The following is a 129,779-nucleotide window of genomic DNA, read 5'->3' as shown; positions in this document are numbered from 1 at the left end:
GTGTTTAGGGGTTTTTTTTAATGAGTGTTACACACATGTGTTTCACTTGCTTACTTTGGAGTTTTGCTTCAACGACATCACGTTCATATACTCTGGATTGATGAGTTGGCCACTAATTTTAATGCTTCTTTTGACATGATTAATGACTATTAGATGGCATGCATTAATTTTTATGGATCAACTATGGTTTTCATGGATTTGAGGAGCTTCTATGCTTTTATCCATGGTTTTATAAGGATCTTTTGATCTTTTGGATAATATCATGTGCTTTGAAGGTAGCATTTGCCTTGGAGTATATTGCTTGTACTCTTGTACATATTCCAACTTGGATACCTAGTTGCTTATGTATCTAGGTGAGTTATTTTTCTACCCCAGCTTTATTGTGAAAGGCGCCAATAATTCAAAAAAAAATTCTAATGATGTACTCGGAAAGAGTTATTCCTTGATATGGTCTCAGGAATATAGAGACAGGTTTTGGTATGTGAAAGTCTGGATAAGGCCATCTTATTTCTTTTATATAGGATTTTATTCATATTTCCTAGACGGCATACTAGGGGGTTTCAAATTGTTAGGGTATGTATGGGTGGTATCATGGTGGTATGGGACGCTAGTGATCCCTCACATATATTATCTTATGGGATAATTTGGGCTCAAGATTGTTGCTTTGCTTACATCACTTAGCATGTTGACCTCAACATTCAAAGACAATCTCATTTTCTAAATTCACTAGAAGTTATAGTGTGGGCATTCTTTAGATAAACTTCTTTTATCTATAGCCTGCATGTATTGATGAGTGTAATCTCGTTGGCATTTTCACTTGTTGAAATCTCTTTCTTTAGAGTTCAACGAATTTATCTTGTTGTGTTCGGATTAAGGAAATTTGGATTTTTCCTTTATTGGCATTTCTTTCTCTAGTTCCGTACTTTAAGTGATTTATACAGTCAACCTGATGGTTTACGGATGGACATATGTAACTCATCGAGACACTGATGACTCTCTATGTTGATATGGGTAACTCGAGACGTCGATTATTCCATGTGCAGTTGTGGGTATGTCCCTCCCTCTCTCTCTTCCCTTCTCTTTGCTCTCGCTCCCTCTCTCTTTCTCTCTCACTCACTCTTTATGTCCTTCTCTTTGCTCACTCTCTCTATATTTCTTTCTCATTTCTTAATAAAGCTTACTTAACTCATGTTTTGCATATAGATCCTAGAGTCTACAAATGCTTTACTACCTTATTCATCCACACAATACAGAAAATGTCGATTCTTATTAGTTTGTACGTATATAAACATCATTGCAGAGGGGAATGGTGTCTTATTGCAAAACCCCAACATGCGTTGCTCTCACCCTCTTTCTCTCTTTTTTAATATGAAAAATAAGATCATGACACAATCATAAATAATTGCTATGAATAAGATCATGACCCAATCACTTAAATATTCACAAATAAATATGTTTACTGCACTTCAATGAAATCTTCGTCATCAAGACACCCTCCACTACATCCTCTTCGGGATCAATACAAACAATGTTCATGTCTAATTTTTGTGCTACCATGGCACAATCTCCACATTCAGCATAAAGCTCTACTAACACTTGTCCTTGCTTTACATGACAGCTCAACAAGCTATCCCAAAAGTCATATCGACGCTTGATGTGAAAAAATATGGAAAAACGAGAAATAACGTGAAATGATGTGGAAGATGTGAAATGATGAAGAATAATGTGAAATGATGAGGAATGATACGAAAAGTTAGGAATTTTGTTTGAAAACTGTATTTGTATATGAAACCAATTTTTTAAAGATTGTTTTACGTGAAGAATGCTAGGGGAAGCATATCTTATGGAAAGAGGTCGTGGTGGGAACCTAAGTGGAAAATGTTGCAACAACTGACGGAAAGTCAAAGAAAGATGTCTCAGGTGGCAAGATCGACCGAGGTCTTGACCAGCCTCGGTTTGGTTAAAATGGTGAGCTTCCAGGTACGGTGGATGAGGGACCAACCTCGGTTTGGTTAAAATGGTGAGCTTCCAGATATGGTGGATGAGGGACCAAGGAAGCGGTCTGAGTGAAGCACTTGGTCATCTATAAAGGAAACTAGAGAGGGTGCTGACCATACGGTGCTCGGGCTCTGGGTCGCTTAGGATACCCACGCGTGCGTCGAGGAAGAAAATGAGTTGGAGTTGTTTTCTAAACATAGGCATGGATCTGGTTGATTAGCCTTGCTGGTCTTCAACAACGGATGAGTTCATGGATCTTTTACATGGATCTTGTTGGTTGATCTAGCTGATCTTCAACGGATAGTCCATATGGTTTTTATGTGATTATACTCCTAGGTACTATGGGCTAGGAACTATCAAAAAGGCCCCTAAGTGAGCAGGTGGTGAGCATTCTATTTGCCAATGATGCCATAGATACGCTGAGGAAGGAATGAATGGAATATGGATTTTATGAAAAAATCTTGATTATATTCCTGGGTACTATGGGCTAGGAACTATTGAAAAGGCCCCTGAGTGAGCAGGTGGTGAGCATTCTGGTTGCCAATGGGTACGCCGAGGAAGGAATGATTGGAAATTGGACTTGGAACTGGAATACTGAGGATTATGATGGAAACACTATGGTTTTATTGCAATGTTGTTTTGGAAATAGTTGGGTCTAAGAAAAAGGCAATTTCATATTGGGTGTGTAAGTGGTGTGTCTATTTAATTTTTGCATGAGAGCCGGCTAGAGGGCCTGGGAACTCTTTTCCCTAGTACCTGGGACAAAACATAACCAAATTTTTATAATGGATCCTATCAATACAGTGGTTGGGTGGTTGGCTAACCTATGGGATTGGATGGGGTTAGGCTGATGGATTCCTATAATAAAATTCAATTCTGTTCAAGTTACGATAGTTGAAGTAAGTCTCACTAGATAATCCTTGTTCTATGGAAAAGAATCAACGGCGACTGTGCCTCTTTTGATGGGGAAAAAAGCGTTGGTCTCTATGAACCAAGTGCAAGTTCCTCCCTTGATTCGGCCATGTGACCCGCGGGTTCGGTCGGAATACAATCGGAATACAAAGGATAGTTAAGGCCCTTGACTATGTTAGAAGATTTTCCTAGAGGAATTGCCTATGCTTTCTGGACGAGGGAAGTTTTTTTCGGGTTTGGTTTTGGAAGAACCAAGGGATTAGCCAGACATTCGTGGGCGAGGCCCCGAGTGGGAAGCTCTGCCCTGCACGCAAGGTTACTACTTCCATTCCAGCACTCCAGAGTTTGATGCGCAGAGGGAGCAGGGATCTCACATGGCCCTTCTGGAGGTAAGCCTTTCTCCTTCCCTTTTCTCCTTGCTGCATAACTTAGGCATTAACTCAGTGCTTTACTCAATGGTTCCATAGGAAAGCCTAACTAAGTGCATAACTCAATGGCTCTATACGTAAGCCTAACTCAGTGCTTTCTCTTTGTAGAAAAGAGATGTTGCAGAAGCCAACAAGTAGGCCCTGCAAAAAAAATAAATTGCTAAGGCAAAATGTGAGTGTGACCAGAGGATAGCCCAAGCTGAAGAGTGGCTAAAGTACAAGGTCAGGGATGCAAAACTGGTGTATCACAGAATATATAGAAAGGAGGAACTTGAGTACAATGGCTGCTTCGAAAAAGATGCTGAAATCTTTGTAGACATGGACGCGTGAAGAGAAGCTGCCACGACAAGAAGACTGAAGACAAGAGAAGATGTGAGGCTCCAAAGAGTGAGGAGCCATGTGAAAATCTGAGAGAGAGAGAGAGAGAGAGAGAGAGAGAGAGAGAGAGAGAGAGAGAGAGAGAGAGAGAGACCCCACAACCCAATTTAACCTGCCCCAACAAAGTAAAACCACCTCTGAGCCACCGATGATGTAGGCCACGTGGTAGATGTATGTGTGAGCACTTTAGTCAAGGTCGCGGGCACTTATAGTAGCCTTGGACACATAGAGAGAGAGTGTGTCAAGGACTATGAGTTTAGGGACTTGAGGCACTGGTCGCGGATTATCAAGTAAGAGGGAAACTTGGTATAGGGTCCAGGTGTGCTAGGAGTATTCACTTGAGGGGAGGTGTTGAAATATACAAGTGAATAGGGTGTGTGCAGGAACAAGCCCTTGGCTAGAGGCTGTAAAAGAGAATGTGTAAATGTGAGAGAACCTATGAAAAGGTGAGAAGAATCTACTGGGAGAGAATAAAGGGTAGCATGAGAAGATTTAGGAACTGTGGAGATATTCTGGGAGAGGTAGAGAGAATCAAGCAAAAGAGGTGGAGTGAATCAAGGAGATATCTGTAGGATTAGATGCTTGGATGTAAACTCTATAAATTGAGGCATTGGCCTAATGAGAATTTGCTGGTTTTTGATTATCCATGCCTACATTAAGCTATTTGTTAATTACTCACTAATCACTGATGAAAATTTGCTGGTTTTTGATTATCCATGCCTACATTAAGCTATTTGTTAATTACTCACTAATCACGTCTTAATTATTTGCTAATCACTTTGTTAATGATGTTGATTCTAGCATTTGATCCACCATAGCTCATCACATTGCTGTAATTTTAACAAGAGAGAGAAAGGGAGAGAGGGAAAGGAGATCGAGGGAGGGTGGGAGAGTGAAAGGGAGGGAAGAGGGTGGGAGAAGGAGAGAGAGGACAGTGTGGGCTAGGCAGTGGTGGGACAAAGAGAGAGAGAGGGAAGAGGGTGGGAGAAGGAGAGAAGGGAGGGTGGGAGAGATGAGAGAGAGGGAGGGTGGGAGAAGGAGAGGGAGGGAGGGTGGGAGAGAGAAAGGAAGGGAGAGAGGAGAGAGAGGGAGGGTGGGAGAGATGGGAGAAAAGGAGGGTGGGAGAAGGAGAGAGAGGGAGGGTGGGAGAGAGGAGAGAGAGATGGAGGGTGGGAGAGAGAAAGGAAGGGAGAGAGGAGAGAGAGAGGGATGGTGGGAGAGATGAGAGAGAAGGATGGTGGGAGAAGGAGAGAGAGAGAGGGAGGGTGGGAGAGAGAAAGGGAGAGAGGGAGAGGAAAGAGAGGGAGGGTGGTAGAGTGAAAGAGAGGGGAAGAGGGTGGGAGAAGGAGAGAGAGGGAGGGTGGGAGAGAGGGAGAGGAGAGAGAGGGTGTGAGAGAAGGAGAGAGAGAGAGAGGGAGGGAGTGTGAGAGAAGGAGAGAGAGAGGGAAGGGAGGCTGGGCCGGGCGGTGGTGGCAATAGTTATAGAGAGATAGTTCAAGTAGAGAGAGAGAGAGAGAGAGGATAGCCAAGAAAAGCTCCCTCAAAAATCACACTCGTGCAGAATCATTCTTTTATGTGACCTGTCGGCTCTCTCATGAATGGATCAAGGGTGGTCACTAGCAAGACCGAAGAGTAGAGTTAAGCATGGAGGGGAGGGATGTAAGTGGCTCCCATGCCAAAAGGTTTTGTGTGAGGGGGGGATATACTCAAAGGAATCAACTTATCATGTACAATTATTGATGCCCATTTTTGGGTGTTGGTAATGTATATTCACTTTTGAGTAGCTACATGAATATTAATATGCCACAAAAATGCTTTATTTATTTATTTATTAAGCATCACATGCAACGTTTAGTTGAACACGAGCTGCACTAAAAATGAACCTTAGTTGAATGAGGGATTGTTGCATGCACTAAGGGTTTAAGACCCTACTTTCTACATGTTTTTGCTTATGGAAATGGGCATCTTCTCTTACTTTAGTTGGTGTTGTCCCTTGGTTTTTGTCGTGCCTTCGAGCACTAATTGGTGGTGTTGATTAAGGAGCCATGTGCTTGGGGGTCCTATAGGTGTGATTTTGTTAACCTTCCTCTGCATCATGCAAGCAACATAGTTGTATGACCCTACCCCCTCAATCTAACTACGAAGGGGTAAAAGTCCTACTCGTTAGATTCCTAGTATTAACCCGCATCATGAACGGCCTAAGTAGTGGGCTTAGGTGGACCCATCCCATAAATAGTAGGTGCCCCCTCACAACATTAGGGTTCTTTCCATATCCATGCTAAAAAAGGGGTAACAAGGGTCCACCAATGGAACTACATACACATTCCATACAAGACATTACAAAAATGCGCTCTAAGTACATATTCACAAATTTAAACTTCAATTGAAATTCACATGCACATGTTCGTAAGCATCCATGTGATCAATTCTTTAACAAATCGAGCATAATTCTATGAAATCAAGTCTTCTTTCCATATTCTTGTTAATTCCCAATCAAGAGCTTTCCCACTCAAACTTCCATCTCTTTAAGGTCTCTCAAACCTTAATTGGGGTTAACATTTCTTATCCTAATTAATATGGTCCAATCTATGTTAATGAGTCTCTAACTATAAGATTAAGCAGAACATTATTTTTTTATCGTTTAGGGATTTTACTTTATGTCTACAATATCTATTTACATCATTAGTCTCATGTATGACACTCTGATGGGATAGGTGTCATCACACTAGGCCATTAGTCGTCTCATTAGTCTCATGTATGACACTCATATGATGGAAAGGTGTCATCACACTAGGCCATTAGTCATCTCATTAGTCTCATTTATGACACTCATATGATGGATAGGTTTCATCACACTAGGCCATAGCTTAGGAATTATAAATTTTTTAAGGTATGATAGCCCTACTTTGGGGGTCCATAGCTCCAATTTCTGGTTAGAATTTTAAAAGGATCCTAAAGAAAAGATTTTTTAAGATAACTTTGTCTACAATTTTGATCTTACTAAAAGTCTCTAGAAAATGAACTAAAGTAGTTAAAATGGGTCTCTAAAATAGGAAAACACAAAATTGCTCAAACCTATAAAAAATGAACTAGTTGTCATATTTAGGCTCTAATATCTCACAATCTAACAAAAATTTGGAAGGGCTCGTGAGAGGGTAATCTTATAGATTTTAGAAAGATCTACGGGTTGTAGATTTTAGAAAGATCTACCTTGATTTTTGTGTTTTGGCTAAATTCCTTTTCTCTCTCACAACTTGCTAATCCATAAATTAAGGTTTCTAAGTTGTTCTAATCATATAGACCCTTTATCCTTGTGTTGAAATAAGCCATCAAAATCTAATTAGAGTGATTAAACTAAGTAATAGCTAAGGCTAATCAAGCTTAAATCACCCACCATTAATCAAAGAGATTAGAGTGATTAACTAAGCAATAGCAAGGCTAATCAACCTTAATCACCCACCATTAATCAAAGAGATTGTTTTCAACAAATCAAGACAAAAAGACACAAGAAAAATGGGCCTACCCCTTTTATTTGTAAGTGGGAATACTTGAAATGAGTGACCCCTTGGAAATTTTTGAAGAATCTCCCTCCTTCAAGGAGTTGGCTACTTCTTCTTTCTTTGAGTGATTTTGACAATATAATGATGGCGATTAATGCCTTCTGAATGCTTGGTTTAGGCCTCTTTAAACATGAATGAGGAGGTGTGGGGCTAAAGATGGCAATGAATGGAGATGGGCTAAAGAGAGCAAGGAGTGGAAAGAAGTGACCAAGCCTTCCAACCTTGCAAGCTACTATTATTGATTTTAGTTTTTTTCTCTCTCCCCCTTAATGGGGGAATAACCTTATAACCCTTTTCATTTCCATTCTTACAAGAATGCCTTGTGGATATGGTGGTTAGTTTTAGATTTCCCAAGTGTTAATCCATCAGGTTGGAGGACTAGCGAGGAATTTTTCTCCTAATCTTGCTAATCCATAAATTAAGGTTCTAAGCTATTATAATCAATCATATATACCCTTTAGCGTTGTGTTGAAATAAGCCATCAAACTTTGATTAGAGTGATTAACTAAGCAATAGCTAAGGCAAATCAAGCTTAATCACCCACCATTAATCAAAGAGATTGATTTCAACAAATTAAGACAAAAAGACAAGGAAAATGTGCCTGCCCCTTTGATTTAACTAGGAATACTTGAAATGAGTGACCGCTTAGAAATTTCTAAATAATCTCCTTCCTTCAAGGAGTTGGCCACTTCTTCTCTCTTCAAGTGATTTTGACAGTATAATGATGGCAATAATGCCTTGTGAATGGCTGGTTTAGACCTCTTTATACATGAATGAGGAGGTGTGGGGCTAAAGATGGAAAGGAATGGAGATGGGCTAAAGAGAGAAAGGAGCAGAAAGAAGCGACCAAGCCTTCCACCCTTGCAAGATACTATTATTGATTTTAGTTTTCTTTTTTCTCCCTTAATGAGGGAATAATCTTATAACCCTTTTCATTTCCATTCTTACAAGAATGCCTTGTGGACATGGTGGCTAGTTTAAGATTTCCCAAGTGTCAATCCATCAAGTTTAATTCCTCTCAACCACACAAGTCTAGCATATCGTGTGTGTGTTGTGTGTGACGTGTGTGTATTGTGTTTTCTAGCATGTCTCCCAAACATTGTGTGCGCTGTGTGCTTTCTACCATGTCTCCTAAAGGTTGTGTGTTTTTCTAGCATCTCTCCTAAGCATTTATTAAAATATGCACCAAAATACTCATGTATTAGCCTTAGAGGATAATGGGGCATAGGGTCTAGAATTATCTCCTAAATGTTTGTTTTTCTAGCATTTCTCCTAAACGTTTATATGCACCAAAATACTCATGTATTAGCCTTAAATGATAATGGGGTATAGGGTCTAGAATTGATCAAAGGTTATTGGTATTCATTAAAGAGTAACTGGCTCAGTAGAATGGAAATTACTATAAGGAATCTCTCTACCCGAGTTCAAGTCCCACCGTTGGTCATATATGCACTCGTGTTGCATTCTACCGATGTTAATACCTCTCTCTCTCTCTCTCTCTCTCTCTCTCTCTCTCTCTCTCTCTCTCTCTCTCTCTCTCTCTCTCTCTCTCTCTCTCTCTCTCTCTCTCTCTCTACAAATGCAAGTGGAAAGGAAGATGCCAATTAGCTAGCCCGCCGTGAAGCTAGAATCAGGGAGAGTGAATAGTGGAGTGAGTGTGGAGAGAATCTGGGAGCTAATTGAGGAGTTGACTTTGGCTCCTTTTGGATTATACTCATCCTATATACTAGGCTCATCATTATGAATAAAAGCAATCATGATTCTCCTAATCAAATTGGCATGTGATCGAGCTTAATCATGTCTTTAATTAAGCTTATGTGCTATCTTGATCCACCATAGCTTTAGCATTTGCTCTTGCTTGAGCTCTAAACAATGAGCTCAAACATGGTATCAAAGCAGGTCTGACTCAATTCAATCGAGAAACCACAAAACTATAGGCAGCACAAATCCAACACAGAGAAGAATGCTGGATTGAATCACTCATATTTGATAAAATTGATTGAATCACTCATATTTGGTAAAACTGATCATAGAATCTTTCAATTCATCCTTTTAAGCTTGTCGTGGTTCAATTCTTAGGGAGTTTCATCAAGAAATCATCTAGATTTGGTCAAATCTACAAATCCTTGTTGAAATTGGGAACTCCAATCACCGCCCATCGTCGCCGTCTGAGACTCTCTGATCTCCTTCAATCACCCAACTAGTTTGCCCTATGCCAATTACACTGATTGCATAAAATTTATGTCCGATTGGTGAGTCCAATCATCAATTTCTCCAATAATTATGTGATTCTTTAACCAAGTCTTTCTGATTGCTCAAACAACCAAAATGCTCATGTATTAGCCTTAGAGGATAATGGGGCATAAGGCCTAGAATTGATCAAATGTTATTTGTATTCACCAAAGAGTAACTGGCTTATTAGAATGGAAATCATTGAGAAATCTCTACATATCCAAGTGGTAGCAATTAGCCCACCATAGTTTATGGAGCTAGAATCATGAAGAGAGAATCAGGGAGAGTGACTATTGGAGTGTGAAGTGATTCTGGGAGAGAATCTGAAGGTAATTGAGGAGTTAACTTTGGCTTTTTTTGGATTGTACTTAACCTATATATTGGGCTCATCATTATGAATGAAAACACTCGTGGTTATCCTAATCAAAATTGTGTGCAATTAAGCTTGTCATTAGCTTCTCTTAATCTATTTTAATCATCATTAATCATATCTTTGATTAAGCTTATGGTCTATCTTGATCCATCATAGCTTTAGCCTTTGCTCTTGCTTAAGCTTTAAACTATGAGCTCTATAAAAACGTTGTCTCTCTTGCATGACATCAAAAATACAATGGAGCCTTCATGGTTTGCATAATCTTTCCCTCTTTTACATGAATCAAGGACTCTAATTAACCACTAATCCCTAATTAATTCACACAATTGAGCACATCATTGGATAGAGCAAGGGAATGCTAATCTTTGTGTATCAACAAATGTGTAAATTAATCTAAAATAGGAGATTAATTAGACTCTTAATTATGGTCTCCTCTTTTAAGGTAAAATTAAGCAAAGAGAGTCAAATTTCTCCAATTAATAAAAAAATTGATATAATTAGATGTTTTGATGCATCTAGATGCTCTCAAAGCACTCAAAAACACCAATTTCGACTACGCATATGATCAAATTAGATCCCAATTAACACATTTTCTAATTTTTTTACCTCTTGAGAACAAGATTAATCACCCTTAATGACAAGATTTTTTGCCTCAAACAAGATTAATCACCCTTAATGACAAAAACTAGTCCATTAAGAGAAATTAGTCAAATTCAAGGATTTTTTAATGGTTTTAAGATTTTTTTTGAAATATTAAGCTACTCCTAATGCTTTCTAACACTCTAATGCAAACAATTTCAACAACAAACACACAATTAAGCTAAAATTAATAATTTGAGTTCTATGTTTAACACTAAAGAGAACTATCATTCACTAAATATTACATTCTATTGGATTGTTTGATGCAATGGATGCAAACTAAGCCTAATACAAACTATGTGCAAGCCTCAAGAACATGAAAAACCACAATAACAACAACAAAAATAACAAATTAAGCAAAAGGCATTCTTTTCAAAAATGAAAAAGAGAGCTATTCTACACCAAATCACACATTCATGGGAAACCATTAATCAAGATAATGGGTAATGCATAGATTAGAGAAAAAACAATGGAAAAAGCCAAGGGATGGCTCCCCAACAACTGTGCCAAAAATGTTATGACTCACCCTAACCATTCTTGAAACACATCCAAAAAGAGATTACCTGGTACATCATCCCACATCGATTCCACATTCATTCTCATCATCAATCCACATCGATTCCACATTCATTCACATCATCCTACATCAATTCCACATTCATTCACATTAATCCACGTCGATACACACATCAACCCACATCAATCCACATCCTTCCACATTACTCCACATCAATCCATGTCAATCTACACATCCCACACATCACTTCTTATCACTTCACATTATTCCACACATCCCACACATCACTTCTCACACCACTCCACATTATTCCACACATCCCACACATGACTTCACATCGCTCCACATTATTCCACACATCCCGCACATTGCTTCTCATCACTTCACATCATTCTACACATTCCATCTACATCAATTCAACTCCCACAAATAAGATGGTCTCTTTTTGCTTTGAGCGAATCAGGTTTGATTATCAACTTTCCTTGATCTAGTTATCGAAATTTTTGTTCCACAATCAGCTAGGTTTAAAGTGCAGCTACCCTACTTTTTATATTGATAGAACTTTCTAAGTCTCAGCCAATTACTTGGCTCAGTTAAAGATAACTTTTTCTCGACTCAATTCAGCTAAGTCTAAATTTTCGTTCACTTTTGGATCCTCGATCCTTTCAAGAATTCCAGATTCCTTTCCCAAGGAATCTAGGAATAAGTCAGTCATAATTATTTACATTCATCCAACTACGCGTGTTTCTAATCTTTTTTTGGGAAATCCTTTCCCCGTTCAAAATGTACCCAAGATTCTATTTTTCGAGAATCTAGATGTATACTTCATAATTCCAAAGGTAAGTATGTTCGTTATTCCTCTTTCTGAATAAAATTTATCCATGATTTCTCGATGCATCCCTATGAATATTTTCACATTCTCTTCTCAGATTTCTCAAAATAAAATATCATGAAAATTCCTCTTTTAGCATAAATATTTATGCACACATACTAATTCATTTTTTTATATTCATAATCCTTTCCATAATTCTCTATAAAAATTTATGTATAATCTTCTTTATTTTTCTGGCAAATGAATAATGCTCAAAACTCCATTTTTAGCATAAATTTCATTATGCGTAAATTCATTTCCTAATGATAAAAATTTTACCATAGCTTTCCCGCATTTTCTATGAAATGATAATACTTAAAATTTCACTTTTAGCATAAAAATTATTATGCATAAATTCATTTTCTAATGATATAAATTTTGCCATAGCTTCCCCACATTTTCTATAATTGAGAATGCTTACCACTTTTAGCATAAAATTTAATTTATGCATAAACTCATATTCTAACGATAAAAATTTTGCCATAGTTTTCTCACATTTTCTATAAAATAAAAATACTCAAAATTTCACTTTTAATATAAAAATTAATCTATCAATAAACCTTTATTTTCTAAAGATGAAATTTTGCCATAGCTTCCTCACATTTTCTATAAATTGAGAATGCTCAAAATTACACTTTTAGTATAAAATTAAATTTATAAATAAACCTTCATTTTCTAATGATAAAAATTTTGCTATAGTTTTTCCGCATTTTCTATGAAATGATAATGCTAAAAATTTCACTTTTTAATATAAAAGTTAGTTTATGCATAAACCTAAGCTTAAACATAAACATTAATTCATCATAAATTAAGAAAAGCATGGTTTTAAGAGGAAACCCATAAAATAAAATGCTTCCCAAGCATGAGGGAGGTTAGGAAGAAGATTAACATTAAAAAGAGAGCATAAACTTCATTGTTTAGGCTCACCCTTGGTTTGCTTGATTCTTTACCTTGCAAAAGATGTGTAGCCCTCAAAGAAAAGGCCTGGCCACCAAGGGGAAAGGGTAATCTTCAAGAGAAGAAGAGGTTTGGTGAAGCCCCAAGCTTCACAATGGAGGGCCAATGAAGAGGGAAGAGGAAAATACACTAAATTGAAAATTACACTAGCATAGAATTACTCTAAGATGAAAATACAAAGGAATGGGGATTTATTTATAGGTGAGGGAGGTCACCAACCAAGCCCAACTGGGATCTAGAGGGTTACAGCTGCAGTTTTATCCATTTTGGACAAGTTTTAGACTAGTTTTGCCCACTTTTTGATTTAGTTTGGAAGAGGAGAGATGAAATATTTAGCCACTTTATGATATTTTTGAGTTTAAAAAATACCTCTTTGATGTGATTTCTAGGCGCCTCCTTGATGGAGGGTTTTCCCTCTCCTGAGGTGTTACAAAACCTCCAAAAAGTCCCCTAAAATATCTGAAAATACATAATTGAAGGAACCTTCACCTCATGTGAGTCTTTCTTTAATATTTTCTTGTAGATATTTCTAAAAAAAATTATTTTTCTTTTATTTTTATTCTCCAACCTTAATTAATAAGGATATCACATTTTTAAATTCAAAAGAATTTAATAAAGCTTAGAACTTTGAACTTGGGGACTCCTTGGTTCACCCACCATCCAAATCTAATGCAACTTAGGAATTTCATATTGAAATTCTGTTTCAGGGAATCACTTCCTATTGTCTAGAAGAAAATATTTATCCAAAAATATTTTAAAATTATATTATCTCTCTCTAGAATATTATCTCTCTCTAGACTAAAACAGGGTCAAACAAGATCTTTTTCCACTTCTAAAGGGGGGGATGATTATAAGAGACTGAAAGGGAGGTTCTCACATCTTTACATCTCAAAGGCTGGAGAGAGGAATCTTACAGGCCAGCTCTAAACCTTGCAAAATTTTGAGCACTTTTATTCTGTTCAGTCTCTTTCCGAATGATTGAGGGGGCACTAGGTGTTGGAGGGGCTCGAAAAGCTCCATAAAGTCTAATACCTCCTCTGTGCGTAGGAAAGACGATTTTTCCATAGTTTTTACACTACCTCACTGTTAGCAAAGGATGGTGTGTTGATAAAGTGGCTGTGTTGACAAAGGAGTGTGTGTAATCTTAACCAAGGCTCAAGCGGGTGTGCCCATTTAATGTGTAAGTAGTTTGGCAAGTTCTAATCATTTCTAAAATTTTATCTTAGAGTTGTATGTGGATTCAGATCCATTTATCCTTCGTGCCACTAGAGCTTGCCATGTGGGAGGACTGGGAAATGACTCCTCATTTTGCAATTATCTGAAGTCCCTTAGATATCCCCATATGCTGGTCTACCATTCAAGGTTCTCAAAGGAGAATGTTGCTTCTGTGCTTAATGTATTGAAGGCTCTTTCAAGGTATCTAGGGGGATATCTAATGAGGTGGAACGTAGACAAAGTTTTCTTTTGGATAAGGAATTTGCTCTGTGAACCTTTGGACAGGGTCCCGAATACCTTTTTTTAAGAAGTAATTATTATTTAGCATATGCAGCCTATGCACTGGCTTGTGGGCTAAAGGATCCAAAGAAGCTTCCCCCTATGGAAAACAAGAGCTCAATCCCTCAACCAACTACATAAGATCCCCCTCCCCCCATTGTAGAAGAGCTCACTCCCCCCACCGTTGAAGAGCTGCCTTCGTCCTCAAAAAAGACAAAGCTTGATGTATAAATGCGATCATAATAAATCATGTCTTCCTTTGTAATTTTTACTTTTCTTAAGTTTTCAATATGTCGTACTCAAGGTCTCACTTTACTTTTTCTTTTTCTTACAAAGATATTTATGCAATAACATTTAACGTATCTCTTTCAATTTGCGACAAATCATAATTAAAATATCACTATATAAGCATTAAAAATTTGTTGCAAACTCTCCATCGAGGAGGAGTGATGAGCACATTGTGTAAAACAACTGTGACATGAAAATATGAACATTTATAGACAGCCATTCAAGGAGGGTAGCACAATAGCCACAGCGCTTCGCTCTCTTTGTGACAGCGAACCATCTCACCATAGAGCGGCATTCTTCAAAAAATTGGCGTAGATAGCTCGAACTTGGTACCTTAGTCCATATCTCTTCTTGCATTAAAAAAGTATGGTTAATTTCTGACAAAATCTCCGTTGAATATAGTTCAAATGACAAAACAAATATGGACACAAAACAACCACAACAATGCGATGTGTGTCAAAAGTCCATGTAGAATGTCCCATATTGCATTGTTGTGGTTGTTTACCGAAAGGGTAAACATAGTTTTAATGGTGTGATGAGGCGCTATAAAGTGCATTTTTCTTCACCCTCAAAACGACCACAACAACGCGATACGGGATATGCTTGTCGATAGAATGACCTAGTATCGCGTTATTGTGGAGAGTGAAAGAGGGAAGGAGGATAGGAGGTAAGAGAAGGATAGAGAGAGATATATAGAAGAGAGAATGATAGAGAGAGTTAGCAGAGAGAGAGAGAGAGAGAGAGAGAGAGAGAGAGAGAGAGAGAGAGAGAGAGAGAGAGAGCCAAGAGAAGGATAGAGAGAGGGGAGGATAGAGAGAGAGAGAGAGAGAGAGAGAGAGAGAGAGAGAGAGAGAGAGTAAAGAGAAGGATAGAGAGAGTGAGAAAAGAGATGGATAGAGAGAGAGAGGGGGGAGGATAGAGAGAGAGAGAGAGAGTAAAGAGAAGGATAGAGAGAGTGAGCAAAGAGATGGATAGAGAGAGAGAGAGGGGGGAGGATAGAGAGAGAGAGAGTAAAGAGAAGGATAGAGAGAGTGAGCAAAGAGAGAGAGAGGAGGATATAGAGAGCAAGAGAGGGAAGGGGCATAAGTGGTAAGAGAAAGATAGAGAGGGAGAGGAGGATATAGAGAGTGAGGGAGGGAGAGGAGGTAAGAGAGAGAGAGGAGGATAGGAGGTAAGAGAGAGAGAGGAGGATATAGAGAGCAAGAGAGGGAAGGGGCATAAGTGGTCAGAGAAAGATAGAGAGGGAGAGGAGGATATAGAGAGTGAGGGAGGGAGAGGAGGATAGGAGGTAAGAGAAGTATAGAGAGATAGGGTGGGAGAGTGAAAGGGAGGGAGAGAAATGGATGGTGGTAATAGAAGAGAGAGAGAGTGTTAGCAAAGAGAGACAAGGATAGAGAGAGTGAGAGTGGGAGGGTGGGAGAGGGAAAGGGAAAGGGAGGGAAGAGAGAGGAGGAGGGAAGAGGATGGGAGAAGGAGAGAGAGGGTGGTGTGGGCTGGGCTGGGAGGTGGTGGGCAGAGATGGTGGTGGCAATAGTTAGAGAGAGAGGATAGCCAAGAAAAGCTCCCTTTACCAAGCTTGATCAGTGACCATCCCCCTTTTGCACGCGCTTCTCTCCTTTTTGGTCCATGCAAGTGATGAGTGTCAGTCCCACGCCCCTCTTCTCCCTCAACTAATAGACCTCTCCTTCTCCACATAACAAGCCCCAAGTAGTGTGATCTACAATGGTGGAGAGAGAGAGAGAGAGAGAGAGAGAGAGAGAGAGAGAGGAGTGACACAACCTTGCAGGCCCTATTTGTACAAAAGGGCAAAAAGATAGAAAAGGTACACGTACAAAACATGTTCAAACAACATCAAATTTTTATTTTGGGTTTATAAAAACATTGTTCTTTGAGGGGTCTTAAACCATGCTATGTAAAATTACCCATGAACTGAATAAAGATAGACTCATATCAATGTTTGTTCATTAAGGATTCGAACCTTTTACTATTATACGGTTCAAACTTTCCGACCTATCCTAAGACATGATTTGAACATTTCACTATTATAAGGTTCAAAACTTTCCCACTCGTTGGAGATGCCACGACCACCACCTAGTCAACCACCATTCCGTTGACGTGCCCTCGTGCCTTTTGTCTGTATTATGGAGAGAGAGAGAGAGAGAGAGAGAGAGAGAGAGAGAGAGAGAGAGAGAGAGAGAGAGAGAGAGAGAGAGAGAGAGAGAGAGAGAGAGAGAGAGAGAGGTGGGGGGAAGGATTTGCACTATGCAGAGAGAAAAATTTACAGAATCATTTCATTTCAAAAATTTGTAAAATCATTTTATTTCAAAAACAATAAAATCTTGAGAGAACATTCTAAAACTACAAACTAATCATTTAATGGCATAAAACAAAGGTCGAGAGAACATTCTAAAAAAACTAACTAATTATTTAATAGCATAAAACAAACGTTGAGAGAACATATAATATTACCTTGAGAGAACATTCTAAAAAAACTAACTAATTGTTTAATGACATAAAACAAATGTTTTGGGTGCCTATTTATGCCAAGAGGAGAGTGTGGGTGTGAAACATATTGTTCACTACTTTTTGTTTATGTATTAATTATTAACTATAAGGTTTGCCCTTAGAAAAGATTATGAATCATTCGATACGCCGCACATTTTTCGAGTTCTTTCCCCAACGCCAACACCTCACCTCTATTCATCCTTCACCAAGACCTATGGTTGCAACTCTTACCTTGCCCGACCACCTCCTCCAAATCCTAGCTCCTCCTCATGGACAAGATGCACACGTTTGAAGAGATGAAGAGATTTTCTACGATGTATGCGAGAAATCGAGATTAGGGTTTGCACTAATAGAGACAAACAGAGGTCCCTATTGCTAATGAGAATGAGAGAGAGAGAGAGAGAGAGAGAGAGAGAGAGAGAGAGAGAGAGAGAGAGAGAGAGAGAGAGAGAGAGAGAGAGAGAGAGAGAGAAGAAAGAAAGTTATATTACCGTCGATAATAGGCCACAATGGCCTATGAGATCAAGTACGTAAATGAAGACCATGAAGATCTTACGCCAAATTTCTGGTCTAAGAAAAGAAACATAAAACCAAGCTAAAAGATAAAAGTCCTACTATGCCACTAGAAGATGCAACATTTACACCAATGTTAGATTGGAGGTTGTTGAATGTTGCTGTGGCTATGTTAACAATAGATTCCATTTGGGCGGGCAATTGGTTTTGGATTTTGAGAATTTTGGATGAGAACTTTTCCATCGCGTAAAATGACATGTTTGCCTTCTTGACGTGCGGCTCGAACTTTAGCAAGTTCACTCCCTTGAGGTGAGGTCGTTTGCAAGCCATATCTTAACGTGCTGTTGAACTTTAGCAAGTTCACAGCTTTGCTTCTTCAGCTGTGTTGATGCCTAAGAGAGAGAGAGAGAGAGAGAGAGAGAGAGAGAGAGACATGATAGTGCACATAGATCAAAGACGGTGCCAACAAGCAATGTTCGAAAAAAAGGTATTTTCCCAAAAAGTGGAAAACCTTTATCTAGAAATTGCGAAATTATTTATAAAAGAAGATCTTGAAATCTAAAGTTTTTGTTCTATAACTTCTCAAAATCTGGAGGTATTTGTACCTTCAAGTTTTATCAGAAGGGAGAGTAAACAAACATAATAAGGATTTTAATTGATAAAAGCCGAGGGAAAAGATCTTTCGGGGACCTTATTAAGTTTTAACAACTAAATTAAGTTTTTCATTTATTAACAGCAAAATTTATTCAATCAACTATCAACGGCTCTTTTATTTGGTAGATTCGAACACACACACTCTCTCTCTGTCTCTCCCTCGTCGTCATAGCCAAAGCTTACCGTAATCTGCAGGTCTGTCTCCATAGCCCAGCTCGCAGGTCTGTAGTTCCCACCACGAAGATGAACAGTGGGCACCAGCATCTCGACGGAGGTCCCGACTCTCTGTCGCATCTCTACAGGGCGCACACTGCCCTCGCGCAGACCATGATGCAGGTATGCATCCCCTTTCCCGTGCTATGTTGATTTTTCTGTTCTTGATTTTCCACCAGATTCCATTGACATAGTAGGGTTTACGGTTAGGGTTCCTTAGCTGTGCCAAATGGGGTGCTGAGGCATCAGAATTCGTCCGTCCTTGTCATTTATGGCAATCTGTAGATCTGTTCATCCTTATATGGAAAGTTTCATGACCAGAGAGTGCATAAACATGCAAGGGTTATGGCTTTTTAATGGCATGTATTAGGGTAGGGTTACGATTGAAACTCCTTTCTTCCCAGGCTATATAGAATTTGAGACCTGTAATGGAGAAACTAGGTTTTATGACCACAGGCAAGGGTTAGAGTTAGAGTTATGGTTAGGATTAGGTTAGGGGCAGGGGTGGAACTTCTTTTCTCCTTAGCTATGGAAAATTTTGGTTATGGTTATATTCATATAGTTATGGTCATGTTTAGGTTTAGTTTAGGGTTAGGATTGAATTCACGGGTTAGTTTTAGGGTTGGAACCATTTCTTCCTTTGCTATGGCAAACTGAAGCTGTTTGTTTTTGCAGGTCGATGAGCTAGTGCTGAAAGCACACAAGATGGGCACACGCAGGCAAATCGCTGGCCTCGATTTGGTCCGATTTTCTGAATTTCTTGCAGTTATGGCGTCCTCACTGCAGGTTTCTCTCTCTGCACAAAGCTTTTTTTGTCTCTGTTCTCCATCAATTTTTTTGCAAAGCTTTTTCTGAAGATGCCATGGCAGAGTACAGGAATGGATTCCTCTCTTTGAGGATGCCACAAGAGCAGCAGCAGTAACAACGCAAGATCAGGAGCTGCAGAAGAGGGCTAACTTGACACCATTGCGGGAAGAGAGAGGAGGAGATGAAAAGGAAAAGATTGTTGGCCATGATAATCCATGGTCTTCTGTGCGTTCTGAGACTTTGCTGGATGCAGCCATGCAGGTAGACGACGTCCCCTCTGTGGTTAAAGAACAGACACTTAGCGACTCGCCATTGGTGCCATGGCTTGACAGGGTGCATTTCTTCATGCTCACGCCCATGGCCAAGCAAAAGAAAGCTTTCTCGCCTGTACTGTTGCGCAGATTTTCTGCCAAGGAGCAGGAAAGCATGGAAACCCTATCTCCTCCTGCATCTTTTTCGCCAAGCTCATGTCATACATCTGCAAGGAGCATGGAAACCATAGATCCCCCTGCCATAGCTTCCCCATTGTGGCTGTGCCAATCTTCTGCCAAAGAGCAGGAGAGCATTTCGGAAAGCCTACCTCTATCTGCCATAGCTACACCCTCAAGCGTCCAGCACCATAGCTTTGAGAGCTCAAACATCATGGATATCACCACTCCTTTGCCTCCCCAGAGCTTAGTGAAACGCTATTCAAACTTCTTTGGGTCCGAAGAACATTCTGCAGATTTGACACCCATGCTTCTGCTGACACCCATTGTCAAGAGAAATCAAGCTTCACTGCACAAGCCTGCTAAGGATGAGGAGGAGGAGGGCAAGGAGGAGTGCACAGAATACTATACTGCCTTCAGCCCGCCGCAATTCCGAGCATCTCACCTCTCCCCACCGGAGAAAGATCCTCCTCGGCCTCTGTCTTCAGAACTTCTCCTGCCTGGAAATCAGGCATCTGCAAGGGCCCACCATTGTTGCTCTGAAAGGCTGCCGCATGGTGTGGAGTTCGCCACACCTTTGCCTCCCCAGAGCTTGATGAAGCGTTACTCTCAGTTCTTGCATACAGAGGAGGACTGGGATGAGTTGGCGGATTCGGCAATGCTGCTCACTCCAATGCTTGTCAGCTCCCCTCCCAAGACCTGCATATTGATGAGGCCCAATCAAATAGAGGACACAGTGAATCCAGGGCACAGCTTTCAGACTCCTGTTCTGCTTCTCAAGAGCCCTTTCAGAACCCCAGGTGATCAATCTCTGCCAAAAGAAAGCACAATGTGCTCTTTACAACTTAGCTTAGTCTCTTTCTTTTGGGTATTTCAGGTCTCTTCCTAAAGAGAGCAGTTGATCATGCATCCTGTGAAGACATGGACCTCACAAGCTTGAAGAAACCTGGCCAGCTTCCGAGGCCCCTGGAATCAGTCAGAAGGACTCCATCATCAGACATGCAGTTCTCAACTGTGAGAAAACCTCGGGAATCCATCAAAAGAACCCCCTTAGTAGATCTGCAGCTCTCAACAGTGAGGAAACCAGGCGCCCCTCTGCCGGGTGAGCAGACATTGAAGAGGGAGCTGTGGTGCAGGATGGAAGCGGAATTTGCAAGCATGGCTAATGTGTGCAAATCTTTGTTTACGGATAGTCAGATGGAAACACCAACAGGTGCAAGTGATGGCAACCCAGTTATTGAAAACAGGCAGCGAGGGGGTCTGTTTATTCCAAAAGGGCTGCAAAGAAGGGGCTTAAAGCTGTGCAATTGATGCATCTGTACAGCCTTGGGTTGATGAACAATCAGGTACCATCCCTCCAGTTGGATTTATATAGCTAATCAAGCAGACCATTAGGGCCTATACATTGGTTTTCAAGAAACTCTTCTTCCACTTCCATGTAAAATTTTAATTGTTTATCCCATCACATCTAGCGTCAAATTCTCATTAGCATTACAGCTACTTGTGATGCTCTAATACTAGTGTTAGATGAACTTTTACAGCTCCCTGCGATGCCCTAATTCTAGCTATTTGTGATGCTCTATACTAGTGTTAGGTGAACTTACAGCTCCTTAGCTCCTTGTAGTGTCCCAATTATAGGGTTAGATGAATTCACATCTACTTCTGATGCTCTAATTCTAGATTTAAGTGGTAAAAGTGAAATGTCAATAAAGAACTTCCCTAGGGATTGCACTTTGAAAACTTTAGGAGATAGAAGTAGATTCTCTAATTCTAGTTTTAAGTGGTAAAAGTGAAATCTCAATGAAGAAATTCCCTAGGGATTGGACTTTGAAAACTTTGGGAGATATTGTTTAATTCTCTCCTGATTACTTGGGAGACATTCACATAGAATCTTTTATCATCTTGCTCATCAAAGACTTTATATTGAGGGCTATAGGAGAAAAAATGTTATCTTTTTTGATATCATGTGGTTCTATGCAATTCTAACAGCACTTCATATATCAAGTATTGGTTTACTATAAAGAAGTAGGTAATCATTTTAGAGTGGTCATGACCCATTGTCTAGTTGCTACTACATCACTCTTAAAGAAAGTTTTTACAATATGTAATCCTATTGAGTAAACAAAGAGAAGCTACTCAGCATTATGTGGCTTGTGTGAGTAGACAATGAAAGGAACATGTTCTATGTATGAAGAACCATAAGTTGAAAATGTGCTTACGACTTAATTTATAGAGGTGGAGGGTAATGTCTATGATGTACTAAATATTATAGGATAGGCAAGGTCTCAAAGTTTTTTTAGAAAGTATATAAGATAATCGTAGGTTGGGATTGAATGTTAAAAATAAGGAGTTTATTAAATGTATGTTTATGTTAACTTCAACCCAAAATCTACATGGTAACAATCCTAGAAAGGCCCATGTAAATTTGTAGGATAAATTTTCATGTAATGAATAAAGATAAGAATTCTCTCTCTCTCTCTCTCTCTCTCTCTCTCTCTCTCTCTCTCTCTCTCTCCACATGATATACACATACATGTATATATTGTTTGCATGCATATATGTTGTATCTATTACTTATAAATAGATAAAACTATTAATTTAGATAGAAATTATTCAAAATACGGAGTTGGAGCTCCCCTTGCCCCCAACTTTTTCTAAATTAAAAATAAAGGCCCATCCTTTTTATAATCTATAAGTACTATTACCTCAAATCTATATTAGCATGATACTTGCTTAGCTTGTCTTGTAGAGAGTGTTTTTTTTTTTTGCTAACCCAATAATAGGTTAGCAAAAAAATCTATATTAGCACGATACTTGCTTGGCTTGTCTTGTAGAGAGTGTCTTTTTTTTTGCTAACCCAATAATAGGTTAATATCACCCCCACCCAATGTAAGTTCTATCCTCAAAACTTTGTTAAGGCCTAAAGGCTTGATTACTAAGAAATAAGGATGTGGGGTCGAAAATGATGTATCTATCATGTCTTCAAATGTAGTTGTGGTTGGATTGAGTATACGTCTCCATGCTCTTATCCATAGTAGTATAGTTGCAAGGGTTATCCCCCCCCCCCTCTTTATATTCTTCAGATGTGGGTGTGATGGTGGGGGCTTGGTGGTACTAAGAAACATATTGATATCCATTTTTATCTTCGGGGATTATTAGTATTGGACATTCGATATGTTTAATAATAAAATCATAAACTACAGATACTATATTTGCTCAAGATGTTAATATATTTTTTCATAGAGCTTTAGTATACCATATGGATGATATAGGGAACTCTTATGTAAAATTAAAAACTTGTATCATATGCCTCAAGCTACCACTAAGTCTGGAAAGCAAAACTATTAGTTATGGTTTCGAAACTAGATGTGTAGGGAACATGAGGTATCATGAAAAGTTCCAGCATCTCTTCCCTCTCATTAAGAATGGTGAAGTTCATAAGTACTGAACACCATGATTTGAAGTAAAGAAGGATGTAGGCCATATGTGTACATAGCTATGTAGTTAGTAAGATAAATGATGTTATGAAAGATGGCCATGATTACAGTGGGGTCTGCATCCCTTTTTGGGTTTTGCTATGTTAGACCTATATCCCCATGTGTTAGATCTTCACTAATATCTAGGTCATATTGTAAGAAGGAGAGGTGTAACAAAGTGATGTGGTCTCATATGTAATAATGGGCCCAAGGCCAATTGACCATGCCCATGGACATTATTAATCATAGTGTGAAAAGTATGGTCATGTATATATACCAACATAGGTCATAATTCGGGCTAACTTTGGTAATCATGTGATAATGATAAATCACTCTTTCTTTCTCTAAATCTTTGTTAATCCTTTCTTGATCTTTTTTAATCCTTGTTAATCCATATTTCTTAGGTTAATGGCTAGTCACTTTCTTTCATTAGTATTAGAGCCTAGTTTTCTTCTGATCCATTTCTCATTAATTTTTTGATTAGTCACTAATTTAAAAATTAATTTCTATAAATTTCTTAATCATTGCAAGAAATTCTTGAGAAATCCATTTTGGGGAGTTTCTTGGCCATCTTGGATGTAAAACTAGCCATACTTGATAAGCTCAACTCACTTTTTGCAGTTTCTTGAAATTTCCCTAATTTTTGAAATTTTTGTGCATCTTTTGAGCCTATTTTCTACGAGCCCTAGTTTCCATGGGAGGGAACCATTTTCTATGAGCCCTTGTCTACCCTTTCTTGGCCTATTTGTGAGCCTTTGTAGCATCTCCAAGCTTGGCAAGGTGTTTTTCTTCTCTCCCAAACTTCACTACTAGAAGCTGGTGTAAGGAGGGCTGAATTTTCTCGCTACAACGTATATTGGATGCAAAAGATATGATGTGTGCTAAGCAATGATGAAAATGGATCTTCCAAGGCTTCAAACACTCAATAATCTTCTTCTATGTTTGGAGAAACAATCCTTAGTAAGATGATTTGTACGACCACAAATAGTACACTCCTTCTTTGCCGATGTCGTAGTAACAGTATATGCATAAGGATCTATCACATCCTTTGTAATCTTCTTGTCTTCTTCCTGCAAAGAATTTATGATACTTTCCAAAGAAGGGACTGGCTCCTTCTCTTTAAGTACTGTCACAATTTGTCTAAAGCTTGAAGGTAAGCTCTTAAGCAGGATAGCAATAGCATCTTCTTCAGGAACAGGAGATTTAACATAAACCAACTGTGTCATTAAGCTCTTCAACCTGTTAATCAAAGCTGCTAAATTTTCATTACTCTCCATGGTTAGATCAAAGAGTTGCATCTTCAAACTGATCTTGGAATGCTTTGCCTTTGCACCAAAAGTACGTTCTAATAATTCCCAAGCTTCCATAGCTGACTCAACATCATCAATATAATGAATAAAATCATCTTCTAAAGCAGTAATGATAATACCAAGTGCTTGTTCATCTTTTGCTTGAAGTGCAGCCGTTGTAGCTCTTGTAGCTGTAGCAGAAATACTAGCTTCATCTTCAGTAAGTGGCTTGACCATACTCCACAGATTTTTCTTCATGAGGTAGCCCTTCACCTTGATTTGCCAAGTATGGAACCCAGTTCCGTTGAATTTGTCGGGAAATTTGGAACTCATGATGATGAAATATGATGATTAATGTTGAGAACTTGCTCACATAGATGATTTAAGCCCAAATAGTAAAAATATCATCAATATAGATCAAAATTGGTATCACCATGTTGGAGGAGCAAAAATTGCAGAAAAGGGGCGACTGGAAATTAGCTTCGTACAGAAGCTACAGTGCACTAAATATCACAAGATTTGATATGCTCAATCTTCACTTGATAGACTTGCAACACCTCAGAGGAATTGGCACAATTCGTACGGACGACGACGAATGGCTGCGCTGAACAGAAATCGGCCTACAGAAATCGGCCTGCGCTGGTAGCGATTACAAATTCGTCTAGCTCCGTTAAAATTAGGCGATGAGATTGAAGTTGTAGCATGTGTGGGAGCTAAGCTAAGATCCTATACCAAAATATTAGGGTTTTATCCACTCAAGTGCAAGCATGGAAGCAAACTACAGCAAGTGGTTCAAACAGCAAAAAACTAGCTATGGTGATTAAGAAATTAATTAGGGTTTTTGCTAATAAACTAAACCTAATTGAGTCAAGCTCTGATACCAAATATTGGATATGATAACTAAGCTATGAAGATTGATCAAAAACATACTCAAGGTGGATCAAAGATTGTACAAGACATCATGAATATGAGGGACAAAAATTGGTATATGCAGAAAATTGATATGAGATTAACACAAAAAGACACTAATTGTGATTAGACATGAACCAAACTTACATAATCACTTGATCACGACTTGTACCTTATTTAGAGACTCCTCTACCCTATTTTTAGTTGCATGAGTTGCATGAACAACATGCACCAACCATTTGTAGGCTTTACACACCAACCACCACTGACCACTAGCCTATCAACCATATATTAAATTGGACTAAGGAGTTGGGATTACATTTATCCAACAATGGTCAAGATTGATTTCATTGTGGTGAATTTGGAATTGATTATGGCACATTGTCTGCATAGGGAGATATGCTATGACTCATATGGATGGCTTTCATTTGTTTCCTTGAGCCTTGGGTGAAGATTTGGTATCAAATACATTGTAAAGCTTATGCTTATGAGTTGTAATGATTTGGCATGCATCTATAAGTGATCTACTCTCATCCATTTCTAAGATTTCATTCGATCCTTGAATAAGTAGAAAGCTAGATATGTGGTAGAAGTACCTTGGTAATAAAGAGAAGAGGCCAAGGAGAGTGTATTTTGAACTTTCCATGTTGTGAGTGCCGTGGGAAAGCGGTACGGAAAGGGATTAGGTAAAATGGTGGTGAAGACATGGTCCAAACTCTTGCCCTTGGATATCATACTTGAGTAAGAGAGTTGGGAAGAGCTTGGACCGGGAATCGGCATGCTTCAACGCACTCCATCGACATAATGGAGTTGGTATTGCATTGGTATAATGGGGCAAGTGGAGATATGGGCTTTGCATTTATTTTTTCCATTGAGATTTGGCTCCATAAACAAAGAAGGTTATGGCAAAAAAAAAAAAAGAAATCTCATGGGAGCATTGGATTGATGCATTCTTGAGCAATTGATTGTTTCGCTATTAATCAAAGGATGCCTATGCACATGTGTCAAAGATAATGGAGTGCTTTCGTGGGCTGAATTAAGAGTTTTAATAGTTTTTTAGCAGTACACAAAAGCTTGATTCAGTAATGATGGGTTAAAGATAGTCCACTCTGACATGTGTTTCTATGAGTAAATATACCTAAACGTGTTAGAATTGATGGGTTCTAGAGTCAATCTTAAGAGAAAGAAATATAACCTAGCCAAGCCTTAAGTATTCATTCATGTTAATAGTTATCCTTCATTATCGAGGATATTAGGATGTAGGAATGTGTCGAGAATAAACTGGGAAATTAGGTTATTATTAAGATGTAGGAATGTTAGTTAGAATGTGTCGAGGATAAACTAGTAAATTAAGTTATTAGGATGTAGGAATGTTAGTCAAAATGTGTCGAGATTGTCGCCTTCATAATCGAGAAGTAAGATGTTGGTTGAGCTCACGGGAGCTACCAATCAACTCTCTTACTTGTGAAAATTATGGGGCAGGCATGCATTAGGAGGGGTCATACACTATTTTAGTATGGAGAGGTTTTTTGTGCAACTACGTAAAGCTTGTTGCTAGATATTGAATGCTAGGCTGTTGCTGAGCATGAGGCCCCTAGGTGAGACTTTTCACCTTCAATGAGTCTTCCGTTATAGCCATATTATGATAGAAAAAGAGGGTGAGGGCCCTCACAAGTTGGCGAGCTCTAGGAGGTTATGGTTATGTTAAAGAACCATTTTGAGCATTTATCTAAGCAGTCCCTAGCTGGTGTTGGGGCCCCCTATCGCATCTTGGGACCCAGTCTAGTCTCCCCTTTCTAGAGACCGTCACCTTGTCATGATCCTCTGCGTGATCTCCATGTACCACGGAGATCTTTTGGCCCTTCCACACCCTCGATGGACCCGGTCCCTTAGTCAACCACTCGTTGTCATCTCGCTACCACCCTTAAGAGCCCCCCTCTTCCTCCAACTTGGTCCCTCTTCCTTTGCATAACCCCTCCCTCATCACCCCCTACCCCCCTCTCTTATTCCCCCCTCCTTCCTTGTCAAACCTTGCTCGTACCCCCCCATATGCCTCTGTTAAAGCATGTCGCATCCATCAACCGAGCCCAATCTAGGAGCCATCAGACTAGCTTAGTGTGCCGATTGATTCACCATTTTACTAAGATTTTTGTTGAGATGGCCATAGCTTCCTTTCTATTGCATGCTCCCCCCCCCTAAGTCCCCCTTTCCAACCCCCACTTGAGTCTTGGGGCACCCCATGGATTATAGTCTCTTTCGATGTCTTCTTGTTGTGGAAGTCGGTATTTTCAAGGATATGGTGGCTTCCAGATGCATTTGTGTAGTTCTACATCACTCCAAGCCTTTCATAGGCCTTCTAACTCGAGAGTAGCGCGATGGTCTTCTCTTTCCCCTTGAGCGTGGCTCTCCAAGGATGGTATGTAGCTCGGAGTCCATGTTTGTTTCCATTCACAAAAGAGGTAGTACAGCTCTCCCACTATTTGTGTAGGACCTCTAGATTACTGACATGGTCACTCATTTTTGGCTGCTCTAGCAGCATAGATGGAGTTGGGTGGCTCTGGCCCCATAAGGATTAGGGTGGGGAGTTGGTGTCCTCTAGCCTCGAGGTGCTTCCCTTCATATTTCTTCATGTCTCAATGACAATACCCCTCCCCCATCTTGTAGCAGTAGATACCTTCATACATGTGACAGATGGAGTCCAGAGTATGCCCACTCTAGGGCCCGGCTAGAGTGGTTCCACATGGAGCACAAGATTTGTGAGACCACACCTGGAGAGGCTTCACCCCAAGACGGATTGTGATTACTCACCATCCAAACCCACACCAATACTTTCAAACTAGAGGGTAGTTGTTCCAATAGTTTTGCCTCCACAAAGCCATAGTCAGTTCCTATTAACATGCACTTCCTTCAAGAACACCATCTCTCCAAGGGTGGTTGCACACCCAGATATGCAAGAAGATTCTCCATGGCAAAAGCCACACCTTCTGGTCTCATGCCTTTGGCCCCTCCAAAATCTAGGGTGGGGTATGTGTCTCCATTTGTGAGTAGCTCTTGCAAGTAATGATTAACTCAGGCACCATAGTCACATAAGGAGAGGGTAGAGGATGATCATCAAGATTGGGGAGGACATAATAGGTTTCCTTAACCTCTATGCTCCAAACACCGTTAGCGGGTAGAGCCACTTTTTGGAGCATGGTCCATCAATCCCTCCCATAGGCTAATTTTTGGTGTACGAGTGGTGACCTTAACATGCTGGAGGCACCAAAGGATAGACTAGGAGGAGGCACACATCATTTTTAGGCCAAGTACTCAGCTTGGGAGGAGCTAATTTTGACTCTTTGGGGATAGATCCAAAGTTTGGGCATAGCCCTAGGAGTTTGAGTTTCTCAAGATGAGATAGGAGAGGTATTGGCCCCAACCTCTCTAGACTGGACGATTTTTACGTTGATGAGTGGGCTCATTCAAGGGGCCCGAGTTGATAGATTCCTCAACCTCCTTCAATCTTGGGCCATGGCCCTTCAGTAGTCCTCCCGAGATTTAGCAAAGAAGAACCTTTGACAACCCTTCTCTGGAGGTACTATGTGCTGAAACAAGTTAGATTGGGGCTTTGTGGAGGGCACTATGTGCCAGAACACAATTTCTAGTGGAGTGCGTTTGAGGTGTTTCTATACTCTATTTGGCCTCTCATAGCTAGGTGCTCATTCAAGGGGCCCGAGTTGATAGATTCCTCAACCTCCTTCAATCTTGGGACCATGGCCCTTCAGTAGTCCTCCCAAGCTTTAGCAAAGAAGAACCTTTGACAACCCTTCTCTGGAGGTACTATGTGCTGAAACAAGTTAGATTGGGGCTTTGTGGAGGGCACTATGTGCCAGAACACAATTTCTAGTGGAGTGCGTTTGAGGTGTTTCTATACTCTATTTGGCCTCTCATAGCTAGGTGTTCATTCAAGGGGCCCGAGTTGATAGATTCCTCAACCTCCTTCAATCTTGGGACCATGGCCCTTTAGTAGTCCTCCCGAGCTTTAGCAAAGAAGAACCTTTGACAACCCTTGATATGAAACCCTCGAGTTTGGTTACCCAGTGGTTACATGCTAGGTGCCTGTCTGGACATATTCTGAGCATGGGACCAGCATAGTCCCTTGGGATTAGATATGTTTTAGATAGCTTTCCCCATAGGCCTAGATAAGGATCCTTGCTATAGCTTAGACTTAGCTTTGACATCGACTCTTCCATCCCCCTAGAGTGGCTTACTCGGATCCCAAACCCCCTCCCTTGTAGTGGGCTAGGAGTGTTCACTAAACATGGCATACCTTTGGTAGTGCCATGTTTAGAGTAGAGCCCCCTCACTTATTCTATCTAACCTCATGTGGCAAAATTATGAGAGTAGAGCCCCCTTCCAAGGATCTCCACAAATTCACTTTGCAGAGAGTGTGGTGATTGGTTTCCATGAGCATGGTTGGTACATCACCCCTCCATCGACCAAGGTGGCTAGAGAGGGCTTTTGGTAGTTATGGTTAAGGAGGGCCACCTACTCACATGCCTTCAGTAGTGGACCCAAGAGAGTGGACATGGCAAGTTCCCTTTAATAGAGAGGAGGCTCTCAACACCCCCTTCTTTGAGTACACATCACTATGACTAGTAGGCTATAGGATATAGATCTAGAGATTGAAGGCACCCCAGTGCAAGGCACTCGTAATCCCTGGTCCTCCCTCCGCATTTTCTTTTTGAATTCTAGAAGAGTCTCTGGGATAGTTTTTGGCTGCAGAAGGTTGCGCTCTTTGTGTGGCAAGTAGCCCACACCAGAGCTTAGCAAATTAGCACTTGATTGGCCATCACAAGTAGATCAGTAGTCTGTTTGAGGTGTTACCATCTACAAGAGTCCCAACATCATTGCCTTTGGGACTTTCTAAAGGCCGTGAATATCCTAATGCTAGAAAAGAGATTAAAAATTTGCAAACTACAAAGGCCTTACTCAGAGAAACCCAGGGGAAGTGTGAGCACATACTAAGATGCAATAAGGTTATTGAAACAATGTGCTCTTGTGAGGAGGTAACACAAAATAGAAAATTCGATATCCCTAAGCTAATTCAAGAACAAGAGGAGAAAGAACTTAGCTTCAATGAAGGGTTGAGAGATGACCTTACAAATTGGATGTTTGAAAAAAGAGAACAAGAGGAGGAGAAAGAACTTAGCTTTGATAATGAGTGGTTGGGAGATCACCTTATGAATAGGATGTTTAAAATAGGGATACGGTTTATATACCTAGGTCATAGAATGGGATTGAATAACTGGTTGAAGAAAGAGAGGTATCATGCAGACACGGGATGTATGCCAGCTTAATGTCATTTTTGTCATCATAGTAGATGAAAATGCCAATTGGGTCCTTACTTCATTGTAATCCTACCCTATGGTGGAGGGATGTAAAAGAATGGGTTAAAGAAATGATATTAAATCATCCGAATTCTAGGCAATCAATTGGGACATTACTAAAAAAATGATGACACAAAAGATGCCATTCCTATCTACCACAATGGGTTTTAGGCAATTGTAATCCTAGTCTTGTCTCATAAAGATGGCCGATGCAACATCAATGAGACCCATGGGAGTCTTACAAAAATGGATGAGATTGTAAATCCTTTCTGATATCATCACACGTCCGTAGTGATGAATTTCTTGCAACAATTAGATTTGTATGATGTCATACTCGATAAAACTTTCACAAGGGAGGCCATGTGAAGCTTAGACAATGAAGCATCGCCGAAGGGGAAGTGCATTAGAAAATATTTAAGGTAAAAACATTATCAAGCTAGATGTAACAACAATCCTAACTCTTTATGATAAGAGTTAATACTGTTGGTGAGACACTTTAGAATCAAAATTTTCAACAAGCTCAAACAATGAAGCATTGCCAAAGAGGAAGCGCATTAGAAAATGTTTAAGGCAAAAACGTTATCAAGCTAGATGTAATAACACATTACAGAGTAAATTGATAGATGCCCAATGGCTAAGATACCTCAAAGGTACAAAGGTGGAACAAAGAGTTTTCTAAGAATTGGGCCATAGAGCTAGAGAAATTCACTATCCTTGGTAAGACACAAGAGAGACTCCAATATCTAGAGAAAGTTATGTAGGGTTATGCTATGGATTTCTAGATCAAAAAGACGCAGGGGAAACAAAGACTTGGTGGCAAAAGTGAAATGAAAATCCAAGAGGATTTTAGCCCAAACCGAGGCAAAAGAAGATGATGGAATATGGAATGGACCTAAGACCTGTCCCCAAATACTATAAAAAACATATAGTGGGTGGCTGAATAGTTGTTCGCTTGAAAGCTCAACAATCTAAGAAGGGTCAAGAAGGTGTTTCATATGACGGAGACACATAAGTCAAGGAGGTAGACTTAGTTGAACTTGGGGAGGAGCCCAATCTAGTGCTCATTGCTAAGGATCTAACTCTCAACCAGTAAAGGGAGCTATGGATCTATTAATAAGGATTGTTTTACTTAGAAACACACAAACATGAAGGGAGTACTACTTGAGGTGGTATAACACACACTATCATTCAAGGATCAAGACCAACAAGGCAACGACCTTACCAAATGAATCCCAACTATTCAACCATTGTATAAGGAGACATTGACTACCTTATTTTTCATTAAGAAATCAAGCACATTGATTGGGTATCACCCATTGTCATTGTGCTGAAGAAGAATGGAAAGCTACGAGTGTGTGAATTTTTAAAAAGGTAATGCAACCATGCCTAAAGATCATTGATAATTACATATACTATTGAACATGTTCTAGAGAGAGTTACCATGATGAGGAAGCCTATAGCTTCTTGGATGGTTTCTTTGGTTACAACTAAGTGTTCATCGCACCTGAAGACTAGTGCAAGACCTCATTCACCACTATGAGTGGCACATTCACATATTGGATTGGGCCCCCTTTTTTGGACTAACCAATGTCCCCTATTAATCCATTTTATAGTTAACAAGAGTTTCCACTTCCACATCAAATAGCAAAGACGAAGACACCAAAAGCATGTATGATCAATCTATGAAGCAACGGTTTTCCTTTATCTAACTGCTGAAACCTACCAGCCCCTTGAGGCCCATGCCTCATTATAAGCTGAAATCCCATTTGCCATGCATTAGACCAATCTTATGCCTCCAACTATGCCACCAGGTTTCAAACCTTTGGTGACACCAATCCCCATAGTGATTGGTCCTATGCTAGATACAATAATTAGTCCAAATTTCTTGTAAATGCTTGAAGATGATACCCCACAAACCTCGCAACCCCTAGATGCCCAAACTATAGCAATATTAAACAATCTAGGAAAGGAAGTTGCACAAGGATTATATAGTGCTTTAACCAAAGAAGAACCTACACAAGAGCCAAAGGACTCATCTAGAGCTGTTTCCATAGAAATCTCAAAGCTCAAGGGAAAATATGATGGATCTACCGATCTTGTTCAATTTATGCAAACATTTAAGTAGTGATATGAAGCATTTGGAAATCTAGATTACCCTACCAAGGCACATGTACTTAATCTATGCTCAGTGGGCCAGTAGATGGATCATCACCTTATTGTGTGCGATAAAGGAAACTTTTAAAACTCTAAAGACTACTTTTATCTATGAATTCTTGAGACGTGGCTCCAGGTGGAGTGCTATAAAAAAAACTCTACATGGCTCTAGGTGGAGTGCTCTAAAAAAAGCTCTACATGATAGAGGGGAGACTTGAAGAAACTATATATGATTATACCTTATGCATGAAAACGTTGAGCAATATGAGAACTGGGAGAAAATCAACAATGCATAAATGTAGCAATGTTTTCTCATGGGATTAAAGAAAATACTTTGCACAATTTGATAATAGTCTCAAATCCAGATTCTTTTGATCAATGTTGTAAAAAAGCAATCCATTCAAATGACACCATGATGGAAAATACCATTGATATGAACTCTTCCTTGTCTAAACCAATGAAAGCAAGGACTAAAGAGACATTAATCTCTGAGATGTCCATTGTGTAGAATTTTATAATACCTTACTTGAAAGTCACTATAAGAAAGAAGATAAGCTACCTTTACGCGACCACTTTCTCTTATAGAACTAATGTGTTGTACACATTATGGGCACCACCAGGTCTATGATGTTGCATGGATATTCAAATCATTGTTCCTTCAGAAGGAAAGGGAAATGTTAGTTGCATGAATGTTCAATGATTATTGTTCCTCTAGAAGGAATGGGAAATGTTAGTTAGTAAATGATAAGTTAGTAAAGAGGGTCGGAATTTTTGCATGATTATAATATATATATATATATATATATATATATATATATATATATATATATATATATATATATATAATCTTAAGCAATTTTATATTGTTTGTTTTAAGTTAGCTACTAAGGCTTGTTTAGTAGTTTAGCAGAAGGAATGAGGGGTGTAGAGAGGAATGTCGACACAATCATCAAAATGAGAGAGTGAATCTTAGTTCCTCATTTGATACATTAAAGAGCGATATAGATGTAGCTTCTTAATTATTCCTTTCTCTATTTTGCAAGGCTTTGTCAACTAATCTTGAAGTTATCTTAAAGTGCACTTGTCCCTACATTCTTCATCACTTGTTTTTTATTTTCTAATGTATATATATATTTTGTTCTCTTATAAGAAAATGTACAAATGAAGTGAATTAAAGTGAGTGAAGCAAAATCTTGATGTAGTTGTTGAAGTCAAAATCATTAGAGAGGCATGAAAAAATCATTTTACCTTGCAAGGTTAAGACAAAAGTTCTTATGAAGAAGAGATTAATGTTGAAGGCGTTCACTTGCTTGGCGAGATTTGAATGGGTGCCACTAAGGACAACCTATTATTGTAGGCAAAATGGGGTGAGGTTTGCCTAGTGCAAGAGAGCAAGATCACAGCTAGTGGAGAGAGAGAGAGAGAGAGAGAGAGAGAGAGAGAGAGAGAGAGATGATGACCAACAAGATAATCATCATCAAGGAAACGGGATTGAGGGAGTACAAGAGAAGTGGCATAAATTCATTATACAAAGAAGTCCTTTTTATAGGAGACGACCTCTTTATAGATTTTGAAGCATATGTTGCCACCACATATGCCTTATGCCAAATATGATGTCGTGTCCCTAATAGATGTCACTCTGCCACACATCACTACTTAATATCCTTCTAAGAGGCTACTCCCACACAAAAGACTTATACACACTAGTGGTTGTTCACACACACTACTAGGACCGCGTTATTTAAAGCCTACATATAGTGCTAGTTTACATAACCACCTAGCACTTATTTATTTCCACATCACTATTGATATTTAACATCACCCCTCATGGTGATAATGTGGCTAGAAAGCCCAATCATCCTAGACTAGTGAGGGAATCTTGTGGATTTCTTTGGGATCCACACTTTTTTATTACTAGGTATAAAATGTGTCACATTTTATACTCGTGTGAATTTTTAAAAACTTGTGCCAGTGTCTATATATATATACCATGATTTTGAGAATTTGGATTTTGTTTATAGTACATGCTCTAGCCTTTCAAGAGTTTTGACTTAATTTCACTAAATTTTGCTTCACAAAAGCTCAAATTATAAACATCCATATTTTGTACATGAGATCAAATTGTAAACTTGTTGCTCGATAAGATTTTTACTTTTTAAATTCTAAAGTTTGATTTACCTATGGGACACTTTAATCTATGCAATTAATGCACTTACATGTGGGTACCCTATTGCGCGAAGATAATGTTGTAGAGAACCTTGGAGGTGTCCTCTTTGCACGATGGGTCATCTAGTCCTAAATATAATATGGGTACTCTACCATGCAAAGAGAAGGCCCATGTGTTCCTTGAATTTTCTTTCTTTTTGGACAATGGGAAACCTCCTTGAATAGAGAGATACTAACAATATATAACATTTGTTTAAATGCACATTGTTTACTATGTTAATTCACACATGATATAATGCAATTAGGATATTGAAGAGTTAATTGAAGAAAAGGCTTTTGGGAGAAGTTATTTGATTTTCTTTATAAAGTTGGGGTAGACAAAATATTTAGAGCTCATAGAATATTCAATCCCATGATTAATCTTCTCAAGCTAATAACAAGAACTTATGAATATTATGAAGACATCTTTCCATAATTTTAGAGGATTACATATGGTCATTCATCGGTTATTGAATCTAAGGAATATGTACATGATGTGTTGGAATTAGGGTTGCAGGAATGCACACACAACTTCAAGAAGATGAGGAAGCTTGAGCACAACACAGTAGTGTATTATGAGTGCCAAAAATGAAAGATAACAAGCCCTAGAAGATAATGGGCGTATATACAATGCACGGGGGAAAAAACCTCCTAGTGAGGGAAAAAGTGCCCCGGCGGTCCTAAGTGTGTTCACACACATCACTACTATAATATGGTAACAAATCCCCCCTGGAGTGATGCGGTGAACAAGAGCTAGCACTCATGTATAGGGTAGTGTCTAGCTATGTGGACGAATCCACAAAAGGGAGTAAGCCCAAAGCTTTGCGAAAAGCTTCGAACTTCTCACGAGGCAGAGCCTTTGTGAAAAGGTCTGCAAGGTTATCCTGTGTTGGCACATAAGCCAAACTGATCTCTCCTGCAGAGAGTCTCTCCCTGACATAATGGTAGTGCACCTCAATGTGCTTCGTACGAGCATGGAACACTGGGTTCCGCGCAACTGCCAATGCGCTCTGACTGTCAGTGAAGATGGTGGTGGCAGATGGCTGCCCAACACCCAAATCAGCCATAAGGCGTCTGAGCCACACACACTCAACCGTAGCTGTGAAAGCTGCCCTGTACTCAGCTTCACAACTAGAAGTGGCCACAGTAGGCTGCTTCTTGCTCAACCATGATATGCATGAGCTTCCAAGCATGAAGCAAAAACCACTCGTGGACACGCGTGTGTCATAACAACCAGCCCAGTCAGAATCTGAAAAAGCATGTAAATCTGGCGGCAATGATCCCCCCTTGGGATAAAACAACCCAAGATGCCGAGTACCACTCAAATAGCGAAAGATACGCTTCACTGCCTGCCAATGCTTAATGCCTGGGCTATGCATAAATCTGCTCACCTGTGAGACAGCAAACTGAATGTCTGGCCTCGTAATGCATACATAAATGAGGCAACCAACAGCTGTCTGATAGAGTGTGACATCAAAGTGATCTCCAGCATCATGAAGACTCAACTTCAAACCTGTCTCCATTGGAGTAGCAATAGGCTTGCAGTCTTCAAGGCCAAATCTCCGCAACAATGTTTCAATATACTTTGTCTGACACAAAGCAATACCTCCATCACACTGCTTAAATTGTATCCCCAAATAATGATGCAAATGCCCCAAATCTGACATCTCAAAAGAGGCATTCAAATCAGCCTTAAAATCAGCAATATGACTCTCATTTGGTCCTGTGAGCAGCATGTCATCGACATAGAGAGCAATGATTAGATGTACACCATCCACACGTTTAACATACAAAGTGCTTTCTGTTGGACTATTCTGAAACCCATGTGCAGTCAAATATGCATGTATTTTTTCATACCAAGCTCGTGGAGCTTGCTTTAAACCATATAAAGCCTTTTTTAACCTGCACTCTTTGTTTTCCTGCCCTCTTTGAACAAAACCACGAGGCTGCGATACATACACCTCCTCATGCAAATCTCCATTTAAGAACGCAGTCTTTATGTCCAGCTGATGTACATTCCAACCATCATGAGCTGCTAATGCACAGATGCTACGAACAGTGGTCATACGACATGTGGGAGCAAAAGTCTCATCAAAATCAATGCCCTTCTCTTGAGCATAACCTTTTGCAACAAGCCTAGCCTTATGGCGATCCACTGTGCCATCAGGCTTACGCTTCAATTTGTATACCCACTTAGTGCCAATGGCCTTCTTGCCAGGGGGCAAGTCACATAAAGACCATGTACCATTCTTCATAATAGCATCGTATTCTGCTTGCATAGCAGCCATCCAATTTTCTGAACTTTGTGCCTCATCAAATGAAACGGGCTCACTTTCATCGCACATACTAGAAACAGCCAATGCATAACAATCTGACGCATAAGAGGCACCATGAGAGCCAGAACGAGTGCGACTAGACAAAGGGGCATCCAACTTGCTGTCACGCAAAGTCTGCACCAGCCATCTAGGCATATTCCTAGAGCCCTCAATCTCTTGTCTCTCATCCTCAAGTGCATCATGCACATCTGCATCAGATATAGGCTGATCTGTGCCATCATTTAAAACCTGCATAGGCTGAAAAACTGCCTCATGAGGTATTGCACTTGACTGTGCACCACTGAAAAGAGGCAACAATGTATCATAGACATCACGTGAGCTGATATCTGTCTCCTTAGTACATGAAACCAAGGGCTGAACTGCATCTTCCACAAATACAACATCACGGCTAACCAAAATGCGCTTTGTCTGTGGATGATACAAACGATAGCCTTTGCTCTCAGCACTATATCCAACAAAAATACATTTGACAGCTTTGTCATCCAATTTTTTGCGATGTTGCACAGGCACTAATGCATATGCCAGGCAACCAAAAACACGTAAATGGCCAACAGATGGCTTGCGGCTATGCCAAGCCTCATATGGAGTGACAACCTGTAATGCTTTGGTGGGACACCTGTTTAGTACATAAGTGGCACACATGACAGCCTCAAGCCAAAAACCATGTGGTAGACTTTGACTCTTAACCATACATCTTGCCATTTCCATGAGAGACCTGTTTTTTCTCTCAGCCACACCATTTTGCTGTGGTGTATACGGCACTGTACATTGGTGTTTTATCCCACGCTCAGCCAGAAATGCATTAAATTCTGAAGACATATACTCCCCCCCTCGATCTGAACGGAGGGTGCCCATCTTTCTTTCTGACACATTTTCAGCCATAACCAAAAACTGTTTGAAGCACAAAAACACTTCGGACTTTGCCTTCAAAGGATATACCCATGCATGCCTGGTAAAATCATCAATGAAAGTCACGAAGTAAAGGTAGTTTCCAAATGATGGAGTTTGCATGGGACCACAAACATCACTGTGAACAAGCTGCAATCTGCGTTCAGCTCTCACTGATCCATCTTTGGGAAAGGAAGCACGCTGCATTTTACCCAATATGCAGCCCTCACAAACATGCTTGACAGGTGCCTCAAGCTTAGGCAAAGAAGACACCATTTCAGATTTCTGCAGGCGCAGCAAACTTGCAAAATTCAGATGACCAAAACGTGCATGCCACAGTTTTGCATCTGAAATAGCCTGCGTATCCATAATAGCACATGCTGAATCCTCTACACATTTGCCATCCATATTGAGCTTATACAGCCCTCGACATAGTGAACCAGATGCTACAATGATGTCACCACAAGAGAGATCATGAACAGTACATCTGTCATCCACAAATTTTACAACCAAACCTGTTTTGGCAAATGCGGAGACTGACAGCAGATTCTTTTTGATCCCTGGCACATACAATGCATCAAAAAGTGTAAAGGTGTTGCCATTTGCAACATTCAGCACAATCTGTCCAACTCCTTCAACGGGATAAGAGGAGTTATTGGCACAAGTGACAGTATTCCCTGTGGGAGGAGACTCAAGGAAAGTGAATAAACTGCGCTGCGAGGTGATATGCTTAGTGGCACCACTGTCAAAGTACCATACATCTGAATCTACTGCAGACATACATGTGTCATGCAAAGATGGGTCATAACTGCACTGCGCATTGAATGCCCATTCTGTATCTAGCACAACATTAGCAGATTCATTGTTAGAAGGAGAGGCATCTGCATACCAGCCTCTTTCTTCTTAGCCTCTTTCGCAGCCAGCTTAGGACACGCTTTGATGACATGATCATTTCCCTTACAGTACTTGCAAAATGTCTTCTGTTTGTCACCCTTCTTCTCATCTTTGTCTTCCTTCTTTGGTTGCGCAGCATTTGCAGATTTCTGCTTACTAGAAGAAAAGCCAGCTTTACCTTTCCCGCTTCTCTGACTAGCAACGAAAGCTTGATCTGCGACACGCATAATATTCCTGTTTTGCCTTGACTGGTCTTCTTGCAGCAAAACAGAAACTAACTCCTCAAATGATAAGGCATTGGGATTGCCTTTCATCATCAAGCGAAGAGTGGAAGCAAAACCCTGATAAGAATCTGGTAGACCATTCAAAACAGTCTGCACAAGTGAACTGTCTGACAGGATTTCATCTGCAGAAATGAGCTGCTCTTTGAAATCCTTGATCTTTGTCAAAAAACTATCCATAGAATCACCTTCGTTCATATGCTCACTCTCCAACTGTTTTCGGAGATAAGCAACACGAGCCTCATTTCTTGCCTGATACAATGTGGCAAGTACATCCCAAGCATCCTTAGAAGTCCTGCAGGAGCGAATATGTGGGATAATGGTACGTTTGACAGACAGCGCAATCAAGGCATGAGCCTGCGCATCTCTACCATCCCAACGAATCTGCTCTGCTGAAAGTGGTGGTTCTCGAACAGCTGCTACAGCACTTGTGCCTGCACCATCATCAACAGTACCTGTTTCTGATGTATTTGCAGCATTCCCAGCCACAATAGGACGTGCATCAATACCCTGCACAATGTTCCATAACCCTTTTGCTACTAATACATGTCGCATCATATATGCCCACAATGGATAGTTGGTGCCATCCAACTTATCCTCAGCAGCCAACATGCGGAATACATCATTGTTGTCAGCCATGGCCAATGACTGTACTACTAGATGTAAATGCTGTCTGTAAGAGGTAAACCTGTATAAAATCGACCTGTGCTATGTAGCACAGCCCAAAACAGACGAATAGGCACCTGTCCTGCAAATTTTAATCTTGACAGAAAATCTGCACAGTAGGACGATTTTGCCTGCGCAGTACTTGGAATGCAAAAACGGAGGGCGAAATGACTTCAGATCAAAATTCTGTAACGAACAAGCCCTATGGGCTTTCCCACGGCATATACTAACCTGCAGACGCTCGTGAAACCTCGTCGCAATCGGAGGAGATGAAGCGGCAGGTGCCGGTGATGCTGCCCGGGAGGAGGAAGCCTGCTCTGATACCAATTGTTGGAATTAGGGTTGCAGGAATGCACACACAACTTCAAGAAGATGAGGAAGCTTGAGCACAACACAGTAGTGTATTATGAGTGCCAAAAATGAAAGATAACAAGCCCTAGAAGATAATGGGCGTATATACAATGCACGGGGGAAAAAACCTCCTAGTGAGGGAAAAAGTGCCCCGGCGGTCCTAAGTGTGTTCACACACATCACTACTATAATATGGTAACATGATGTTGGTGTGTCGACTACCAATAAGAAGTCGAGAATCACAAAAAGATATATTTTCCTACCAGAGGAGGATTTCAAGTGCACACATACATGTACTACACATGGAGGCAGAAGGTGTAGGTTTCTATTGGAGGATGTTGTACTAATATGCTACATATACTTAAAGCAGAGATGACAATAGTGACAATAAAAAACACTCCACCATGCCGCAAACTAATGTATATATCAGAGATGTAGTAGAAGATGAGGTAGAGAACCTGCTTGAAGTTGAGGTCGAGCTTAGTAAAGGACTGACATTGTAGAACTCAAAGTAAGCATAATAATATAGAAAATTATGTAGGTGCCTCTAAGGTCCTCAATGTCTTATTCAAGGAAGCATCAAATTACACCTAGAATAGATTACCAACAAAAGTTTCTAATGCATGCGGTTTGAGGTGAAAGGAGGGACAAGGAATCCAATGCAACAATGTGACAACACACGAGAGAGACGGTGTGACAACACACAAGATATGGTGATGAAAACTATGGAGATCTTAAACTGATGTGCTTGAGCTCAGCCATTTTAAAGACCCTCATGTTTTTTTATATATTACAAAGGTAGGCTCTTGTGATTATGTTTTAGGAGTGACCAAAACGGGCAACAATGGCTTATGTGCATAGCATTTAAGGACTACCTACAAAAGTGGTTGGAAGTGTTCATTGACAATTTATGTGCTCATTCCACCTAGCTTGCTTAAGAAAGGTATCTAAGTTATCAATTTTATTAGATATCTCTAAATCCATTGGAATGCCAAATTTGGATGAAGTATTAAGCAAAATCTATACCAAAAAAGAGCCATCTAAGAGCTTTCTCCCCCTTTCACATAAATAAGAGAGAGGCAAAAGATAATATTTAAAATATTCTCTCTCTCTCTCTCTCTCTCTCTCTCTCTCTCTCTCTCTCTCTCTCTCTCTCTCTCTCTCTCTCTCTCTCTCTCTCCACTCTCTGAGATCACATTTTACTAATATTATAATAGATTCATCAAATATTGTATCGTTATTGTGTACCTTGACCAAGTCTAGGGAAAATATAACTTCTAATGACATTCTAACAATATTAACAATTTATATAATCCAGCTTAGTATTTGGAATTTTTGATAGTTTGAGCAATTCTATGATTATTATTTGATTGCAAGGTTTATTTGCAATAATCCGATGTTTTTTTTAATGTTTTGAAATATTGTCAACTTTGTAGTATGAATTTCTAGTTTCACTCCTTTCTTTGTAGGAAGCTCTGTCTCTCTCTTTTCCCTCTATTCTCACATTAATGATGATGATGCATATTTCCATTTCTAGCAGAGATTAGAGAGGGAAAAAGGATTAAAGATGAAGAGTCAATGGTTTTCTAGTGCCATTGGGTTGGAACCAAAAAACTATCTTACTCTGCATTGATCTTCCTATCACACTACAAGTTCAAAGAAGAAGAAAACTATTAAATTAGTATTCTATATTTTTTAATCTTTTAGATTCAAATGTTTTGTTTTGTTGAAGGATTTAATAAAATATTATGTTTAATGATATGTAATATTAATGCTTTTATCAACATTTAAAGATAAAAAGTAAAAATTTAAAAGTCCAATACTTTTGATTATTGTATTTGATTTTGAGTTAATATTGTTATGAATAACTTATATGTATCGATGATTTTAATGGAGTTACAGATTCACAAAGTAAGAAAAGAGACATTCACCTTCAATTATGTGCCTTACGTATAAGGGGATGGGGGTTTCCTTAATGCAACAATCAATATGGGGGATGTGCCTTACATATAAGGGGATGGGGGTTTCTTTAATGCAACAATCAATAATGCAAGAGAATAGAGATGCATGAAAAAAGCACATGGATTTATGGGTAGACGGATCGATATATCCAATTGATCCTATATCAAAATGGCCCCCTCTATTTTCAGGATTAATCTCCTTTCTCAATTATGTATGTGATTGTTATGTAGGTCTCTCTTAGGTTGTACAAGAAGGCTTTCTCACCAAGCACATTATTTTTATAAATTGGCCCAAAGTATGTAGACAAGTAAGGCAGTAATGATAACACAACACTCAAAATCACTTATTGAGAAAGAGAAGGAATGCAAAAATTTGCATGGTGCAATAATGTATACTATGGAAGTACAAAATGCCCAAATAAGTGAGAGAATACATGTTCTCTTGAGAAAGAGAATAAGAAGATGTAAAGAATGTTGGAGGGTGTAGTGCATACTACGGAAGTATATAATGCCCAAATAAGTGAGAGGATGCATGTTCATGAGAAAGAGAATAAGAAGTTACAAAGAATGTTGAGGGGTGCAATGCATACTACGGAAGTACATAATGGCCAAATAAGTTAGGGGTGCAATCATGTACCATTTGTGTTTCTTCCCACCACCTAATATTAGGGAAAATGAATTGATATTTGTGAGTTCATCAATGGGTCCACATGTACACAAATGGAAAAGACTTCCATGTGTTAATGGGGCCACCATCTCCATTCACCCATAATCTCACCAACCATGCTAGTGGCATAAATATAAAGTTATCATCTTAGCATGTCACCCATATCTACTTGCATGAGTTTTGCAATGTGGTATAACTTATAGTATGTCTTCATGGTGTTTTTCATGGAGGCATAAACTTAAGTAGTCCCCAACTCCCTTGCCACCCCCTAGCTATTTCTACTATAATTCTTAACAAATCAGCTAGGGTAGTAGTAGCTATGGTTAAGACTAGCGCTCAATCATAAGTTGGTTATATTAAGTGTGTATTCCATCTCACTCTTCTTTGGCCGAGTTCATAAAAAAGGGTGGGACTTTTCTATTTAGTGCATCTTCCCTTGAGACAGTTTGTGGCCAAGCAAGGGCAGGAGAGCCAAACATTGAAAGAGGAGTTGGATGTAGCTAGCCTCGAAGCCATAAGGGCGAAAACAAAAATGGAAAGAATTATAAAAGACCACACTAAGAGGTAATCTAGAGTTTTCAAGGGCTGATAGACAAAGTTGTGAAAGCTAACACCAGGCTCATAATGTACTAAGCATGGATGAGACTCCAGATGTCTACGAGCTAGATGCAACCAAAATGAATGAATGAATGGGACAAACATGTAATGGAACAGTGTGGGATGGTTAGAAAAATTCAAAGTTATCATAAATTCCTCCACGCCCACTTGTAAGTAATTAGTTATCATTTGCCTAAAAGACTAGTAGAATTCAAAAGGTGCAGACATGGTCAATAACACCCAAAATTTGGTGAAAGCTTAGAGTCTAGAAAACTCTCAAACGAAGGATCGTAGGAAGGAACTACACCATGTGGTATAATAGCAACAATAATAACGAAATCAAAGCTCTCACAAGGATCAAAATGTAACACTATAGTAAGAGGTAAAGACGTGGAAAGTTAATTTGGATGAAAGCTGAAGGAAAGAAAGTAGTGATAGAACCGAAGGTGGAGTTAGAGCTAGAGCAAGACAGAAAACAATAAGGAATTTACACACACACATACACATGTACATATATATATAAAAGTGTGCATTCTCTCTTTCCTTAATGGTACTCTTCTTTGGCCAAGGTACTCTTCTTTCCTTAATGGTACTCTTCTTTGGCCAAGGTCATCAAAAAGGTGGGACTTTTCTATTCAGTGCATCTTCCCTTGAGGCACTTTGTGGCCAAGCAAGGGCAAGAGACCCAGCAATTGGAAGAGGGGCTAGATGTAGCTAGTCTCAAAGCCACAATGTATGTGCACACACACACACACATGTATGTATGTATGTATGTATGTTGAAAGAACGGTAGAGGAGGAGGAGACACACACACAGGAGCAAACCCTAATGTATATTGCAAACCCTAACCATAGAGGGAAGCCATGTCCACTCTCACACAAAGCATAATGCACTAATCCATAATCCACACAACACATAATGAGTTGTGTCCACACTCTACTAAGCTAATGTCCACACACTATGACCAGCTGGACACGCGGTCATTTATGTCTCACACATGTTCCTACCTAATCTGCCAGCACATAGCATAGCTGGCTCACACTGACATCGAGCTTGAATCTCAGTAGCCCCTCTCAAGCTCATGATGTACTGCCGATGAAGATGTAGATGAGCTTGGGATATCAAGACTCTCAACACTCCCCCTCAAGCTCATCCCATGTACTCCCAACATAGTCCGGAAGTACTCAAACTTCTCCCTGCTAAGTGGCTTCGTAAAGATATCAGCCACCTGCTCATCAGTCTTCACATGAAGATCAACTGTACCATCCAGCACCTTTTCTCTGACAAAATGACAATGGACCTCTATGTGTTTGGTCCTCGCATGAAACACTGGATTCGCATGAAACACTGGATTCTTTGCCAACTGTATACTGCTCATGTTGTCACAATGAATGACAACTTTGCCATCAAGAGGCTCACATAAATCTGCCAAGAGACTCTTTAACCAAACTGCCTCACAAGTAGCAATGGCTGCACCTCTGTACTGGATAAAGCAACTGTAGGTTGCTTTTTGCTACTCCAACTCACCACGGCACTTCCAAGTGTAAAAGCATATCCACTAGTAGACCTCCTGTCATATGCGCTACCTGCCCAATCAGCATTTGTGTAGCCATGTATGTCCAAGCTTTTACCACTCTCATAAAATAAACCATAATGTGATGTGGTCTTCACATATCTCATGATGCGTCTCACTGCATCCAAATGTGGTTTCCTGGGGCTCTGCATAAACTGGTTGACTAGCCCCACAGCATAACTCAAATCCGGGCGTGTGATAGTCATGTATATGAGACTACCAACCATCTTCCTGTACATAGAAGGATCATCCAATTCCTCGCCATAATCAGCCCGCAACTTCACATTTTGCTTCAATGGTGTACTCATAGGCTTACACCCTATCATGCCATACTTTGCCAACATATCCAATGCATATTGGCGCTGTACTAACCAAGTACCTGCATGATCTTTTACCACTTCAATTCCAAGGAAGTATCTCAACTCACCAAGATCTTTCATGTCAAATTGCCCACTCAAAGCTTTCTTGACATGCATCACATCTGCACCATGATCACCTGTGATAATCAAATCATCCACATAGATGACTAGTAAAACAATCCCATGCTGTGTCTTCTTCACATAGAGTGAAGAATCTGCTGTAGAAATCTGAAAACCAAGTGAGATAAGATATCTGCTCATCTTATCACTCCAAGCACGAGGTGCTTGCTTTAGACCATACAATGCCTTTTTCAACCTGCATACGTGAGTGGGATATCTAGGGTGTACATACCCTTCTGGCTGTGCCATGTACACTTCCTCTTGTAGATCTGAAATTTAAAATAACCTTTGTCTAATTTTCCACTAATTTTCAGGAATTTTTTGAAATTTTTATAGGTACACTGCTACTCTCAGCCTCTGCTGCTGGCCCAGACATAGTAGTAGAACTAGAACTTGCTTGAGGTGGCAAGTTCACAGGCACATCAGTCTCAAGTGACTCAATGACTCCCTCATCTTTTGCTTTGTACCAACTAGCAAGCTCATCAAACACCACATCTCGTGAGATGACCACTTGTCTAGTTTGTGGATTATAACATTTGTATGCCTTTTGATCCTATGCATATCCAACAAATACACATTTCTCTACCTTAGGATCCAACTTCCTTCTTCTTTCACCTCATCAGGCACATGTACATAAGCTATGCATCCAAAAACTTTAAGGTGTCCAATGTCTGGCCTGTAACCTGTAAGCCGCATCTCTGGCGTGCTTCCATGAATGGCTGCTGTAGGTGTTTTGTTCAATATATATACTGCAGTAACACATGCTTCTGCCCAATAGTAATCTGGCATGCTCTTTTCATTAAGCATTGCCCTTGCCACTTCACATATGACTCTATTCTTTCTCTCAGCCACACCATTCTGCTGAGGTGTATACCTGCAAGTCAACTGTCTTCTTATTCCATGCTTCCTCAAGAAATGCTCAAAAGCCTTTGAGGTGTATTCACCACCTCCATCTGTCCTCAGACATTTAATCCAACAGTCATATTGCTTTTCTGCAAAAGCTTTGAAATCCATGAACTTTTCCAACACTTCACTCTTCTCTCTCATAAAGTATATCCATGTCATCCTGCTGAAATCATCTATGAATGTAACATAGTATAAACTGCCTTTGATAGATGGGTTTTGTGCAGGACCCCATACATCACTGTGTACTATCTCAAGTGGCCTGTTACTCATATTTCCTTCTCTAGGAAACCTCAACCTTGCCTGCTTTCCAAACTGACAGGCTTCACACACATGCATATGTCCATCATATTTGAACCTAGGCAATCCATTGACAATGCCTCTTATTTGCATGTTCTTTAATCTCTGTATATTGACATGTCCAATCCTCTTGTGCCACATATCAATGTCCTGTACCACATTTTTACTTTTGGAGAACATGGCTGATTTTAGCTCAGGAATTCCAACATCCATAGCTTAAACAATCTGCCGTCTTTCTTGCCTTTAGCAATCACTCTACATCCATGTTTGAAATCTTCAACGAAGCATCCATGCTCGTTGAAACGAACTTGTAATCCCTATTCTACCATTTGACCAATTGAGGCCAAGCTTTTAGTGATCGAAGGCACATACAACACATCTGACATAGACTTTGTCTGACCATTGTGCATGACCAATGGTACACTTCCAACATGTGTAATGACATGCTGGGTATCATCACCTGTTTCCACATAGCCTTTCACTTCCATAGGCTTCATATGCTCAAACCATTCACCATGACATGTCACATGGTTTGATGCTCCTGAGTCCATATACCATGTGTCATCATTCTCAGCATTTGTCGTCATAGAATCTACAACATGCTTCATGGCAAACAAATGATTTGCAGTGCCATCATTGCTGCTTGATGCATAGTTTCCACCATGTTGTGCATAATTTCCACCATAATGACCACCACATTGTGCTCTTCCCCCTCTCAAATCATGCTGTTTGCGGAAACAATCTCTCGCCATATGACCATATTTGCCACATTAATGGCATTCCACATCTTGCATAGAATTTTGTTGGCCTTCCCAACGTCCTCTTCCACGGGGGTTACCTCTGCCTCTCTGAGGTGCATATCCACGACCACCTCGAGCACCATATGAAGGCTGAAAATTCTGTTGTGGAGGCCTGTCCTACCATCCACGACCATTACCACCACGTCCACGTGATGCGAATCTCTCCCTACCTCTAAAGCCTCTCTGCGAGTAGAAAGCCTGATTTCTGCCATCATCATGGCTAGTAGATGCATCCAGAAATGAATCACTGAGTTTGATTTCCTCAACCAACAAGAGTGAAACCAACTCATCAAAGTCGGGTAGACCTGTACTCCTCACTGAGATAGATGTATCAAAAGATTTGTATTCCTTGCCAAGACCACGCAAGGTAATATCATCAGGCATGGGGGCATTTATTGTGGCCAATGCATCTGCAAACTTCTTGATTTCTTGCACATAATCATGTATGCTCCTTTTATTCCTTTTCACATTGTGTATCTACTGTCGCAACTGAGACTTACGAGCACTCGTATCTGTATCAAACATCTTAACCAAAGTATCCCATGCATCTTTGGGATTCTCAGCATCCTGTATGTGTATGAGCATAGCATCAGATATACATATAGACAAATAATGCAGCACTTTGAATGCTCTCTCTGACCATTGCTTATGAGCTGCTGCTGTGTAGGTTGTCGAGGTAGCTCAGGCTCAGGCTCACAGCACTTGTAATGAGATTCCAAAATCCTTTTCCTTTCAAGAAACTCTTTATCCTGTACTTCCATGCCTGGAAGTTCTTCCTATCCAGCTTTTCACCAACAATCTGAACTGGATTATCCGACATGTTTGCTTAATGCATACACCTTCCGCACACTTCAAATCTGTAAATGAGCCTTCCTCAGCTCAACCACACTCCAATGAATGTTCCGATACTCTAAGGTAGCCCACAAACTCCAAATTTGATGTAGAAAATCAACCTGTAATCATCCAAGATGAACTGACTCGCACAGTTCGCCGGGATACCCTGAATTGACACGCCTTCCAAGGCTCCAAATCACAATGTAATGGTGCAATCAAGTATGGGAAACTTGCATTGACACCTAATCAACCTCAATGTTGAGTATCAACACCATCTGACATGTGTACATATCAATTTTTGAAAACCCCTTTCTCTGTTTTTGGAAAAACCAGAAAAACCAAAAAAACTAGTAGAAAATTTGCTCTAATTCCTTCAATATTTGTCCAAATTGAGCAACCAGGCATTCATTAGCTTAGCAATAGTATCCATCAACTCCATGTAAGAGGAATTTATCCAATTGTATAAGACCAAGGATTAATTGCTCAATTAAAATGACCCTGTTTCTCTGCAACCAGTGGACAGCCTGTTTTAATCAGCTCATTCCCAGCTCAATTAGGCATAATTGACCAAACAAATCACATAGCCCTCTTCTCCAAAGTGTAAAGCATCCAATTGCTAAAGCAATTGTGAAAGGAACCAAGTAACCAATGAGAATTTGATCTCCTCGTAGGCAAAAAATAAAAAAACTGCTATGTTTCCTCTGTTCTGGCTGCGCCGCCTGCAAATGAGGGGTTTAGGAGAGTTTGTGTTGATAATTGATGATGGTAATAAGTCCCCAAGACACCTAGGTACATGTGCAATCCACCAATGGTTGGATTTTAGCCAAAATCACACTCCAAATGCTTCAATTTTGGGCTTCCTCTTCTCTGTTTTGTGAGGGCTCAAAAACCAGAGATTTTCATATATTCAAATGCTTCCAAAAATTTGTTCAAAGCTTGCACATCGGTTGCCAATACATCCCTCTTTGTCAAATACATATGTCTTTTGCCAGATTTACATGTATTTCCACCATACATCAATGTTCCCAAGCTTTAATGGAAAGCTTCCAAAAACCAGAATTTTTCTTTGCTTTGATTTGCTTTGTTTTGCCTGTATCACCTGCAATCCGCTCAAGGATGTTTAGAAGACCTTACCCGGTAGGCCAAGCTCTCAGATCTGATAGTATTTGGTGTGCTCCAAGCTTCACAGCTCCAATGGCAAACTTCACAGCTCCAATGGCAAACTTCACAGCTTCTCTTCACAGCTTCTTCTCCCTCTTCTCTTCACTCACTCATAAACCCTAATAAACAGCATAAGGCTCTGATACCATGTTGAAAGAATGGTAGAGGAGGAGGAGACACATACACAGGAGCAAACCCTAATGTATATTGCAAACCCTAACCATAGAGGGAAGCCATGTCCACTCTCACACAAAGCATAATGCACTAATCCATAATCCACACAACACATAATGAGTTGTGTCCACACTCTACTAAGCTAATGTCCACACACTATGACCAGCTGGACACGCGGTCATTTATGTCTCACACATGTTCCTACCTAATCTGCTAGCACATAGCATAGCTGGCTCACACTGACATCGAGCTTGAATCTCAACAATGTATATACACACATATATGTATGTATACACATGCATAAATGTATGTATGTATGTGTGTGTGTGTATATATATATACATGCATACATATGTATATATGTATACATATATATATATATATGTATGTATACACACATATAAATAGACACACACACACACACACACACACATGTATATATGCACGTGTGTGTGTTTAAATATGTATATACACACATATATATAGATATATATTTCTACGAGAGAGAGAGAGAGTGTGTGTGTGTGTGTGTTTGTGTACATATATACATATGTATGTATATATATATTCATACATACATGCATGCATGTATGTATGTATGTACATTATAAACACACACACACACACACATGTATATATATATTCATACATACATGTATGCATGCATCATGTATGTATGTATGTACGTTATAGACACACACATATGTATGTATGTACGTTATAGACACACACACACACAGTATATATGTATATACACATATATATAGATATATATTTCTGAGAGAGAGAGAGAGAGAGAGAGAGAGAGAGAGAGTTTGTGTACATATATACATATGTATGTATATATATATTCATACATACATGCATGCATGCATCATGTATGTATGTATGTACGTTATAGTCTGCAATCACCTTGTCCCCACATAGTGCTTGCTCATGATGTAGGCAATATGAAGCAATGTATATATATGGTAATCAAGTCAATGATGATGACCTTTTAACAATATAGTTATTTGGGGTATATTCTTACATATTTTACCTTTGGGGTTGTGCACAAGTTTATATAATATTACATGTACTCAACTACAAGTTTTACATGGTTTAAACATGTCTATAAAAAACAATAAGGTATTTTATTCAATAAGATCACACATCATTTACTGTAATGACAATGTCATTATAGATTACAAGTGTTAGAACTATCAAAAGTCAATGCATACTATTTTTACAATTTAATAGTTTATGCGCACTTGGAACAGAAAATATGATTTCTTGTTGCATGATCTATTCTATAACATGTAAAGAAAGTATCATACTTCCTCCATAGTTCTAAGTTCACAAATATGAAGCACAAATTCATGGGTGATCAAATGTATGTATCTTCCTAAATGTGGTGAAATGAATCCATGACATGTTGGTTCTTTAAAAAGGTGCTACAAGATGTCCCTTCCTCACCAAGTAAGTTGGTTGTCTCTCCTAAACTTACAATAAGTTCTACATGGCTAATGGTAATATATTAAACAACTAGATCACTCAAAGATAAAATGGCAATATATTAAACAACTAGACCACTCAAAGATAAAATGATATATTATAAAACCAGACCACTCAAAGATAAAATGATATATTATAAAACCAGACCAATCAAAGATGTAATAAAATACTTGTGTCCATTAGGTTTGTAACCTAGATAATGGCATGTGTTTAATGATTCCTTATGTCTCATTTTTTAAATAAAAATTTTTAACATTGATTTGATGTTTTCTAGTTTCTAACATCTAGCCCAAATATGATGGGGTAACAAACCCTATCAAAAATGCAATAGTTTGGTTCTAGTAAAGTTTTCTTTTAGGTAACACCTTTCTAGCCGTGGAGTTTCTCCCATCTAGCCCAAATATGAAGGGGTAAAAAACCCTATCCAAAATGCAGTAGTTGAGCTTTAATAAAGTAATTTTGTAGGTGACACCTTTCCTTCATTTTTACAATGTTTAAGAAATAAAGAGCCATGTTGTGATGTACATGGACACACACAACATTAAGGGATTCAAACTTCCATAGTAGGTTGGCAATGGCATTTGAACTCTACTCCTTGGTCTTTGAGTTAGTTCATATTAAAAGAATGGTGGGCATTTTACCTTATCCTTGATTGCTATAAGATTACATAGATTGTAATTTTTTATTTTCTTTTCATGCATTATATTCTTATGCACACAAGATCACATCTTGAATACCAAAATAATGGAATTTCATCATCTTAGTTATAATAACTTTGTGAATGTTAATAAAATCATCTGTGTATAACTTTGTTAATGTTAATAATAACTTTGTTAATGTTAATAAAATCATATGTGTATATTATTGGCTTCTTAGGAGGAGGATGTCCACTTTATACCCACACAATCATCAATGGACACAACATCAAGTAATGATATCATTTTCAACCATCGTGCTGAAGTTTTGCCATACATCACTCCACCATACAAAGGAAGATCAAACATACCATGACATGATACACAAGGTGAATCAAACACCTTTTAGTATCATCAAATTTGTTGGATGATTCATTTGCTTACCAAATTACCAAGTGTTTCTAAACATAGACATTTAGAATGACCATCATGCCCTGCTCAAGGAGAGGTGCACCAAAGAGTATAGTGGCTTTTTTTGCCATCATGCGAATCAATATGCATAGGAGACAAAGCAATGTTTTATCCAAAGTAACATAGAAATTCTATGAACATGAAACTTTAAGCTCGCATAGCCAGAATGTGGAAGAGGTAGAGGAATGATATTGCTAGTTACCTTGGATCTCATGAAGTTGATGAAGGTGTGTATGTGCTTTAAGTTGGCCAGCATGGCCACGGTGTGTAAGAGGTGGAGGAATGATATTGCTAGTTACCTTGGGTCTCATGAAGTTAATGAAGTTGTGTATGTGCTTTAACAAAGAATGTCATGTATGTTGTTGGATGAAGACAAGGGTAGGTACGTGCACTCTTATTGGCTCAGAGGGTAAACCACGACACATTAAGAGGTTGTTGTGGTGGTTTGTTATTCTATTTGTTGGCATTTATGCAATACGTGGATAAAATGATTTCTATTAATGATGAACCATATGGCAAGTGTGGTGTGATGAGTCATGACAATAATTCTATATTGACTTAGTGTTGCAACTTGCTTTTATCAATGCATTAAATAGGTGAAAGTAACCACATGGATGATGAATCATATGATGATATGGACCATCGTTGACATGGTCCATATGATGATATGGACCATGTCAACGATGTACAACTATTATCATAACTATTACGGTTTATTGATAGTACAGATTGTAATGCATGTAATAAGATGATGCAAAGAAGTAAAATATATGGTAAGGACATCAATGGATGATGAGTGTGATGATAAGTGGGCATTTTGAAAATTGTGAAGAGTTTAGACCCCTTTAAGGTTCTATTGAATAACTCAAGGAGTTTAAATCCCTTTAAGCATCTATTGAAATGTTTATCCCTCATAAGCTTTATTTCTACTCGTGTAAAGTTACTGTCTGAAGCTTCTCTCTCTCTCTCTCTCTCTCTCTCTCTCTCTCTCTCTCTCTCTCTAGGCTTGTGGTAAACACATTTGAAAGATATATCCCTCGTAACCTTCATTTCTATTTATGTAAAGTAATCATATGAAGCTAGCTCTCTCTCTCTCTCTCACTCTCTCTCTCTCTCTCTCTCTCTCTCTCTCTCTCTCTCGGCTTGTGGTAAACACATTTGAAAGATACATCCCTCGTAACCTTTATTTCTATTTATGTAAAGCAATCATATGAAGCTAACTCTCTCTCTCTCTCTCTCTCTCTCGGCTCGTGGTAAACACATTTGAAAGATACATCCCTCATAACCTTTATTTCTATTTATGTTAAGTAATCATATGAAGCTCTCTCTCTCTCTCTCTCTCACACACACACACACACACACACACACACACACTGTCCTTGTGCTTTACACACAATTGGTTTCTCCCCACATAAGCTTGCTTTCTACTCATGTAAAGTTATTGTATGGATCTCTCTCTCTCTCTCTCTCTCTCTCTCTCTCTCTCTCTCTCTCTTTTTGGCATTTCAAAATTTCTTGCACTTTAGTTATGTAGTATGGAGCAATGGCTTGACTATCACATTGAAAGAATCCATCTTCTAGTGTGTGTGTGTGTGTGTGTGTGTGTGTGTGTGTGTGTGTGTGAGTGCACCCTAGCGTAATAGCTTATGCATTGAAGTTCTTATTGTGCTATCTTGAGTTTGAGACTTGGGTGTGTGCCTTCATATGGACTACAAATGGCTATGACATCAAAGACTCATCTCATTTCATCTCTAACTTAGGTTTTGAGATTGGGTATGATGTTAAAAGACTCATCTCATTTCATTTCGAGCTTATATTTTTTTAGATAGTCCCGTGCCTTGGGCATGCTATTAAAAGACTTTTTTTGGGAAACGATATATATATATACACACACATATACATATATATAAATATGTAAATAAAGGTACATCACATCTTGTCATCTTTACAAATTTACATCTTCCGAGAATAATAAGATAAAGCTGAAATTACATGACTTACATATGTAGGCCCCATCATCTAAGGTCGGTAGAAAAGATGTATGTTTTCCATCAAACCGTACGGTACGATCAGGTAAACTTATCTCACCCATCTCAAAGTGAGATCTTGCCATTAGGCTCATCCAATCTCATCTAATCTATATCTAAGATCAAAAGATGCATCAAAAGTTAGGAGGATGATGAGGGAGCTCAAATGAGGTGGGGAGTCGACCTTGGGCGGTGAACGAGAGTGCCCACATTTGTAGAGGTAAATGATATATACATACACACACATATATCTACATGTACATATATACACACGCGCGCGCACACTCGCTCTTCGATGACTTATAAAATTCTTTTTCTGTTGGTAGACGCTTCTTAATATATATCTTTCTTTTCTTTTCTTCTCTCTCCCTCTATTCATGTGTGGGTAGCACCCTACACACTATATAATCGACGCTTCCACTTAAATAGGTTGGAGTTTCTCACTTCTGTTGTGCAATAAAAAACAAGCGGCAGAGAAGCGCTTCCATACTGCGAATCCAATTCCTCTTTAGTGCGTTTCTGCGTCGATTGAGACTCTGCATTCTTGCTCAAAACGCAGAAAGAAGAACCCATCATCCTCTCGCCGACGCAAAGACTTTCATCAGAAAATGCCCAAGGCCTTGCTTGAGCTTAATTGGTCTCTTTGGGCTGCTGAAAAGTGCTTGATTACCTCAAATAAATGATCCATCGCGGGTTTCTGGTCTCATCGCCGCATCTCAACCCTGGATTAGGCTTAGTTAAGGCGTTAATCACAGGTAAATCTTCGCCTTGAAATCTATGAGTTAGGCGTGGAGGTTTTTGATTATGCTTTCAGGGCGACAATTTGCCTGTCCATCTAAACGCAGTGAGAGCAATGCTTGCAATTTATTTGGGTGCTTACATGTTGCAACATATATATACTTTCATGTACTTCCCCCTCCTCGCACCACACACACACCTAATCATATCTTTCATATCTGCTCGCAGTAGCTTTTGGGTGCCTATTATTGGCAATGGACCATTAATTGTCATTTTACAATTAAAGACACAGTAGGTCTATAATATGCAAATTTCTGATGTATGAAGCAAGGTTTATGTTACCTTTCGGAAAAATGATTATATGAACACTGCCCATCTTTTTATCTCAAGCTTCCTGCTTTTCAAATTGCCTTACTTTTGATGTCTGACTTGATGTTTTCTATTTTTCCTCATGATTGTGTGCATGTTTATAGAAGCGTGGCTTGCCGACCAGCACATGAAATTTCACAGCAACTTTGACATCAAAGAGGCATAGAAAGTTGGCTTGCATGGGCCATTATGTGCTTAACGGCCTCTTGCCGCTCCCGGAGGGTCATCAGTCTGTTTCCTTTTTCAGTTCCTCAGAGTACGATGAGATATGGGTGGAGGCTGAGCAGAAAACTGCAGAGCTTTTAGGTCAAATTCAGCCCTCTTGGTTATCCGAAGAACGCAGGAGGGCTGTCATTGACTATGTAGAGCGGCTGATCGAAAGAGAATTTAACTGCAAGGTTGAGAAACACTTTTTTCCAGCTCTGATTCAAGAGAAAGTGTACTTAGTCATCCCTTCTTTCCCCTTGCCACATGTCATACCTCTTTGCACCTGTTTGTTAGGTGTCTATATTTGACATAGCTATGTTAATCCACTATACAGTTTAAGATTGAACAACTTTTATGATCTCAATGTTAACTGCTTATTTTAGGTTTTCTCATTTGGTTCCGTGCCATTGAAAACATACCTTCCTGATGGTGACATAGACCTTACGGCTATAAGTGAGCTTCACCGATTCAATGACACTTGGGCTAAAGATGTATCTGCCATTCTTGAACATGAAGAGCATAGTCACAATTCGGAGTTTCATGTCAAGGAAGTGAAATGCATCTATGCTGAGGTATGAAAAACTTGTCTTTGTATCAAGCATAGCAAGCAGAAGAAGCCTGGCTACTCTTAGCATTCCATTTTGCCTACTATTTGAAGAGCTTGTGTTTGTTATGATTTTGGGCGCTTGGCACATTTAGAATTACTCAAGGAGACGAAGAACATGTTTTGTACTTCAAAATGTCCTGCTTTATTTGGAGCTTTGATCATTCAGCTAATGGGGTTTATTTGGTGTATGGAGTATTATCATCTGCTGTAATATTGGCTTAAGTTTACAGATGGCCCTTAGGTCGCAGCTTGTGTGAAGTGTTTAAGTAAGCTTTTGTGAGACAAACCAGGTACAGTGGTATCAGAGCTTCGAAAGTGTGTATGCAATCGGACAAATATCATAGCTTCATGTACACACAGGATAGCTGTTAACTTAGGATATGATGGTGTATGAAAGCATCCCTATGATTGTATTTCCGATTATCTTTGGTCTTTAAGAGCTTCTGGTGGTACCATTTGGGTTCATCATTGCATGGGCCACCTTGAACCGATGGATCTCTCTCTCTCTCTCTCTCACATGCACACACGCACACACGCACACAATTGCAGGTTGCTCATTTAGGAAACACAAAATGCCCATGACTGGGGCAACATTATGTTTGAGGAGGGAATTCACATAGCTTTAAGTGATTGAAGACTTATTTACACCCAGTTTATGAAGTTGGGAGTTACTTGGGACCATGTTTTTACTACAGGTGGTTCATATGGCACATTGGTTGTACAGTCTCCTAATGAAGAAAACGATGATTCTTATGATCTAATGATTTATTTACACCCAGTTTATGAAGTTAGGAGTTACTTGGGACCATGTTTATACTTCAGGTGGTTCATATGGCACGTTGCTCATAAAGTCTCTCCCGTACACGATCTAATGAAGAAAGTATTTCTTCTTGTGTACTCCCACTTACTGACTGGTGAAAGCCTTCTTCTCTTCTTAGTTTCTTTTGCAGTATACTCACGTACTTGTCCTTCTTAGGTAAGGAGTCCGAGATTTCATCTCTTTAGTTTTGTTTGCAATATATTTATTGTGCCCTTCTAAGGAGTCAGGAATGGTGGTCTTTTATTCTATCTCATGAGTTCGGGCAGTGTATCGATCATAGCATGGGTTATGGTGGTCCATAGACAGGGTGATCTAGTTCTTTGGGCTAGACTAGATATGCGTGAGCTGCAGCTAGAAATGTTTTATTTCACATGTGATGCTCAATTGGCTTTACATACACTATATGAGCCATGGAACAAGTTTTGGGGCATGCACTCCCATTGTGATATTGATGGAGCTTGATTTGGAAAATGAATAGTCTCTACATCTAATGTTAAGCTGGCATGCAGGTTCCGGTTGTCAAATGCTTAGTGGAAAACATCATTGTAGACATATCTTTCAATCAATTAGGTGGATTGAGCACCCTTTGCTTCTTGGAAGGGGTAAGAGAGCACACATTTCTACATGCTTTGTAGTAGCTTCTTTTTTTTTTTGAAAAGTGTTTCTAATATGCTATGCTATGCATTTTACAAGGTTGACAGATTAATAGGTAGAGATCATCTGTTCAAGAGAAGTATTATTCTTGTAAAAGCTTGGTGCTTTTATGAAAGCCGGATTTTAGGAGCACATCATGGTCTTCTCTCTACATATGCATTGGAGGTCCTGGTTTTGTATGTATTCCATGTTTTTCACCATTCACTACGGGGTCCTTTGGAGGTACATATTTGATTGACATGTACAACCCTATGAGTTCTGCAAGTTGTCGTGAGCACATTTTCAACTGTTAGTGGTGGTTGTTTGGCTTGAATGGTATACATAGGTTCTTTTCCGGTTCCTTCAGTTTTTCAGCAAGTTTGATTGGAACCAGTATTGCCTTAGCCTTTGGGGTCCAATTCCTCTTGTTTCCTTACACACCATGGCAGGTATGTATGCATTCATTGTGTCAATAAGGATGCTTTGCCACGTAAGCATTCTAGGATCTAGTTGGTGGACTTGGACTAACTCAATGGTCTGCTTTTGGCAGCGGAACCGCCTCAAAATCCTAGTGGCAACTTTTTGCTCAGTGAGGGGTATTTAAATGCATGTAGAGAAAAATATGGTACACGTTTGGAAGGTACCCAAGGTAAAACATTCAGTCAGAAGTTCATGAATTTGGTGGACCCTTTGCGGCCCTTCAATAATCTTGGACGGAGTGTGAACAAAGGTAAGCATGGTTTCACAGGATCAAAGTGAGATTCCACCTCACAATCAATTGATTGACCTACCTTGTACCGTGGCTCTGTAGGTAATTTTTCCAGAATACATAGCGCCTTTACATTAGGGGCGGCACAGCTGGAGAAGCTACTGCAGAGCCCAAAAGAGAATTTTCCTGAGAGTCTGGCCACATTTTTCCGAAACACACAAAGGCCTTGCCAGGGCCGTCGTCCAGATGCCAGTGTTCTAGATTTTCAGATCAATGTCTCTCTGTGGAATGACAAATCAAGAAGCAAAGTTGCCACTTCAAATTTGACCTCGGTATCAGAGATTATGGATCTGACTACTTCCGAACAAGAGCACGCTGATCGGACTAATGGAGCATGCTTGGAAAAACCATCTCATGATAATGATGGTAGTATTCACTTGCAGGTGCATGCTAAAAACCCATGCAGTGCAGGTGCAAAGCTATGTACTGCGGGCATGTTATTAGACAACGACGATGACATAGCTTGTAATTGTGTTTGTGATGGAGATTTGCGGGTTTGCTTGTCTGATGAGAAAAATGTGCCAAGCACGAGAGCGAATAGTGAGGATTTTGATATTGGCACGAATGAGAAAAAGATTGCTGATTCGGATGTGTTTTCAGAGACACTCGTTAATGACCTCATGCCCAGGAGCCCTTCTGCATATGCAGAAGACCTTGTGAGCTATGAGAACATCCATTGTGATCATGGTTCTTTGAACAATTTGAAGACCAAAACTCCGTCTGAGGAAGGTCTAAGCAGCAGCCCTATTGTTACCCTGAGTGTGGCAGCAGTGCATTCTTCTGAAGTTGGAGGTTGCAAAGCGGGACAGGGCACTCCCTGTAAAGATCAAATGACTCAAGAAGAGGCTCAAAATGATGAGATGCAAGCTGATACTTTTGGAAGCAATCTTACAAGTCGATTGCAGACCTCTGAAGTTAGAGATACAGATGCTGACATCCTAGAGGGGGATTACACAACTCACTTGCAGAATTTGGAAGCTGGACGTTTCTACCAGAACTCTCACATGCATGGAAACACCCCCTATGCCTTCAATATTTTCCATCCCAAACATTTCCAACGAGGCTCTGCTTGGGAGGGTCCCGGGAGACCTGCGGCAATGAACCCCGAACATTTTGCACGGAGTACTAGTGGCAGAAATGGAGTTCCTCCTGTGTCACCTCATGGTGGTAGTCCTCAAGATAGATGTGCTGTGCCAAACAGTATACTTGCAGAAGGATTCCCAAAGCACCAAAAAGGAACGGGGACTTTCTTTCCCACTATGGTATAAATGGTCTCTTGGTAAATTTTTTTTGGGTCTCAGTGGCTTGTCTTGGATGCCAGTAAATTGTCTGAAAGCATGTTTTGGTTGCTTGTAGAAACTAAATTTTGAGAGGGACAAGCGTTTGTTGACAAATGGTATCAAAGGTCCACGAAGAGCGATTAAAGGCATAGATTCTTTTGGTTTGTTGACCAGTCACAATGGAGCCCCAGCTTTTAGAACAAGGTTGCATATGCCAAAAAAGCGTGATGAATCAAATAAATTGAGAACCAGAGAAAGTCTGAATATAAAGGCAGGAGAACAAGACTGGGACTTGTCAACAGAAGAGGCAGTCCTTGGAAATGCATTGCATAGCCCGACCGCCAACAGTGTAGATAATTTTGTCCATCCATTTCAAAGGCATGTGGATATTGGGGTCTCTGGTGACCCAAGGATCAACATGATTGATTGGTCACCCAGGTCCTCTGCTGCTGCCACGGTGCTACCTTCTGGCAACAGCAAAGATTTACCAATAGAAAAGCTGGAGTTTGGATCATTTGGTCCAGGGTTTTTGGCTGAAGGTCTACAAGATGTCTCTGCTAACAAAGATAGTGTTGGATTTGTGCTCCAAACTCAGCATCACTCTCCTCGTGGTGGCGACTCTTCAGAACCCAGTGTCTCAAAAGTGGGACATCATGTTGATCAGCAGCAAAAAAGGTAAGAGAAACATGCTTCATTCTTTTTTCAGGCATTATAGTCATGTTTTCGTCTTTTGTATTACTTGGTCTCTGTATTATAGTTGAGTCCTAATGAAGGAAAATAAGTGCTTCTATAGCATGCTCTGTTGAATTAATCCTTATTGGTTGCATAACTCACTACTTGGGCTCATTTATACTTTGGTCGTTTATATCGTTTATACTTTGAGTTCCTGTACTAGCTTAGACTTTCTAGTTTTAGTGTGAAACCTATTACTTCCTGTGTGAACCAAAAGTTGGGGTTGGGTCTAGTGTTTTATGTTTAAAATTGTTGGGATATTCGGGGCTCAGTAGGTGTGAACACCCCCCTATGTCAGTGCGTGTGTGTGATTTCTATGGGTCAAAAGATAAGGCTTCAACTACAAAAAGCATGTACTTGGTGAAGGTTCAACACATCAATCAAATCATCATCGAGCTTTGTCATCTCTCTCTTTCGTTTGCACCAAGATGAAGAGATCCCGGAAATGGGAGGCCCTGCATTCAGAACTGAATGCAATCATTGACAGGATGGAGAAACATGTGCTTGCAAGCTCGGAGAAGCCAGAGAAGCACCCGCTAGGTGGATGGGCAAAAGACGGGCTGAAAGTTATCATGGACATGCTGATATGCCAGGAAGATACACAAGATATGGAAATTGTTCTTTTTTCTGGGAAAAAAATCCTTCTAATAGTTAATAAAAAACAGCCATGAAGGGCTAAGTACAACCACGAAGGGCTAGATACAAACTCGCCTCCATGCACGAGGCGGGGATCAAATAATCAAAAGGGTGGAGAAAGATGCACTTCCCCTCTGGCTGGCCGCTCTATGTGGAGAAGGCTGTTTCATACAACAGGAGGGAGGGGGGAATAACCACATAGGTGGTTTGTAATGCCAAGTGGGATCACCATCTCTATCGGTGAGAAAAGGGCCAGGCTGCTAGAGCCTCGAGAAAGCTTCCCGCCACTTCCGCATGCGGTCAAAGCCACCCTACAACTTCCCCCACTAACCGTGGAGGGTATGGATGATGTGGAGCCAAATGCTCCTGATGGACTCCGCAGGCGGAGTGTGGGTACCCTCGATGGCTTTGCTGCATCTAGCTCTCCATATATGCTAGCCTGCAATGCTACTGCAAATCTCCTATCTCTGGCATGAGTCCGGTCTCTAGTGATGAGTAGATGGGACTAGGATTGGTACTGCTGAAATATGAAGGTGAGAGACCTGAAGGGCTAGCCCCCCACCTTCCTCCTCAAAAGCCCTGGCAACCTTAGCCTCTGTGGCCCAAGTGACAGTGCCCCATGTAATGATAGGGGTCGAGGTCTTGTCCATCATGAAGATGTGGAGGATCCGTAGGCCAAACCTGCTGAGCCTTTGGGCAATCCCAAAGACAATGTCGCTGAGACTCTTGAGGGTGGCTGCACCTCGGATAAGCTGCTGGTCGACCACCAATCGCCAACCGCGTGCCAACCGCCAAGCTCCTGTGTGCCGTTAGCCAAAGAAAGAGGGTGATCTTTTGAGGCCGAAAATTGTCCAAGAGCCTCTTCCAGAAATCTGAGAGAAAACACTGTGAGAGGCCCTGTGATGCCAATGTGGTGCTGCTACTGGGGTGCCATCAACCTTTGGCATATGAATCCTGCGGCCTAGCCGCGCTGTATATGCGAAGAAGGGGGTATCTAGAGTCTTCTCCCGATCTGCAGGATCACGCCAAGTCCACTCCCCTAGGTCTCTCTAGAGGTGTGTGAGGGGCCGGCTCTCCCAAATCCATAACCGTCAGTCTCTCCCTGGCCACCTTGGTCGGTGGGGAGTCTATGTGCCACTCATGAGCCTGAAATCCAATCACCCTCGCCCTCTGTAAGGTGCAACCACTGAAATCCTCCAAAGAGGGCTTTGATCTCTCTAATCTGCCATGGGGAGTCGGGACCAATAGAAAAAGTGAGCAAGTCACAACCGTCATCCGTGCCATGGACTGCCAAGAGAATATCAATCCTAGTAAACACGCCTAGCATAGTCACAAGGGACGGGAATGCTGTTTGCTGACTTGGTGGTGTGGTGTGTGAATAGGTGGTAAGTATTACTATTTTGGCCCTTTTAAAATGTAAAATCCATAAACTATTGTGTTCACACACATTTAAAAAGGGGCTGGACATTTTCTTTTGGATGGTGCCCGTAAGTGTTAATTATGTATTAAGGTTTTATAACCTTTGATAAGGCTTTTGCATGAAACATTATTGGAAAATTTCCCATGTGTGGTGGGTTGGTGGATTTTCTCTCTGCATCGCCTCTTTCTCCATCGCCTCCTTGCTGCTGGCTATACCCGCCTGCTGTCCATGCTTGAACTTGTTGCTGTACCCGCCTGCAGGGCTGCCCACGCCTGTACCTACTTGTGTACGTGTTGTATCTACTGGCTGCCCACGTGTACTTGCTGGCTACCCATATGTACCCGTTGTACCTGACTGTACCTGCCTGCTGAATTCATTGTACCAGCTGTACAAACAGTATCTGTTGCACCTGCACACATGTGAAGTTCTTGATGTGCTGGATTGTACCTGCTACAAATTGTATCGGTTGTATCTGGATGGTACTCACCGTACTAGGTGCTCTCATACTTTTCTCATTTGAATAAATCTGAAATTTGCAAATTTAAATTCAGAGAATGCTTTAAGTTGTGTAGTGCAGGGGAAAAGCATGTATATGCTGACCATGCTTAGGAATGTTCTTCCTGGTGTGGTCAGTATATTTCCTTGTGTGGTGTTGTTAACCGCGCTCTCAGAGCTGCTGAGAGCCAGTGAAGGTTAGACTCACCAGGGAATTTGGGAGCAAAGCTCATTGGGGAGAACCAGGCCACGTTCCCTCCGCGGTGTTCTCCTTGGCCTGCGTTAGTACGGGCGTGCCTGTTGGTGCACGGTCCCGAAAGACCAGTGAAAGGCAGGTGTCCACCCAGTGAAGGAGGGAATGAGCCTGTGATTTGGGGCTACTCTGACCAACACCTCTTCATCGACTTGAACCAGTTTTATTTGGTTGTTTTCACTCCCTTGTGGAGAAATCTGGCCAGTCAGGCTTGTGACACTTGTACAAATATAAATACTCCAAGAAATACAAAAAGTAGAGGGGGGGGCCGGCCCTTTCTGGCCCCAGTGCTGGTGTCATTTGTATTTTCAGTATTTTCAGTATTTGTGTTGCTAATGTTGTTTTCATTGTTTAATAACAGTTAAGTTAAGTGTTCTAAATATGTGTATATTGTCTTCCGATTTGTAGGCCTCCTGTAGGGAGCGGTCACATTGGTATCAGAGCCCGGTCGTCTCTCTTTCTCAAGAGAAGACACGGAGTTTTGAGATCGGAAGCAAGTACGAACACTTAATTCAATGAACAGCCATGGCAACCCATTGGAAGTGCCGAATTCGAGGGGCCAATCAAGTGCTTCACGGGATTCCGATGCATTGCATGGAAGGCATAAGCCTCTTGAGAGAGTCTATGACAGTGCATACATGGGACAGCCATCACGTGGTAAAGAACCCATGCACGAGGAAGAGCCCAATGCATTGAGGGTTGAGTTCGAGCACATGAAGAGGCTCTTGTAGGCAAAAGAGCAAGAGCTGAAATTCTTGCATGAGGACCCCCATGGTACAAAGTGTCATAGAAGCCAAGAAAGCTAATGCTATGGTGGACATGACTTTTGAGTCTATGGCTCGAGAAGTGGGCAAGAAGCCAAGGGAGCTGGCACTCTCTTATCTTATCCGCAAGGGTGACCTTAAAGAGGGAGAGGATGGACAGCTTATGTTCAAGAATCCACCCCGTTTGCAGCATGGAGACCCAGCCTCTCAAAGGTTGAGATCATATTTGCATAAAGAAGAAGTATCAGTCACCTCTCGCCATGCATCCACTCCTCATGGCACAGGAGGAAACAGATTTATGCATGCTCAAGGCCATTTGGATTCTAGGTATGTACATCATGGGGACAGTGGTCGGCATGCAAGCCAAAAGACCTTGCCTATTGAGTTGTCTCGTAGCGAGACAAGGCATCTTTCAGCGAGGTCACATGCAGTGGGGCCACTAGAATCAAAGACCCATGTCACTTTGGCTAGTAGAACACCTATCATTGTCCATGAAGCTCATGCAGAGAGAGCTGCCCCCTTGGATAAGGGGAAGAGAAAAAGAGAAGAACATGTACCACATCCCAAGAAGCTCAAGGAGTTCAAGGCAGGGGACAAGTCCGTGAAATTTGTGACCTTTCATGGAGAGTATGATGCCTCTAAGGTGCTAGCTTTTGTGGCATAGTTTGATATTGCTTTTAATGATGAGGATTTCACTGAGAAGTCCAAAATTCGTCATGCAAGCATGTTCTTGAAGGGGACAGCTGCCCGTTGGTGGATCACTGAAAAGACCACCAAAGACCCCATTTGCACTTGGAAAGAGTTTAAGGACAAATTTTATGCCCAACTCCACCATTACGATACACAGTGAGGGCCGGATGGAGATTATTCCCGATGGCAAGGGGGGCAAGCATGCCTCCCGTGTTCTTTATGTCCCTGCTCTTGGTTTTCATCTTCTGTCAGTGCATGAAGTATGCAAGATTGGCTTTCGGGTGGAATTTGAGGAGCATTCAGTTGCTCTACGGGACCGTGAGACTGGCCAGGTTGTTTGGGAAGGCGGTGTGGAGAATGGTATCTACAAGCTCTCTGCACTCTCCTTAGTGACAGGTTCTCAGGTCGGAGATCTGTGGCACTTTCGTTTTGGCCACTTAAATGTGGATGCACTGCGGCGAGCTTTCTGGGACCAGATGGTGGTTGGCTTGCCAGATGTTGGTAGCAGGCAAGGACGTTGCAGTTCTTGCATACGTGGTAAGCAGCACAGGGAATCCTTTCCGAAGCAAGCTTCCAAGCGGGCTTCAAAACCATTGGAGTTGATTCACACTGACTTGTGTGGACCTCAGCAGACACCATCAGTGGGAGGATCTCTCTATTTTATGTTGCTTGTTGATGATTGTACCAGATTCACGTGGGTCTACTTTCTTTCACAGAAGGACCAAGCTTTTGCACGGTTCAAGGATTGGCACGTGATGGCGGAAAAAGAGTCTAGATTGCAGGTAAAGACTCTCAGGGGTGACAAAGGGGGTGAATTCTCCTCGAATGTATCTCAGATTTTGTGCAGATCATGGCATCAAGAGGGAACTGGCCAATACAGGATCGCCTTCAGAGAATGGAGTTGTAGAACGCAAAAATAGGACTGTGGTGGAGATGGCGAGGACCATGCTGGAGCATTGTGATCTTCCTTGTCCACTTTGGGGAGAGGCTGTGGCAACGGCTGTCCATACCCTCAACCGGTCTCCAACGACTTCAGTACCTAATATGACTCCGTTTGAGACATACTTTGGCAGGAAACCTGATGTCTCGCACTTTCGTGTTTTTGGGAGTGATGCGTATGTACATATTCCGAAGAAGCAGAGGGGGAAGCTTGACTCCAAATCCCGCAAGCTTATATTTGTGGGGTATAATTCTCTTTCTTTCCAAGGGATATAGATTGTATGATCCAGATAGGAATGAGATCGTTGTCAGCCGGGATGTGGTTTTTGATGAGCATGTTCCAGTATCCACTGTCGAGGAGCCGCCACTTCTTGGAGATCCAGAAGAGTCTGATGATGATTCCCAGACTATTGTTCCAGTTGATCCACCTCAGTCAGTACAGGAGGTTGAGCCCGTAGCTGGAGTAGAGCCCCCGCAACAGCAGGAGGCTCCACGATCTGTTCGAGTACCCAGGTGGTTGTTGGACACCTTTCGGGAGTCAGATGTCACGGAGTTACCCTCCGAGTGGACCACAGAGGACGGCCCTCGAAGATTGCACAGAGTCGCGACAAAAGCAATACAGCGGAGCTTCTTCGGGTAAACTATGCTTTGATGTCTCGTATTATGCGGGACAACTTCCGTGAAGGAAGCCCTTTCACAGGATACTTGGAGGAAAGCCATGCAGGTGGAACTTGATGCCATTGAGAAGAACAAAACATGGGAGTTGGTACCGAGGCCGTCGAAACGGTCAGTCATTGGTGTCAAATGGGTCTTTAAGACCAAATATGCGTCAGATGGGTCGGTGGACAAACACAAAGCCAGACTTGTGGCTAAAGGTTATGCTCAGCGGCCAGGCAACGACTACGAGGATACCTTTGCACCGACAGCACGGATGACCACGATTCGGACCGTTCTTGCCCTTGCTTCTTCTTAGAGGTGGCTAGTGTATCAAATCGATGTAAAATCTGCGTTCCTTAATGGTGACCTGCAGGAGGAGGTGTATGTTGAGCAGCCTCTAGGCTTTGTTGTTCCAGAATTAAAAGGGATGGTTTACAGGTTACGTAAGGCCTTGTATGGTCTTAAGCAAGCTCCCAGAGCTTGGAATCAGAAGATTGATTCCTTCTTTGCTCGGACTGGTTTTCAGAGATCGGTTGCAGATCCCAACGTGTATCTCTTTCGGGAACGCGGCATGGTTACGATTATCATCCTTTATGTGGATGATCTCATTCTCACCGACGGTCATGTGGAGCACATTGGCGTGACGAAGGCTGCCTTGTCAAAGGAGTTTGAGATGACCGACCTAGGCTTACTCCACTTCTTTTTGGGATTGGAGATCTGGCAGACCCAGAGGGGGTTTTTTGTCTCTTAGCAGCGGTATGTTCATGAGTTGCTTGAGGCCTTTGGGATGGAGAATTGCAAACCTATTACTTCGCCGATGGACCCAAACACAAAGTTAACCGTTAATGATCCTTGTGAGCCAGTTGATGCCTCGCAGAATCGGAAGTTGGTTGGTTCATTGATCTGGTTGCTGAACACCAGATTGGACTTGAGCTTCTCCGTGGGGCTGTTGAGCTCTTTTATGTAGACGCCATTGAAATCTCATTGGGACGGAGGATTGCGGATCTTGCGGTATCTGTAGAGTACGAAGGATCTAGGACTCTTTTACACAGGAGGGGATGGAGTCAGACTCCAAGGTTGGAGTGACTCAGATTGGGGAGGAGATCAAGACACGAGGAGATCCACTTCAGGTTACAGTTTTACCCTCGGCTCAGGAGCGGTTTCTTGGAGTAGTAAGAGGAAGCCAACTATTGCCTTATCTTCGACAGAGGCAGAGTACCGGGCTGCTTGTGGTGCTGCTTGCGAGGTTGTGTGGCTGCGGAGGCTGCTAGGCGAGATTGGGTTTCCACAGAAGGAGCCCACAGTCATCTAGTGCGATAACCAGAGTTGTATAGCTATTGCTCGGAACCCGGTCTTCCATCCCCGGACCAAGCACATAGAGATACAGTATCACTTTGTCCGTGAGAAGATCTTGGCTGGTGACATCTTGCTACTTTATTGATTGATGGAGGACAATGCGGCGGACCTCTTCACGAAGTCTCTACCTCAGGCTACGCTCAGGCGGCACTCCAGCTCCCTGGGGTTGATTTCACAGCCAGGAGATGAGAGGGGGTGTTAGAAGTCATCTCCTGTCTTTATTAGACAGCAGGGCCTCTGTTGTGGGTGTGCCCGCCCTGTATAGGTGTTTTCTCATTTTTCCTCACTCGTATGTTTTCCCCATTTTCCCATGGTGTGGGTGGCTGCCACATGCTGGCAGGAGCAACTGGAGCTGGTCGACTGCACTCTTTTGCACATGGAGCTGGCCGACCTGCTCAGTAGGGGTCATGGGTGATTTCTATGCTGGCCGACTGGAAGTACCTAGTCGTTGGCTGGCGGCGCATCTTAGCACTGGCCAACTACAGTTTGGGGCCATATAAATAGGCCCCATTGCTCCCACATTGTTGTATTCAGTTTTCATTGCGGGATCTTGTGTATAGAGAAGAGTTACACGCCTATCTCTCTCCTTCTCTTGTGCTGTCTATTTTCCGCCTACCAAGAGGAGACATGCACATGTGGTGGGGTACACGGGTCCAGCAGAGTGGCGGTTCTATTCAGGACACATCTACAGCCCATGACCACCATAGTCCGCAGGGACACAAAGACACACTTTATGTGGGTGAGGCTACAGGTCACACTGGAGAGATGTATACACATTCCAGTATGTTACTTGCCACCTAGGAAGTTCTCATTCTAGAGGAGGGAGAGCAGTTTTATCCCCTTGTTATATGTACATTATGTGTGCTATGTTATATACACATTATGTGTGCATATACTAGGAGGCTAACCCACATTAGACTTGTGAGCGTGGGAGCATGGGAACAAGGTCTAGTGGAGCATGGGTTAGGACTAACCTTAAGGGTTAAGGTTAGGGTCAGGCATCCAAGGGTCACACATGAGGAATGGAAAGTCAAGAGTCACTTGAGGGCCCTCCTATATAATAGGGGCATGGGGCACACTCAAGGGGGCTGGGAGGCTAGGAAGCTTGAGGCTTATGCTATGGTCTCTTGTGTAGAGATCCATATCTACTCATCTACCATTTCACACTTTAGCTACATGCTATTGGATTGTGTTATACCTCTTGATGGTATGGGACATCAAGGTAGAGGTATGATGTATTTCATTTATTATTCATGTGTGCATCCCTTGGGCTCGGGGGTGGTTGGGTGGTTGAGTTTATGCCTGATTTATGCATGTTTATGCATAACAATTATCTAGAGAGATCTTAGGGTTTTAACAGTGGTATCAGAGCAATCTCTATTTAATTGTTGATTTTTTTTAGTAAATTTTAATATTTACTAATAAAATGTTATTTTTTGTTGATTTGTGTTGATGAATTGCACGTGGATCATTGATTTGGTGATTGGAACGTGTGTAACTACAATTCAATGGACGAATCGACGTTGCGGGGAAATTCCGTGAGTTAATGCTATTTTTCTCTATTTTTTATGGTTAAAATCGAGCATTAATGGAATTTTTTACAAAAATACCATAGAGTTTATGGTGGATATTTTTGTAGAATGGATTCCCTGAATTTCTAGAATTTTTAGAAATTTCTTCCTAATTTTTTAGGAATTTTTTGAGCATTTTTATGATTAAAAATGTATTTTTATACATTTTTGCGGGTTTTTTTCGCGGGAATACAATCAAATTTCTGTCAATTTCTACTGAAATTCAGTAGGGGACAGCGTGTTGATGCATAAATTGCTCTCCCGTGTGCGTGGGGTCCTCTCCGCCTCTCAAATCTGATATTTCCTTCATTTTTTCGTGAAATTTCTCTTAAAAAGGAATTTTTTAAATTAAATATTAATCATAATTAATGTCTAATTATGATTATGAGTTTAATTAAAAATCTTAATCATGGATTAAGTTAATCCTGATTAGCAGAGAGAGAGAAGAGATGGAATTGGAGAGAAAGTTATTGGAGAGGGTGGAGAGGGTGGAGAGGAGAGAAGAGATTCTCTCTCACATCTATCTCATGTCCACGCGCAGGCGACGGGGGGGGGGGGAGGGGGTGCGCTGCAGCCGGGCGAAAAAAATCGCCCCCCCCCCCTTAGAAAAAATCAAAATGGCTATAAGCTAATTAAAGCTTAATTTTTTATTTTTTTTATTTTTTTAAAAAAATAAGTTTTTTATTTCAAAAAAAAAAAGCTTTTGAATTTATTTCAAAAAAAAGCTTGGAAAAAGCCTGGAAATTACTGAAAAATTTGGGATTTGAGGGAAAAATTCTCTGAAAATTTTTGGCTTTTCATCTTCCGGAAAACCTTTGGCTTTCCGTTTTCCCGAAACCTTTTGGCTTTCCGAATTCCGGAAAAACTTTTGACCTTCCGTATTCCGGAAACCTTTGACCTTTCACATTCCGATTTTTTTTGTCTTTTCATTTTCCGAAAACTTTTGGCTTTCCGTATTCCGGGAAAACCGTTGGAATTTCGAAATTTTTTGACCGTTCGTATTCTAAATGCGTTCGGGGTAATTTAAAAATTTTAAAAAATTCCTAAAAATTAGTGAAAAATTAGACAAAGGTTATTTTAAATTTCGAGAAAATGTGGGGTTGGTGTTTGGCATGTGGTGTGTCCATTCGGGCACCCGTGATCATTCAAATTCCTTTAAAATTATATTTTATGACCCAGAAAATTAGAAAAATCCATTAAAATTGAAAATTTTCATTGGATTTGAGAATTGTCGGGCGGAATTGGAAATTTCGTGAACGATGGGATTCTCAGAAAAAATTAGGAATATTCTGAAATTATTTTTAGAAATCCTAAAAATTGGTATTTTTTAAAATATCAATGATATTTTGGCAAAATTAATTGCTAAAAATTTTCTGAAAAAATATAGGTTTGGAATGCCATAAGATAGGTTTGGTGGAATTCAAAATTATTATATTTTGAGGCCCTGTAAAATTTGGAAAAATCAGAAAAAAATCATGATATTTTTTTTTTCTCGAGAATTTAATATTTTCGAGGGTTATTTAATGTTGAAGTACGTTTCCTCGTGCTGACATTAGATAGATGCGGGTTATTCGCATATTTTTAATATGATTATATCTCGTATTAATGGATATTTATGTTTGGATTAATTCTAAACGATGTATTCATGATTTTTTACCATTGTTTAGCCATTCTTTTTGGACATGTTCCTTAATTTCTTTTGATGGCTATAATTTTCGTTCAAAGTGTGTTTCACCTTTGACATTTTTTCATGATAATTTATTTTGCACTTATTAAAGTGTGAATTGTGCTTAATTTCTTAAGCCTAAGACAAAGTCTATCATGGGTTAGTTGATCGGTTTGTTTTGGTGGATTTTTATTGGATATTTTCCAAGTTTTATATGGACTCATCAGGTTCTGCCTAGATCACTTGTGTCTAGGGGTTTTTTATTGAGTGCTACACACATGTGTTTCACTTTCTTACTTTGGAGTTTTATTTGAACAACATAACATTCATATACTCCGGATTGATGAGTTGGCCACCAATTTTAATGCTTCTTTTGGCATGATTTATGTCCATTAGATGGTATGCATTGATTTTTATGATCAACTATGGTTTTTATGGATTAGAGGAGCTTCTATGCTTTCATCCATGGTTTTATAAGGATCTTTTGATCTTTTGAATAATTACATGTGCTTTGAGGGTAGCATTTGCCTTCGTTTTTGGCACGTAATTTTGGAGTATATTTTATACTCTTGTATATATTCCAACTCGGATACCTAGTTGCTTACATATCTAGGTGAGTTATTTTTCTACCCTAACTTTATTGTGTTTTGGATAGTCATCATTAGAAAGGGGCCAATAATTCAATTTCTTTTCTAATGATGTACTCGAAAGGAGTTATTCCTTGATGTAGTCTCAGGTATATAGAGACAGGTTTAGTATGTGAAAGTCTGGATAAGGCCATCTTATTCCTTTTATATAGGATTTTATTCATATTTCCTAGACGGCATACTAGGGAGTTTCAAATTGTTAAGGTATGTATGGGTGGTATCATGGTAGTATGGGACGTTAGTGATCCCTCACATATATTATCTTATGGGATAATTTGGGCTCAAGATTGTTGCTTTGCTTACATCACTTAGCATGTTGAACTCAACATTCAAAGACAATCTTATTTTCTAAATTCACTAGAAGTTATATTGTGGGCATTCTCTAGATAAATTTCTTTTATCTATAGCCTGCATGTTTTGATGAGGGTAATCTCATCGGCATTTTCACTTGTTGAAACCTCTTTCTTTAGAGTTCAAACAAGTTTATCTTGTTGTGTTCGGATAAGGAAATTTGGATTCTTCCTTTGCTGGCATTTCTTTCTCTAGTTCCGTACTTTAGGTGATTTACACAATCAACCTGATAGGTTTACGGATGGACATATGTGACTCATCGAGACGTTGATGACTCTATGTTGATATGGGTAACTCAAGACGTCGATTATTCCATATGCAGATGTGGGTATGTCGGGGCGCCAATGAATCCCTGGTTTCTGCTGTTATAATGCCATGCTTTCCTACTTTATTCCAAAAGATTTACAACGAAAAAGTTACTTTGAATGTGAATTGTTCTGATCATCCGCAGTAGTTTGATGGGCAAACAGAGTGTATGAATCAGATTGTAGAGGATATGCTTCGTGCATGTCTCTAGAAAATCATCATATTGGGAAATATCTTCCAATGATGGAATTTGCCTAAAACAGTTCTAAATTTACGGCTATTATTTTAGTCCGTGCATACTTATGTATGGGTATCAACTCAGGGCACCTATTGATGTCAGTCTTAAGGACATTGAGCTTGATGCATCGAGGGATTTCTTGCGAGATATGCAGGAAATTCTGACCGAAGCTCGGGATTCTATCAGGAGTGCTCATGATAGGGCACGGTTTTATGCTGATAGGGGACGCTCATCTCGGTCTTTTGAACCAGGAGCGTTGGTTTATTTTAATGTTCCTAAAGATTTTCAGACTTTGTCAATGGGAAAATGCTCGAATTTATCTCCTAGATATTGTGGTCCATTTCGAGTTATATATCGAATTGGCACGGTTGCGTATGAACTAAAACTATCTCCAATTGTTAGAGTTCATTCAGTCTTTCATATCGATAGATTGAAAGGGAAACTGGGAGGTGAGGATGACACAGTCACTCCTCAAGAACTCGTTGAAGTCGATGAATTATCCTATGTTTCACATGAACCTGATAAGGTACTTGAATTCAGGGAAAGGAAACTTTGTAGTTGACTAATCCCTGAGGTTAAAATTAGGTGGAAAGATAGGGAAATTGAGAATTCGACTTGGGAGTCGGTTGAGATTGTTCAACGCAGTTCTCCTTCTTTTCATTGTAAGAGTGCAATGTTTTGAGAGAGGGGAAGTATGTTATATGTACATTATGTGTGCTATGTTATATACACATTATGTGTGCATATACTAGGAGGCTAATCCACATTAGACTTGTGAGCATGGGAGCATGGGAACAAGGTCTAGTGGAGCATGGGTTAGGACTAACCTTAAGGGTTAAGGTTAGGGTCAGGCATCCAAGGGTCACACATGAGGAATGGAAAGTCAAGAGTCACTTGAGGGCCCTCCTATATAATAGGGGCATGGGGCACACTCAAGGGGGCTGGGAGGTTAGGAAGCTTGAGGCTTATGCTATGGTCTCTTGTGTAGAGATCCATATCTACTCATCTACCATTTCACACTTTAGCTACATGCTATTGGATTGTGTTATACCTCTTGATGGTATGGGACATCAAGGTAGAGGTATGATGTATTTCATTTATTATTCATGTGTGCATCCCTTGGGCTCGGGGGTGGTTGGGTGGTTGAGTTTATGCCTGATTTATGCATGTTTATGCATAACAATTATCTAGAGAGATCTTAGGGTTTTAACACCCCTCCATGGAGACATCATTGAGTTTTCACGGTTGGACGAAGTACTCCTTTTAGGGGACTTCGACGCCAGGACTTGGAGCGAGCAGGCATCTGTATATGACTAGGAGGAGCCGACCATGCAGGAGATAGACTCAGAGGAGATCGGCATTCAGTGAGCATCACAGGACAGGGAAGAGAGTTCCTTGTGTTGGGGACCACACATGGCTTAGCCATCTTCAACGGGATGTCCCGTTGACCTTCCTACTACACCCAGATTCACGTCCACCATGATGGGGACTCTACTTACTCCGACCATCTTTACTAACATCTAACATATGTAGACCCCAATCTCCCACTAGCCGACCTCACCTCTTAGCTCACCACAATCTTACACCCCTCTGCCATAGCTGCATTTCCATCCACCAGCCAATCTACACATGGCTGGGGACTCTACTTACTCTGACCATCTTTACTAACATCTAACATATGTAGACCCCAATCTCCCACTAGCCGACCTCACCTCTTAGCTCACCACAATCTTACACCCCTCTGCCATAGCTGCATTTCCATCCACCATCTTTACTAACATCTTACACCCCTCTGCCATAGCTGCATTTCCATCCACACATGGCTTAGCCATCTTCAACGGGATGTCCCGTTGACCTTCCTACTACACCCAGATTCACGTCCACCATGATGGGGACTCTACTTACTCCGACCATCTTTACTAACATCTAACATATGTAGACCCCAATCTCCCACTAGCCGACCTCACCTCTTAGCTCACCACAATCTTACACCCCTCTGCCATAGCTGCATTTCCATCCACCAGCCAATCTACCGCCAGACCCAGTTGCACCATGCCCCAGAATGATTGGTATGACGAGGAATGCCGCACAACACGTGAGCATCTCCTACGCGAGGTTGCAACTAGCCAAATCCGAGAGTGAGATGCTCAAAGGATTAACCAATACAGTACTAGATGTAAGAAATGAGCACATGTTAAGGGCCAATACAAGGACTTATACAAATCTCTCAAAGGTGTGAACTGCATTGAAGGCTGGAAGAAAATCCAAGAGAAACGCCCACCCACACCCATCACATCTCCAATCATATGGTAGACATATGCACAATCCTTGTACGAAGTCCCAGATCAGCCCCCCCAATCCACGTCCCATCACATCCACCTTCTTCACACCCGCCATGGTAGCCTGAGCCATTCGGAGACTCAAAAACGGCAAGCCATAGGACAACGAGGGCCTCTTGGCCAATATGTTCAACTAGGCTCTTTCGGAAGGCTTCCCACCCAATTGGACAGCCCATATCATCACACCCATCCATAAAGTCGGAGATCCCATGGACCCCAACAATTATAGGACTGTTATGATTGGCCACACACTGGCCAAACTTTATGGATCAGTACTTGAAATTGAGCTCAACACACTAGCAGAGAGACATGGGTGCATCAGGGCAGGCTTGCTTCCGCATGTCATTCTCTACTTTGGATCACATCTTCACCTTGTGAGCAATCATAGAAGACGCGAGAGCACAACACCGACGAGTTTACTGTTGCTTTGTGGATTTCCGCAAAGCATTTGATACGGTGCCTCGAGCCAAACTATTGCAGAGACTCTAGGATTTGGGGGTACCATTAGACATGATTTGGGGGATCATGGCATTATATGAGTCGGTTGTAGGGCGGATGAGATGCCAAGGGGGATTTTGAGAGGTCTCCAATAACATTGGAGTGAAGCAAGGATGCCCACTGTCTCCCACTCTCTTTGGCCTCTACATTGACGAGATTTCGGTCTTCATTGATAGAGGAGGGGCCATACTACTTTATGCTGATGACATTGTGCTTATTGTAGGCTCTCCAGAGGCTCTCCAAAGGCATCTTGACACATTACATGTAGTATGCAATAGGTTGATCGTCGTAATGCGCAACAAAGCCTTCTTTATACCCGTGAGTTTATGCAATTCCACTTTACTTGAGAGAGAGAGAAGGTAGAGTCGACGCAGTATTGGGCCCCAATTACCCACTGAAAGTGTTGCCCCCCCCGCCCACAAGGAGTATTTGCTTATATTTCTTTGGAGAACTTTTACAATGAATATGAATGATGACTGAGGACTGCCCAAACGCAAGGACAAAGTAGACCAAATGCAGGCTGATCCAGATGTTGTGAATAGCTCTTCAATGACCACTATGCAAGCCTAATACTGAGGGATGCACATATGCTGGCTGAATGCTGAAGATCCCAGTGTGTCACATAGCACTCCAGTGCATGGTGCATGTGACATTACAGGACTTTTGTGCACAGCGGGATCTCACAGTAAACCTTGGGAAAACCAAGGTTATGGTCTTCAACACATCCCCTCTTTTCGCATCTCAATTGAATTTCCTGCACATGGACAACCCAGTGGAGATTGCACACTCATACGTGTACTTTGGAGTCACTTTTACACGACTAGTCTTCTCGATGAGCCATGCTACAGAGGCTAGACTGATGCGAGGATATGTTTCTCTTGCTCTCATGGAGAGACAATGCTTCCAGGCCCATTTCCAAAAGCGGAGGAGAAGATGTGGCTATTTGACTTGGTCACTCTGGCATTGATGTATGGAGCACCCTTTTGGGCACTTGATCTTATATTGGCCAAATGGCCGAAGATAGAGAGGCCTGAGGTCATGATGCTCCCCCGTATGATATGCAATAACCATCGGTCTATCCTGGCGGAGATTGCTGCAGCACCCATGGTAGTAGAGACATTCTTCTAGATAGGCACATATATTCATAGAATCAGTGCCATGGCCCCTTGGAGACTCCCGTGGCTCACCCTACAGTCCTCCCAACAGCTAGCAATAGATGGGCACGAGTCATGGTATAGCCAAGTATGCACCTGGTTCACAAGGCAGGGACTCACGTTGGATCACCGCCCCCCCCTCCTCCCCCCCCCCTCCTCCCCCCCCCCCCCCCCCCCAACTCTAGTTGACCCGACAATGATGGTATAGCCAAGTATGCACCTGGTTCACAAGGTAGGGACTAACGTTGGATCCCCCCCCCTCCAGTTGACTTGACGAGTGATGGTATAGCCAAGTATGCACCTGGTTCACAAGGCAGGGACTCACGTTGGATCACGCCCCCCCCCCCCCCCCCCCTCCAGTTGACCCGACGAGTGATGGTATAGCCAAGTATGCACCTGGTTCACAAGGTAGGGACTCACGTTGGATTGCCCCCCACCCCGACCTAGACTCCCCATTCATCAGGCTCTCTTAGGATGACAGGAACCGGGTGATCAAATATGATTTATTGGGACTATACATATAGGATACTTGGATCACAACACATGAGCCACTCTCACACAAACGGCAGTTGTGCGCGAACGGACGAAGGTGTCGGGTGCATGAGTGGAAGGCGGTAGCAAGGCTTTGATACCACTGTTGGCCCAGGAGGGGAGCTACAGTTGAACTAGGGTTTGGCACAGCAGCTTCACACACACAGTGAAGCAGGTACACACAAGATGATGAGAGATGCAAAGAGAGAAGATTGCATTGGAATGTGTGGAGTTAGAAGGTCAACTCCATAATATCATAAGAAAGGTAAATGCCATTTTTGTCACAAGAGCGGACACTATATCAATGAGTGTCGCAAGAGGATCCCAAGAGAAAGACAAGAAAAAGGATGGAGGCAAGGAGTCTGGCAATGCGGTGGATTCTTTGAATGACAAAAGTGAGAATTCAGCCAACCTTGTGGAGGATGAGTGGGTGTTTTTGACCATAGAAGAGGTCAATGATGAGTTGTCTCTAAGTGCACGTGAGGAGTCAACTTGTTTGGTACATAAATAGTGGAGCTTCCAAGCATATCACTTCCAAACGTGATGTATTCAGCTGATAATGGGAGGAGTGTCTCATGTGCAAATCACTCTTCATACTATGTAAAGGGCATAGACAAGGTGCCTTTGGTGCGTGCTAATGGCAAGCAAAATCAAATGAAGGATGTGCTTCATGTGCTAGGCATAAAGAAGAACTTGGTGGCAGTGTCTTCTATTGCTATGCAGGGTTTGCATGTGGAGTTCAAGGGTGAGAAGTGTCTCATCAAAGACCCTTCCAATGGGTTTCAGATTGTCTCCACTAGTGCATTATGCAATGGGTTATATAGGCTGGATACCTATGAGTTGCAGGCACATAATATATGTTCAATTGCTCTATGCAAGCAGATGAATTGTGGCATGCACACTTTGGGCATGTAAACTTTGGAAGTTTGATGCTTCTACAGAAGCATAATATGGTTGAATGTATGCCTCATGTTGAGATCCTTGCAGATCATTTATGTGAGGGCTGCATTTTGGGCAAAATGCAGTGAAAGGCCTTCCCTCGTGATGGTGTGGTGAGAGCTGAAAGTAAATTACATCTCATACATAGAAATGTTTGTGGTCCAATGAGGACTCCATCCTTGGGAGGACACATGTATTTTGTCACTTTCATTGATGACTACTTGAGATTCACATGGGTGTATCCAATGAAGGAGAAATCCGAGGTGTATGCATTTTCAGCACTTCCATGTAGCTCATACATAGCGATGTTTGTGGTCCAATGATGTCACGTGCACACCAGTCAGGTGTACAGTGACATGGCATCATTCTAGCATCATTAGCATCATCAGGATTTTATCAGGCATTATTCAGGCATTTATGCAATTTTATAGGCATTTTTGGGGCAGCCGACTAGCATTATTGGTATTTATGGGAAATATGAGCCTTACAGTACTGGCCGACTGCATTAATGCTGGCCGACCAGCCCTCTCACCCATATATATTCAGGCGCCTCTCCATTCAGCATTCAGCACCTCATCATAGCAGCATTCAGCCTAGTGTGTTCTCCAACGCATCTCCTCTAGGAAGCATTGGGAGCAGCATAATCAGCAAACGCATCAGCATCAGCATCATTTTCAGCAAACGCATCATCATCAGCCATCAGATCTGCAAACGCATCTGCGTTTCATCATCAGGTCAGCATTCAGCATCTGTTCCAAAGCATCCCTTCAGCGTTTCCTTCCCAGGAGACAAGGGAAAGATAGTGGACAGCAGTTCATTCAGTTCATTCAGCATATTTAGCATATAGACAGCATATTCAGCAGTATAGATCCATTTGGATCTCATTGTAACCGCATTCATCATCTAATATAGTTGCATTGCATTGACACATATTTGTCTATCTCTTAAACATCATTAAGTGCAGTTTAGTCAGACTAAGGTTGTGATTACTACGGTCTTAAGCTCTCACATGTCACAAATGAGGACTCCATCCTTGGGAGGACACACACATTTTGTCACTTTCATCGATGACTACTTGAGATTCACATGGGTGTATCCAATGAAGGAGAAATCCCAGGTGTGTATGCATTTTCAGCACGTCTATGCAATGGTTGCAGTATGTAGTGGAATTGTATGTAGGTATTAGGGGTTATTGTGCTAGGAAATTAGGCTTTTAAGAGCACACACATTTAGATGGTTTATAACCTTAGTAGCACCTTCCCTTTTATAGGGACATATGGCACATGTTGGTTGGATCCCTTTAGTCCTTTGTATTAGGGGAATTTTTGAAGGTATGCCGGTATGTAGTGTCACATGTCAACAAGAGATAACTCCAGGGGCACTTTTATCCCAATGGGTTTTTCCCCCTGGACATCTAGTGTGACAGGACACTTAAACTAGGGCTTTCATTATAAGTTCTACTTGTACTTCATTTTACTCATTATCAATATACGTGCAAGTACTGAATGAGTGCACAGAGCGGAAGCAAACAAGCACTAGAGTGTGCTGTGCAGAGGGTGCAAGAGAGAGAGAGATATGAAGCAACTATGCTGAATATACTGAAGTGATACAGTCCCAAGCAAGAGACAGGAAGAGTCTCATAAGTAAGGGAGCAAAAAGAAAGACTAGACTATGAGAAAAGACGGAGGCCACCCCACCTATTTATAGGTAAGAGGGACTGGCCGACTGGACATGAGAACCTGGCTGACTGGACATGGATCTGCTGGCTGACTGGGAGAAAGGTACCTGACATGGGAAAAATCCCATAAAAATGTACAAAAATAGGGTGGCCAGCCCACAACCAAGGGTCATGAAAAGGGACCAAAAAGGGGACTCCAATGATGAGCAGAATGTAGGGATACGAGCATGAAACACAGGGTTCTTGGCGATGGCGATGCAACTCTGATTGTCACACCAAAGAAGAGTAGATCCGGTGTAGAAGATCCAGACAGAGTTTGGCATGAAGTGTAGGGGTTGACACAGGGTGAGTTGAAATCAATTGATGATTATGTGAAGAAATTTTCTTTGCTGTGCCCACGGAGCTTGCTTCAGACCATATAAAGCTTTCTTCAGCTGGTACACCCGATCTTGTTTGCCTGGAACAACAAATCCTGGCGGCTGATCAACATAAACCTCCTGTGTAAGCTCTCTATTCAGGAAAGCCGACTTGACGTCCATCTGGAATACGGGCCATCTATGATGTCCTGCAAGAGCAACAACGGTGCAAATGTTAGTCATCCGGGCTGTTGGAGCAAAGGTCTCATTGAAGTCGACTCCAGGGCGCTGAGCATGAAGTCGACTCTAGGCTGCTGAGCATAACCCTTGGCAACCAACCTCACCTTGTGCTTGTCCAAGGTGCCAGCATCTCGGAACTTCGATTTGAAGATCCAGCGCACACCAATCACCTTACGTTGCAGTGGCCTAGGCACCAAAATCCAAGTGCCATTCCATTCAATAGCATCCAGCTCTGCCTGCATAGCACGACGCCAAGGCTCATGTGAAAGAGCCTCGTCCATAGAAGTGGGATCAGAAGGACCATGAATGATAGAGGACATAAGAGCATAGTTAACAAACATGTTACCCTCATGTATTTGTTTCCTTGAAACTTCGGAAGATCGCGTGAGAGAACCAGGCGGAGGAGAAGAAGGAAGCTCACGTAACCTAGAATCACGAACTGTCTAAAAATAGTAAATACCATCCAGGCACAGATCTGCTCAAACTTGCTGGAGGAGGAGCAGAGTCATCATCATCAGACTGAGAATCCACAGCTGGAGGTGCAACAGAAGCAGAGGGAGGAGGAGGAGGAGGAGGTGGAGGAAGAAGAAACTCACCACCCCCCTCTGAAGATGTAGGAGTCTCATCGAACACCACATCACGGCTCACAACAACTTTGCCGGCTTGCTGATCATATAGACGATATGCCTTGGATACAGTGCTATATTCGAGAAAAGTCATGCGCTGAGACTTCAAGTCCAACTTGGAGCGATGCTCCTTAGGCACATGTACATACGCCAAACAACCAAATACCCAGAAATGAACAACAGAGGGCTTCTCACCATGGAAAGCCTCATATGGAGTTTTATCTGGAAGAGCAGCAATGTTCTGAATGTAGATAGCAGTAGGAGCTGCCTTAGCCCAGAAACGTCGAGGTAATGAAGAATGCTCAAGCATAGCACGGGCCATCTCCATAATGGTACTATTCTTCCTCTTTGCAACTCCATTCTGTGATGGAGTATATGCTGTAGTAAGCTGTCTCCGAATGCCATGAGCCTTGCAATATTGTTGAAACTCTTGGGATGCAAACTCACCCCCTCTGTTGGTTCTGAGAGCCTTGACCGAGGAATCGGTCTCTTTTTCCACCTCAACCCTACAATCACAAAAGTGCTGAAAAGCCTTATCCTTGGACTTCAGAAAGAAGACCCAAGTATATCTGGAGAAGTCATCCACCATCACGAGCATGTACAACGCCTTACTCAAAGATGTGGTGCTCATAGGACCACATAAATCTGCATGAACAAGAGTAAGTGATGTCGAAGATCTGTGTGTCGCCTCCTTCAGAAAGGTGGCTTGGTGTTGCTTCCCTTGTAAACAAGAGGAACAAATAGAAGATGGAGCGTTGATGGTCGGTAAACCCCCAACCAACCCATCCTTCGAAGCTCGTTGTAGAAGCTGATAGCTCAAATGGCCAAGCCGAGCATGCGACAGAGCCGAAGAAGAACCAAAAAGCAAAGCGGTCAACTTGTACAAACCACTATCTTGGACTCCCTGAGCCAAGATGCTACCAGTCTCCTTATCACGAATGGTAATCTCATAACGAGAGAAGATCACCTCCGCACGCTGAGCTGTAAGAGTACTCATTGACAAAAGGTTAAATGCCAAATCTGGAATGTACAGAACGTCAGAGAAGCACCTCTTGTCCTCGGAGGAGCGGAAGATGGGGATGGTGCCATGTCCATGCATTGGCACGGAAGAACAATCACCCAAAGTGATCTCGCCTGTCCTAGTAGTGAAGTCCTCGAACCAATCTCGATGGGGTGTCATGTGAGCAGTAGCATTGCTATCCACAATCCACGACCGCGACTGAGAAGTCACAAGAGCAAGTGCACGACGATTACCTGCCAATAGAAGAATACCATCATCCTTCTTGGTCTAAGACACCGCTGTAGAGGAAGAGTTCTTTGCTTCTTCATCCCGCTTCTTCTTGTGACATTGGGGCGATTTATGACCCTTCTTGCCACAATAATGACACTCAATGTCCTTGTTTTTAGAAGATCTGTTTTTGTCTTTGTCTTTATCCTTGTCATTATCCTTGTCATTATCCTTGGAGTTCTTGTCAGAACCCCCTTTCCCTTTCTTCTGTTGATTCATCCCTTTATCTCGTGTAGCCAAAGCTCCATCAGAACCACCAGAGGTGCCAATCCGCTCCTCAAAGCGAGACTCGATCTGCATAATGGAGGGGAAAACTTCCTTCCAAGTAACTGGAACAGGACGAGGAGAAGAAACAAGAGACTGAAAATAAGCATCAAACCTCTCTGGAAGCTTGGAGAGAAGCCGAATAGCCATATCCTCTGTTGAGATATCCTTGCCACAAACAGCAAGCTCGTCCCGGAGAACTTTCATCTTTGAGATGAAAGCAAATAAAGATGGAAAGGCAGAAACTGACAAGTTCATAAGCTACTTTTCCAACGCCAAAATCCATCCCGGAGACTTAATCTCGTAAAGATCTGCAAATGCCTTCCAAACTTCATGTGCAGCGTCTGCTGTAAACACATGAGAGAGAACAGAATCCTGACAATTCAACATCAGAAAAGAGAAAACACGATGATCTTTTGCCTGCCAAATATCAATCTATGCATGAGTCACACCACTGGAAGCAAGGGTGGGAGGTGTGGCATTCGCAGGTGTAACAAGCCAATCCCAAAGATCCATGCCACGCAAGGCTGATTTCACCTTCACCTTCACCTTCCACAAAGTGTAGTTGGAACCATCCAACTTTGCAGACTCAGAGAACATATGAAGTGTAGTCGGGGCAGCCATCACAAGAGCTTGGGCTCAATCTCAGAGGGATGCACAATCTCGGAAGGAGTGTCCACCGCAAGTACCAGAAGCCACCAATCCTCAACTCAGAACACCGAAAACGGCAAGAGCCACCTGTAGGGAAGAAAACGCAGCAAGACAGATACTGCAGCCTTGAAAAGGAGCAGCCGACAGGTGAAAAGGGAATCTCAGATATCAAACCAGCAAGGGAAGACCTGAATCTGCAGTGGAGAGGCACCGGAAGAAGCCAGCCGACTAGCAGCAGAACTGAGAAGAAAACGCAGATGTTAAGGTGCTGAAAACTGAGGCAGATCTGGGGCAGAAAGTTAACACTGACTGGGGCAGCAGATTAATGCTGAACCGGGAGCGATGATACCATGAATGAGTGCACAGAGCAGAAGCAAACAAGCACTAGAGTGTGCTGAGCAGAGAGTGCAAGAGAGAGAGAGAGAGAGAGATGAAGCAACTATGCTGAATATACTAAAGTGATACAGTCTCAAGCAAGAGACAGGAAGAGTCTCATAAGTGAGGGAGCAAAAGAAAGACTAGACGATGAGAAAAGAGGGAGGCCACCCCACCTATTTTTAGGTAAGAGGGGCTGGCTGACTGGACATGAGACCCTGGCCGACTGGACATGGATCTGTTGGCCGACTGGGAAAAAGGTACCCGACATGGGAAAAATCCCAGAAAAAATGTACAAAAATAGGGTGGCCAGCCCACAACCAAAGGCCATGAAAAGGGACCAAAAAGGGGACTCCAATGATGAGCAGAATGTGGGGATGAATGTGCTAACAAGTACTTCTCCCACTCTCCTCCTAGTTGACTTGCTCCTTGTGTGTGTGAGCTCCCATTGCTGTCCTAACCCGAGCCCTATTCCTCGTGTGCCAACAATTGGTATCAGACCCCGTTTTAGGTTTTCAACCTGTTTTAGGGTTTCAGGTCAAATCAGTCCATTCAGGGTACATAGCAGCTCAGTCCGCGTCTATCCATCGCCAGAAACCCTAATGTTCTCTCTGTCCGTACTGAATGATCTGCTCGTACAGTTGTGCAACCAAACTCTGACTGGTTTTCACCTTCACGCGTGTGGTCGCCATGTTGCCTGCATCTGTTCGTACAACCCTGAACTGAATCTGACATGTTCTTAGAGTATGTACAGTGCCACATCATCATTTGGTACTGACATACTTGCTGCCAGATTGTACCTGACTGTTGTACCAGCCTGCTGTACAGCTGAATCAACATCTGTACTTGTACCTGCTAAAGATGCCTTACAGTACACATGGATTTTTACAACAAAAATTTGGGGTATTTCTGATTTGGGGCTTCCATTGTCTTCCGACATTGGTCAATTACACACTAGTGAAATTTGAGGCTATTTTCATTCTTTTCTTCAGTTCATTGCAACAGGTCCAGGCAGCTCTGCAGCTTACTGCCAGTTTGTGCATTTTGGCTTGATAGTGCACAATGGTGCATTTTTGGTTGCATACAGATTATTTTTGAGCCTCTTTGCAGTTTGTGCATTTGTATCAATGGCACAAAACAATACAGATGTATTTGGTGTACTCTCACAGGAGGATAAGTTGGATGGCACCAACTTGCTGGTGGACAAAAGCCTTTGGGGGTTTGTCAGTTGGTGACGAGCCTAGACCTGCATACATTGCACCTACAACTCGTGGTAGGAATGCTCAGCAGGGTAGGAATGCTCAGCAGGCACCAGTACCTGCAGTTGTCACTCAGGAACAACACAGATGGGATGCACGTGATGCTCAGGCTATGGCCTTGATCTCTTTGTTAGTAAAGAGATCCATTATTCCTCACATCCATTCATGTAAAACCTCACAGCGTGCATGTACCAAGCCAAAAATGAGTCCAAAGTTGCCTATTTGAAGAAAGAGCTTGAAAACTTGCAAATGAACAAAGGGGATAGCATCAAATGGTGCAGAATATGCCACATATAGAGCTGCCACCTCCACATGTATGTGAAGGATGCATTTTGGGAAAGATGCACATAAATGCCTTCCGCAAGGATGGATCAGTAAGGGTTGTCTGGAAATTACAGATCATACATAGTGATGTGTGTGGTCCCATGAGGACACCATCACTTGGGAAGCATCTATACTTTGTAACATTCATTGATGACTACTTCAAATTTGCATGGGTTTACCCTTTAAAGGCAAAATCTGAGGTCTTTTTGTGTTTTAAGCATTATGTTGCCAAAGCTGAAAATGAGACAGGTTGCATGTTGGATCATATCATCTCCAAAGGGTCTACGTCGCCTTTTTTTTTCATGCTTGTATTGGCCATTTATGAGGCCCTGCATTGGCATATCTTAGCAGAGATTATTTAGCATTTTTTCTACCATTTTTTTTTGGTATTTTTAGGCATTTTATGTAGCATTTTATGCTGTCGGCCTGCTACAGCTGGCCGACCAGCATCCTGAGGGAGTATATAAGGGCTGGCTCCCTTTCCCTCAATTCATCTCATTTTTCAGCATTCAGTTGAGGTCATTAGCTATTGCTTCTCATCATTGTATAGCACCTACGGGCTTCCCTCGTGCTCAGATTTCAACAATAAACATTTTATAGGTCTTGTACCTGGGCCTACATCTGTGTTTTATATTTGCTTCACTTTCTTTCATGGTATCAGAGAAAAACGCTGACCTGTGAGTAGAAGAAAGCTGCGTTTTCTGTTTTGGAGCAGAGGCTTCGACAGTTTGCTGTGTTTTTTGCAGATTTCAGCGTAGAAGGTGTTGCGTTTTCTTCCGGGAGCAGAGGCTTCCTCAAGAGTGCTGCGTTTTCTTCATCTGACACTTGGGACTGTTGTATTTTTCAAATTTCAGCAAAGATTGCTGATTTTTATGATTGCTGAAGCCCTCTTCTAGGTGCTGAGGACAGGGAACTACATCTTGGAGAGATCTTCTTCCTCTCCTTTCAGTTTCCCACCCTCCCTCCCTTTCTTCTTGCTGTGCACAGCCTAAGAGGAGGACTTGCTGATTTTTTTCAGCCCCTTTCTTCAGAGAAGGTTTCTTGTCAGAGGACATGGCTTCACAAGATTTCTCTACTGCTGCTCCTCCTGTTGATTCTCCAGCACCATCACAGCCTAGATCCCCTGCTCCCAAGTGGTGACATTTCCCCCGGCTTCAGTTGCCAGCAACTGAAAAAGCTTCCAAGGAGCCCGCAAGAAGATCTGGATAGTCTTTGAAATACGCCTCGTCCATCCACTTCGCATAAAGTACTGGATAGTTCCCGAACTTCACAAGGTACTTACGGACAAGCCTGCCTCTAGTAGCTTTCCGCTCCTTGTGAAAAACAATATGCTCAGGTTGCAATACCTCTTCCAGCTCATCAACCTCGGGTTGATCTTCCATAACCGGCTCCACTGGCTTAGGACCAACATATCTCTTCAAGAGACTAACATGGAAAGCATTATGAATCCGCCAATGATCTGTCAACACCAGCCTGTAAGCTACCTCATTGATCTTTTCCAAGATCTGAAATGGTCCATAATATCAGCAAGATAGCTTCGGATAGTTACCATCTTTCCCAGTCTGCTTGCGAAGGCGAGCCTTTTGGTATTTCAATAAAACCCAATCTCCATCCTTCAAATCCAATTGCTTTCTATGCTTATGTGCAGCTTTCTTATGCTTATCCTGGGATCTCTGTATGGCTGTCCCACAGTTGCATAGAAACGCGTTTCGTATAGGTTTGAAATGTACAAAACGTTTCGTCCTGTACGAAACACGTTTTTTTTTCATCATGCATATTTTAAAAACCTACGCATCGAATCGTTTCGTACAGTGTACCTTTTTCGTTCGCGTTTCCCAGTGGCGGCCGCCTCTACGTTTTCGCCGTTTTGTGTGCTAGCTTGCCATCGCTTGTGTCAGCGACTCAGCCCGCCTGCTCCTTGGTGTCCTTGGGCCTTGTGGAGGTTTTCCAAAGGGGTAATGTCATGTTTTGCTTTATGTTGGTTTTCTTTGCACAACTCACAAAGCAGCACGCTTTTTTCTCTTCCATCAATATTTATGGCATATCTTACACGGTCCACCCTTGCTCTAGTGAATCCAGATAAGATTGATATCATGAAGTGCAAGGAGATTCCCGACATTCCTCAAGAGGAGAGAGACATCTATTCTATGCTCTATGAGGAGATCATGGCTCTGGCTCGTACTACACGATCTTCTGGAGAGGCTAGTACTAGTGGTGCACCTGCATCTCTAGAGGATGAGGCATTTGAGGACTCGGCTACCGGCAGTGACCTTGAGAGTGAGGCTACAGAGGCAGAAGATGCAGATGAGGATGAGCATGAGGATGCAGATAGTAGCTAGCAGCTGCCAGCATCATTTTATTTGGACATGTTATTTAGTTTGAACTTTGTTATTTATTTTGATCTTGGATTTTGAGTCATGACTCATCAGTGATCACCCACATGGTGATCCTTTTGATTTCTGTTTAGTCATCAGTGATCACCCACGTGATTTGTGATATCATCATATCTTACATGTATTTTGATTTCTATTTAGTCATTAGTGATCACCCACGTGATTTGTGATATCATCATATCTTACATGTATTTTGTTTTTATTGAAATGAATTCAATGTGGTCTCTTATAAGTTATGTCAATAGTTTTTTTTTTTGTATATTTCAAGTTAAAAATATATATGCTTTTTCTATTTTGTATGAAACCTTTTTGTACCCGTTTCTTGCCTTTTATGAAATGTTTCAAAACATATGAAACCCGTTTCATACCTGCCATTTCAGAAACGCCTGGCAACACTGGGCTGTCCGGACTTGTGCAAAGGCCGTATCCAAATCCCCCTACATACTCATCTACTGCAAACATCTCATCCTTCATGCGAAGGATAGGTGGCAAAATAATATTGCCATAAACAATCTCAAAGGGCGCCTTGCCCGTAGAAGTATGCACTGTATTGTTGTAAGCAAACTCTACCAGTGACAAATACTTCTTCCAATCTGATTTGCGATCAGCCACGAATTTGCAATCTCACTCTGCCCATCTATCTCTGGATGATACACAGAAGAGAAATTCAGCTTCGTTTCCATGTTATCAAACAATGCTCGCCACCAAAAGAGACTTGTGGTGCGAGGATCACGATCCCCCACAATCATCTTTGGCATACCATGATGCTTGAAAACTTGTGCCATGAATATCTTTGCCATATGCTCTGGCTTTATGGTCTTCCGTACCAGAATAAAATGTGCTTGCTTACTGAACCTATCCACAATAGTCCAGATGGCATCATTCCCTTGTTGCGTCTTAGGAAGACCTGTGATAAAATCCATCTCCCAAGGTTGATTCGGAATCGGCAACGGCTAAAGCAGCCCCGGAGTCTTATGCCTGTCAAACTTAACTTTCTGGCAAACCATGCATTGGCGCACATAGTCATCTATGTCTTTACGCATTCCTGGCTAGAAAAAGTCTCTCTCCAAAGCCTGTGTAGTGGCAAGGATTCCTCTATGCCCTGCATAAGGCGGTGCATGGCATTCATCCATCACTTTCTGCCTCAAATCCTTATGTACACATAAGCGATTATGACACACATCAAATACCCATCACGTATGGAGTAATTCGGGGCTGCTATACCCTGCTGAAAACCATTCCATATATGCTGAAAATCATCATCTGTATGATAAGAATTTCGCATATCTGATAAATCTTGATGATAGGCTACTGTAATAGCACTTACTGGAGGCCTTCGGGATAGTGCATCGGTCATTACATTCTTCTTACCAGGAGTATGTAAAATTTGAAAATGAAACATAGATAGGAAGTTTTCCCATCTCATATGTTTCTCGGATAGCTTAGTCTGTGTAAGAAAATACCGTAGACTCTGATGATTAGTCTTAACGGTAAATTCAGCTCCCAACAAAAGATAATGCTTCCACATCGTGAGAGCATGAATCACTGCCGATAACTCTTTCATATAAACCTGCAAGTAGAGTTCGGCATGTTGCAACCGACGGCTCTCATATGTCACTGCATGGCCTTCCTGGTTCAACACTACACCAATACAACTCCCACATGCATCACATTCCACCGAGAAAGGTTTATGCAAATCTAGAATGATCAACACCGCTCCAATCATGATTGCTTCCTTTAACTTAAGAAAGGCATTCCTTTGCTTGTCACCCCAGTGAAAAATAGCTTTCTTCTTTGTTAAATCATGCCAAGGCGATGCAATCTCGGCGAAGAGCTTAATAAACCGGCGATAATATGAGCATAATCTCAGAAAGCTCCCGATCTCATGTACATTCTTCAATTCTGGCCAATCTTTTATAGCTTGCAGCTTGGCGGGATCCATACATACCCCATCCTTGGATACAATATGACCAAGGTAGTGAATTTCAGCCAAGAAAAATTCACTCTTCTTGCCATTAATGTAGAGCTTATGGCGACGAAGCTCTTCAAACACTATGGCCAAATGCTCCTTATGCTGCTCTTCATCTTTAGAGAACACAATGATGTCATCAAAGAAAGTATTTGTGAACTTTCTGTGTGCTCTGAAGATACGATCCATCATACGATTAAATGTGGCAGGAGCATTGGTAAGTCCAGATGATGGGACCACCAAGAACTCATAAAGCCCAAATTGCGTACGAAAAGTAGTTTTGTGAATATCTTGAGGGGCCACCCGTATTTGATGATATCCACTCTTAAGATTGATGTGGCTAAAACATGCTACACCCTCCAACCTAGCCAAAATATCATCGATACGTGGTATCGGAAACCTGTTCTTTATCGACACCTTGTTAAGGGTACAATAATCCACACACATCATGTACGTCCCGTCTCTCTTTTGCACCAGCAACACAGGTGAGCAATAAGGAGATGAACTAGGGCGTATCAACCCTTTCTCAAGCAAGTCATTAACCTGCACCATAATCTCTTCTTGCTGACTTGCACTCACCCTGTAAGGAAGTCTATTTGGGGGCGTACTCCCAAGTATCACATCAATACGATGATCCTCGGGACGCTCAGGTGGCAACTCTCTTGGTAATGCATCCCTGAAACAATCACCATAACCTCACAAAAAGTCTATGTGCTTTCGGGTTAGATGATCGACATTTACATTCTCATGTTCAGATTGTTCTCGTACAAAAACCAAGTAAGAACAAGCTGACTTCTTCATTATTTTGGAAACCTGAACATGACTTACAATAGGTATGGTACTACCCGGAGTACCAGCTTCTATAACAAGCTCTCTACCTCTATGAACAAAGCTGATTTTCTTGGACTTATAGTCCTTCTTGGGCTCCATACGAGCATGTGAAGGCATCCCCAACAAAACATCACATCCTGTGAGAGGAGCAACCAAGAAACTCTCATGATCAAGATATCCCTGTATATGAATTCGGAGTTTGCCAATGATCGGCGTTACATCAACTCCTTTACCCTCGAAGGCGGCATCTGCATTCATTTGAGTCCCAAAATCTGATACATCCAAGCCTATGGCAGCAGCCATCTCTACCGAAATGAAATTATCTGTGGATGCATCATCAAACAAAAAGAGTGAGGGTTGATCCCTCAACTGTCCCCATGCTTTACATATTGTTCTATGATCTGGGGGTTGCCCCGTGTTACCTTGCACATCGGGCACAACATTTACATGAGGCTTTTCTGCATTAGAATGTGCATTCTTGGGGTTCTGCGGGCATTTAGGATATATGTGATCCTTACTACCGCAACCAAAACATTTCCCATCACGTACATAATCAAGCCTCTGCTGTTTTGACAGCCCAAAATCATTGCGTTTAACCCCCCGGCTTCTTAGACAAGTTTCCCTTTGTATCTAAGGCATCTTTCTGCTCACTTTTAGAGGGTTGTCTACCCTTTTTCTGGTCATAACCAGCTCGTCTCTTGCCCTTAAATGAATCTGAATTTGACTTGTTTTTAACCCACTTCATATGCAAATTTTCAGCTATGAGTGCCGAGTTTATCAACTGCTGAAGAGTTTGATTTGGGTACACGTGTAAGCTCTCTTGAATGATGGGGTGCAAACCTGATTCAAACTTCCGTTTCTTCTCCCCATTAGAAAGAGACATAAAGGGAGTAACTTTCAGCAGTACCTTCCAGTACTTAGCTATATATGTCTGCACTGTCTCCCCTTCATCCTGCTTCAACCAATCCCACTCTTTGCGTACATTCTTGGCAAAGTTTGGAGGCAAGAATTGAGCATAAAACTGAATTTTAAAGTCATCCCATGTGCGGGCAGCACTTGCATCCAAAAGCTTGGCCATCCACCAATCACTAGCTGTCTCTTTGAGATGCTTACCCACATGCCTGAGTTTAGACTTCTCAGAGAAATCTTCATTGCAAAAAGCAATTTCAAACTATCTCACAAAAGCAAGCGCCTTTGTAGTATCCATCTTGCCATAGAAGTTCTCAAACTTTACATCTTTGTCTCCTAACTTGAACTCTCGACTTTTCTTTTTAGAACGAGACCTGTCTCTAGCCTCATGTCTAGGCTTAGGAGACTCATGCTTGGGTCTCTTCCCACGTACTCGAGACACGCTCCTGGAGTGGTGAGAATCTTCACTTGAAGAATGCTCTCGGCGTGAAGATGCATAACGGTGACGAGGATCTATATCTCCTGATGTATCGGAATCTGCATGTGATTCCACGCGGGGAGTCCTTTTTGTACTTGCATCACCCAATACATCCTTTTTGCCTTTCAAATAAGATATGGCCAGCTCTCTAGGATCTTCACATCCCATCTCTGCTGCTATGGCCTCAAAGGCTGCATCGTCACCTGAACCCTGCTTTTTCTTTTCATTCAAAACCCTTTGAACATCAAGGTCATTCTTGAGAGACCGCAATTCAGCTATCTCCTCACGATAGCGTCTAACTTGACGCTTGAGAGCCTCTAGCTCTGAAAGTACATCGGCCTGGTCAGAATATGCGGATTTAGTAGACTACTGTGCATCTGAATGCTCACCAGACCCTGCTTGCATGCTCATGTTTCACAATCTGTATTCTTAGCAAAAAGCTTTCCGTATGCCCAAAAATGGTCTTTCTCAAGCAAAGAAAGAAACCAATGCTCTGATACCACTATCACACACGGGCACGTGTATACGGAACCAATTCACTACCAAAACATCATACATACATCAACCATTCCTGGCACATACATGATTACCATCATTGTGAAACATTACATGAGCATATACATCTTGCAAACATAAACCAACTTGCACATGACAGAGCACTAGGGGCTGAAGTTGGGCCAGCCCCCCCCTGAGGTATCTTTATTACCAACAGAAGTATTTATATGTACAAGATGCGGTGCCCGGAGAGTACACTCATCCAGCCGACACTAGATTTATCCAAGTGTGGAAACATAGGTAAACACATTACCTGCAACTCCTTGGTCACCAACCAAGGTCGAGCGGTCACCAACCACTCCTGTTGCTGTCAGAATATGCAGCGGAAATGATAACCAAACTTGGGTAGACAAGAGCAAGTAGACTGCAGAAAATAAACAGCACAAGAAACACAGAGAGATAGGTGTGTAAACTCTTCTCTATACACAAGATCCCGAGAAAACTGAATGAGGAAGTGGTGGGGGCAAGGGGCCTATATATACATCCCTGGGAGAGCAGTCGGCCAGCATATAAAGTGCCCACGACTGCTGAAAATGGTCCCACGACTGCATAAATGCAGTCGGCCAGCAGATGAATGCCCACGACTGAGAAACTCCAGTCGGCCAGCAGCCCAGTAGCCCACGACTGATAAACATGCAGTCGGCCAGCACTGGAGTGCTCCTGGCATCCTCTGGCAGCCCTCCCACCACTAGGAAAAATGGGAAAAAATAGGGAAAAATACGGGGAGTGTGGAAAAATGATAAAACACCTTATACAGGGCGGGCACACCCACAACAGAGGCCCTGGTGTATGAATATAGACATGAGATGACTTCTAACACCCCCTCTCAGCTCCTGGCTGTGAAACCAACCCAAGGGAGCTGGAGTGCCGCCTGAGCGTAGCGTGAGGTAGAGACTTCGTAAAGAGGTCTGCCGCATTGTCCTCCGTTGAACAATAAAGTAGCAAGATGTCACCAGCCAAGATCTTCTCACGTACAAAGTGATACTGTATCTCTATATGCTTGGTCCGGGCATGGAAACCGGGGTTCCGAGCAATAGCTATACAACTCTGGTTATCGCACTGGATGACTATGGGCTCCCTCTGTGGAAACCCAATCTCGCCTAGCAGCCTCCGCAGCCATACAACCTCACAAGCAGCACCACAAGTAGCCCGATACTCTGCCTCTGTCGAAGAAAGGGCAATAGTTGGCTGCCTCTTGCTGCTCCAAGAAACTGCTCCTGAGCCGAGGGTAAAACTGTATCCTGAAGTAGATCTCCTCGTGTCTGGATCTCCTCCTCAATCTGAGTCACTCCAACCTTGGAGCTTGACTCCATTCCCTCCTGTGTAAAAGAGTCCTAGATCCTTCGTACTCTACAGATACCGCAAGATCCGCAATCCTACGTCCCAATGAGACTTCAATGGCGTCTGCATAAAAGAGCTCAACAGTCCCACGGAGAAGCATAAGTCCAATCTAGTGTTCAGCAACCAGATCAATGAACCAACCAACTTCCGGTACTGCGAGGCATCAACTGGCTCACAAGGATCTGTAACGGTTAACTTTGTGTTCGGGTCCATCGGCGAAGTAATAGGCTTGCAGTTCTCCATCCCAAAGGCCTCAAGCAACTCATGAACATACCGCTACTAAGAGACGGAAAACCCCCTCTGGGTCTGCCAAATCTCCAATCCCAAAAAGAAGTGGAGTAAGCCTAAATCGGTCATCTCAAACTCCTTTGACAAGGCAGCCTTCGTCACTCCAATGTGCTCCACATGACCGCCGGTGAGGATGAGATCATCCACATAAAGGATGATAAGTGTGACCATGCCGCGTTCCCGAAAGAGATACAGGTTCGGATCTGCAACCGATCTCTGAAATCCAGTCCGAATAAAGAAGGAATCAATCTTCTGATTCCAAGCCCTGGGAGCCTGCTTAAGACCATACAAGGCCTTACGTAACCTGTAAACCATCCCTTCCGATCCTGGAACAATAAAGCCTGGAGGCTGCTCAACGTACACCTCCTCCTGCAGGTCCCCTCTGAGAAGAAGCAGATTTTACATCCATTAAGGAACGCAGATTTTACATCCATTTGATACACGGGCCACCTCTGAGAAGAAGCAAGGGCAAAAACGGTCCGAATCGTGGACATCCACGCTGTCGGTGCAAAGGTATCCTCGTAGTCGATGCCTGGCCGCTGAGCATAACCTTTAGCCACAAGCCTGGCTTTGTGTTTGTCCACCGACCCATCAGACGCATATTTGGTCTTAAAGACCCATTTGACACCAATGTGACTGACCGCTTCGACGGCCTCGGTACCAACTCCCAAGTGTTGTTCTTCTCGATGGCATCAAGTTCCACCTGCATGGCTTTCCTCCAAGTATCCTGTGAAAGGGCTTCCTTTACGGAAGTGGGCTCTTTATCCCGCATGATACGAGACATCAAAGCATAGTTCACCTGAAGAAGCTCCGCCGTGTTGCTCTTATCTCGGACTCGATGTGATCTTCGAGGGCCGTCCTCTGTGGTCCACTCGGAGGGTAGCTCCGTGACACCTGACTCCCGAAGGGTGTCTAACAACCACCTAGGTACTCGAACAGATCGTGGAGCCTCCTGTGATCGCGGGGGCTCTACTCCAGCTGTGGGCTCAACCTCCTGTGAAGACTGAGGTGGATCAACTGGAATGATAGACTGGGAATCATCATCAGACTCCTCTGGATCTCCAAGAAGTGGCGGCTCCTCGATAGTGGATGCTGGAACATGCTCGTCAAAGACCACATCCCGGCTGACAACAATCTCATTCCGATTTGGATCATACAACCTGTATCCCTTGGAAAGAGAGTTATACCCCACAAATACCAGCTTGCGGGACTTGGAGTCAAGCTTCCCCCTCTGCTTCTTCGGAATATGTACATACGCATCACTCCCAAAGACACGGAAGTGCGAGACATCGGGTTTCCTGCCAAAATATGCCTCAAATGGAGTCATATGGGGTACAGAAGTCGTCGGAGAGCGGTTGATGGTATGGACAGCCGTTGCCACAGCCTCACCCCAAAGTGGACGAGGAAGATCACGATGCTCCAGCATGGTCCTCGCCATCTCCACCACAGTCCTGTTCTTTCGTTCAACAACTCCATTCTCCGAAGGCGATCCGGTGTTGGCCAATTCCCTTTTGATGCCATGGTCTGCACAAAACCTGAAAAATACAGTCGAGGAGAATTCACCTCCTTTATCAGCCCTGAGAGTCTTAACCTGATATCTAGACTCTTTCTCCACCATCACGTGCCAATCCTTGAACCAAGCAAAAGCCTGGTCCTTCTGGGAAAGAAAGTAGACCCACGTGAATCTGGTACAATCATCAACAAGCAGCATAAAATAGAGAGATCCTCCCAAGGATGGTATCTGCTGAGGTCCACACAAGTCAGTGTGAATCAACTCCAATGGTTTCGAAGCCCGCCTGGAAGCCTGCTTCGGAAAGGATTTCCTGTGCTGCTTACCACGTATGCAAGAGCTGCAACGCCCTTGCCTACTACCAACATCTGGCAAGCCAACCACCATCTGGTCCCGGAAGGCTCGCCTCAAAGCATCCACATTTAAGTAGCCAAAACGAAAGTGCCACAAATCTCCGACCTGAGAACCTGTCAATGAGGAGAGTGCAGAGAGCTTGTAGATGCCATTCTCCACACCGCCTTCCCAAACAACTTTGCCAGTCTCACGGTCCCTTAGAGCAACTGAATGCTCCTCAAATTCCACCCGAAAGCCAGTCTTGCATACCTCATGCACTGACAGAAGATGAAAACCCAGAGCAAGGACATAAAGAACACGGGATGCATGCTTGCTCCCCTTGCCGTCAGGAATAATCTCCATCCGGCCCTCACTATGTATCGGAATAGTGGAGTTATCGCCAATAAAGATACGACCTGACTGCCGTTTCAGATCCAGAAAGAAGTCACGGGATGGAGTCATGTGCCTGGAAGCACCACTGTCGAGAATCCATTCCCGGGTATCCTTTGCGGTGAAGCCAACTGCCTCCTCGCTCGAAGATGATGAAGCATCGGAGTCCACCATCTCTAAGTGCACAAATGCCGGAGTCTTCGTAGCTGAGGCTGAGGAATCAGCACTCTTCCCTGTCCGCTAAGGGCACTTCCTCCAGTAGTGGCCTTTCTCGCCACAATCATTACAAGATCTTTCGGCATTCAGCTTCTCTCGTTCTGGATCAGCCTTCTTCTCAGAAGACTTCTCCGGTGAAGCCTTCCCTTTGCCCTTGTTGGTATTCCGGCCTTTCGACCGTTGGCCAGTTAAGGCCTCCGAACCTCCGCCGTGAGGAGGGTTCGTGAAACATTCCTCCTGGTCCAGCACCATTGGCACAAGCTCCTCCCAAGTAATGGTGCTGAGCCTGCCACTCGTGATCAACGAGGAATAGAAAGCAGAATACTGACCAGGCAAGTGGGAAAGCAAAGTGATGGCCATATCTTCAGATGATATCTCTTTCCCAGCTTGTAGGACTTCCTGTTGAAGGGCCTGCAGCTTGTTAATGTGTTCCCGCATCGTCGAAGACTTTGCAGGGTTCATAACCCGCATCTGCACTTCCAAGGAAATCCGTTTCATGGGTGACACCCTGTTATACAAAGAAGCCAAGTGCTCCCATATGCCTCTCGCCAGCGTCATGTGCTTCACATGATTGATCACTTGTGGTGTGCAATTGAGGAAAATAAACGACCGGACCCTGGCGTTGACACAGTCCCACATGTGTGCCTGTGCCTCACGGTCCTTCCTCGTCGATAATAACTCCCCTTCCTCAGCTTCCGGCCGTGGCACCCTGATGATAATAAAATCAGCAAGGTCATATGACTCCAGAACCGACTCCATCATGACCTTCCAGATGCCGTAATTGGACCCGTCCAACTGACGATCCACTGGGAACGTGGGGAGAGTCGGAATCTTCATGTGCTTCTCAGCCATCTCTAGTAAATCTGCCATCGCGGAGAGTAACCTGAAAGGGTGGGTGGGTGGGGAAAAAAAATCTGAAAACCTGCAAGTGGCTGTCCAGCACCTTTGCCCGCCTTCCTCTTGCACCTTCTCTTCCCGTTCAGCCCAAAACAATACACCAATCAGCAGCCTAACGCTCCCCCTCTTGCTTAGAAAACGCCCAAGATCTGTCTAGAGCCTATGGCTCTGATACCATGTCAGAATATGCAGCGGAAATGATAACCAAACTTGGGTAGACAAGAGCAAGTAGACTGCAGAAAATAAACAGCACAAGAAACACAGAGAGATAGGTGTGTAAACTCTTCTCTATACACAAGATCCCGAGAAAACTGAATGAGGAAGTGGTGGGGGCAAGGGGCCTATATATACATCCCTGGGAGAGCAGTCGGCCAGCATATAAAGTGCCCACGACTGCTGAAAAATGGTCCCAGGACTGCATAAATGCAGTCCGCCAGCAGATGAATGCCCACGACTGAGAAACTCCAGTCGGCCAGCAGCCCAGTAGCCCACGACTGATAAACATGCAGTCGGCCAGCACTGGAGTGCTCCTGGCATCCTCTGGTAGCCCTCCCACCACTAGGAAAAATGGGAAAAAATAGGGAAAAATACGGGGAGTGTGGAAAAATGATAAAACACCTTATACAGGGCGGGCACACCCACAACAGAGGCCCTGGTGTATGAATATAGACAGGAGATGACTTCTAACAGTTGCAACACCCTCGGTCACCAACCAAGGTTGAGCGATCACCAACCGCTCTTGTAGAACACCCTTGGTCACCAACGAGGGTCGAGCGATCACCAACCGCTCCTGTTGCAACACCCTCGGTCACCAACCAAGGTTGAGCAATCACCAACCGCTCCTGTAGAACACCCTCGGTCACCAACTAGGGTTGAGCGATCACCGACCGCTCTTGTAGAACACCCTCGGTCACGCGGTCACCAACCCTCTAACAAAATGTTGTCCCAAACCTGCAAAACAGTAACCAGCCATGGTTTTGGCTCACTGGCCACCCACAGGTTCCACCAGATCACATCCCCAGGCCTGGTACTTGTCTAGGGACATGTTTGCTCAAGTTTCGTCGCGAGAAACCTCCTGCAAACCTGTAAAAACAGCCAATAATGGCCCTTATAACAGTCGGCCAGCTCCTGTAGAGGCTCTGCTCACTCCGTCCAAGCCCTATTCTCAGCAGAGAAGCCCAAAAACAGTCCCAACAGCCATGCACAAGCTCCTGGAGCCAAATCGATCAGCCTGCAGCCCCTATAGATGAAGTTGACCTGCCTTGTAGAGAGAGAAATAGCAGCCAGCCAGCCCTGGAACCCTTGTACTACGCATGTATTCCACCTGTAGCTCATGTATATGAGTAAACTTGCTGTTTTTCTTGTCCACACAGCTCCTAACAAACCCACGATTTCCAGATGAGTGCCCTACAAGTCAAGGCTTGCCCACTTTGGCCCTCCCACACCCAGAATAGCAACTCGTGGAGCTTTTTGGGAGTGCCCGGGTGCCATCTCTCATATTTGGCCTTGGTTCATTAAAAATAGTCCACCCTGATGCGAACTCAATTATAAAATTATAAGTGTGTCCGCCCACACTTTAAGTGAATGTAAACCCTGCACCCAATAAACCTTAGTAACATGAAATAATGAATAAATTGGGTTAAGTGTGCACACTTACCACCTGCAAAACACATAAGGAAACCATACGAGTCCCAAACAGGTGTGCACACGCGTATCCACGGGTTGTCCAGACGTCCCCGGTGCCCGTGGACATTCACAAGCAAAATACCAAGCAATGTCCAGGCATCAAAAATAAGTCATCCATGCATGTGCAACTCAAATACATATGCTGGTGCACAAACATAGTGGATGAAATCTCCCAACTTACATCTTGTACATCCAACTAGCCCGTTCACAGGCACCGTCCACACAGGACCAAAAAGTACTCACGAGGGTAACCACCCTTCCATGAGTCCATAGTCACTCACCAGGGTTACCACCCTTCCATGAGTTCATAAATCATGCCACGAACTCACACCAGGATACCAATCCTTTCATGGAGCCCTTCCACATGTATTCAATCATGACATCATTTCAGAGGTCTGCCTGAGAATTGGTGACATATCATCATCCATTGCATGACTCCATCCATACAGGCACAGTTTGTCTCCTCCCGGAAATGCTCATCAGATGTGGACAGAGATCCAGAGGAGGTATGGGAGAGTTTCGATAGTGAAGATTGCCAAATTGGTGTCAGATCTGGCGAAGCTTACCATTACTGAGCCAGATAACCTGATTGAGAAGATTGGAGAGTTTTCCCATATCAAGCTGCAACTTGAGGAGTACGGGAGCATCAACAATCCCATCCATAAACTTCTTGGTAAGTTGCCTGCTTCCTTTGATTCTTTCAGGGATAATATTTATTTCCGTGATCCTCTCCCCCCTTTTGAGGAAGTCGTGAGTTATCTCCACGACAAGTGCATGGTTCGCGGAAAAGGCAAGTCGGAGTCTGCTTTTGTTGCCTCTGACAAGGGCAAAGGCAAAGGCGGAAAAGGGAACTCCAACAACAGCAGCAACAACAACAAAAACAAAGGCAAAGGCAAGGGTAAACAGGATTCCTTAGGATTCTAAGGAATCCAAGGACAAAAGCAATGAATGTGATTATTGTGGCAGGATAGGTCATACTGGGGCTTGCTGCTTTGCTCGTCGTGATGATTCTCGAGCAACAAAAGCTAAGTATAAAGCCCAGGATGCTTCTAAAGCATTTGACAAGGACAACACCAAAGATAAAGGCAAAGTTTCAGAGGAGGGATCTGCCAAAGTTGCATACATGGCAGTCTCACAGATTCATCCACTTCTTCAAAGGATTCATTCCTCGTGATCACAGATATGACTTCTCCTGAAGAGGTTAGTGTTACACCTGAAGCGGTGGAATGGGTTGGTGATAGTGGTGCTTATGCCCACATGACCAATCAGGTCCATATCTTGAAGGACTACCAGACTAAGGTGTGCTCTTGCCATTCCCTGCCTCAAAGGAATCTTAAGTGAGTAGGCCTGCTCCATCTTACATGCCAAGCATCCCCCACCCAGAGCACCAAGGATCACCACAACGTAGAGACAGATCCACGGGATTCTCCGACAACATGACATGCCCTCACCATAGCCACATTTGCCATTAGGAAGCTTATAGAATCATGTTTCAGTTTTCAGTTTTCAGTTTCATGTTTCTTTTTTGTTTTTCCATGCCATCGTATCCCCATGGTATCATTGTACTAGACGTCTCTCTCTCTCCCCCAGGTTTGAGACTGAGTAGAAGCAGGATCAACAGAAGGGCGAAGACATGACTGTGGCAAGACGAAACACGTTGGAGTGCACAAACATCTGCATGCAAGGACAGTTTTAAATCATCCAAAAGTATTTCACATGCTCCTACCATCGCATGATCCTCAAGAGCATGAGCAACAACACATGCCAGATAGGAAGTTGTCGATTCGCCCTGATTCTGTGCCAATCGCTCCCATTGCTTCTTCAAGTCACATAGGTAGTCCACGGAGCAATTGTTCCAAGACGACCTTGTGGCAATCCTTCCAACACATAATGGTGGTCATCCCACAACAAGAGAGCAGCATCAATCAATTCTCTACGAACAAGATAAAGTTGAAGAACATCAAAACCGTCTGGTACAATGAGTGGTAGTCATCTCACGGGTCCAATTGGTGACAACTTCACCATCCATCTTCACGTTGAACTTGGGAGGCTTCAAGGGCTCCATTGTTACACACAAGGCGAGGAGGAAGAACTCGGAAGTCCGATAGTTCTCATGCACAACGAGCAGGTGAAATAGAACAAAACTATCTAAAAAATCCTATGGAGAGGGACTTCGTGAAGGAGACCATCAACAACGCCTCTTTGAATGGGAACTCCGATGATAACAGTGGCTCTCATGCCAACTTCCACGTTGCTCCAAGTAACGGTTGTCAAACCGAGTGCGATGCTCATCCGGTTGCTCAGTAAGTTGTGGGAGCTAGATGATCCATAATGCTTGGAGGCATCATCCAAGCTGGGACGATTTATAACAGTTTGTTGGGGGCTCATAGTGTTGAAAGTTCAAGTCCATCCATTACACCACTTCTTCTTGAGCAATTACAGAAGCGGGGTCTACAGGAGCCTCAGACTCGCACTCCTGCCGAAGGGCTCTCACCTTTCTATGCTATAGTCATCCCCCTAGACACAAGCTACTCTCGTAGGCAAGCCAATGCAGCCATCACCATCTTTTCTTCTTCTTTTTTCCGGGGGAAAAGATCCTTCTATTCGTTATGAAAAAACCACGAAGGGCTAGATACAAACTTGCCACATGGGATCAAATAATCAAAAGGAGAAAGATGCACTTCCCCTCCGGCTGGCCGCTCTATGAGGGGAAGGCTATCTCATACAAGGGGAGGGGAGGGGAGGGGGGGAATAACCACACTGGTGGTTTGTAGTGCCAAGTGGGATCGCCACCTCTGTCGGTGAGAAAGGACCAGGTTGCTAGAGCCTCAAGAAAGCTTCCCTCCACTTTCACATGCGGTCAGAGCCTCCCTGCAACTTCCCCCACTGACCGCGAAGGGTATGAATGATGTCGAGCCAAATGCTCCCAATGGACTCCGCCGCAGGTGGAGTGTGGGTACCCTCGATGGCTTCACTGCATCTAGCTTGCCATATGTGCCAGGCTGCGATGCTACTACGAATCTCCCATCTCTAACATGAGCCCAGACGCCAGTGTTCTATAGATGGGGCAGTGACTAGTACTGCCGAAATGCCGAGGTGAGAGACCTGAAGGGCTAGCCCCCCACCATCCTCCTCATAAGCCCTGACCACCTCAGCCTCTGTGGCCCAAGCAACAGTGCCCCAAACAATGATCCGGGTCGAGGCCCTGTCCATCATGAAGATGCGAAGAATCCGCGGCCAAACCTGTTGAGCCTTCGAGCAATCCCAAAGACAATGTTGCTGAGACTCCTGAGGGTGGCCGCACCTAGGGCAGGCTGTTGGCCAACCTCCAACTACCAACCATGTGCCAACTGCCAAAATCTTGTGTGCATCAGCCAAAGAAAGAGGGTGATCTTTCAAGGCCAAAAATTGTCCCAGAGCCTCTTCCAAAAATCTGAGAGGAAACGCTTGGAAAGGCCCTGTGACTGCCAATGTGCTACTGTTGCCGGAGTGCCGTCAATCTCTGACCTCTAAATCCTGCAACTAAGCCGCGCTGTATATGCAAAAAAGGGGGGTCCAGAGTCTCCTCCCAATTGGCGGGGTCATGCCAAGGGCGCATGAGAGGTCGGCTCTCCCATATCCATAGCCACCAGAGTCTCTTCCTGGCCACCTTGGCCGGCGAGGGGTCTATGTGCTATTCACGTGCCTGAAATCCATCACCATCACCCTCTGTAAGGTGCATCCACTGAAATCCTCCAAGAGGGGTTCGGATCTCTCTAATCTGCCATGGGGACCAATAGAAAAAGTGAGTAGACCACTCGTCTCATCCGCCCCGTGGACTGCCAGGCAGAATATCATGCCGAGTAAACACTCCTAGCCATAGTGGGGGAGACGAGTCTGGGATAGGTGCCAGCCACTCCTAAGGAATAGCAGAGTCGATGTCGATGCTGAGCCTGTCTCTACCCCAGATCCCTGCCAAACCTCACCTGAACCTCCGGGGGTAACTGCCTGTGTGCAAGCCAATCTCCAAGGGACCTAGCAGGCCCTAAGCTCAATGCACCCCATGATACATGTGTTGGGTTTTATGCTGTGTATGCATCCAGGGGAGTGCTAGTGATCATTAGTAGGTTACTGGGGCACTTTTTACTTTAGTTAGTGGAGGTTTTTTCCCCCAGATTAGCTTAGTTTCATTTATAAGTGGTTTGGTCCACCTGGCACAGTTTATGGCCGGACCATGTGAACACACTTTAAGTCACATCTTTTATATGTGGCTATTGTACTCCTTTTTATCATTTATCATGAGCAAACGTGTTCCCTCTCTCTCACACCCAAAACCCTAACCCTAACAACCATTTCCCACATGTTGGTATCAGAGCAGCTTCGCCTGCCCTGTCCGTACAGTCCCTCGCCATCAGCTGCCCTCGCCATCAACTGCCCGTACAGTCCTGCACAGACAGCCGTACAGTCCGTACAGGCCTGCTGTCTCTTCATACAGGCACCGACTGTTTTCGTACAGCTATTCCGTACAGCAGACAGCAGTCGACCAGCACCTGCTGCGTATACCTGCACAGCAGCAGACCAGCACCTGTCTGTCCATACAGGCGACAGCTGTTCTGTACAGCTATTCCGTACAGCAGACAGCAGTCGACCAGCACCTGCTTCTCCTCCGTACACTGTTCCGTACACTTGTTCTGTACAGCCTACAGCCGACAAGTACCTGCAAAATCACATGGGTAAAAATTTATAGCTTTACATGTTTTGAAATTTGGGCATTTTCTCTGTGAAAGTTTTTCTGGCAGATACAGGGAGGTTTTCTTGCAAAGAAACCTCTACATGCTTTTGCAAGGCTTTGGGTGCAGAAATTTTGGGCATTTTTTGGGCATTTTGGCACTGTGTGAGCCACTTTTGTTGCTCTACTCAGTCAGTGGTGCATTGTTTTGCACATTCAGAGGATTGAGAGTGCAAACATATTTGGGTCAGTTGTATTCAGTGGAGTACAGTTGCTTTCAGGGTTGTTGTTTTTGGGTTTTTTGATACACAGGTACAACATTGTGCACTGGCATAATGGCAAATCAACAGCAGAGTGATGTGTTCACGTACTTGTCTAAGGAAGACAAGCTGGATGGTATGAATTACTCCTTGTGGAGTTTCATGCTGAGAAATGTGCTCGTGGCAAAAGGTCTTTGGGATTTCGTTAGTGGTGATGAACCACGTCCAGGGCCATTGGCTCCAAAGACTCCTCCTCAAGGGGGTGTTCGCGGAAGAGGACAACAGGCACAGGCACCGGTTCAGCCACAGCCTGTTCAAAGAACAAATGCCCAAAAGACATGGGATGCCAAAGATGCACAAGCCTTATCACTTATTGCATTGTCAGTATAGAGGTCTATTATACCTCATATTCGTTCAGCTGGCTCTTCACGGAATGCATGGGTGACTTTGGAGCAGATGTATGCTGCTCGTAATGAGTCACGGATCTCATTTTTGAAAAGAGAGCTGGAAAACCAGAAGATGCATGAAGGAGATGATATGTCTAGCCACTTGAACAAGCTGCAGGATTTGAGAGAGCAACTCATTTATTTGGATGAGATTATTCCTGAGACACAGCTTGTATCCACCATCTTAAACTCTTTGCCAAGATCCTACTTGGCTTTTCATACCTCTTTGAACCTTAGCATGAGGAATGCTATTGAGCCCCTAAAGTATCAGGAAGTTGTTGCTCTCTTGTTACAGGAAGAGCAAATCAGGAAGAACATGAACATGAACACAAGTGCTGAACAAGCATTTGTGACAGGTCAAAAAGGGAAAGGCAAGTTTCAGCCAAAGAGTTCAAATCAGAATTCAGGTGATGGTGGCTCATCTCAGGATACCAAGAAAGGTGATGGACAGCCCAAGAAGAAAGGCAAATGCCATTACTGTAAGAAGCCAGGTCACTACATCACAGAGTGTAGGAAGAGGATTGCCAAAGAGAAGGAGAAGGAGGAGTCTGGGTTGTCTATAAAAGATACCTCTAAAGCTCCTCCGGAGACTGCTTCCTTTGTTGAAGACAGGAATTATTGTTTCTACACATGCAGTTATGATGCCTCTTGGTCTTCACAAGCACTCAGTGTGACTGAGCATGCATGTACTTGGTATTTTGATAGTGGTGCTTCAAAGCATATTACATCTCGCAGGGATTTGTTTTGTAATGTATGCCCTGCCCCTGTTGGCAAGACCGTTCAGTGTGCCAATAATGCTTCATATCCAGTTCGTGGCATTGGGGAGATTCAGCTCACAGCCATTGATGGCTCTATTCTTCGCCTTACAGATGCCTTATATGTACCAGGGATAAAGAAGAATCTATTGTCCATTTCTTCTTTAGCACAGTGTGGTATGCAAGTCAACTTTGATGATGACAAATGCATGGTCAGAGACAAAGCTAATGCTTTGACCTTGATGCTTACTGGTACATTATGTCATGGACTCTATCAGTTGGATGCATTTCAGCCAGTGGATCAGTCTGCTTATCATGCATTCACTCTTACTCCAGCTATGGTTGATGCGGAGTTATGGCATGCTCGCATGGGGCATGTAAATTTTGGTAGTCTTATGCTTATGCAGCGACATAACATGTTGACAGACCTACCTCTTATGGAGAAGCCTCCAGATCACATATGTGAAGGATGTATTTTGGAAAAAATGCATCGATTTTTCTTTCCACGTGATCAGGCTCTACGAGCAACTACAAAGTTGCAGCTTATACACAGTGATCTTTGTGGTCCCATGCAGACGAAGTCATTAGGAGGTTGCTTCTATTTTGCTACATTTATTGATGACTTCTCTCGTATATGCTGGGTCTATCCGTTGAAACGGAAATCACAGGTATATGATGCATTTTTGGCCTTTGTAGCACTTGTTGAAACAGAGTCAGGATGCAAGGTTAAGACCCTCCGTTCTGACCGAGGGGGGGAATATGTGTCACACATGTTGAATTCCTTTCTTGAGAGTAGAGGTATCAAGCATCAGTATACTACTCCTTATACTCTACAGCCAAATGGGGTTGCAGAAAGGAAGAATCGGTCACTCGTGGAGATGGTAAAGGCAAAGAAGCTACCACATGTCTTTTGGGTGGAAGCTGTTATGTGTGCTTGTCATATTTTGAATCGATGTCCCACAAAGGCATTGGTTTCCATTACTCCTTTTGACGCTCGGCATGGCCGCAAGCCTTCGGTATCACACTTTCGTACTTTTGGGTGTCTTGCATATGCACACATACCCAAAGAGTTGAGGAGGAAGTTGGATGATAAAGCCACAAAATGTATTTTTGTTGGGTACAGCCGTGAGAGCAAGGGCTACCGGTTATATGACCCACTGTCCAAGAAGATATTCACTAGTCGGGATGTGATTTTTGATGAAAAGTCAGAATTATCCATGGCTAGTTATGATGCAAATCAGGCTGAAAATGATGTGTTTGAAGGCCTACTACCTATGGAGTTTCATTCCACAGTTGGTGATCCAACCCATGAGGGTGCAGGGCAGCCAGCTAATCATGAAGGTGGTGCAGAAATTCAGCAGGAGATTGAGCCAGAAGTTGAGCCAAATATGGGGCAACAGGCTCCACAGGTTAGACATATACCTAGATGGTATTTGAGGACATTACAGGACAGCCATCTAGATGCTCCTCTTGCTGGCGGTACTCGTAGGGAGACACGGACCAATGAGCATGCACACATCATGGATTTAAATATGGTTATGGCAGCTAGTTTACAGGATGATGATGAGCCTGATTCATTTGTGGATGCACGAGACAATGTGCATTGGAACAAAGCCATGCAGGATGAACTTGATTCTATTAAAAAGAATCAAACATGGGATTTGGTTGATTTGCCCAAAGGCAAGAAAGCCATTGGTACTAAGTGGGTCTATAAGTTGAAAAGACATGCAGATGGATCCATTGACAGGTACAAAGCCCGTCTAGTTGCAAAGGGCTATGCACAGAAGAAGGGCATTGATTATGAGGAGACATTTGCTCCTACATCCCGTATGTCGACACTTAGGAGCAAGCTTAGTTCTGTACGTCGTACGGATCAGACCGTACGTACGATTCGTACCGTACGTATCCGTACGATCAGGTATGATTTTTCCTAGTTTCTGCCCGTTGGAAGTAGCCGTTTTTCTGCCCGTTTTTTGCCTGTTTTTTCTGCCCGTTTTTTTGGCTGTTTTCCTTACATCTCTCCTGAGTCCTTCTATGAAAGATTCAAGGACCAAGCCTCTCCTCCATCTACTCCAAGCCTCTCCTCCACCACCCTCCATCTACTCCAAGCCTCTACTCCAAGCGGCAAGCCTCTCCTCCACCCTCCTCCAAGCTCCTTCCATCCCACTTGAGCCTCTACTCCAAGTTCTCTTCCTCCAAGCTCTTCCCATAGTTCATCTTCTCTACGCTTTCTCCTCTACTCCAGCTTTAGCCCTTCTCTTATCCATCATGCCTCGGGAGAAGCATGAGGCTTTTGATTTGCATTGCCTCAATGTGGAGAAGGACACCAAGAAGTCCAACTCCCATCATTGGACATGCCAATATTGCGGCAAGTCATACACCAGTGGTGCAACAAGGCTTCTCCAGCACCTTTCAAAGATTGGGGGACAAGCTGCCCCGTGCAAGGACATATGTGAGGCGGGGATCCTCGAGCTCCAATCCCCGCCTTCATGATGATATTCCATTGCCCCCTCATGATGATACCCCACTGCCTAGAGAGCCCTTGTTTGATGATGACGGCAACCTACTTAGCGAGAATGATCCCCAGAGTGTCTCATCCACCTTCGAAGAGTCCTCTTCAGAGAACTCTCTTGATGGACACTCTAGTAGTGATCATGTTGATGATCATGCAGATGTTGGTGATGATGTAGACTTTTGATATGTTATAGCTCTCTAGGCATTGGGCATCTATCTCCTTCTAGCCCATTGATGATGTATTGTAGTATGTAGTATCATGTATGTACGCATGTTGGCGGTCGCCCATGCCATGAGTTTTCGGCCTATCCTTTTGTAGCAATTTTGTACTCTAATGGCATGATGACATTATATTCATGGTTCTACTATTTTGTAACTTCTTGTCTACAATTTTTAAGTTTAGGAAGTATTTTTAAAAAAAAAAACGTACTAATATCATACCATACCTCAAAAAATTTTAAGGTACCAATTAGTACCGTATTTTATCGTACCGTACCGTATCGTACCTTTCGTACTAACTAAGCCTGCTTAGGAGTGTCATTGCATTGGCTGCACATCGTGGTTGGGTTGTTCATCAGTTGGACATCAAGACTGCTTTCCTACATGGGGACCTCGAGGAGGAAGTTTATGTACGTCAGCCCATAGGTTTTGCAGAACATGGTCATGAAGGGAAAGTATGCAGGCTGAAAAAGGCCTTGTATGGTTTGAAACAAGCTCCACGAGCTTGGTATGCAAAGATAGATGCTTTCTTGCTCACTAAAGGCTTTGTGAACAGTCCATCAGAAGCCACTTTGTATGTAAAGAAAGAAGAGAAAGATCTGCTGGTCATCAGTCTTTATGTAGATGATCTTTTGCTCATGGGATCAAATGATGACAAAATTGCAGCTTTTAAAGAGATACTGCAACAGACATTTGCCATGTCTGATTTGGGGCTCGTACACTACTATTTGGGCATACAGTTTGTGCAGGATAACAGAGGCATTGGGTTGTTGCAATCTCGGTATGTTGCTAAACTTCTGGAGAAGTTCAAATTTCAGGATTGCAAGCCTATCAGCACTCCTATGGAGCCTGGGATGAAACTGTCACTACAAGATGACAGTATTTTATTTGATGCCACTATATATGCTCAGGCTGTTGGGTGCCTTATTTACTTGTGTACTACACGGCCAGATATTTAGTATGTCGTATCTCAGTTGAGCAGATTCATGCACAACCCGCGATTGTCACATTGGCAAGCTGTGAAGCGTGTATTTCGGTATTTGCAGGGTACCTTGTCTCTTGGATTGCTTTATCCTGAGGGGGTTGATGTGTAGCTATATGCTTACAGCAAACGTGTTCCTCTCTCTCTCACACGCTTCCTGTTGGTGTGCCTTCCAAAACCCTAACCCTAACAACCATTTCCCACAACATGAGGTCGGGCCCCCAGCATATAGCCACCGGGTAAACGGATCAAGGGGTTCCAAATCAATGGTTGTCGAGGACGCTCCTCTGAAGCAACCAAAACTAGCCATCTAAGGGCCGGCCTGAGGTTGCAGCCATCACCATCTCTGCAGCCATGATGAAGAACTACAAGCCACTGATCTTTTCCAAGGCAACACTTTTTTTGGCAGCAATTACCTCTTACACATAGGGGTCGACATGCATAGACTTCAATTCTTTGACATATTGATGGAGGCATTGCCAAAAACCTGACCTTGTGCACTCCTGATTCTAAAAACGCTATCCATAATGTGCAATAAATACACTTGATGCAAAAAAAGAAAATTTTGCAGGCTTCCTAGGCTTTGATAACAATTGTGAATTACTTGTGCTTTTGTGCAAGAGTTATCAGAGAAGAAAGAGACAACGGAAACACAAACGCAGGCCCACAAAAAAACCAACACTGTTGTTTGATGCGAGTGCTCAACCAAACGGTGTCCACACATCACTTCCAACTTCTCACGATCAGCCTTGTGCTGTGCACTTTGTGACAGATATGTTACTGGAAATGTGTATTAGGCATTAGTATTAGTTTGGTGACGTTTCCCCTAGCAATAAGTGTCACTTATAGACTATGGTTTAAGTTTATATCATGACTGTTGGATTAGCTGCCATGTGTCATCGCGAGATTTAATCTTGGGCTAGTTAGGATAAGCCCTAACTTTTGATGTAACATTTTGTTTTTTAGGGTTTCTACCCTATTAGCACATCTCCTAGAACCCTAAATCAGCCCGTACATCAGCCGAACCTGTTTGACTTGTACCTGGTGCCCGACTTGCACCTACTGTGTGGCCTACTTTTAAAGTCTGTTGAATTGGGGTTTTAGTCCTAAAAACACAGTTTGGGTTAGGATTAATCTACTACTATTCGCACCAAAAACAGCTCTCATCCTCTACTCTGTGGAGTTTCGTTCGTGGCCGAGATTCTATCATGTTTCCATTGGTGGACGAGTTCCAACTCCTGCTCATGTGACCAACCATACTTCTGCATCAACTATTTGCAATTTGGGAAAAGCATCATAATATTTCCAGCCCTGTTCCTTTGCTTTTGTACATCTACTTGCAGATATTCAGTTACATAGTGTGGTGTATACTCTCTATGAGAGTGTTTGTTTGGCAGTGTCTTGAGACACTTGCAGTCAGTGTTTGTGTTGGTATCTTGGATATCATGGCAGCATCATGGAAGCAAGAGATGCAACAGAAAGTTTGGGTTCTCTGTCCCTCACACAAGTCGGATGGAGCCAACTACTCCTTGTTAAGTTTCATGCTTTGCAACATTTTGGTGGCCAAAGGCCTCTGAGACATGATGCAAGGCCTATACAGCCAGCTACTCCTCACAAAGGTGTAGCTACTGTAGCACCTATTGTGCTTCAGCCTACCCCAGAGCAAAGGTGGTGGGATACTAGCAATGCTCAAGCGATGTCTATGATTGCCTTGTCCATCAAGTGGAAAATTATACTGCATATCAGGTCTTGTGGGACATCAAGGAAGGAATGCTTGGGAGACACTGCCAAGATATCAAGGAATGAAGCCAGAGTTATGTATTTGGAGAGACAACTAGATATTCTATCCATGGAAGTAGGTAATCACATGACAGATCATTTGACAAAAGATCAAGGATTTCAGGGAGCAACTGCTCAGTTGAGGTCATGGAGGATAGATAGTTGGTGTCTACCACTCTGAACTCCTTGGCACCCTCCTATCTGAATTTTGCGACCTCTCAATTTCTCTTTGAGAGGAGGTGCAGCTCTTATCACCTTTGATGAGTTGGTGGGACTCTTGCTTCAGGAGGAGCAAACAAGGATAAATTGGTTGGCCACATGTGGTGGTTCAAAACAGGTGTTTGTGGCTAAAGACAAGCAAAGTCAGATATTCAGCCTCCACTTCTAGTGGCAAAAAGCCCACTAAGGCTGATGCTAAGGAGAAGGGTGATGCTTCCAAGGCACCCAAGAAGCAGCGCAAATGCCATCATTTCCATAAACCAAGTGACTACATTAATGAATGCAGGAAAGGGCTTGCAAATGAGAAAAAGACTCCAAGTACCGTGGTGCTATATGCCTTTGAAGCCAAGCCACAACAGCATGCCAATCTTGTCATGATGAAGGATACGCACGATAGGAAATTCTTGATTATAGAAATTGGATGACTCTCCCAGTGTCGTTTCTGCTTCCAGCCAGAACATATCTCTTAGTGCTTCTACACGACACTTAATTTGGTACATTGACAGTGATGCCACCAGGTACATAATATCTAGGAGAGATGTATTCACTTACTTTGAACCTATTGCGGGTGGTCGAAGTGTGTCATGTGCAGATCATTCTTCTTACCAAGCAAGGGCATAAGCTCTATGCCCTTGATTTTGCCTAATGGTAAGGAAAGTTACATGAAAGAAGTGCTTTATATTCCAGGCATCAAGAAGAACTTAATTTATGTGCCTACAATGGCAAAGCAGGGTTTGGTGGTTGAATTCCAAGATGAGAAACGCTTGGTCAAAGATCCTGCTGATGCATATCAAATTGTATCAACTGGAACATAATGGCTTAGATATGTTGAACACATACGAGGAGTAGTCTACTTATGCATGTGCTGCAACTATGAACACTACAACGCGCACTTGGCTGAATTGTAGCATGCTAGGTTTGGGCATGTAAACTTTGGCAGTTTATTGCTTTGCAAAAGCATAATATGATTCAAAGAATGCCTCCCTTGGAAGCACCAGTTGGTCATATATGTAAGGGTTGCATATTGGGCAAACTACATAGGAACCATTCCCGAGAGATGGTTTAGTTAGGGCTGTCCAAAAATTACAGCTCATACATAGTGATGTTTGTGGTCGCATGCAAACTCCATCTTGGGGGGTTGCCTCACATTTATTGATGACCACTCCAAGTTCACTTGGATTTACCCTATGAAGGAAAAATATGAGGTATTTATGCAATGGTTGAGAATGAAACACGGTGCAATGTCAAGATACTCCACACAGACAAGGGGTAAATACATGTCCAATGCTTTCAAAGATTTCTTGCAAAGTAAGGAGATTAAGCATCATTTTACAGTGCCATACACACCTCAACAAACTCTATGATAATTGGTGCAATGGAAAGCTTGAACTGCAGGTTAGAACAACATAGTACACACAATACACTGAGAGAGGTTGGCAGTGGGAGAGACTCTCACGTAAGGAGGTGAGTGGGAATGATCTTGAGCAAAAGTAAAATTGTTGGCACACAGGAGGAATAGGGCTAGGGTTAGGATAGCAATGGGAGCTCATACACACACAAGGAGCAAGTCAACTAGCAAGAGAGTGGGAGAAGTACTTGCATGTATATTGATAATGAGTGAAATGAAGTACAAGTAGAACTTATAATGAAAGCCCTAGTTTAAGTGTCCTTTCACACTAGGTGTCCAGGTGGAAAAACCCATTGGGATAAAAGTGCCTATGGAGTTATCTCATGTTCACATGTGACACTACATATCTGCATGCCTTCAAATCCCCCCTTAGTGAAATATGTCAACCTGTACAAGGTGGCAAATCACTCTCTGTAGGAGAGTAAGCCTAAAGCTTTGCGGAAAGCTTCAAACTTCTCTCTAGGCAATGCCTTCATAAATAGATCTGTAGCATTGTCTTGTGTAGAGCAATAGGTTAATGTAATCTCCTTTGCATATAGCTTCTCTCCGACATAGTGATAGTGAATCTCCATGTGCTTAGTGTGAGCATAGAAAATTGGATTCCGTGCCACAGCCATAGCACTCTTAACTGTCAATGAGAATGGTGGTGGGTGTCTGTTGACACTCACGGAGATTTGCAAGTAACCTCCTTAGCCATACACAATCTATTGTAGTTGTGAAAGCTACCCTGTACTCAGCTTCACAAGTAGAGTGGCAATAGTGGGTTGCTTTTTGCTCAACCAAGATATGCATGACTATCCAAGAAAGAAACAATTCCCATTGGTGGGCTGTCTGTATCATAGTCACCTGCCCAATCTGAATCACTATAAGCATATAACTGCAAGCTGCCCGCCCACGATAAAACAAATCAAGATCCTGGGTGCCTTGAAGATAGCGGAATGTCCTCTTCACTGCTTGCCAATGCTTGGCACGGGGACTGTGCATGTACTTGTTGGCTTGGGAAACACCAAACTTTATGTCGTGCCTTGTGTTGCACAAATATATAAGACAGCCAACTACTTGACTGGACATGCTCATGTCATATGGCTCTCCTGCATCATGCATGCTCATCTTAAGCCCTGGTTCAAGTGTAGAGATGGGCTTACAATCCTGGAATCCAAACTTATGTAGGAGCTTTTGTATGTACATGGAGTGAAGCAGAACAATGCCTTCATCCATTTGCACAAACTTGATGCCCAAATAATAGTGCAATAGACCCAAGTTTGACATCTCAAATGATGCCCGTGATTCAGCTTTGAAAGCTGAAATTGCATCCTCATCATTCCCACTCAGCAACATGTCATCCACATAAAGAATGAGCACAAGTAAAATCCTATGATGCTCTTTTCAATAGAGGTCTTGAGTGTAAGAATGTATTTTCTCATACCAAGCTCTGAGAGCTTGTTTGAGACCATAAAGTGCTTTCCTAAGGTTTTACACTGGAGCCTTGTAGCCAAGCATCACAAAACCAATGGACTAACTCACATAAACGTCTTCATGTAAGTCCCCATTGAGAAAAGCTATCTTGATGTCCAACTGATGCACTTTCCATCCATGATGGGTAGCCACTATGACAACACATCTAATAGTGGACAGCCTGGAAGTCGGTGCAAATTTCTCATCATAATCTATGCCTTTCTGTTGGGCATAGCCTTTGGCAACTAGTCTTGCTCAATGGTACCATCAGACTTTCTCTTGACCTTGTACACCCACTTTGTACCAATTGGCTTCTTGCCTAGTGGCAAGTCCACAAGATCCCATGTGCAATTTCGTTGGATTGAATCAATCTCTTGCTGCATGGCTTCTTGCCAGTGTTCATCTTCCTTGGCTTCCTCAAATGAGGCTGGCTCATGTGTGTCACGTAGACTACTCATGCAAGCCACATTTGCATTTTCTCTTGCATTTCTAGAATTAGCCTATGTCCTGCTATGCAAAGAAGTGAAGAGCTTGCCCTCTTGTAAGGTACGGACCACCATGCATCTGGTCATCTCCATCAATGACCTGTTTTTGCTCTCTGCCACACCATTTTGTTGTGCTGTGTATGGCATAGTACACTAATGCTTTATGCCCTTTTTTGCCAAATACACCTTAAATGCATTTGACATATCTTCCCCCCCTCGATCTGAGCAGGGGGGTTTGCACTTTGCAATGAAAGAAAGTGAAGCAAGTATAAAACACAGATGTAGGCTCAAGTACAAGACCTATTAATGCTGGAAACTGATGTTTATTGCTGAAATCTGAGCACGAGGGAAGCCCATAGGTGCTGTACAATGATGAGAAGCAGTAGTAGCTGCTAATGACCTCAACTGGATGCTGAAAAATGAGATGAATTTTCAACATTGTCCAAGTGAGAGAGAGAGAACTGTCCTTGAGCTCGTGACTATGGTGGTTTGTTGCCGCTGAATGTGGGTGACGTTGTTGTTGTCGTGTTGTTGTTTGATGGTCGTGATGTAAACGGTGCTTCGTTGCTGTTGTTGACCTCCATGGCAATGGCCTTCTGCTTTGTGTAGAGTCAAGCTTCCAGGGGAGCTTGAGGCCTCTTGTGGGGAAGATGATGATGTGTATTCTCGTCAGGCGGTAATACAACTGGCATATGAAGGATCTTCAATATAATAATAAGGGGGGGCCGTCCTCGTGGAGTCCGGGCTCCAAAGGCCCCCATTCCTAAGAGTTTCCAGCATAAGGTTGCATTGCATTCCCACAGAGGGAAAGGGAGCCAGCCCTTATATACTCCCTCAGGATCGGCCAGCTGTAGTAGGCCGACAGCATGGCAGTAGCATAAAATGCTACATAAAATGCCTATAAATATCAAAAAATGGTAGAAAAAATGCTGAATAATCTCTGCTAAAATATGCCAATAAAAAAATTGGTGATCTTGTAGAGACCCCCATCATGGACTCCATTGGCAACAACCGAGAGAGTCTTCCTGTCGATTACTTCGATGACCACATCATCAAAGTACACACCAAGTCCCCTCTGAGAAGCTTTGTATACTGAAAACAGATTTTTGGAAATTCGTGGTACATGCAGAACATCATGTAAGGTGGCAGAGGAACCCAAAGAAACATTACCAACACCGGTGACAGGAAGCGAAGAGTTGTCGCCGATACGAGCTGAAGAAGAGGCCCCCCCCCCCCCCCCCCCCCCCCCCCCACCGCGCGGCCCCCCAAAAAAAAAAAACGAAAACAAAAAACACCAAACAAAAAAGGAAGAAGAAAAACTAATTAACCATCGGGTTCAAAATTGTACAACGCACATAGTAGATGAGTGGTGTATCTTAACACAAGCAAAGTTTCAAGAGCATCTATTCAAGTACAATAAACAATTAAGTGAACTGCATTTGTCTGTAGTGTATGATATAGGGATTTATAATTATTTTTTTCACAAATCAATAACAATGCACAAATATTTTGCAGTGCACAAAGCTCTTATCAGCTAAAGGATGAAGACTTTCCTCCCCTTCCTTTTTGTAATCAACGGGAGGCACCTAACACATTCTCAGCTCAGAAGAGTACATCAACAACTAAAGCGTCTTACCACGAAGCCTGTCTTGTAGGCCACTCATCATAAGTTGGCTAAGATATCTTAGAATTGAATTTAGATTTGGTGTTAATCCACTTCATGTACTGTACGTGAGACTAAACATGCCCTCTGCTCTGACATAATGTCTTGGTAACAGTCCCATGATTGTACAGTATTTTCTCTAATAAGTCATGCAATCATCTAATGTTTGTTTGGTTCAGGTTTTCCCAGATATTTATATGCCACAATTTTTGTTAAATGCTCTGAACTAGGGCTTCCAGAGATTCAAAGCTTGCTAAGTGATTAATATAGGGCTTGTATGAGGTTCTTACTTTAACCAACTCACCTCTACTATTTGAACATGCGAATATTTCATATGCTTCACTAGAAAACAATGCATCATTAATGCTCACAACTCAATCATGCAGGCTTCTATCAAGGTTCTCCTCTCTGAATTGCTAATTTTTCATTCTTTCAAGCTGGTTGTTTGGCACATGGACAAGGAAGCATAATGGATATGATATGATAAATTTGTTTGAGCCCATGGTATATTCATGCAAGAATGTAACTAACCTTAGGATGAAATTGGGCAGATGGTACACCTCATCCACTCGCCTAGATTCCCTATTTATGTGTCTGTGTGTATAGGAATCCCGTGAATACATGCCATGTAACAGTGAAAGTGCAGGTGCTACTACTGACTTGATCTTTTTGAGAAGTAGGTGTGTGAGTCAATGTACTGTGCTTAGAGTTGGCATAGCCTGCCCCAAAAACACAGATGCACTTATGGAACAACTTCAGGATTACCATAGCCGAAACACACTTTGTTTTTGTGTTCTTTCACTTTTCTTCTGTCCTCAACCTTGAGAAACCCTTAATAGAGGTCCAATTTACTGATGGAGATTTTCTAATAACAAACTTTCTCTTTATAATACTGTATTAAAGCTCTTATACTCTATATACAAGTCCAAGGTTTGAACATGGAGCGCTGCTTATTGCAGTATAGATCCCTGTGCTATCTTGTTAATACTATTTATTCTTTCCCTGGAAACCTTTTTTAATAAAGATGAATGTGTAGTGTACAGGGAAACCAACTCAAAAATTGCTTAACGTCAAATACATTAAAATCCAAATGCCCAAGGTGTGGACAATGAATTTTTCAAGTGTCCTACAAGAATCAAACTCTATGGAGCTTTTTTTTTGCAATCAACTAGGAAGATGAATGGAGATCAAAGGTCAGATTGGATTCTCAAAAGAAAAATGCTAGGAGAATGAAGATTACTCTCTAGAATAAGGAACAAGAAGAGAACACTACTTCAACCTTGACATCAAATCGTGATGCTTCTAGACAATACATAGTCATCAATAATGTGCCACAAAGGACTAACTAGAACATTATTACATAATTTATTGGTAGGCTTAATGTGATGATTGCAGAATAGAAGGAAGAAGACAATTTGCCCAAAGTACATATGTTTAGGGTAGACTAGTTTGAATACAAAGGGTTTGAATAAATTGAAAGATAAGTATTGAAATTTTCTTGAACTCTGGATAACAATCTATCACCATGTTAAAGCTTGTCTTGCCATGGGGACTACTAATGGATAGTGGTAGGTGAGTGGTGATGGGGTTAAGAGTATATGCCAAAAATTCTTTCAAAGAGGAACATTGACAAGTCAAATCGGGATTTAGTTCCTTTTTCTTTCCCTATAAAATGGACTCTTATGGGTCAAATCTTTTTGGGATTTTTCAAGTCCACACACACACACACACACATATTTCATATATATTTTCTCACATATGTCTCACCTCCTTAATGATAGTACCTATAAATACATAATACATATATATACTTATATACATTGTGAGACGCCTATCCCTTACAGACACTTAAAAAAGCTACAATGGAAGACTAACGTAGGGTAGAGTAACTCAATCAAGGCCTCACTACGACACTATCCTAATGAGAGCTATTCCGACAGCTTCTCTCATAATTGTTCTAGAATAGACTTCACACTAAGAAATGCGTACGATTCCTCTAAGGAAGTGTCCCTCCATAATTCTCATAGATAGAAGTCATATCGGCAAATTGGGGAGACTACCGACGTCCTATCCCTTGATCATGAAGCATATGTTTCTACTTGAATTTTTGCTGCTTCTAGAATAAAAATCCCATTTTTTCCCAAGTTTACTAAGTTTTTCAAACAATTTTTGGTTTTTGATTGGAAAGCACCCATTTATTTGGGTCCACCCTGCCTCCCGCAGTTTCTAGTATAGTGTATCCAATTTTCGCTTTGACCAGATCCATAGGCACAGCCTCTATAGATCCCATCAAATCCCCTGGTTCTAACCTACCACCCTACCAATGGACCTACACAACCAATGTGAACTCACACACTCATAATTAATATTCCCTATTTCATTATGCACACACACCTCAATAGAAAACAAGATGCGACAGAGTGGGACACACACACCCCGCAGCTTACAATTATTTTAGAAACATAACGATTATTCAAAAGTAAACATCATGAATAACAATATCATGTCAATGTCCATATCTCATCAGTATCTCATCAATCTATCTCCTGGCACCATGTCCGCGTTCCTCAAACCAAGAAGGTATGCTCTACTGAGCCTGAACACTCCTGGACCATTATGCTGTCCATCAAGGAGCCCACAAGTCTCGACCCATATCCTACAATAATGTAAATCTCCAGAGCTGCTTCTGATAGCTATACCACTCCCAGGCCAAGAATGCTCCAGCCAACCAATGCACAAGAGATCATGAGACTAACACATGGATCCCCATCCTTGATACCCGCTGCCAGTACAACAAGAGCCGCCCCTTTTCTATCACACAAGGCATGTCAAGAGCACACCCACGTTTGCGTCGAAATGGATCAAGGTCTCAGACAATGACCACATTTATGATAGGATTCACCACTTGGATGACATTGCCCGGCATAATATAAGCATGTGTGGTACCTTCACAAGCTTCACAGAAAACAGTATCCAAGATATATACAAACATGATCAAATAACCATGCATCATGCATGCATTACGAAATAGGGTAAACCATCGTAAGTTTTGATGAGACAATCTCGATCCTCCATCGAATCACCAAAAGTGTTTCCCGAACTGTTACATCCTTGCTCAAACCTCTTAATTTTCTTTGCTTTAATGAAATCTTGGAGTATTGCTAGGTCTTTTTATAGATCATTCTTTTTTAGTTCTCTTTCTAAGATTGATTCTTGTGATGGTCTCTCATTATTTGGGTTCCAAACATCTACTCATAGGGTAGTTCTTCTATGCAAAATCTATTTAAAGTTTCTCTAAAAGAAAAGTAAAGGTCTTTCTAGGGATTAATTCTATCGTACCAATAGGTAATCCTAAGGTTTCTTGATTAGGGTTTCTAGAACCACTTAACATATACTTAAAGGCTTACTTCACACTTAACATCATAATTTTTGGGATTGGCTTTCCTTGCATTCTCTTTCTAATTTTTTTTCACGAAAATGAGAGAATTATACTTATGTGTATATCAAATCCTAAGTTCTGGCCTCCAAAAGAGGATTTCGATTAGCTTATTTATTCCTTAAATGTTTTTTCTTAAACTATGCCTATACTAAGGGTCGTGCACACTTTAATTGCACATAGGATACATTCCTGTGTAAACTATCTCATTCTTGAATTAAACTCTAGGATTTTTTGGGGGGATATTAAATTCCAAGCTATTCTAGAAAAATTTAACACAGTTTTAGATATTATAATTTATGCACATCCTATGCTATTTGTGAAATAACCTCTAAGGTTCTTCTAGTTGTATGATTAAGGGATTAATCGTAAATCTACACAATTTCGAAGGATTATGCCTTAATTTATGCATCCATGTGCACACATCTTGGTGCAACCTATGCACATTAAATTATACATCCATGAGCACACATTTATGTGTAACAATGCATATTAATTTTTATGTTCTTTTAATTTAAATTAGCAAACTACATTCCTAGTTTAGCGTACATGAATATCATCCTAATCTAGAGTCCTACAAGGTTCTAAAAATTCAATTACTAAGAATAAGGTCTAAAATCAAGGGTTATTAGCCCATAGCCTTCCCTAAGGTTCACATGAGCCTAAATTACAAAATTGATTCTTTGTTTTTGGGAATGTGTATAAAATACCAAAGAGTAAAATAATTGCTTTTAATCAAAACAAAAAGGTCAATTACTAGCCTATTAATAAATTCAATATCTAAAGGCCTTCTATGGTTAAAAAGGCTTGCATACCTATTTAATTTTGTATTTTCTACAAATTATAAATTGCAGAGAACTAGAAAAAAATTTAAAATGAAATTGGGAAAACAAGCTTGAGAAAAACCCAAAAAGTGATGTAGAGTATGATTTGTTGACCTCCAAAAAGAAGAAGAAAAACTTGCCTACTTTCCTTGCCTTCTGTGCCCTCTTCGAACTCCAAAAAGTGATGATTACAAGCTAGAATGACAAGTACTAAGTACTATGACAAGTAGGGGGTAAACGGTAGCCAAATTACTATAAGGGAAATAGAGTAAATTAGCTAGCATAACACCTCATGAAGTAGGTGTGAGTAAAAATGAGGGAAGGGACCCCCTTTTAATAATTGATGGCTACTACATGCATGGGAAATAGGCATAGCCACTATAAAATCTAGTTAACTAGCACTAACTCAAGTCTTTTGGGGGCTAGAGTGGTTTGCACTAAGGTTAACTACTTGCATGAATTTGCATGAGCCTTCTACCAGCACTAATTTAACTTAAGGAGCTTGACATCCCAAAACCACAAATAATTACCATGGTTTACATTACCTACCTCAAAACCATTTGTAGAAACCATAAGTGGGATACCACAAACCATTTTCCACTTACCACTTGCCCAATTCAACTAACCCATGGTTTTTATACTTCAACCTTCCATCCTAAGGTTAGTTTTAATTTATTTATTAATGTGCACACTTCTAACCTATTTATTTATTTATTATAGTAGTCAACATTTTTAACTGAGCCCTATACTTAGGTAAAACACACGTGCTAGAATTTTCTACGAAGCTAGATTTTGAATTCATTTATGTGTACCCGTACACATATTACATACTTTTTTAAATTATTTCTCTAGTGTATGTGCACCAAGGTTCTTGAGTTGAAATTTATGTTCTCATCTTAATTTTTCTAAGGCTTTTTCCTAACTCAAAATAATATCAAAAGCACACTCTATTTTACCTATTTTCTCTCTCCTCACATTTTGCTAATTTTACCTATTTTAAGCCAAAAAAATCATTTCCTTATAATTTTCTTTTCTAAAGGTAGGAGAGATCTTACATTCTCTCCCACTTAAGCATCGAGATATCCTCATCTTGTGAAATGGGGATAGTCCTCGGCTAGATCCTCCTCTTTTTTCCAAGTTGCATCTTTAACAAGGAAATTTTTTTACTTTACCAAGCATTCCCATAGAATTCTATTTTATAGAGGTTTCTAAACATCCAGGATTTCTTCGGGTTCTAACTCTATATGTTCTTGTGCTGGTATGATAATGTGATCATCCTCTAAGATGTGCTCAAGGTTTGGATGATACTGCTCAAGGCAAACTACCATGAAAGACGTTGTGAACCTTAAGATGTGGAGGAAGAAGCAACTCATAAGCTTGATCTCTGATCTTCCTTGTAATAACATAAGGTCCACATTATCTTGGTGATAACTTCTTGTACTTCCTAAGGATAAATAACTCCTTTTAGGCCGTACGTGAAGAAAAACTTCTTGTACATTCCTATGGATAAAGAACTCCTTTTAGGTCGTACATGAAGAAAAACTATGTCACCTTCCCTAAGGATAAAGAACTCCTTTTAGGCTGTACACAAAGAAAAACCATGTCGCCTTCTTCAAACTCACAGCTCAACCTTTTTTGGATCTGTATAATGTTTTTGCCTATCTTGAGTAGCTTTGATATCTTTCCTTATAGACTACATTTGGTTGTTCATTTCATCAAGCATCTGCTTCAAAACCTCTATCTTGATTAAAGAGTCATACTAAGTCAAAGTTGTAAGGCAAGCTTGACCATATAGAGCTTTGAAAGGACTCATACTAATACTTCAATGATAAGAGGCACTATAGGCAAACTCCACCAAATGTAGGTAGTTCAAACATCTTTTTGGCTCACGTCCACAAAAGGCTATGAGGGTATCTTCGATAACTTGATTAACCCTTTTAGTTTGACCATTGGACTCAGCTGTGTTGAGATCAAGAGAAGTCCCAATTACTCTAAAAAATGACGTCCAAAGTCAAGAAGTAAATTTTGCATGTTTGTCGCTCACAATTTTGCAAGGTAATACATGTAAACGAAAGATCTCTCGCAAGAATGTTCTCATAATATCTGAGGTAGTGAAGTTCTTCTTAACTGGTATAAGATGAGTAACTTTTGTAAGTCTATCGACCACCATGAATATGGAATCATATCCAAAACTCAAAGGTAATCTGGTGATTAAATCCATACCAGTGCACTCCCATTTCATGGTTGGAATATCCAAGGGATGCAGTTTTTTAGTTAACTTGACTCTTTCAGCTTTATCTTTTGACAGACTAGGCATTAACGAACATGATTCAATACATCCTTTTTCATTCCGAGCCAAAAGAATCTTTTCTTAACTAATGTAAAGGTCTCCTCAACTAAGATTCTATTCTTGAATTCCCTTCCCTTGGGACACATAAATGCTCGTTGAAATATAAGCATCCATGTTTAAATTTATATCCTTGAGCTTTTTTTTATTTCTTGAATAGTTTTTTCTTTCTTGTCTTAGTAAGGTGATAATTGGAGCAAAGAATATATATGTCCCAGTCTTTTCTTTGATCTCTTCTGTGAGGGGACTTGATATAATTTTTATGGTAAGTAAAGATACTTTTCGACTTAAGGCATTTGTGATTGTTTTTAAAAAAAAAACCAAATTTCTACTTAACTTTAAAATCAAACTCTTGCAATATTTGCATCCATCTTCTTTGATGCATTTGCGATCACTCTATGTAAATATCCATCTTCTTTGATGCATATTGAGGTCATTCTATGTAAATATCCATTTCAAACTCTTGTGGTATGTTACCAAAGTAAATTTTTATTCAAGAAGATAATGCCTCCACACCTTCAATGCATGAGTGCTAAATCATGGATCATAGAATTTTGTTCGTGGGGCCTAAGCTTTCTTGTTTTATAGGCTATTGGCCTTCCTTCTTGCATAAGGATTTTGCCAATTGTAAAGCCACTTGCATCAATAATCAATCATTGGTCAATCCAAAGGGCATAAATGTAAACTCATAGTGCCCATATCTGAATGTTGTCTTTGGTCTATCTTGCTCCTTGATTCAGATTTGATAATACCCAGACTTTAAATCAATTTTGTTCAGCATTTATGCACCATGTAATCGATCCAAAAGCTTGTCAATCCTAGGTATCGGTACTTATTCTTGACCATGTATTGATTCAATATTTTGTAGTCAATACATAATCTTAAAGTTCCAATCCTTCTTTCTTTGAAAAAGAACTAGTGCACTCCATGGGGATACACTAGGTTTGATGAGATTATGTTCTAAAAGTTACGTTAATTTCTCCTTAAGCTTAGTTGCTTTACATCTGCCATGTTATAAGCCCTTCTCATGGCACAACTGGCTTTGTTTCGAGTACAAGGTCTATCTCATGATCCACTTCTCGAGTCGAGGGCTTTTCATTCAATTCATCAGGGAATAGATTTGCATATTCACTCAACCATTTAGGTTCAAACAAACCTAAATCTGGTAGAGTTAAGCTTAACAAGGTAATTGCTTCTTACCCCTTCATCATTCTAGATGCCTTTACTAACTGTAACTTTGGAGATCTAGTGACGCCAATACCTTGGACCTTATTTCAATGAAGATTTAGAAAAGAAATGGTTCCCTTATGGTAGTGTATATCTACTTGATTCTGAGTAAGTCAATCCATTCCGAGAATTCCATCATAAATTCCTAAAGGTGTAAGGCTTTAAATTTGTATCAGTGGAGTTTCCATCTAGAGTTAAATTCAAGATTGTTTATTTCATGATGTGTGAACAAAGTTTCTTGGATAGATGTTGCTGGTCTTTGGAAATAAGAACCTGTAGCTCTTTGTAGTAGATAAGTCATAACTGAGGTATTACTACATTCACTCATAACATGCCCTAGCTACATTCCCTTTTGAGTTGTTAGATCTATCCGAAATTTGGAAACTTCCTCTTCTTGGTCTCATATTTCATGACATGTGAACAAAAGTTTCTTAGATAGATGTTGCTAGTCTTTAGAAATAAGGACCCGCAACACTTTATAGTGGATAAATCATAACTGAGGTATTGGGACATTCACTCATAACATGCCCTAACTGTTGACATTTGTAACATCTTTATTCCCTTTGAGCTATTGCAAGGATCTCTAGTATTTGGAAACTTCCTCTTCTTGGTCTCACATTTTGGGAATCTTGGTTCAAATTTTGAATTTTGTTTCTCTTTGACTTGGGTAGATTTTGGTTCTCACCTAGGCATGATGATCTTTTTAGAACAACAGGGGTATTCTTCTAGCTTGATGGTTTTCTTTTAGAAAAACTTTAGCAAGCCTTCTGCCACATGTACTACTTGTACAATTGAGCCTGGTTTAGCATTCTTGACCAGCTTATTCACTAGCAGATCGAGTTTTCTGATAAACCTATTAAGCAACGTGGTATCATCCATAGATGGGACGAATCACATATTAAATTGGCATAGGCTTGATGATATACATCAACAGATTTTTCATGTTGGGATAATTCTAAAAATTCATTTATCTTGTCCTCTTCATATCCTGGCGAGGGAAATGTTTTCGAAATAGATACATCTTTAAGTTGCCCCAATTTAATTGATCTTGATTTTGATGATTTGCCTCGACATGATTCTTCCAACATGAATGAGCTAGATCGGTGATCTTAAGATGGGCTAAGGCCATCTTGCTCCATTTATATTGTAATCGATAATATAAAAGTATTCATCTACACAATGATGAACAATTTTGGCCACTTTATTTCCTTTGCCTTGAAAAGGTCTTGGGATCATCCATAAGTCCTTATGCATAAATCTATATGTATTTGGTCTTATGCATAAACCTTATGCGACTGACATTTGTGTAAGGCTTCTCAAATATCATTATCAAGTTCTTCCACCGGATGGGAGATTTGCTTGCTCGACTCAGGATGACAATTTTGAAAAGATAATTACACATTTAACGCTTAGAGATAGTGACTTGAGTGGAAGTAAATATCTTTATTTACTCAAAATTTCTTATTGCATTGCAATAGGGAAGTCTAATCCCTTCTTCCAAATAAGTGAAACTTTCGATATTGTCCCATAATTATAAATTTTTGATAAGGAAGATACACACTTAGATGATTTAACCTAGACAAGTATTCATCTAAGGAATACTAACTCCATCCTCTGATCTTGTATTCCTTTACTAAATCGAGTTTCTCAATAATCATGGCTAAGTTTAAATTTGAAGAGTAGAAAGGAAGAAAATCCAAGCTAGTCTCGATAATAAAATTTTCCTCTACATTGACCCAACGATGTGTCCACATAAGTTCCTGGTAAGGTGGTCCAAAATAATACCCTCTGAACTCAAGATTGTATGTGACCATCCTTGTCTATCATTTGGTCATCATATATTGAAAAGTGATATTAATAGCTTGGTATTCATGATCAATGATCTATTGATGCTGGGCTATTACTGTGTCACACAACTACACACTTAACTCTCTAAAATTAAGGTCAATACTTAACAAATAAATCTTTATTTGTATTTCAATCTTATTTTTGTACAACACTGTCTCTTCATTTTCTCAAAGATATCTTGGGTTAAGTACTCTAATTCTTTGCACGACAGGTCCTATAATGTTTTCCTACGATTGTTAAAATTTGGAGAGAGAAGAATCTAAGTTCGAGGGATAAAGAACCTAATAGACCCAAAAATGTGTCTATGAGTTACAAGATATCTTGGTATAGATGCATATATCTAGAGCCTACTTATTATCCCAAACCTAGTGAATCATAGCTACACAAATATTCTCTCTGAGCATATATTTGGAGCCTACTTATTATCTTGGTATAATGCATATATCTGGAGCCTACTTATTATCCCAAACCTATAGCGAATCATGGCTACCTAAATATTCTCTCTAAGTATATATTTGGAGCCTACTTATTATCCCAAATCTGTAGCAAATCATGGTTACACAAATATTCTCTCTGAGCATGCCTATGTGAGGGTAACAAGCATAAACAGTATTAAAACGAGTGTCATTAACGACACACCATTGTTGTCTCTAACTAGTGCCATGTTGGAAAGAAGAGATCTTCAAAATGATGCATCAAGCTAATCCTTTCGCATTAATTTTGAGAAGATAGAAGATATCTGAATGCAAATGATATCATGTCATCTTCTCGAGACAACCACAGTATATTAGAAAGGTAAGGCCGGATTAACTATTACTCCATTCTACAATTTTCATTTACTTAATTCAACTTATTGAATTTAAAAACAAGGAAGAAGACAATGAAGACAATTAAAAAAACATCATATATATATATATACACATATATATATATATATATACACACACACACACATACACACACACACACACACACACACACACACACACACACATATATATATATATATATATACACACATATATATATATATATAATTTATACATAACATGGAGTCAGCTATAAACTCAATCGGCTTGTATAAACTCTACATCTTCCCCAAGAATAACTATTCTACTCGGGTATATAGTCCCTAAGCAATCTATATAATCTATGTTGAAGAATGCAATCCGGAGTAAGAGTAGAACATAGTACTAGCTTGCATATAACTCCGAGCTGCATGAGTACCATTGTTATTATAATGTTCTCCCAAAACTTGAAAGTCAAGCTACAATAAGCAGGACTTTACCCACTCACTAAAGTACCATAAAAAGCATCGTTCCTCCTAAGTTGAGAAGAACCGATCAATATATAAGTAGATCTAAATGCTTGTCTCGTGACTCAAGTCCTCGAACAAGTCTACAATACAATCCAGCACGTCTATGAATTGGGGTATCCTCGATCTCTAAATAACAGAGATCTACAAAGCCATCTGCTGAAAAAAGACGAAACCAATAAGTTTCCATTTCTTTTTCTGATCTAGCCAGCTAAATCAATTATGCTAATTCAACCTAGGCTCTGATACTAGGTGTGAGACCCCTACCCCTTACAGACACTCAAAACAACTACAACTGAAGATTAATATAGGGGTAGACCGACTCACTTGGGGCCTCGCTATGAAACTATTCTAATGTGAGCTATTCTAACATAGTTTATCTCATAACTATTATGGAATAGATTTTGCATTAGAAAATGTGTACAATTCCTCCAAGGAAGTGTTCCTCCATAATTCTCATAGCAGATAGAGGTCATATTAGTGACTTAAGGAGACTACTGATGTCCTACCCCCCCTCGATCAAGAGCAGACATTTCTATAAATTTTCGCTGCTTCTAGAATAGAAATCTTGTTTTTTCCAAGTTTACTAAGTTTTTCAAATAAATTTTGGGTTTCAGTTGGAAAGCACAAGTTTCTTGGGTCCACCTTGCCTCTTGCTTTCCATTGTATCCAATTTTTTCTTCTACCAGATCCATAGGCATAGCCTAGACCCCATCCAATCCCTTGGGTCTAGCCTGTTACCCTACCACTGGGGTCTAGGCATAGCCTAGATCCCATCCAATCCCTTGGGTCTAGCCTGTTACCCTACCACTGGGCCTACAGAGCCTGTTACCCTACCACTGGGCCTACAGAGCCACTATGAACTCACACACCCATAATTGATATTATTTATTCATAATGCACAAACATCTCAACAGAAAACAAGATGCAAGATAAAGGTCACACACACACCTTGCGATATACAATTCTTTTAAAAACATAATGATTATTCAAAAGTAAACATCTTGCATAACAATATCATGCCAATGTCTATATTTCATCAGTATCTCATCAATATATCTCCTCACATCATTTTCATGATTCTCAGACCAGGAAGCTATGCTCTATTGTGAGCTAGAACACTCTAGGACCACTATGCCATCCCAGGAAGGAGTCCACAAGTATCAACCCAGATCCTACAATAATGTAAATCTCCAGAGCCGCTTTTGTTTTGATAGCCATACTACTCCACTCCCAGGGAAACCAACGTATGGGGATCATGAGACTAATACACGGATCCTCGTCTCTTAGATACTCATTGCCTAGTGTAATGGAAGTTGCCCCTTGTCCCACACAAGGCATGTTAGGGCACATCCATGTTACCGAGATGGGCTTCTTGAAACATTCACCACTCAAATGACATCCACCCTCTACATAACATAAGCCTGTGTGGTACCTTCACAAGCTTCACACAAAATAATATTCCATCAAATAGTATCCAAGAAATATAAAAACATGATCAAACAACCAAGCATCATGCATTCATTGCAAAATGGGATAAACCATCACAAGTTTTGATGGGACAATCTCAATCCTCCGTCAAATCTCCCAACGTATTTCTCAAATTGTCATTGCTCTTAATTTTCTTTGCTTTAATGAAACCTTGAGTCTCGATCGGTTTCTCTATGGATTATTCTTATTTAAACTCTTTCTAAGATTGATTTTAGTGATGGTCTCTCATTATTTAGGGTCTAATCATTATTTAGGGTCTAATCATCTACTCATAGTGCAATTCTTAGGTAATTCATTCTCATTATTTGGGATCTAATCATCTACTCATAGGGAAATTCTTCTATGCGAAATCTATTTAAGTTTTCTCTAAGAGAAATGTAAAGGTCTTTCTAGGGATTAATTCTATCAAACCAATAGGTAATCCTAAGATTTATAGATTAGGATTTCTGGAACCACTTAACATATAATTAAAGGGTTAATTCACACTTTATAGCATAATTTTTGGGATTAGCTTTTCGTGCACTCTTTCTTAAAAAATTCACAAAAATGAGAGAATTATCTTTAAAAAATTTACAAAAAATGAGAGAATTATCTTTAAAATTTTTACAAAAAATGAGAGAATTATACTTATGTATATTTCAAATCCTAAGTTCTAGCCAATGAAGTACTCCAAAAGAGGATTTCCATTAGGTTATTTATTCCTTAAATGATTTTTCTTAAACTATGCTTATACTAAGGATCATGTGCACACTTTAATTGCACATAGGGTACATTCTTATGTAAACTATCACATTGTTAAATTAAACTCTAGGCATTTTGGTTATTAATTTCCAAACCATTCTATTTCCTATGTCATAATTTATGCACATCCTCAGCTATTTAACCTCTAAGGTTCTTCTAACTATATGATTAAGGGCTTAATCATAAATCTACACAATTTTTAAGGATTATGCCTTAATTTATGCACCCATGTGCACACATCTTGGTGCAACTAGCAGCCCATTAAATTATACATCAATGTGCACACAATTTGGCGCAACCAATGCTTATCAAATTATACATCCATGTGCACACACTTATGTGTAACAATGCACATTAATTTGCATGTTCTTTTAATTTAAATTAGAAAATTACATTCCTAGTTTAGGGTAAATGAATATCATCCTAATCTAGAGTCCTACAAGGTTTTAAAAATTCAATTACTAAGGCTAAGGGAAAAAATCAAGGGTTAATAGCATGTGGCCTTCCCTAAGGTCCACATGAGCCTAAATTACA

The 129,779-nt window shown here is 41.6% G+C and overlaps 2 protein-coding genes across 2 annotated transcripts; both read left to right on the top strand.

Moving 5' to 3' along the window:
* Positions 1 to 18,449: 18,449 nt before the first annotated feature.
* LOC147635355 (uncharacterized) lies at positions 18,450 to 21,505 on the top strand. The gene is made up of 4 exons (XM_086802599.1): positions 18,450 to 18,655; positions 19,208 to 19,318; positions 19,409 to 20,567; positions 20,645 to 21,505. Exons 1-4 carry the CDS (start codon positions 18,563 to 18,565, stop codon positions 21,076 to 21,078), a joined length of 1,797 nt encoding a protein of 598 aa, XP_086658725.1. The 5' UTR covers positions 18,450 to 18,562; the 3' UTR covers positions 21,079 to 21,505.
* Positions 21,506 to 54,934: 33,429 nt separating this feature from the next.
* LOC147635354 (uncharacterized) lies at positions 54,935 to 116,179 on the top strand. Its single transcript, XM_086802598.1, has 10 exons — positions 54,935 to 55,416; positions 55,873 to 56,166; positions 56,359 to 56,547; positions 57,912 to 58,004; positions 58,096 to 58,278; positions 58,382 to 58,484; positions 58,586 to 58,765; positions 58,847 to 60,066; positions 60,161 to 60,759; positions 115,869 to 116,179. Exons 2-10 carry the CDS (start codon positions 55,948 to 55,950, stop codon positions 116,020 to 116,022), a joined length of 2,940 nt encoding a protein of 979 aa, XP_086658724.1. The 5' UTR covers positions 54,935 to 55,416; positions 55,873 to 55,947; the 3' UTR covers positions 116,023 to 116,179.
* Positions 116,180 to 129,779: the final 13,600 nt, after the last annotated feature.

Source organism: Cibotium barometz, chromosome 9 (genome assembly GCF_041138505.1).
Source record: "Cibotium barometz isolate CiBa-2024 chromosome 9, ASM4113850v1, whole genome shotgun sequence".
Taxonomy (NCBI): Eukaryota; Viridiplantae; Streptophyta; class Polypodiopsida; order Cyatheales; family Cibotiaceae; genus Cibotium; species Cibotium barometz.
The sequence above is the reverse complement of the archived record's forward strand: the minus strand, read 5'-3'. Positions and strand labels throughout refer to the sequence as shown.

Bases quoted from the DNA above. Each gene is read 5' to 3' on its own strand.
- LOC147635355 (XM_086802599.1), top strand. From the start codon at position 18,563: ATGAACAGTGGGCACCAGCATCTCGACGGAGGTCCCGACTCTCTGTCG. The intron at 18,656-19,207 runs GTATGCATCCCC...TTGTTTTTGCAG, and splicing joins TCGCGCAGACCATGATGCAG to GTCGATGAGCTAGTGCTGAA. The intron at 20,568-20,644 runs GTGATCAATCTC...TGGGTATTTCAG, and splicing joins GAGCCCTTTCAGAACCCCAG to GTCTCTTCCTAAAGAGAGCA.
- LOC147635354 (XM_086802598.1), top strand. From the start codon at position 55,948: ATGGGCCATTATGTGCTTAACGGCCTCTTGCCGCTCCCGGAGGGTCAT. The intron at 56,167-56,358 runs GTTGAGAAACAC...TGCTTATTTTAG, and splicing joins AAAGAGAATTTAACTGCAAG to GTTTTCTCATTTGGTTCCGT. The intron at 58,485-58,585 runs GTATGTATGCAT...TGCTTTTGGCAG, and splicing joins TTCCTTACACACCATGGCAG to CGGAACCGCCTCAAAATCCT.